The sequence below is a fragment of the Microtus oregoni genome, unplaced genomic scaffold (genome assembly GCF_018167655.1).
Source record: "Microtus oregoni isolate MIOR12 unplaced genomic scaffold, Mior012 000022F_ref0000154, whole genome shotgun sequence".
Lineage (NCBI taxonomy): Eukaryota > Metazoa > Chordata > Mammalia > Rodentia > Cricetidae > Microtus > Microtus oregoni.
The window spans coordinates 10,063,487-10,201,236 of NW_024543081.1; the positions used below are offsets into that span (position 1 = coordinate 10,063,487).

The following is a 137,750-nucleotide window of genomic DNA, read 5'->3' on the forward strand; positions in this document are numbered from 1 at the left end:
GCTACTGTAAGAACCAAAAGGTCTGTACTCTGCCTGGTGCCCTGAGGGCCATTATCTTTGTCCTCTGGAGGGAAGTTTCTCCACTCCACTTCCTCTTTTTTGTTGACAGGGCTCACTACGTGTTAGCTAGCGTTGGCTAACCTGGAACACCCAGAATGCAAAGACATCCTCTCGCCTCTGCCTTCTGATAGCTGCTGCTACCACTCCTGGCCCGGAGGAAACTTTTTAAATAAAAAAGAATTATGTGTATGTTTGCTTATGTCTGTCCCACCACGTGTGTGCCTGGTGCCCACAAAGGCCAAAGGAGGGCGTCAGATTCCCTGGACTGGAATTCCTGATGGTGATAAACCGCCTTATGGGTGCTTGGAATGGAATCCGGGTCTTCTGGAAAAGCAGCACTCTCTCCAGATCCGAGGAAACTTTCTGAAAGTCCACCTTATCTGAATTCCCAGTCAGGCACGGCAACGCTCCTGGGTGCTAGGAAAACCACAGAACTCCGGCCCGCCTAAGAAAATCCTACCGGGCGGCTCCGGGGCAGTGACCCGTGCTGGCCTCTCAGCGGCTTAAGTAGGCGCTCCTCTTTGACTGACAGGGGAGGCCGCTAATACTCACCCAGGGTAGTCCCCTTGAGCGCGCTCGGGGGCGTGCCGCCTGGGCTCTGGTCTGTCCAATCCGGAGCGCCGAAGGAGCTGTAGGGCGGGGCCTGGATCCAGGCAGCCAATAGGGAGGGCACAGCGGGAGCGGCGGAGGCGGCGCGGTCTCGGCTGGCGGCACAAGCGGCGGCGGGTCTGGGCAGGGCCGGGCAGCGCGGCCGGAGCGGAACGGAAAAGGGGTCAGAGTCGCAGCCCGGCCGGGGCGGCGTGCGTAGCGGAACCCGAGGCGAGCGGCGGCCGAGGTGAGGGGTACGCTGCGACGGTTGGGACGCGGGTCGGTGGCCGCGCCTACCCCTGTCAGGCCGCGCCGGGGCCGAGCGCGCGGGGCCGCGCCGCTCGAAACTTCTAGTCCGCGCGAGAGGGGCCACGAGCCGGCGGGCGGAGCCGGGGAGGTCTGAGGGGCGGCCGGAGCGGGCGGGACCCGCGCGGACGCACTCCTGGGGGCGCTTTGCGGACTGTCCGCCTTCCATTTCCGTCCTTCCCACACTCGGTGTCCGCGGTGGTGAGAGCCAAGCCTGCTTGGAGAACATGACCTAGGGGTGTGTGGCGAGACAGGAAAGGCTGGATGCTGTCCTTTTGACTTTGATAGTTCTCTAGACTCATTGGATCCGAAATGTCAACCACCTCTCTCCTCCCGTGGAACTCAAAAGCCGCGTTCTTCTCTCCCCAGGCTTGCGCCCCCCCCCAGAAGGTCGGCTTTGCTTCCCCCGCCCCCCAGGAGTGGATCGGAGGGGCTGGCTGGGGACCTCATGGCTTTAGAGATTAGACCGGGAAGGAGACACACCCCAGGGATGCTGCGTTCTTGTTGGGTTCTCAAGGGAAGATGACTTTGGTCCGGGGTGTGCACACCATTCCTGGCTCTGGCCGGCTTTCCTTGACCGCAGCTGTCCTGAGGTTTTGTGATTAAGGGGAGTAGGTTGCTGACGGTCTCCAGGGCTACTCATTACGCTGTTTAACAAACACTCCCGCTCTGTCCTGCCTGATGTGAATCTATTTAATCCTGAGTTGTGGATGTGAGCTCACACCTTCCTCCCCCCACTGCAGGTTTTTCCGTTTGCTTAAGTTCTGTTCTTGCGCCCCTGGCATTTGACAGGGCATTGGAGCCCCTCGCAAAGGGATCATCCAGGTGGGCAGTGTTTTGTGTTAGCCTCCGTTTTCCATCGCAGGGCATTTGGAGTCACCTTTTCACAGAAGCACTGAATGAGTTTCCGCGTAGTTAGGACTCTCTTGACTTGGAACGCTTTGGTGTGTGCATTTACACTTAACTGTAGAGTTTGGCAGTCTCTTGGTGAAACTATGCTCCTTGAGTCATGAGGCCACTACAAAGACACACTTGTGTGATGTTAAAGAAACTGACCATTAGGCTGATGGGTACTTATTGCTTGGGAAAGTAATTGATCACGAAGGAGTAGAACACAATTCTCTCTGCAGGATTTTTTTTCCTCCCCCTTCAAGACAGGGTTTCTCTGTGTAGCCCTGGCTGTCCAGGAACTCGACCTGTAGACCAGGCTGGCCTCGAACTCACAAAGACCCGGCTGCCCCTGCCTTTGAGCGCTGGGGTTTTAAAGGTGTGCGCCACCACCGTCCCGTAACTGTGTGAGATTCTTAAAGAATAACTACTCATTTGAAGAGAAGTGGTACTTTAGTTTGTGTGTTTTGGGGAACTACACCTTGTTACTTCTGAACATAATAATTAATCCGAAAGTGTGTGTATGTAAGATAGAACATCTAGGTTTCCATCCTGCCTGATAGAGGCTTTCCCTTGGTACTGAGAGCCAGCACAGATCTCTGATGGCCAGGCGTTTCTAGGGGGAGCAGAGGCATTTTCCCTTAGTTTTGTGGGATTTTGTTTGTTTGTCTGTTTTGTTTTTTAGACACAATCTTGCTATGTAGACTAGCAGACGTGGAACTCACAGAGATTAAATGCGTGTAATACCATACCTGGCCACCCTTAATCTTCCTATTCTTTTCTCTTCCCTGAAACTCCATGTTCATGGGTTAAGGCCTGATTCTTAGACTTCCTGCTTCTGAAAAGGGTCATCACTCAATCCTTGCAGGATGTTATGGAATATCAAATAATAGTAGTAAAATTGCTAACTGTTGTGACAACCTGAAACCCAGGTGTTTCTGGCCTGCCTTATCTACCATCCCATTGTACTTGGCCTTCTGGAAGCCACCCTTTAGATTATGTAGGTAATAACTGTGTTCACATGAGCTGTAGTGGCTGCTCAGTGTTTTTCCAGTTGTTTGGAACCACAGCTGCATACCTGAAGGCAGCCAAGGAAGGCAGGGCTTAGCTACTGAGTCGATTTGCATACTAGGGACAGAGTCCTTTATGACCTCTGCTCATCCTCCTCACACCTGAAGGTAACTCTGAGAGTGTGGTCTAAGTGGGCCTTAACTTGTTCCTGGTGGCTCTCAGTGGTGGTTTTTTGGGATGGCTGTTTGAGAATTTTTTCTGATTTTTAATATTCATTGGTTAAAAGAATTGGTCTCCTAGGGCTGGGGGGGGGGGGGGGATGGTTCAGTCAGGAAACTTGACACCTGAGTTCTAACTCTCAACAAAACAGTAAGGAGGGGGCGGGGAGATGGCTTAAGTGGCTAAGAGCATTTGTTACTCTTACAGAGAGGACCTGGGTTTGTCAGCGCCTACATGGTACCATAACCATCTGTAACTCCAGTCCCAGGGGACCTTGCACTTCTGACCTCTGAGGGCACCAGACATGTACATGGTGCACGTGCATGCATGCAAGCAAACATTCATACACATAAAATTAAGAAATCTTTAAAAAAAATGCAGTGGACAGTGATCAAGGAAGGTACCTGACATCAACCTCTGGCCTGCACATGTACACAACGCACACAGAATAGTTCTCCCACTGGCCACTTGCCTGTAATCCTACCCTAGTCTGAGGCCAGGTTGACTGTGTAGTGAGACCCTATCTCAACAAAGATAGTTCTCCAGGTATTCTACACAACCAGACATTTTTTTTTTTTTTTTAATTTTTCGAGACAGGGTTTCTCCGTAGCTTTTGGTTCCTGTCCTGGAACTAGCTCTTGTAGACCAGGCTGGCCTCGAACTCACAGAGATCCAACTGCCTCTGCCTCCCGAGTGCTGGGATTAAAGGTGTGCGCCACCATGGCCTGGCCAAGGTTTGCATCTTTTTAAAAGACATTTTATTTATTGTGTGTGTGTGTGCGTGTGTATGTATATATACACGCTCATATACATACCTGCATGTATGCATATGCCATGATGTACATGTGGAGGTCAGAGGACAGTTTGCAGGAGTTGTTTTTCTCCTCTACGTGTGGTTAGCAGGGTTGGAACTCAGATTGTCAGACTTGGCAGGAAGTGTCTTTACCTGCTGACCTGTTTCTCCCTGTCCAGATTTTTAATTTTCATTAAAAAAAATAAAAACTTCTATTTTGAAAAAGATAATACATTTATTTAGTGTGTGTGTTTGGATATGCCACAGTGTGCATGTGGCAGTCAGAAGACAACTGTAGGAGTTAGTTCTCGTTAGTTTTCTCCTTCCACCCTGTGGATTCTGGGGATTTGACTCGGGTTGTAAGTAAGGGTTGATGGCAGGTACCTTTACCTTCTGAACCATACTCCCAACCTCTGCTTTTTTATTCTTTACGCACCCTCCCCCAGGTTTCCTCCACTTCGGTTTTGGGACTGGAACTGGGAAAGCTATTTGCCACTAAGCTGTGCCTCTAGCTCATTAAAAAATTTCAGTCTTAGAAATATTCACACATTTCTTGGGTCCAGGCACTGAACTAGATGGAGAAGGAGATTCAGCAGCAGGATACAGTGGTAACAGCTATCAAGAGTCCTCAGTGACCATCTTAGAAAGGAACCTTGCTGGGATATTGAGGAACTTACTGTGTGGCTGTCCTTGGCCTCAGAATCAAGTCAGTCTTCTTGCCTCAGCCCTTCAAGTGCTGACATTTCAGGCTTGAACCATTACGTCTACTTTAATGTAATTTTTCTCCATTCCTAGAATACCAGATGACAGAGTGGGAGATGGATGGAGACCAGAAACCCTGGACTCTTTATAGCCTTCCCTCCACTATGAGGTTAGGATAATATGCATCTCAGGGTCTCAGTATTTATATTTGTAAGATGAGGGGCTTAGAAGTTCTTTTTTTTAATATTTATTCATTTATTATGTATACAGTGTTCTGCCTGCATGTATGCTTGCAGGCCAGAAGAGGCAACCAGATCTCATTACAGATGGTTGTGAGTTACTATGTGGTTGCTGGGAATTGAACTCAGAACCTTTGGAAGAGTAGCCAGTGCTCTTAACCATCGCTCCAGCCTGACTTAGAAGTTCTTAACCTTTGAAATTCTGACAACAGCTATGAGACACCCTCTCCCCAGTCCAGGAAAAGAAGCACATGTGTGAACAACTTGGGGGCCAGCATCCAGGGTAAGGACTGCCACATTCTAGCCCTAAGCCGTCTTCCTCCTGACATGATGGTGGGGTGGTGAGCATAGCTTCCTAAGCTACCTCTTGCCTCAGAAAATCTGTAATCCTATTTTCCCTGACATCTTGGAGCTAATAATAACGATGATATACATACTGGAGGACACACATTCCAAAGGGTTGTCCTCCCATTATTTTGTACTCAAACAGTTGAGTGATTTGAGTTGTGTTAAAGAAAGTGGTGTCAGTCCTGGCCATTGTGTTGTAGAGTCCATTCTGGGTACAGAACTTGGGCTCCTGGATGCCAAGTTGGGGTTTTTCTTTTAGGTTCTGTTCCCTTGGTGGTTGCCATGATGAGTTGTTGGCATCATAAATATCCCTGAATGTCACTTGGAAAAGAAGTTTTGTTCCTCCACCGAGGACTGTTTTTCCTTTGGAATTTAAATCCTAAACACCTTGCTGTCTTGAGAACAAAGAACTTATTTGTTTTATTTTTTTAAATGTTTTTAACCTTTACTTTTAATTTTATGTATATTAGTGTTCTGCTTGCACCATGTGTGTGTTTTGATCTCCTGGAGCTGGAGTTATGGACAGTTATGTGCTACCATATAGGTGCTAAGAATTGAACCTGGGTCCCCTGAGAGAACAACCAGTGCTCTTAACTAGTGAGCCATCTCTAGCCCCCTCGTTTTTGTTTTTAGCCTTTTTCAGAGGGGAAAATTTGTAGAATTTGAGGGCTTTGGGCAGACTTATTTAATGGTGTTTTTTAAAATTTTTGTTGATTAAAGAGTATAAATGATTACTTCTCAGTTGCTTAGCACTTGAAAAAGCTGTGAAGTTAATAAATGTTAAGTGGAAATTAGAAATTGAGTCAGACCTGGTGGTGCACGCCTTTAAATTCCAGCACGTGGGAGGCAGAAGCAGGTGGAAGCCACCCTGGTCTACAGAGTGAGTTCCAGGACAACCACCGCTACACAATGAGACCCTGTCTTGAGACAAAAAAAAAAAATCTCAAGTCATGGAGTTGACCTACCCAAGTATGGCCTCCCTGAGCCAGAATCCCCAAGTAATTTGAAGTTGGGTATGAATTGTGTTGGTCTTATTTTTTTTTTTTCTGTTGCTGTGCTAAAGCACCTTGACCAAGGCAACTTTACTGAAAGAGAGGGTTAGAATCCATGATGGCAGAGCAAAGGCATGGTGGTAGGAACAGCTAAGAGCTCACATCTTGATCAGAAAGTAGGAAGCAGAGTGTGTGTGTATGTGTATGTGTATGTATGTGTGTGTTGGGAATGGTGACATGGGCTTTTGTAAGCTAAAAACCCTCTCCCAGTGGCACATCTCTTCCTAAAGCCACACCTCCTAATTCTTCCTAAGCAGTTCCATAGACTGGGTACCAGGCATTCAAACATAAGAGTCTAAGGGTGCCCTTCTCATTCAAATAACCAGTGACCATGACTGTCCCAACAGTGGCTTCTTGAGACTGTGTCAGGCTCCTAGTGCTTTACAGATTGTTTGTTTATTATATCACAGAGTCTCAACTGTATAAAAAGCAAGTGTTCCTTTAATCCCAGCACTCGGGAGGCAGAGGCAGGCGGATCTCTGTGAGTTCGAGACCAGCCTGGTCTACAGAGCTAGTTCCAGGACAGGCTCCAAAAAACCACAGAGAAACCCTGTCTCGAAAAACCAAAAAAAAAAAAAAAAAAAAAAAAAAAGCAAGTGTTTAAGAAAGGACAGGAAACTTAAAAACTGCCTGGGTTAAATGACGTTTTTCCCCTTATTCTTAAAAAAAATATTATTCTGTGTACATGTGTATGTATGTATGTGTTATGGGCACAACAAGTGCATTTACCTGCCAAGCCATCTGTAGTGGTTTGAGTAAGAATGGTCTCTATAGGCTCATACAGTTGAATGCTTAGTTATCAGGGAGTGGCACTATTTGAGAAGGCTTAGGAGGTGTGGCCTTGTTGGGGGAAGTGTGTCACTAGGGGTAGGCTTCAAAAGCCCATGACAGGCCCAATCTCAGGCTCTGCATAAGGATCAGGATGTAGCTCTCAGCTACTTCTCCAGCACTACGCCTGCCACCATGCTCTCTGCTGTGATGATAAGCCTCTGAAGCTGCAAGCCAGCTACAATTAAATGCTTCCTTTTGTAAGAGTTGCCTTGCTCGGGGCTGGAGAGATGGCTCAGTGGTTAAGAGCATTGCCTGCTCTTCCAAAGGTCCTGAGTTCAATTCCCAGCAACCACATGATGGCTCACAACCATCTGGAATGAGATCTGGTGCCCTCTTCTGGCCTGCAGACATACACACAGACAGAATATTGTATACATAATAAATAAATAAGTAAATATTTAAAAAAAAAAAGAGTTGCCTTGCTCATGGTGTCTCTTCACAGCAATAGAACAGTGATTAAGACACCATTTCACTGGCTTATTTCTGATGAAAATAAACAACCTGGTCAGATGTGTTGGTTACTCAGGCATTGGCATTTGTAGTACTGTATTGAGTAGAGTCTCCTTCAAGCATGGTTAGTGTGGAGGAGTCCCTTGTCCTCCTATCATGTCATCCTGATGCTTATCAGGAGTCAACCAACTAGTTTGTGATTGTGGCATGGAAAAAGTGTCTGTTTGTGGGCTAGAGAAATGGCTCGGTGGTTAAGAGCACTGTTCCTTTTCCAGAGAACCAGAGTTCAATTCCCAGCACCTACATAGTGGCTAACAACCTCTTGTTAACTCCGGTTGCAGGTGATCTGATGTCCTCTTCTGGCTTCTGTGGGTACTGCATGCATGTGGTACACACATGCAGGCAAACATGTATGTGCATAAAATAAAAAGTGTGGGTGTGTCTGTATCTGCGCACTTCAGGTGGGTTCCTTAAATACTAGAGAGGACAAAGCAATCATATACAGTTTTGCTTTATGAGATGAGAAGCCTCCCCAGGAAAGGATTTACCTTGCAGAGAAACTTGGTAGAGGTTAATGGCAAATAGTTCTGAAACGTTAAGCAGTAGATAATTATCCAAAGTAGAGCCTGGTGAGGAAGTGAGGCTACCTGACAGTAAGACCTGAAACAGCCTGGGAGCACCAGTCTGCTGCTCTTATGCAGCAGGGTGCAGAATGCGCCTGCCACAAACCTTCACTGACTCCACTATATTTACAACCACTTACTCTCATCAGGAACTGGCACCATACATTGGTTTTTTTTTCCCTTCTATGGGCTTTCTGCTTTCTTCTTAGATGCATATGGTCTCAAACTCACAGAGATTTACCTTCCACTGCCTCCTGAATGTTTGGATTAAAGGTATGTGCTTACCTTGTGTTTTTAATGTGTGTGTGTGATTTTCTGCAGGCATGTATTTGTGGAGGTCTGAGGAAAACCCTTGGGAACCTGTTTTTTTATTTGTTGTCTAGTGTGATTGGGGATCAAATGCAGGTTGTCAGTCCTGTATTTGATTACCTGTATGCAGAGCCATCTTCATAGTCCCTTTGTTTTTTTTAATTATTTGTTTTATGTCTGAGTATTTTGATTGCATGTATATGTGTAGCACATGTTTGACTGTGGTCCAATTAGGTGAGAAGAGGGTGTCAAAGCTCCTGGAACTAGAATTGTAGACAGTTGTGAGCTTCCATGTGGGACCTCTGGAAGAATAATGTGTGCTCTTAACTATTGAACCATCTTGCCAAGCAGTGGTGGCACACACCTTTAATCACAGCACTCAGGAGGCAGAGGCAGGCAGATCTCTGTGAGTTCGAGGCCAGCCTGGTCTACAAGAGCTAGTTCCAGGATAGGCCCCAAAACCACAGAGAAACCCTGTCTCGAAAAACAAACAACAACAAAAAGCACAAAAATAAAAAACCAAAACTATTGAGCCATCTTGAGCTGTCTTTCCAGTCTAGTCCCAATAGCCCTGTTTTTTTTTTTTTTTAAAGAGAGAACATAGCCTGGCAGGCTTTGAACTCATCTTCTTGTCTTAACGATTTTAGAGTTTATATTAGAGGGGTTTTACTTGACAACTCTCCTTGGCCTGAGAGCATATGGAATATATCTTAGTTGTCTGGGACATCTGTGTGTGAAGGGAGAATAGGTAAGGTGGATTGAAGGGGTGCATTCTGGCTACTGTTATGTAAAGATCTTGGTGTCTGGTTCAGCTCATAGCTCTAGGATTCCAGGATTAAGGTCTCAAGCCTTATAGAAACATCTGGGTCTAGAATAATTATGTTTTACTCTGACAGTACCAGATAGAAATGGGTCGACCTGGAAAGAGATATAGAGAAGTACTGGTCTGGCTGTGCTCAGCATGCTGTAGAACTTAACTCCAGCAAGGAGGTCTTTGCCAGAAGTGAGCTCCAGAGTCATCAAGAATGTGGATGCAAGTGGTGTGTGGGGTTGTTGAGTGTGGTGGGAGGATGTGCTCTTTGTAGGACATGGCTAGGGTCTAGACTTTCCTCTGGAGAGTGGATTCAGTGGGGAGTCTTCCAGGGTATGGGCAGGATGATCTTGGCAGAACTGAGGCCAGTTGAGAAGTCGGGGAGTGGATGGGAGAAGTGTGAATCTGATTTCTCCTTCTCTTAGTGCTCACCAGTGTCCTCAAAGTCTTGATGATTGCCTTGGCAGCTCCTAGAAAGCAGTGGTTTAATTTTGTAATAAAGGGGCTTCCAGGGAGGGTTGACCTCAGTCATGATTCAACTCCATTGTCTAAATGTTCACTTATGCTGTTGGGATGGGGAGGGTGTTCATATAGCCTAGGTCCTGTTTTTGTTTTGATTGGCTTACTCTCACAAGTCTGTAAGGCAGGCTCCTGCAGATGAGAAAAGGCAACAGTGCAGCAACGAACTAGAGGTCAGAAGCATGGATTTAGAGCCAGACAACCCTGGTAGACGCCACGCCTGGTCACATGGTTCAACGTTTCGGAGACTAGATGTCTTATTTTGAACTGCTATAACATAGTGCTCTAGCATTTGCTTATAAAAACACAAATCTTGTTCCTTTGTTCCTCAAAGTTCTGGAGTCCGGAAGCCTGAGGTGAGGATGCAATAGTGCTGGGCTCTCTTCTGGGTATAGATCCAACCTCTGGTGCTACTCTTACACAGCTGAACGAGGGTAAGGGTGCTCTCTGAGTTCCTTCTTTTTTCTTTTTTTGGGGGAGGGGGTTTGAGAACGGGTTTCTCTGTGTAGCTTTGGAGCCTGTCCTGGAACTTGCTCTGTAGACCAGATTGGCCTCAAACTCACAAAGACCCTCATGTATGTCTGCCTCCTGAGCGCTGGGATTAAAGACATGCGCCACCACTGCCTGGCCTGAGTACCCTCTTAAGAAAGAGCACTGAGCTCATTCTTGGGGACTTCACCCCCGTGACCTAATTAGCTTCCACCTCCTAGTATCATGGTATTGACACTAGAATTTGAGTATGGGAATTTGGAGTGGGTCCCTCTGGATTGTGGTAGGTGCTGTGCTGTGCAGTCACAGACCCAGAGCTCAGTCTATGGTACTTAGTCATTTTGTATCACTCAGCATGATAATTAGGTAAATTTGTAAATTAAGTAAAACCCTAAAGTACTTGTGTTGGATTTATTTTATCCAGTTCTTTTACAAATGTATTATTCTTTCTTGAGCCAGAGTACTCATTAGGACATTTTTTGGTGACTCAAGGTCACAGGGATGCTATCAGGGTCACCAGGATGGGTGAGCCCCTTTGTGGAATCTCATGACCTTGGCAGGACATATGTTGTCTTCATTGCACTACTCTGAGGTTTTGTTTGCTTCTGTCCCCTTGATGGGAGTGAGACTAGGGATCTGTATCCTAGCCAGGTGGTGGTGGTGGATGCCTTTAATCCCAGCACTCAGGAGGCAGAGGCAGGCGGATCTACAGAGTGAGTTTCAGGACAGCTATGACCGCACAGAGAAACCCTGTCTCAAAACAAACAGAAGATGGGTGCATCCTGCCTGTGTTTGAGGACAGCCCTGCCCTGCCTCCTGGCTTGATGATGCTGTGCTTGAGTTTAATGTGATGGTCATACAGGCCTGTCCCAGTGATGAAGAAATGTTGCTGTGATTGTACCTAGTGTTTAGGCGGAAGGGAGCATGTGACTGGGTGAATGGGACATCCAAGATAAAAAAAGACTTGAGATCAAGGATCAAGCTGTGTGCACAGGGATCCATGGCGGAAATAAGGTTAAACTTACATGAAGCAGCAATAGCTCAGGTTGTGGAATCGGGGCTCTGAACTGTGCTCTTACTCTTTTACTTTCAGAATTAATGACTTTATAATTTAGGTTAAGTGTGTTATCAGTGTAACTTGGCTGTGCACTATTGGTAGTTGACTATGAACTTTCCCATAGCTTTCATTTTGATTTCAGAACAGCTTTATTGGTTGTTGGTTTCCCTTGTTCATGATTCAGAAGAAAGACAAAAAGAGGTAGAATTGGAAGGGTCAGTGGCTTCTCTGAGGCCACTGACCTAGACTCCACATGAGGGGTAGACAGTCACAGGGCCTTTGCCTGGACCTGCAGGGTAGAATCAGCTGTGACTAGTTTTCTAAGTTGTCTCTTGAATGAAATGAAATTTTATTGTTTTAAAATGATGTTCAAATTGTAGTTTGTGAACATTTTCAGACTTCAAACTATGTTTGTGTTTCATTATATCAAATTATGCTGTCTCTAGCTGAGTGTGCCAAGACTGTGAATTGTGGTCAGGCTCTCTTCCCACGCAGACCTCCAAGCCCGCTATTAGTGGATTTTGTAGCTCACTGGTTTGCTGAAGCTGGCTGGCCTGGGCACCGGTTAGCTTGAGTATGATGATGTTTTTAATTATAAGAGCTTGTGACCTCTGTACCAGCAAATATATCATCAGATAAGGAGGCTGGGCATGTGCCATGGGAAGATTGGCATGGTTGGTGACAGAACCAGTAGCCATGGGGTACACTGTGTTCTGGATTTTCTGAGAGACCATGGAAGTTTTATATTTCTGCCCATTGGGTTTTTTTTTTTGTTTTGTTTTTTTTTTTTTTTTTTTTTTTGAGACAGGGTTTCTCTGTGGTTTTGGAGCCTGTCCTGGAACTAGCTCTTGTAGACCAGGCTGGTCTCGAACTCACAGAGATCCGCCTGCCTCTGCCTCTCGAGTGCTGGGATTAAAGGCGTGCGCCACCACCGCCCGGCTTGCCCATTGAGTTCTTACAACCAGTTGGTGAACACCCCACTTCATCCAGGAGTAATCAACCCAAAGGTCACAAAAGTGACCTTCAGAGGGTTGCTGTCAGAACTGACCCTGAAGCCCATACCAGTGTTCCTTTATCTTGCCACCTTGAGTAAATATTCTGAGTCACTTGCCCTTAATTATGAAAAGGATCTTTAAAAATTCCTCCCTGCCTCTGAGGAACATAGAAATGGGGCAAATTATGTGTTTTTCATTTAAGGCAGGCCATGTTCACTAACCCAATTAAGAAAACCTAAAAATTCACAGTTTACAAAACCAGGGAGTTTATAAGGGTAGGAAGGGAGCTATCACAAGCTAGGACTAGGTCAGCCACATGCATCTCTCCCAGTTGATGAGGTCAGAGGGTGGAGGAACAGGGTTCTCAGAGTTCCAGAGGCCTGGTGGGTGCTGTTGCTCCATCTTCCACAATTGTCCCGAGGAGGCAGCTGAGGGAGAACTCACTTGGTTGCCTTATGATGTTAGGTGATCATTTGGGTGGATACCTGAGAGCATATGTTCTGACTGCGTAGCTTTGCTTACAGATACAGGGTTTCACTGTTCAGCCCAGGCTGGCCTCAGACTCAAGATCCTGCTGGGGTGACAGGCCTATGCCATCATCATACTTGGCTCAGGTACTTGATGGTTATGCTTGAACTAATTGCCATTTTTTGTTCCAAATGACTGAATATTAAAAAAAATTTATTCCCCTTCTGTAGTAATAAGGGCGGCGGCGGGGCTGCGTCCCCAACACCCCAGCCGCCTGCCCAGCTAGCTTATGCCCCAAAATAATTACACGGACACTATATTCTTTTAATCACTGCTTGGCCCATTCTCTTCTAGGCTAATTCTCACATATTAATTTAGCCCATTTCTAATCATCTGTGTGTAGCACCCCAAGGTGCGCTTACCGGGAAGATTCTAGCCTATGTCCATCCTGGGTCGGAGCTTCATCCCGGGAGCGGGGCATGGCGTCTCTCTCAGGCGTCTGCTCCCAAGAGAGCTGTCTAGACTCTGAGCTCACTTCCTCTTCCTCCCAGTATCCTGTTCTGTTTACTCCTCCCACCTATCCTCTAACCAATAAAATGGGCCAGGGCCGTGCCTTTATTAGCCAATGACCTTCCTCCATCACCCCTCCCCTCTGTGTGCGTACATATGCATGTGTATGCGTGTCTACCATGGTATGCCATGCAGAGGCCAAAGGGCAACTTGCAGAAATTTTTTTTTTTTTTTGTTTCGTTTTGCTTTTATGGAGGTACTGGGACTCAGCTTCTTATTTTCAGGCTTGGGAACAAGTGCTCTTATCTGCTCAACTGTCTAGAATCTAGATACTAGATGGCCCATGCCTTTTTCTTTTTCTTTTTTTCCCTCATGTCACCATGTCTACCCTAAATGCCCTCATTGAGTATTTATTTCCTTTGCATTGTTGGGAGATCAGATCTAGGGCCTAGCTCTTGTAAGGCAAGCATTCTGCCAAGAGAGCCACGTCTCCAGCCCCTTAAAAGATTTCCAGTGTTATCTTGTTGGCTGTATGAGATTGAAACATTCCCTGGTGCTGGGCATTTTAGGTTATTTCCACTTTTTTGCTAATTAGATGAATTTGTAGTTGACAATTTGAGTTTGTTTCCTTCTTCCCTCCCTCCCTCCCTCCCTCCCTTCCTCCCCCCTCTCTCCCTTCCTCCCCCCTCCCTCCCTTCCTTCCTCCCTCTTTCCCTTCTTTCCTTCCTGTCTATGTAATTAGTTCCTGAAAAGAAATTCCCAGGAATGGCTTTAAAGCTATACACACTTTAGAGTGCTTTGAGACCTGAATTCTTGTAAGTCTGTTTTTCTAGAATTTTAGACTAAAGAAAACCCTGGGGATTTCTTCCTGTTGGGTGTCTTGGTCTTTGGAACTTGCAGTATCCACGAGATAAACTCTCATGGGGGTTTCTTGAATAAGTCACATTCCCTTCCTAATCTGGGTGCACTCTTCTTGCAGGGGATGCTTTCCTTTCACCAACATGAAGTAAGCAAGCCCTTTGTGGGGGATGGGGCTGGATTGTAGCTTAGTGGTAGAGCTTCTGTGAGTATGGTCAGTTCCTAGCACTAAGCACTAAAAAGATGAAAGAAGTCCTACTGCTACTTCTACTTTTTACCAGTGAGGTGAGCAAGTGGTTCTCTTCCCGAAGGCTGTGAGTGGTCAGACTGCTTGGAACCACAGTAGCTGATCATGCTTGTCCTGGTTTACGTCTCCACATTTGCAGTCTGTGAATTGGGAAGAACTGGGCAAGGCTGTTGGCACTGGAATCATTCAGAGGTCATGGCAGCCTGGAGTCACATAATCCTTTGGACTTTGCCTTTGTGACAGGGGTGCCATTCTCACAGATGCTTCAGCTTCTCTTCATTGCTACAGATAGGCACCCTACCAGAGTTATGTAACCTACTCGTGTTTCTGTTGTTACTGTTTGCTTGCTTGTTCATTCTTTGCTGAAGTCTACTGTGTCGTTTCCCATTGGCTGGCTTTTTCACCTTTTACTGTCTTATGGAAGACTAAGAAGTGTCCTATTTGCTCATTTCTCAGGGTTTGCAAAGGACAAGGTGTGTGTGCGCGCGCGTGCGCGCGCGCGTTTCATGGATGGATAGGGTGGGGGCTCCTGGTACGGAGGTTATGACCAGACTAGCCCACCTCTGTTCTCACCTTGGACAGTTGTGCCTCCCACATCCACCCCTCCCATGGAAGCAGTTTCCTCTTCACATATCTGGCCTCACCATGGGCAAAACTCTCAATCTTAGTTCCTCTTCTCATAAAGCTGGTGTTCACAGCTGAACGAAGCAAAAGACTAGTCCATATGGAGGTAAAATGAGAGGAAACCATCTCAGACAACACAGGGGCACAACAGGCCTTTGTTCCCTGGCACAAGCAGGTTTTTAATGCCAGCACTCTGGGGCTAGCCTGACTGTTGGCTCTGCTAGGCACTGGGAGCTTCCTGCTTCCCCACCCTGTTTATTCTGTCAATAAGTCCAAAATTTAAGAGTAATGCTTGGCTGTGTGCTTGGCAGCCTGTGTTTTTATCACAAGTGTGGAAATTGTACTTTGGCTTGGTTTCTACAGATGCCTAAACATGTCTGAGTCTCTGTTGCCTTAGCAACAGGCTGAACTTTGCTTGTGTGTGGCAAAGGCTCTGGCAGAGGCTGGGTGGGAACTTTTCAGCTAAATTGGATGGCCAGTGGCACTCCCTGTGGCTGTCTCTAGAGACCATTTTATTTTCTTGAGAAATCTCAGCTCAGCAGGGTAGCATGGCATGGGACAGGGCGGACCCAGTCCTCCAGCAGCTCCTAACCCAGACTTTGCTCTTTGCTGAAGCTGGAGGCTTTGCTCTGCACTGGGGCAAGGACTTTTCTTGCTATTCTATGAAGCTGCTTGTGCTTCTTAACAGCTGAGCCTAAAGGCTGGGTCTGTCATGGAAACAGGGCCTTATAGAGGATCAGAAGGCTACACCTGAACACCGTATATTATGGGGAAATGAGTATGGTGAGGTCGCAGGCGTCCATGATGGGTTTTCCTTTAAGAAGACCAAGAGAAATGGTTCCTGTAATAAATATTATCCTTTATTATCTTGTCCTTAAAAACTTTTTTTGGTATTTGTTTATATATGTGTGTGAATGAGGAGTGCCAGGGCTCACATGTGGAGGTGATTCTTGATGGGATCTAACTCAGGTCATCAAGAGTGACAGCAAGTGTCTTTACCTCCTGACTCTACTTACCAATCCTGCTATTTCACAATATGCAGCTTGTATTTCATTTTGAAAAATACATTTTTACTCTTTTTTTTTTTTTTTGGTTTTTTTCGAGACAGGGTTTCTCTGTGGTTTTGGAGCCTGTCCTGGAACTAGCTCTTGTAGACCAGGCTGGTCTCGAACTCACAGAGATCCGCCTGCCTCTGCCTTCCAAGTGCTGGGATTAAAGGCGTGCGCCACCACCGCCCTGCTCTTTTTACTCTTATTGGTGTAAATTCTAAGTTGCTTGATGGGAGCTGGAGCCGAGAGCTGTTTATCACCTATATTAAAAGCTCAGCCAGCCTGTCTTCCCTGAAGTTCTTCTTTGTGTTCATTTCCAGAATTACTGTTTTGGACCTTAGCTGCTCTGTCTTCTACTTCTGCTGGGAACGTCTATGTTTATGACATTTAGAAATAATTTAATATTATTAAATATTATATAATAGTTCATTATTATAAGATAGTTTATGCTCTTTCTTATGAGTGTAGAGGGACTTCTCATAACCCTGCCTTCCAAAAGGCAGTATAAACTCAGAGTACAAGCTCAGCCCACTGGGGACTATATAGATTCCCTCTTTGGCATGGAGTTGGCGAATTGCCAGTCCTTCCAGGACCTACAAAAGCTGCAAACCTTACTCCCACCCTCTCTGCACACTGTTGCTGTTGCTGGGGGTTGTCCAGATTGAGGGCCTAGGTTGCTCATCCTGTAGGAGGGCCATGTTTCCAAATTTAATAGCTGCCTCTGAGTTTGGGTCTTGACACAGCTGGATGCTTTGGAGTATGGAGTGTGTGGTGTCTCATTAGGAGTTCTGCTGTTAGGTTGCTCTGACTTCACCTTGGCTGTACTGTTTGTTGTGGGATCTACTTCTCATTTGTATATTTGTATTTATGTGTACCTGTGTGAGTTTATATGCCTGGCATTTGTGCAGGTAGCTACAGAGGCCAGAAGAAGGCTGTGGGCCTCCTGGAACTGTAGTAAGAGGCAGTCGTGAGCTGCTTGATGTGGATGCTGCAAACCAAGCCCAGGCTCTCTTCAAGAACAGTAAGCCTGCTGGGTGATGGCAGCATGGCTCACGTCTTTAATCCCAGCAGGGGCAGAGGGATCTCTGAGTTCGAGGCCAGCCTGGTCTACAAGGCAAGTTCCAGGACAGCGAGGGCTATTTCACAGAGAAACCTTATCTCAAAAACAAAACAAAACAAAAACAAAGAATAGTAAACTCTCTTAACAGCTAAACCACCTCTGCAGCCCCCACTTTACCTTTCTAGTGGGGTGCTGATGGGGTTATCATATGGTGGGTAAATAACTGCTGCACCACGCTGTTAGGCCCAGATCTGTGCAGACCCCCAAAAGCCAGCAAGGAGACCTAGTCCCGTATGTGAAAGCAAAGAGCCTTTATTTTATGCAACTTTGCAAACTCGGTCTCTCTGCATGTCCAACTTTTGGAATAAATGGAGAGCCCCGAGCTCAGTTAGAGTTGGGTTTTTATAGTAGTAAAGGTGGGGGTGAGGGGTTTCTGAGGTTCAGGACCCCTGATCGGCTGACATTTGTCTAGGGGTGTCTTGGTGTGTGTGTGCTGGCAGGTGGTCCTATCTACAGTGGTTGGAACTTTAGGCATTTCCTTTGGATGGTCTGTTCTTGGGTGGTGTTCTGGTAATCTCAGTTTATGGTTCTTCCTGCTACCAGGTATTGCTTCAGGGTAAACTACTGAGACTCAGGCCTCTATTAAACTTATCAATGGCTAAGTCCTACTCTGGTAGGTGATAATGGTTGGATGTAAAGAACTTCCTTTGGGTGATCTGTTCATATTTAGCTTATCATGGCTGGCTCCTACACAACTCATGTAGCACACTGCCTGCTGTGTGATCCCACAGTAGAACACACAGGTGTATGGAAGTTTCCTGACTCTTAGGACCTATGTTCTAGCTCAGTACTGTAGTGGTTCTGTAGTGATCCAGGCTCCCTGTGGCTAAGTCATTACCAAGGGTTTAGTCCCTCAGGACTGTGCCCAGCAATTATAGATTGTGTCAGGGGTACCCTTGGCTCTGGGCTATATGTGGCATGCAGGTGAGGACAATTGAATAATGTAGCCCAAAACATAAAATCATATATATAATTTTGGTTTTTCGAGACAGGGTTTCTCTGTGGTTTTGGAGCCTGTCCTGGAACTAGCTCTTGTAGACCAGGCTGGTCTTGAACTCACAGAGATCCGCCTGCCTCTGCCTCCCGAGTGCTGGGATTAAAGGCGTGCGCCACCACGGCCCGGCATAAAATCATATATTTAAAACATGAATTTAAATAAATAAACTTGGCATTTTCCATAGTAGCTTCTGTCCTTCAGAGACTATGTGACCTGCAAGAAGTTACCATCATTCTTGGGGCTCAATCCCTCTGTCCAGTGAAGGATGATTCTGGGGAGATTGAAGTTGCTTCCTGGACCACGTGATGGACCTCTCAAGCTAGCTGTATTTGTTTAATTTAGTGCCCTTCAGTCTTTGAGAGATGTCATTTGCAAAAGTCATTAACCATACCACCGCGCTGTCCAGTGACACTGGGGTCTGTGGGTCCCTACCTCACTGTGGAGTGTGGCACAGTGCCCAGGGCACTTGAGTTCCCATCCCCCACTGTTCGTGTACCCCTCCCAGTCTCTGAAGCTGCAGACTGGAGGAATCTGTCTTCATGTAGGCTAAGATCAGACAGGACTTCTACTAACTTGGGGGAGGGATTCAACCTCTCCTGAAACTCAGCGATGTCCAAACCCCACATTCCCAAGTTGGACCATTAACGCTTTTTTCCCTCCCATTTTCCCTAAGAGATCACTTTGAACTTGAGTGATCCTCACTTTTCAGTCTTCTGAATGTTGGCATTTTAGGGGTGTACAATCACATGGACCCCTGACCTAGTTTTTATTTTACTATGGTTGCCACAGTTATTTTCAGTTTAGTGTTTATTGGGGCTGATGCGCCAGACCCCCTGCTTCTCTTTGCTCAGTTATGCTCATTCTCAGGTCAGGTGAGGAAACTGAGCTTAGGCAAAATGCCAAGTCTCATATCTGGAAGAATGGCACGTGCTTGAGATCGGAGTGCTGTTGTGGAACTTGGAAGGCAGACCTGAGGATGAGTCAGAAATGCCAGCATGTGCACTGTGTCAGTTTATGCTGGACCAGCTCTATTCTTTGTAATCAGGATTTGTCATATCAAAGAGAGGGAATGTCAGTTCTTCGTGTGGTGGACCTCAGCACTTGATGATGCAGATACACCTGTTTGTTGTTTACAGACCTGAGCAGCAGTCTTTTTTTTGTCTGAATGCATTCCTTGTGGATGGTGTATTATTCCTTTCTTGGCTGCAGAGCTTTGGGTACACCCTGGCTTTTCTCCAGTGTTTTCTTGTTGTGACTGGGCATAGTAACTTTCTGAAAGCTGTTTTAAAAATCTCCTCTCTATGAAGAATGGAAGGAAACAGCATTTGCAGCCATGACTCAGCCCTTGATATAACAGTCATTCTGACTGGAAGTTTGCAAGCTGTTATCCTGCTGGCATCAGCAGCTGCGAGTTCTTTAAATATTTACATTTTATTACTGCTCAGCTCTTGTGTTCTGTAGGGGAGGGAAGCAGTGTCTCTGTCCTACAGTCCACGTGGCCTTCTCTGATGCTTACCTTTCCAGGAGGAACTGTGGGTTAAAGATTGAGCAGTTACCCAAGTGAGCTTTGCTCTGGGCCTTGCAAGGTGTGTGTGAGCTGTGTGTTTCTGTCTAGAGGTCCTGGAAAGTCGTCAGAAACTGAGCCCTCCCCTGTGTGAGAAAATGACAATGGAATCTTCAGTGTGTCTTAGGAGGGTTCTGTTTGAGTAGAAAATGGAAACCTTTGTGGTTTTGGTCTTTTTGTTTCTCTTCACCTTCCTTCCCCTTCTTCTCTTTCCTTTCTTGAAAGTAAACCTGGAGTATGATGCAAAGAGAGGAGTGGGGAGGATCCTTCTGGACAATAACTAGAGTACTGTTGCATCCTTTTAATTTGAAAAAGCCCTTTTAAATTAACGTTGGCAATTAGGAGGTAGTATTTTTTGATTTTATTTTGCTGAGATTGGGTCTCACTTATTTCAGGCTAGCCTGGAAATTGGTGTAGCTAAGGATGACCTTGAACTCCTGATTCTCCTGCTTGTAGCTCCCAAGTGCTGGGACACAGATGTGTAGCACGATGCCTGGCTCAGGAGCTGGCTTTTGAAGAATGTTGTGTTGTATGACAGTATAAAAGGTTAGTGTTTATGTTGTTCTTGCCTCAAATTTCAAACTCCTGAGTTGTAATAACGGACAGTACTACATACTACTCTGTCTGTTTTTAAAGCCTACTGTGTGATACAATTTGACATGGCATACACTGTTGCCATTCCCACAAACTGAAAGCCTCCTTCTGCTGTCTTGTAGCCCCTCCACTTACCCCTCCCCTCCTCTTCCCCAGGTAGGAAGCCATTGCCCGGCCTGCTTGCTTTAAAATGCAAAAGACTAGATGAAGTGGATGTTTTCAGGTTTGTGTGTTTGGGGATAAGTTTCATGTAAAATCTTTGCTGAGTTCAGGGTCACAAACATTGTTTCTTGCTGATTTTACAGGTCTGGGTTTTATATTTGGGTCTGTGATCCATTTGAACCACTTTTTTTTATATAGTGGGAGATATGTAAAGAAGGTCCCCTGTGGCCCCCCCCCCCCCCATCTTGTTTTTCAGCACCATTTACAAAAATGTTCCCAAAATTTTAAGGGGAAATTTTCTAATTGGTCTGGAAGTTGTGGTTTTGGGCACTTGAGTTTTCTTCCTGTTGGCTGCTTATTATTCTCTGTGCTTCATGTAGCCTGGGTGTTTTTCTTTCATGAGTGTCTTTGGTTCCTAATGCCAAGGGCCCTGTCATCGTGAAGCAAGTTATAAAGGGGCAGGATGATGCTTGGTCAAATGTACATGGGCTTTCTCCCTACTCAGAGTTACATACGTAGAGTCCTGGACACAGAAGCTTTATGGACATCCCAGTTGGTGGCTTCTGGGTAGTGTCTCATTTCCAGAGGTGACTGTGGAGGCCTGCCAGGATAGAGAAGTGAGGGTACAATAAGCTTTCTGTGTCTGGGTAGATAGGGTGGTAACCTAGGCTGGGGATGTGGCTGTTTGGAGGCACCGGTAGGAGAGGCCTAACGGTAGTATGACCTGCTTGTTGGCTGGGGGAACCTGTCTTCTCCGTGGTCTGACTTCTCTGCCAGTTGGATGACTGGACAAGTTCTCTGTTTGTTCTCAGTCACAGAGGCTCTGAGCAGTGTCTAGGCTCGCTGGACCTGTGTGGTGTGGCTGTGGTCCACAGGCCATGGTCCTGCCAGTGCCACTGTCTGTTCTACACACTCTGCCAGCCTCATATGGCCCTCTGAGCAGATGACATGGAAACGGAGCACACATGTCATGGGCATGTGTTTGGCAACTAAAGTTTGAAGGATTGATTTGTTTACTATTCCTGTACTCTTCAGAATTGTGGTCTCAAGGCCATCCTGGTCTTAGCAGCAGCAAAGAAGGGCCAGACCTTCGGGATTACAGTTCTTCATGGCTCCTGGTCATCCTTACAGTGAAAGCCCAGACTTGTTGAATGTTCACTGCTTACCTCATTTCTTGCCACATTCCTGCATTTCTCCCTCCATGTTAGAGGTGACTTCCCTCTCTTTCTCCACCTATCCTTTTAGCCCTTGCCTTCACTCTATAGTCCCCTCCCAGGATGCCTTGTGATGTAATGCTCCTCCCTTCCCAGAGGATTTTTTTTTTTTTTGTTTTTTTGAGACACAGTTTCTCTGTGGTTTTGGAGCCTGTCCTGGAACTAGCTCTTGTAAACTAGGCTGGTCTCTAACTCACAGAGATCTGCCTGCCTCTGCCTCCCAAGTGCTGGGATTAAAGGCGTGCGCCACCACCGCCCGGCCCTTCCCAGAAGATTTGCTGAGGAAGGTGAAGGCCTGCAGGATCTGTCTTTTAAAAATGGAACCCAGGTTCTAGCTCTGCATGGGCACCATAAAGACCCTTGACGTGGGAACCATCTCATGGTTTGAGAAATGGTTGTCTGTATTGAGCTGGCTTTGTTGCTTTTTTCTTTAAATGGGAATTATATTGACTTTCTTCTATTTTTTTTCTACCTTCCACTTGCCTCTCCCCTTTTCTCTTTCCTGTTATTGAGACAGGGTCTTAACTGTGTTATAAGGTCCGACTGTCCTGGAACTCACTGTGTGTACCAGATGACTTCACACTTGTGACAGTTCTCTGGCTTATACCTTCTGAGTACTGGGATTAGTACAAGGAGCCATTGCACATAGCTCCTTGGTTGTCTTTTTTAGATCATGGATTTTTAAGTATATTCTCTCTCTCTCTCTCTCTCTCTCTCGCTCTCTCGCTCTCTCTCTCTTTCTCTCAGACAGGGTTTCTCTGTTTAACAGCCCTGGCTGTCCTGGAACTCACTTTGTACACCAGCCTGTCCTCAAACTCAAAGAGATCCACCTGCCTCTGCCTTCTGGGTGCTGGGATTAAAGGCGTGCGCCACCACCGCCTAGCCTATTTTTTCTCTCTTGTAACAATTCAAAAATTGGTATCTTGCCGGCGGTGGTGGCGCACGCCTTTAATCCCAGCACTCGGGAGGCAGAGGCAGGTGGATCTCTGTGAGTTCGAGACCAGCCTGATCTACAAGAGCTAGTTCCAGGACAGGCTCCAAAACCACAACGAAACCCTGTCTCGAAAAACAAAAACAAAACAAAAAAAAATTGGTATCTCTGACACAAACATATATTTTTGTGTATGTATGTGTGTGAGTACAGGAATGCATGTGGCACAGTTTGCCTGTGGAAGTCAGAGGACAACTCTTTGGAGTTGGTTCTCTCCTGCCACCTTGTGGGATGTGGGATTGAACTCATGTTATCAGAGCCTCCTAACAGTATGTCAACCCACTGAGCTGTCTCATTGGCCCAACAGCTTTTTCTAAATGTGTCTGCTATTAGAATTTGAAGGCAAGCTCAAAGATTTATTTGAATTTTTGCAGTGTTCCTTTGGAACATAGGGACTGGGCCACAGTTGACTAGCATGGCTCAAGACCCGTGTCTCTGGAGCTCACTGCTTTGGTGCTTTGGCTTGGGAACGTTACAGCTGCCTGGCTTAGTTCTTGCACTACTCTAGTTCAAGGACTGAGGGGTGTGGGCAACTGCTGCCTTACATTCCTGAGACATACTCCTGCAGGCTCTTGCGGTTCTGACCCTGGAACCAGATTATTTCGGTTCACTGTATAGTATCTTCTTTAAGTTACTAGGAGACAGGATTGAACAATCTCATTTGACTGCCTGGTGTTTGAGGGAGGCTAAGGGGTTAGGGGTGTTGAAGAGGAAGGGGATGTAGGAGGGATGAAAGAACGAAGAAGGTTGGGGGGTGTACATACATGACTTCAAGTTTAGCTTGTTGTCAATTCTGCTTCTAGCCATAAACAAACAAACAAACAAGTAGATTGTAAATAAGAAAAAAAACCCTTTCTACTCTCCCTGGCATACCCACATTCCTTGACCTCTCCCATGTTCTTTGGAAATGGGTATTTACCATTCTTGGGGGTCTTAAGGTGTAAATGAGTAGCCCGTGAAGTCCTGGAGGGAAAACCAACTGTGTTGAGGAGTGTTGCCTAGATGCTTGAGGTGGAGTTCTTCCTATGGGACTCGGAGCTCCAGAAGATCCAACACCTTCTGGCCTTCAGGGGCACTCACACACATGTGACAGAGAAACACACATGAACACATATAATAAGTCTGTCAACTTACTTACAGAGTCAGTATTTGAACTTGGGTTACTCTCAGTGTGTTGTGTGCAGATTCAGGATTTCATCTTTCCCCATGTTTATGAATTAAGTATTGGGTGTCATAGTCTTTGTGGGACATAAGGGAAAGATTTGTTAGAGTCTTTATGCAGAAATTTAGCATCTGTATGTGTCTATAGCTGTTCATTTGTATTTATAAAACTCACACATATAGTCTGTGTCTTAGTTGTCCAGACTGTGGGAATCTGGGAATTTCTAAGTAGAAGAGTGGGGCGAGATCATCCGGAGCCTCAGGAAGGTCTTCCTACCATGTACAGGCAGGAACAGAGATGCTCTGCAGAGGCGGGTACCTGTGAGGGGGTGACTGGAACATTCTTCACGCGATTGGTTCCTCTCATCCTTTAGGACAGTGTGCCCCTCTTCAGGGCCTTGTCACTCCTCCCTTATGTGGCCGTCCTGTTCTCACATGAGTTTTACAGTTTCTTGATTTTTCCATCAGGTGGTCGTATCATGCAAACGGGACCTGTCTGTTTCTGTGTCCTCTGTTCTCTGGATATTGTATCCAGGAAAGTTCCTCTGTGTGTATATGGTGTGAATTGGCAGCCCAGGTGTGAGAGCTATGAGATCATGATCTGGAACCTGGCTGCAAAGAATGGGAGCCAGGGAGATGGGATGAAAGGTCATTTTTGTGTGTTTAATTTCATTTGACCAGATTAATGTTGCCTTTGGCTCATACTTGTGCTGATGCCGTTGAGTGAAGAACACTACTTTCTCCCAACTGTCTGGGATGGTGGCCAGAGGGGTCACTTTCAATAGCAGCATTGCTTTACTGAGCCTTGGTCCTTTTCCTCTTATGTTGGGCAAATTCTTTTTAGCAGCTATCGTGTTCCTCTTTCATAATCTCTAGGGTAGCTTCTGATCTTTTTTTTTTATATCTCCCCTCCCCTTGTCTAATGCTCATTCTTTCTGTAGTAATTCACAGAAAATGGAAACCAGCTAGAGGTTACTTGACTGAGACTTACAGGGCAAATGATTGTTGACCTTGAGAAGAAAGCCTCTGGCATACTGGGTAGACTGGGTGTGTGTTGGGGGGGGGGTGGTGGGTGGTGGTGGTGGAAGGGGTGGGTGGGTGGGCCAGGTAGAGGGTGAAATGGGACCAAAGCTCAGGCAAGGTGACCTCGATCTTTTCTGCGCCCTGCACAGGTGGTGCAAGTGAAGCCCAAGATACAGCAGCTCTAGAGGAGTCTTGTAGTCAGCAAGGGCGGGAGCGGTACGGTGGGTCACTTCAGGTGGTGTGGTCAGTGTGTGGAATCTGAGATGAGAATGTGTGTGTGTGCTGCTGTATCATTCTCTGTCTTGTTCCTTTGAGATAAGGTCTCTCACTGAACCTGGAACTCACTAGTTTTCTGTTAGACTGACCTAGCTCCAACCATCTTCCTGTTGCCACCCCCTTTCCCCATCTTCCGCATAAGTACTGGTGTTATGTCTACACTTAGCTTTTACCTAGGTGCTAGGATCCCAGTTCAAGTCCTCATGCTTGGACAGCAACAAGCTCATATACTGAGCCAACTCCCAACTGCACTATCTATGTATATATTCATATGTGGAATTTTACACCAGCAACACTGTCATAAGCTGAGGTTTAGGGACAACATGGAGATCTTTTTCTTCCATATGGTCTGTGGGCTAAGGAGAGTCTACTCATAGGAAGTTCCATACCCCATGAGCAGTGCCTGGAGTTTAATACCTATATCACAAGTGTGTTAAGCAGATGCCTTAAGTCAGAGGTTCTCAACCTGTGGGTTGCTACCCCTGGAGTGATGTCAAAGGACTCCTTCACAGAGATCACCTAAGACCATCGGAAAACACAGATATTCACAGTATGATTCATAATAGTAGCAAGTGACAGTTTGAAGTAGCAGCAAAAATGAAAATAAATTTTATGGTTGGAGATCTTTACAATAAGGAATTGTATTAAAGGATCTCAGCATTAGGTTGAGAACCACTGCCTTAATTGAATGTATTGCTTCCAGCAGGAAGGGTCACAGCATAGTGAAGGGGAGGCATTTAGCCAAGGTCATTGATATCTATCTATGTGTTTTTGACTGTCTTTATATTTAATTGACTCTCAGTTCCTGGGTAGAGATGCAAACACATGTTTCTGTACTTGGGCATTGGACAGTGGCCAGAGCATTTCAGGTGCTTTGGGAGTTTTTGTATTTCAGTTCTTTGCAGAGCCCTGTGGTCTGAGAGCTGTAGTGCAGGGGGATCGGTCAAGAGAGTCAAGAATTCTACTCTGTCACAATACAAAAAGTTGATAAGGGTTTTGTGATCTAAGCGAGTTTGAGCATAAAGCCAGTCCTTGGAAGGCACTGGGTATGGTGACCTCACAGATGCAGGAAACCTGAAAAGGAGTCAGGGAGGGACTATCTTTTCCAAAGGGTAGGGGATTCCCTAAAGCCCAGCTGAGGTGCTGCTGCCAGGAGGAAGAAGAACTGTGCTGGGCATGGAGTTGCTTTGGGAAATGTAGTAGAGCCCCCACAATGGGAGATGTAACAGACTAGACCAGGCTGTGTCCAGGATGCTAACCATAATACCTCATAATTAGGAATGCCACAAATGTAGCCAGACTGCATTCCTGATCTTACTGTCAGTGCACACAAGGAAACCTCCCTGAGTTCTGCCCCATGTGGGTGGATGAATTCAGGGCAAAGGAATGTCATCACCTGGGAGCCAAGAATCCTACTTTGTTGTCAGCAAGACAAAGTAGACTCTTAGCCACCATCCTGATGTGGTCCCTATGTCCTTTGCATGGAAACAAAGACCATTTGCAGTGTTTTTCATTGTATTTCTTTTTTTATACATTTTTATTGATATTTATTGAGCTCTACATTTTTTTCTGCGCCTCTCCCCTCTCCCTTCAACCCTTCCCCAAGGTTCCCATGCTCTTTACTTAGGAGAGCTTGTCTTTTTCTACTTTCTACTTTCCATGTAGATCTATGTAAGTCTCTCTTAGTGACCTCATTGTTGTCTAAGTTCTCTGGGATTGTGGTTTGTAGGCTAGTTTTCTTTGCTTTATGTTTAAAAACCACCTATGAGTGAGTACATGTTATAATTGTCTTTCTGTGTCTGGGTTACCTCACTCAAAATAATGTTTTCTAGGTCCATCCATTTTCCTGCAGAATTCAAGCTGTTGTTATTTTTTTCTGCTGTGTAGTACACCATTGTGTAAATGTACCATATTTTCCTCATCCATTTCATTGGATTTCTTAGTTACAAGTTACTACACTTGTTACTATATGCTTATGCCAAATAAAAGATAAAGGCAGAGGTAGTAATGGTAATAAGCCTTCAGACTCAGCTCAGGTCACGCCAAGCCGACTGTTTTGCAGAGTTAGGGTGTCTTTTGCAGGTTCTTACATCATACTTGCCTTAACGACAAAGCTTCAGTGGGCATCACTCTGGAACTCGATAGTTCCATTTCCCTTGAGTTTACATGGTTGTCTCAGTTTAAGATCTCAAGGACAAATATCTTCCACCTATGCTCATGCAAGCAACCCTAACTAAATTCAGTGGGTCACAATGAATGAATGAATGAATGGATGAGAGAGGTCTGAAAGTAGGTTGTCTTCTGACTTCCACACAAGAGAGTGGATGTTCTCAAAATGAAAGAGGAAAGGAAGGCCTAAGAATTAGAGGACTGCAGACAGACTGAATTGTCAGATTGGCCCGAAAGCTCTGAGGGTGGGATGCCGGGGGTTACGGGTGTCTCAACACTGCCCTGCTTTTGGTTCTGCATTTGCTAAACAGGATTTTCTTCCTGTGTCTGTCTTGTGACGTTTCTGTCATCTACTTCTAGTTTTAGAAATTCTTGTCTTGATTTTTGGTTTTTTTAGACATGGTTTCTCTGTGTAACATCCCTGGCTGTCCTACAACTAGCTCTGTAGACCAGGCTGGCCTTGAACTCACAGAGATCCGCCTGCCTCTGCTTCCTGAGTGCTGGGATTAAAGGTGTATGCCACCACGCCTGGCTTGGAAATATTTTATTTAAAGCAACTTAAAACTTACCTAAAATAAAAGAGATGTATATGCAAGGTGTATTTATTTTATATTTCAGGTGTATGTGGCACTAGGAATAGACTCAGGCCTGTGTGAGCTAAGCAAGTGTGCTTACTACTGAGCTGTTTCTGTAGTTCTGCATAGCTAGATCTTGAAGCATATTGGTGAGTTCCCAAGGGTCAATCTCCCAGCTTGAGAAGGAAACCATTGTGTATACTTCAGAGAAAGTAGTTTATGCTGTTAGAGATAAATGTGGTCTAGATCCTTCATCATTCTCTTGATTATCTTCTTTCTCTTCAGAGAATACTATATATTTAAGTACATGGCTCAGAGGTTAAGAGCACTGATTACTCTTTCAGAGTACCCAGGTTCAACTCCCAGCACCCATGCGACAGCTTACAGATATCTGAAACTCCAGTTCTAGGGAATCCAGTACCCTCACACAGACATACATGCAAGCAAAACACAAATTAAAAAGGCACATTAAGAAAAGAATCACTAAAAAATTTTTAAGTAAAAAAATGTTGATCTCATTTATTGTAGAAGTTATTTGACCAAATATTTGGTGTAGTCATGTTGACAAAAACTCGCCATCACATGAACAGACCACAATTTATTCTTTTGTCAGCAGATACTGGATTGCTTCAGTATCCGACCATGATGAGCACCGTGGCTGTGATCCTTCTTTCTGCATATCTATTGGTGTATGGATACATGTGTTTTTTTTTAGATTTTACTCAGTTGCTTGTGGTGTGTGCTCAGCATATAAAGATATGTAGAATATAGTTTATCTGCAGTACTTGTAAGGGGGTTTGCTCATTCTGTTATCCACAGCCTAGGCCCAGTCCTCTTAAAAGTCAGCTGGTCTGCAAAGCAGATAGCTTTGGCTATCTACCACATGGTTGCCTTGGATTGACAGTGGGTGGAGAAAGAAGGAAAAGAAGCTACACTTTTATTGCCTAATGACACCCCCCCTTTATTTTTTGTTTTGTTCTGAGACTGGATTTCTCGGTATAACAGCCTTAGCTGTCCTCACTCCGTAGTGCACACTGGCCTCTAACTGAGATCCACCTGCCTCTGCCTCTCAAGTACTGGGATGAAAGGTGTGCACCACCACAGCCTGTTACTGAATGACTCTCAGTTGGATGGTCTGAGCTGCTCTCTGCCTTCACCAGGAGGAACTCTCCATTACTTTGTGTTGAGGAGTCAGCGCATGAACAAAAGAGGATTCAGGTGACAGGAGCAGGCCCCCTTCTTTATCATTTGGAAGTAGGTAAAATACAAATAAAAATCATATCCAATTAATAGGTGAATTTGTCTTTTTTTTTTTATTTTTTTTTATTTTTCGAGACAGGGTTTCTCCGTAGCTTTTGATTCCTGTCCTGGAACTAGCTCTTGTAGACCAGGCTGGCCTCGAACTCACAGAGATCCGCCTGCCTCTGCCTCCCGAGTGCTGGGATTAAAGGCATGCGCCACCACCGCCCGGCAAGGTGAATTTGTCTTGTAGTTGATTGTTTTTTACTCTTTACTCTTTTGGCTCTTGGGAGGCCTGTCACCCAACTCCCAAATAAATCACACAAGGAGGCATATTACTACTTACAAATACCTGGCCTTAGCTCGTTTTGTTGCTAGCCAGGTTTTCTTAATTTAAATTATCCCATTTACCTTTTGCCTCTGGGCCTTTTCCTTTTATTACTTCTGTATATCTTTTACTCTCACTCCTTGGCTGGCTGTGTAGCTGGGTGGGTGGCCCATGGTGTTTTCCTCCTTTTCTCACTCCTAGATCTTATTTCCCCAGATTTCTCTTCCTGTTTTATTCTCTCTGCCTGCCAGCCCCACCTGTCCTTTCTCTTGCCTTGCTGTTGGCTGTTTAACTCTTTATTAGACCAATCAGGTGTTTCAGGCAGGCAAAGTTACACAGCTTCACAGAGTTAAGCAAATGCCACATAAAAGAATGCAGCACATCTGTGCATCATCAAGCAAAGAAATGTGTAGCGCATCTTATGTTAATATTCCACAACATTTGTCTGTCATGGTGCCTATCATCTGGCATTCACAGGATAATGCCATGTGAGTTGTGTGTGCTTACATTTGTAATCCCAGCACTTGGGATGCTGAGGCAAGAAGTTTGCTTTAAAAAAAAAAAAAGAAGTTTGCTTCAGAGCCGGGCGGTGGTGGCGCACGCCTTTAATCCCAGCACTCGGAAGGCAGAGGCAGGCGGATCTCTGTGAGTTCGAGGCCAGCCTGGACTACAAGAGCTAGTTCCAGAACAGGAACCAAAAGCTACGGAGAAACCCTGTCTCGAAAATAAAAAAAAAAAAAAAAGTTTGTTCAAGTTCAAAGCCAACTTTGGAAACTGAAACAAAAGTGCTGTAGATATAAGTCAAAGGTTTCGTGTCCTTGGTGGGATTGACTGTGTCATTCTTTGGGTGGAGCCATTAGTGTGTAGGAGTTATGTTTTTATTGCTATGATAAAACACCATGACCAAGGTAACTGTTCTAGAGGCTTAGAGTCCCAAGTGGCAGGGTAGAGGCAGCAGGTGGGCCTGGATGTTGAGAGCTCATATCTTGAGCCACTGGTGCAAAGCAGAAAGAGCAAATAGAAGAAACGGCACGAAGGCTCCATCTTCCAGACCTCCCCAAGTATCTCTACGAACTGGGGACCAAGTAGTCAAACACCAGTGCCTGTAGGGACATGTCTCATTCAGACCACGTCAGTGGGCAAGATGGAGGACAGACAGAAGCAGGTAGGTACACGATTTGGAGTGAGGAAGTTTGGTCTTCAGCTGGTGGTGCTGTTTGGGGAGATTCTAGAAACTCTTTGACGTAGAGCCTAGTGGGAGGAATTATGTCACAAAGGACATCTCCTTGGGGGCTTTATCTTGCCCTGTTTCCTTCTTGTCTCTTTGCTTATAAGATACCATGAGCTGAACAGCTTTGCTCTGCCAAAAGCCCCCCTCCCTGCTCAGTCATGATGCCCTGCTTTTCCACAGGCCCAGTAACAGAGCCAAGAATCCAAATTCTTTGGAAGTATGATCTGAAAATCTTTTCTTCTGACATCTCTCAGGAAAAACATAGTGTCTGTAATGAGAAGCTAACTGACACATAGGTTATTTCATGTTCTTGGAACCTGGGAAGTAGGAGAGGCTTGTCTTTGTGATAATTGAAGAAATGAAGAAACAGGATCACGGGTATTCTTGCTAGAGAGGCCACACTAGTGATGTGTTTGCTTGAGTTCCAAGGCAGTGGTCTGCAGTTCTGTTAAAGGTGTTTACCTCTGTCCTGACCTCAGCCACAAAATCACCTTAAATCTAAGTCAGAAGGAATTCAAGTCCTCACATGCTGTCCATCCCTTCAAAGCTTCCTTTCGTTTCTAGAAGTTATCCTATTTCACGTGGAAGAAGGTGCTTTGTGAGAAACCCCACCTAAGGCTGCTTAATTGAAAGCATGACTGAATTCTTAACCAGCCTGAAGCAACTGGTAGGTTTAGTGGCTCTGAGCATGGTCTCTAGGTAAGAAAGACCAGAGGTAAAGTATTGCTTGAGTGCTTCTATCTCGCCCACGTGAGGGCCTGGCTGCAGGGTTCCCAGTGCATGGCTGTGGTCGCAGTTCATTTTCCCTAGTTGAAAGCTGGTTGTGGAGGCACACTGTACAGAAGCAGGAGGATTGTCATAAATACAACACAGGGAGTTCTAGACAGAAAGCTACATACTTAGTACCTGTCTGAGGGGGGAAAAAAGCAAGAATAAACTACTACTACTACTAGGAAAAAACAAAACCCTAAAACAACTTAAAAAAAAAAAAAGACAGGGATTCTCTGTGTAGCTCACTATGTAGACCAGACTGGCCTCGAACTCAGAGAACCTCCTATCTCTGCCTCACAAGTGCTGGGGTTAAAAGTGTGTGCCACCACCACCATCCAGCTCTTAAGTAAGTTTTTGATAAGCTAGATGGCATGTGGTAGTTTGAGGTACCAGCTCCATTTTCTGTTTTCAGCTTAGTGTTAGCTAGACAACTCTCAAACTGCGCTGAGAATGAAGAGCACTGTTGTAGGGACAGGCTGGGGAGAGGAGGACTGTTGGGGAAGAAAAAGAGGGGTGCGGGGAACCACCTGGGGTACTGCTTGACCAGTGCCTGCAGACCCTGTAGATTTGACCTCATGCTTTAAAAGCCACTTGTCATTCTCATTAATTACTAGTCACATGCAGTTGTTGATCACGTTGTATGATTATGAGCTACAGAGGGACTTCTTCATTTCAAAGTCCTTACTTTCTTTGAGAGTTTAAATAGACTGTTTTCTTTTGGGGGCTGGAGACACTGTGGCCAGTGTCATTATGAACCATGCTGAGTTTGCCATGTAAAGTTAAGTCTTAATTTATTCATGAAAATCTCCTTCTCATACCTACCCTTGCATGGAATTCCTTCATGTTGTTGAGATTAGGGAACCTTCCATTGATAGGGCTCCATGTCTGTTTGTGTGCCATATGTGAAATTGCATGCTGGCCTGGTGTGCGCCTGCCTTTGGGTGTAGCTGAGTGTCTTAACCTTGCTAGGGTTTATGCTTCTTCCGGAAGGGGTCATAAAATCTCACACTTGGCTTTTTGGAGTAAATGGTGTGGAATGACCTTGTTCTTATTTCCCAATGAAGTTTAATAATCAGAAAAGCCAGCTGTGGTGACAAGCCTCCCTCTAGAGCTGGGGTTTCAGAATGGTAGGCTTTAGTTGGTGGCAACTTGTCGTTGAAATTGGTGTATGTTATGGAAGTCCTGTGGGTGGGAGAGCTGGCTTGTGGCTTTGAAGTGTAGTGGTCCTAGCCTCTCTGCACAGCAGCAAGGTTGGCCCTTGGCTCAGTCTCAGTGATGTCTGTCCAGTTAGAGGACTCAGAAAGAAACTCCACTTATTCCTCTTTTCTAAAGCCAGTAAGTACATGGTGTAAAATACAGATGCAGGTGTTCAGAAGAAAATAAGCTTAGCACCTCAATGTATACTTTCCATGTCTTTATAGTCACACAAACAGACATGGTTGAAAAAGTTATTTCATGTTATTATGTGTGTGTGCCCTGTAGCACAGGAAGGTCAGAGGACAACTTGGAGGAATCAGTTCTCATATTCCATCATGTGGATCCTGGGAATTGAACTCAGGTTAGTAGTCTTGGTGGCAAGTGATCTTTACCTGGAGAGCCTACTTTCCGAACCCAGAATGTCTTTATTAATAAGAGCTCTTGAACGATAAAATATTGGGAGGTAACAAGCCTCTTCCTTCATGTCCTTAGTGAGTGAAATAAAGTTGGCTGCTTCCCTGCTTTCGTAAAAAGGCACTAGCCAATGCAGTCAGGAGCTCTGCTAATGCCCAGCTCTCCTTGGAGGTGGCTGCTAAAGATGACCCCCTCAACTTGGGGGGCACTTTTCTGGGGCGTTGTCCACCTTTCTTCCTCACTCCTTGGCTTAGCTTGGCTCCCTGTTAGGTCCTTAGAGACAATGCTTGTCACTCTGTGTGACTCTGGTATTTGTCCATCTACCCTTCCAGGCTACTTGCCTGTAACCCTCCATACAGTGTCAGGTGGAGGGTCAGCTCTCTACCACTGTGACTGTTAGTATAAATTGCCAACTTGATAGGCTAGAATCACCAGAAAGGCAAACTTCTGAGCATATATTTGAGGGGATTTCTGGATTGTGTTATTGAAGTGGGACAACCCACTTTAAGTGTGGGCACCATGCCATGAACTGGAGTTCTGGACTGAATAAAAGAGAAAGAGAAAGTGAGCCGAGCACTAGTATTGAACTCCGCTTTCTCACTAGGGATGCAGTGTGACTAGCTGTCTCGTGCCTTCTTGCCGTGCTGGCTGTACCATAATCCTTCCTTAAGTTGTCTTTGTTACATTTTGTTGCAGCATTGAGGAAAGTAATTTATATAATCACTGTAACAACTACCTACTCTAAAGAGGAAAGGGTGATTTTGGCTTACAAGTTTGGAGATTTTAGTGCACATTATGGGCTGGTATTGAGGAGGTACCACATGGTGGGAGCATAGTGGAGCACAAGATACCCAATGTCTAGGATTCAAAAGAAAGAAAGAAACCTGGGTCCCACAGTTTCTTTGAGGACATGCCCCCTCTTAAAGTTTCTATAAGCCTTCAGTAGTGACACAGTGAGGACTGTCTTTATTACATGGTTTGCAGGGACCTTAACAGCCAAACTATAGCAGATGGTGGAATTACAATTTAAGTTAATGGGTAAAAATCATATCGGTAAAGCACTCATGCAACATGACTTGTTTTTAGTCTTGCAAATGTCCCCAAACTCACTGAAACTTACTTGGTATTTGATTTTTGATTCAGATCTTCCTTCTTGAATTGTGTTCGATTTTCAATATATTGCCCAAAGAATGCATACACTATTTATTCCTAGGGTCATATGAAATCTTAACCCTCCAAAAAGACATTTTTACCTCCAAGATGTTAGCTTAAAAATGTATTTGCTGGGCTGAGATGATAACTCAGTTGGCACAGTCCTTGCTTTACAAGCTGAGAGCCTGAATTTGATCCCAGAACCCGTGTGAAAAAGCTGGATGTGGTGGCGCGTGCTTGTAATCTCATTGCTGGTGAGGAGGAGACAGGCAGACCACTGGGGTTTACTGGCCACTTAACCTCCTAGACAAGCTCCAGGCCTGTGAGAGATGGTGTCTCAAAAAAATAGACAGCACCTGATGGCCTCACACATGGATGCACAGATACACATATTTGCAGACATTTGGACATATATGCATGTATGTGCACATACAACACCCATAAGACTAGAGTATTGTTTCTCTTGATGGCACTGGGGGTTTTATAAGCTATGTGTGGGTTTGGGGCAGCATGTTCTAGCACATTGGTGCTTTGAAACTTTCCTTAGTTGGGCTTTCAGCTTAAGAGTTTGGTGTTGCTGCCTCCTTATTCTGTTCCCCGCCCTTTGCCTTTCCTTCTCTGGACAATTGCCAGAAAAGCAAAGACACTTATGTAAGAGATTTTACCTTTTTTTTTTTTTTTAAATTATTATTAAAAAAAAAAACACTTTGCCAAAGATAGTTCAGCTTTGTTCTGGTGCATTTTCTTATAGAGGCTGTTAGAAATTTGGCATAGATGTAGGAGGAATAAAGCCAGATGACTCATTTTTATCTTGGTTCCTGAAAAATAGGAAAGACTAACATTAAGATTTGAAATTAGCCACCACCTTCCTCTCTCCAAATGATCTAACACCACATGACTTTACTTAGTAATATAGTAAGTTTCTGAAATTGAATATTTACTTGGTATTTGAAGACAAGACCAGATCACTTTGTTGCCTGCCATTGAGTCTGTCACTGAATTCTGCCTCTGCAAGACTCTCATGTGACATTGTAGAGAAGCTGAATGATGCTGGCTAGAAAGTGGGCCATTTGGTTCATCAGAATCATTGGTGTATGATAGTCAGTCACTTTAAGGTCTGAGTCTCAATACAATATACTTAGGCTAATATGTTATGAAGTTTTTCCCTTGCAGTGCAGTTCATGGTCAGTGTTGTTTCCAGGGTACTGTAGAAGTGGCACTGAGTGGGAAATTCTGTTACAGGAGCTGTACTCCCCTAGGATGGCAGAAGCTATGCAGGAGCCCAGGGAGAACTCCTGCTTCCACAGACTTACACTATTAGGATTCTATGCTCTGTATCTGCAGAAAGGCAGATACCAGTGTTGAGGCAGGGAGATCCCAAGTTCGAGCTCAGTTTGGGCTGTGTGGCTAGGTTATGTTTCAACAACAGAAACTACTCTTTAAAAACCATAGATCAGTGTTTGCCAAGCCAGGGAATGCTGCAAAGGCCACAGGGAGCTTGAGGCTTGAGACACATTCTGTCAGTGCCACGAAGTGATGCACTCAGTTCTATGCAAATCAATATTTCAGTAAAGGGGAAGGAGGAAGGAGGAGGAAAGCAGATAGGGAAGAAAGAAGAAGAAAGAGCAACAGAAAGGAAAGACAAGACCATGGGTCTCAGTCCTTCTAGAGCAGTGGTTTTCAACCTTCCTAATGCTGTGACCCTTTAATGCAGTTCCTCATGTTGTGGTAACCCCAACCAGAATATTATTTTCGTTGCTACTTCATAACTGTAGTTTTGCTACTGTTATAAATTGTAATGTAACTATTTTTGGAGATAAGAGGTTTGCGGAAGGGGTCACGACCCACAGATTGAGAACTACTGTTTTAGAACAGCTATATCCTGGTGGCCTGTCCTGGGACAGCTGGCTTGATCTAGTCTCCTTTCTGCAGATGTGGCAATTGGAATGCTAATAAATTAGGACCCTGTAGTTGGAGGACTCTTACTACCAACGCAGCTAACTACCTGGGTTTGTTTCTTGGGCTTGCTGAGTTCAGGGAGGGACCCAGATATATGGGAGGTAATGAAGTCTGTCAAGGCGAGGCTGCCAGGTATCCTTGCCTCCCCTTTCCCTTCTGAGGTCAAGTGGTAACTTCTGTTGATGTAGTCTTTTCTGATGTTTTTTTAAAAGAGGTTTCCAGTACAAGATTTCAGAAAGAGACCTCTAACTGATCTGTACAAGGTGAGACTAGGTGACTTTTGAATGCTCGCGTCAACAGTAACATCAGTAACACTGACTAATAACAAATGCTCACGTGCACCATTTTCCCTGGCAATGGATTATTTCACCAGTCACCTAATTTAATTTTACTGCATTCTTCCTCTTGGCTCATTCCTAAAGTGACTCTTTCCCAGCCACTGCCATTTAGACATAGTGTCCTTGCTGACTGTATGGAAGGGGTTGAATTTGTCTGGGAGGGAAGCATGGGGAGGCAGTTTCTCCACCTGCTTAGCCATCTTGCATATAATTAAAGTCTTTATTGGTGAATAATATGTGTACATAGAAGTGTCCAGACATAAGTATGCATGGATTTTTACATTCATAGTACGTATGGTTCAAGAACCAGAAATAGGTCTAGTCTGTGTCTGTTGTGAGGTCCTGGTTCTATCTCAAGTACTGAAAGGAAAGAAAAAAAAAAGAACCAGAAACTCAGAAGCCCTCTGAAACTTCTGTTCCTTTCCACTTCCCTATCCTGCCCCCCTTCCCAGCCTCTTTGTGCAGGGGCTCATGGCTGTGCATTCTTGTGTACATACTGTACCCAAGATTTTAGCATCATTTTTCCCTTTTCCTTTCAGTTCTTTGTCAGAGTAGAAGAAATGGGGTGGCTTTTGCTTTTTACTCTGTTCATTTTGCATATTTGTGTACCCTCCTTCTTTGGAGACAGTTGCCCCATACTTATCTCCCGTCTTGTCCTCTGCATCCAGTTCCCCATTGTCTCCCACTAACTAGCTACTTTGCATTAGAGAGTGCAGCATGGGAGCAGAGTGCTAAAGTGGAAATAGTAAGGTTAGCCCACCCACGTAAACAAACCGTGGGGAACATAGGCCACTTTATACCTGCTCCTGAGATAGGGCAATCCCTCTTTTCTGTCCTAAGTAGTTGGACCCGAAAGACAAAGCGAGTCTGTCGGGTAAGTTGGGGAACACACACTTTGGTTTGGAGGAGTAGCATAAATTTGTTGCCTGGTTTTCAGGGAATGCTGAGATTCCTGGGGTTACTTTCTGAAAAGAGAGCTGTTCTGTGATGGCCCAGGCAGGCAGGAGCCAGCTGCAGTCAGAACCTGGTGCTTGGACTGTGAATGCAGCAGTGTGAGGAATGACCTTATCTCAGCAGCCAACAGGAAATGATGAAATGTGCTGGGAGAATTCGGCTGGGAGAGGGAGGTCAGACCGACCAGCAGGGTCGGAAGGAGGCAGGTACTAAGCAGATATGCCAAGTTAGGCGGCTGCAGCCAGCGTCTGACAGAAACGTGAGTGATTTTTAAGGTAGACCTGTCTGAAAGTAGAATTTCTGTGCTTTTTGTTGTTGTTGTTTTGTTCGTATGATTAACAGCAGTCTCACCTTGTAAGTATGCCTACTTAGTTTGAGAGATTCTTGACGGAAGTATTCGGCCAGTTCCACATTAACCAACATGGAATGTTTTGTCCTGCATTCCCTGAGAAAATGACAGTAAGTGCTTGATTCTCTTGTGCTAGATTTTGACCTGAGCAAAAAATGAAGACTGTGCTTTATAATCTTTGACTCTGTACATGGTTCCTTTTCCAGTGGATCACTGTGGACTGCTTCAGCATGGTGTCTGCCAGCTTGCATACCTCTAACTGCCTAGCTAATGAGTTACCTGAGTTAACTGTTTGTTACTAGAGGGCTCTTATTTCCTGACTTTCAGATGATATGTTTATTATGTATGCTGTTCTTTTCTTAAAAGCCAGAGCTAATCTATAGGCACAGAGAGAAATGCCAGCAAATGAGCTTTTCCTCCCCACCTGAGTCAGCTCTTTTCTCATATCTTAGACCCCGTGCCCTGACTCCAGTGCTAGAAACTTTATGCTTTTATCGGATATCAGACATTCTGTTTTAAAAACCGAGCAGCTTTATACACATTTAAAATTATTTCTTATCTCAAAAGTCATATTCTGGAACTGAAAATTGACTCTCTCTTTCTTTTTGTAGTACTGTAATTGTAATTAAAAGCTTAAACAAAAAAACTTAATGCGTAAGTGACCTTCCCTGCATGGCTTATTCTACTGGATCACCCATTGCCATGAACATTGAACCAGATAGTGGCCTGGTTCTGCTGTAAGCACTCTGGTGGCGCAGGCTGGGCCACCACATGAACACATGTTCTTGTTAGAGTCTCACCTGCTGTGATTTGTGCATATGTCTAGCACTGTTTAGGTCACAGGGAACTCTTCCACAGTATATGAATGTTAGAACAATCAGGCCCATCAGTTTTAGTTTTACTCTTGTAGCTGTGGCCTGCTCTTTCTTTAAACCTTCTTGATCATAAAATATTCTACTGAATATTCTTTAAGTGATGCACTTGTGAAAATAACAAAGCAGTTTCATAACTTCAAGCCAAGCGTGCTTTGCAGGTATGAGAGCTCCACCAGTAAGTAAGAATCTGCCTTCTTTGTTCCTTCTTTTTGTTTGGTTCTTGCTCACCCACATGCTAGGTTATTTGATGACTTAATTTCAAAGGGCTTGGTATTTAGAGTTGGAGGACTCTTGGAGCAGTTGTGGCTCGGCCTATCATTTTGACAAAGGAATTGAGACTAAGAAGTGTGGTGACTTGTTCAAGGTCACACAGCTTATTGGCTGAGTCTGGAAGCTAAGGTTCCTTTTCCGAGGTCATTACTTTTGTATGATAGACAATCTGCTTTCTCAACATTAAACCTTGGATGGCCCCTCTTCTCTCAGATCAGTGCAAGGCGGGAGGACTCACTCATGAGCCTTAGCCCTGACCCCAAGAGTTCATTTTCTCCTTTTCATTTCCAAACACTCAGCTTTTATTAAATAACAAGTTTTGATGAGTACTATTTGGCTTAAACGCATAATGAATAAAGTAGATTAATATAGAATATAATGTATAATGAGGTCATTATCAGTACAAAGGGCACTGACAGTTCTGTCTTTGAGAGATACTTTTTCTTAAAAATAAAGAGTTCTCTATTTCATAGTTTTTCCTGTCTTTCTCCTAAATTAGGTCCCAGCCAAGTGAGCCCCATTATGTGTTATCTGTAGATGAGACTGCCAACCCTATTAAGATCACATCTAGTAAAAGAAATGGACAAGTACTTCATTCTTCTTTGAAAGAGGAAACATGACAGGAAAACCCCGAACACAAGCTCCTGTTTCTTAGTATTTGTGTGTTTCAGTTCCTGCATGGGAATACTAACAGCTTTGAACTCTTAAGACAGGTTTGGCAGCATGAGAGACTTTAAAAAAATTATAATGTAAATAAAGAAATGATTTAGTTAATAAAATGGAATTTATTCACTGCTTTTCAGGATCTTTAAAGTTTCTTGGGGCAGACCAGTGCTTGGAGTGTGTGAGGTCCTGGGTTCAATCTCTAGAACCCAATCTTCACAAAGTTCTCTATAAAAACTAGTTGAGTCCTCCTGAAATTCAGGTACAAGCACAGATTGACTGAAAACAGTGAATGACTCCCTCTACTTGGGTATGGCTCCCTGTGTTACGATTTACTGTGTGAGTGACCCTGGTAGGTCCCACTGCTGGTGTGGGGGATTGCAGCAGATAGGGACAGACAGATACTCCATGCAGAGAGGGCTTAGATATGGAGAGCTTCTTTAGTGGATATTGGGAGGGTATAAGGGTAGAGGGTTATGGGGTAAGAGAGGGACAGAGAGAGAGGAGAGAGGAGAGAGAGAGAGAGAGAGAGAGAGAGAGAGAGAGAGAGAGAAGGGGAGAGAGCAGAGATCAGCTTGCCTTGGTAGGAAGGGGGAGGATTGGGAGTGGGCGGAGCTTGTCTCTTAACCCTTTAAGAGAACAAGAGTACTGACAGGAAAGGCCAACAAAATTATAACACCCTGCTGTTGTCCAAAACGTACTTACTTCTGGTACTCGGGGGGAGGTTATAGACATTTATTTTTACTTTTTAAGATTAATTTAGAGTATAATTCTTAAAAAAAAAAATCTGAAATAGACTGGGTGTAATGGTGCTTGCCTTTAATCCCAGCACTCGATAGGTAGAGGTAGGTGGATATCCATGAGTTCCAGGACTATCTGGTTTACATATTGAGTTCCAGAACAGACAGGGCTCTACAGTGAGGTCTGTATAAACATGATGGTTAAGGGGAAAGCTTTTACTGTAGATATGAGAGAGAGAGAGCAGCCAGAGGATCTGGAAGAGTTCAGAGCAGAGAGAGAGAACTGAACTGGACTCCAGTGCTATCTGTGAGAGAGGGAGAATAGCAGTGGATGGAGAATAGTGAACACAGGGAGAGAAGCAGGACAGAGCAGAGCCAACAGTGAGAACAGCAGGGTGATAAGGAGAATGAGTGTGTGTGTGTCAGGAAAGGGAGCCTGTGAGCTAGAGGAGGTGAGAAGGGCCAGGATTAGGATGGACTTTGGAATGTGTGAGAGATGCTTGTGATACCAACATGCACTTTGATATGCTGATAGGCACCTCATGTAGCTGTCCGGCCCTTCTGCCAGAGGTAAGGAAATGAATGACCCCTTTCGGTAGAGGGGAACCGGCTTCACCTGGACTACAGGAGGATTTCTGGAGGTTGGATAAAGGCCAGCATTCCTCGGGAACTTGTGAAGCCTGTCTGCTTATCAACAGTTGTGCTTTAAAGGAAGATAAGGAAAGTCTACTCAGAATCCCCCGTGACTGATGCTAGCTCAGGAACGCAGCCAGCCTTTGCTGGATGCCATGTCTCAGCATGGAAGAGGGTACATGAGCACGTATAGTCACAGACTATCAGGACATATACTGGTTATATCAGGTGTGAGCATCAGATAGGCAACTCATAGCCAAGGTGGAAAGTTTCTTCTGTAGGTTTTAAATGTCATAGAATTCTTTTTTTTTTTTTTTTTTTTTTGGTTTTTCGAGACAGGGTTTCTCTGTGGTTTTGGAGCCTGTCCTGGAACTAGCTCTTGTAGACCAGGCTGGTCTCGAACTCACAGAGATCCGCCTGCCTCTGCCTCCCGAGTGCTGGGATTAAAGGCGTGAGCCACCACCGCCCGGCTGTCATAGAATTCTTAACTTTAGGCTTTGAGTCTAAAGGTCAGCTAAGTGGTGCTTTCTGAGAAGTATATCTGTTCGTGATATATATTAAGTAAGATGCAGAAGTTAAGAGAGATAACCACTAAAGTTAGCTCTGGGCCTTCCTATAGCATCTCACCAGAATCACAGTGCTCTACCCAGCCAGATTCAAGCAGTCTGCACCAGCTTTAGAGTGGATCTTTGGTGCACCTTCTTCAGAGAACCTTGATGCAAGGTGCTTATGTTCTATTTGCTAAGTGACATCTGTCCTGTGGGTGGGCTTTGGCCAAAAGAGGCTGACAGAAGTTACCCTGAGGATGAGCAGGTTGAGAACTTGAGAGATCAACGTTTGTAGAGTGCTTCAGACATGTAGGCATTCACACTTCACGTGTCTTTGAAATTTATAACTTCCTGCATGAAATAGTCTTGTTTCCCCCACATTTTACAGCTGGGAATAAAGCCTAGAAGTTAAACCTTACCCCATCACTGCTGTTGCCAAGACTCAGAGTCCAGTTCTTCTCACCTTACTCATGGAAAGGGGATTTTGCTACTGATTGATGCTTTGCTTAGGTTCGTTTCAGATTATTGCTTGATAAATGAGTTTCCTGTTCCAAACTGCTGGTTTTGTTTGTTTTAACTAACATCAGTATCAAGTTAGAGCTCTCCTCCCTTCCTTCCTTCCTTTTTTCCTTCCTTCCTTCCTTCCCTCCTTCCTTCCCTCCCTCCTTCCTTCCCTCCTTCCCTCCTTCCTTCCCTTCTCCCCTTACCCCCCCCCCCTTCTGTCCATCTCCTTCCTTCAATTTTCAGTGTGTTGTGAGCACCAGCTGCAAATTGGTCCAGCGATCTTCTCTGGGGTGGGATGTTGTGGGCTCCAGCTGGTATGTGCAGATGAGCAGAATGGGTTCTTGAGAAAGTGACATCACCGTTGGATGCATACAGTGCCTACACAACCCTATAACACTTAACAGCCAAACCAAATTTTCCTGTTTTCTTTTTAAGCTTCAAAGATATATGGCAAGACAAATATTTGAGTAGTTACTTTCTGGAAACAACTTCTAAAAAGTATTGTAGTACTATGATTTTGTGGCATTTTCTATCATTCTTGTGGAGGTGGGCTCTGAACCAAAGTGCTGTTTTCTTTTGAAAATTCATGGTAGGTATATGGGACATAAGTCACTTCTGGTGGCTTGAGGATTCAGTCTGGTGTCTGGCCCATGCATGTGGCTATTTGTAAACAGTAACCCCCTTCCCACCAAGTAGCCTTAAAAGCCAGCCAAACTGTGTGCTGTAGAACTTTTGCTATCACACTGGTTCCTGCTCCTGGGATGCTTACCCCTTGGCCTGTGGCTTCCTAGTGAGATTCCTGCCTCAAACACCCTGTCTGTGTCCCGTGGTGCTTTTGCTTTTGGAAGAGGTTGCATACTGTGTTGGAAGAAGTTCTTTTTGTGATTGTGAGCCCTGTGAGAACAGAGCCCTTTGTGTTGGAGACCTGGGCCACAGGCATAATGAACTAGTTGTCACCACTCAGGAGGACCCCCACCCTATACACACTTTTCAGCAGAATCCTGCTGGTTCCACATAGCATCCAAGACAGACTGGATTCCATCTTTCAGATGAACGTTGCCTGAAGCCTCAGCAGTATTTTGCCTGATACGATCAGACGACCAGAAGATATGGTCTTGTGAAGAATCAAACTCACAAGTTTCAGAGACTTTGCCTGGTCATGTGCTGTGGCATTATCCTTCCCTTGCTGTTTCTAATTTTCGACTCAGTGACTGTCACCTCTAAGGCAGAACTGCAGCTCCTAGAGACATCTATCTGCTTCATCAGACCTTTCTTTGGGGCAGGGCCTCTGAAACTGCCGCCTGTGCACAGGAAAAGCATCCACTCCCCCTCTGTGGACACAGGCCCACAGAGGCCCTTTGTATGACAGGAAGTCCTACTTCTAGAGGGGTTGTCTCAAAGTGGAGGGGTTGGAAGGAGCTAGAGGGGCTGACCTGGGACACTCTGACTCATGTGTGTTGTTAATAATGCCCTTTGTCTGCTCTTGGGAACCTGATTCAGCAGCCGTTTGTTCTGGCAGACAGAACTCGCTCCTTCCCCTCTTGCCAGCCCTTGGTGAATGTCCCCATTTTCTGTCCCTCTGAACAGAGGACAACCTCCTGACCCACTCTGTATTTTTTCCCCACTTTGGTTAGAAGAGTCCTTCTGACTCACATGGATCCATGTGGCTTTTCTGGGGGTTGAAATGAAGCTCTTGAGTGGGGCATGAGAGCTTAAGGAAGAAGTCACTGACTAAGCAGACACCCCTGACTGGAGGATCTCCAGGGAAGTATTTGATGTGCCTTGACAGTGAGCTGTGGTAGTGTCTGTTAGGCTGGAGCAGAAGGGTGCGGAGTTACAGGTGTCCACAGAACTAGTACCCCAGGTGGCAGCGTCGTGACACACCTCTCTTGTGTAACTGTAGCCTTCTGTCACTTGTTCAAGACTGTTGATTCTGATCTTAAGATACTCTAAAGTGAGAGAAAAGCCATTCGAGCTGTTGGTGCATCCTGTGTGCTCTTCAGCTCTGATCCTTAGCAGATGTGTGTGGGGTGAAATGACCCGACCTCCCCCAGGGTTTCTCTCAGTAACAGCTTTGGCTGTCCTGGAACTCACTTTGTAGACCCTGCTGGCCTCGAATTTACAGAGATCTGCCTGCCTCTACCTTTGAGTGCTGGGATTCAAAGTATGCACACCACCACAAATAAAAAGATTTATTTATGTGTACATTAAATAGGTCGTGTATGCTCGTGTCCCTGAAGGCCATCTGGAGGTAAAGGCGGTTGTGAGACACTCAGTGCAGCTACTGTGAATCAAACTCAGGTCCTTTGGGCAAACAGCAAGCGCTCTTAACCACTGAACCATCTATTGAGCCCTGACACATATATTTTTTTAAGATTTGTTATTTTATGTGCATGAGTGTATGTGTACCAAAGTGTACCTGGGACTCACACTAAGAAGAATGTGTTGGATCCCCTGGAATTGGAGTTTACCTAAGATTATAAGCTACATAGGACTTGAACCTAGATCCTTTGCAAGGTCGACAAGTGCTCTTAACCTCTGAGCCACCTCTCTAGCCTACTGGTGAAGGGATTCTAATACTGTTGGAATATTACCTTGTCATTTTTTTGGCAGACTGATTTACACATTGTCACAAACCTATGTGGATATGTTAGTAAGCCAATGCATAGTTCTTTAAGCCTAATGCAAGCTTTGTTGAATGTGGCTACTTGGGTTGTTTGTATAGGATACTTGTATTTGGGGTAGAAACCCCCATCAATCAAGTATATTCCGTTGAAGCTAAGAAAATATGGCATTTATAATTTGGTGCTTCTAGATTGGAATACTTTCCCACTTTTAAAGCAATCATAGCTTGTAGAAACTCTTATTACCTAGTCAATCCCACCTTGTACAGAGGTGTGAGCAAGGTGTGGGAAGAGGAACTTCTGGCTTGAGCAGCCTACAAGTGCTGGAACCATTTCCTGATGTGGGATTTTCAGACTGATCCACTGTCTGGAACAAAGTAAGGAGGCAGAGTTTACAGGGATGTGAGAGGGTTGATTGGAGGTGTCTAGAAAGCAGTTAGATATGTGATTTAACCCAAGAACAGATGGGACACAAGGTTGTAGGTGGTTTGATGTATGGGAATGAAGGAGTTTGCTCAGGTAGAGTGTGCTGTGGGAGACAGGGCCTGTGACAGTAATGGCAGTCTTGGCCAGAGAAGGTGACAGTGAGGAGTGGGAGGAGCAGGGGGCCTTCTGATTGCTATTTGTTCTCTGCTGAGGGAGAGAGGGCAGGGGAGCGGGGGGGGGGGGGGGGGGGGGGGAGGTAGATGGAGGTCTCTGGGTGTTGCCAGTAGGCTGCTCAGAACGAGGCAAGAGGCTGGCAGTTGGGTTGGTAGCTTTTTTTCTAGGCAGGTAAGAAGGAGCTGACCATAAAGAACTGGCAGTCCTCCTGCTGTGCCCTGGGACTGAAGATGTAGCAGTGGTTAGCCCAGGACTATTGAGAAGAAATGTGGTGGGTTCCAGGCCATAGCACAGAACACTGAGGAGAAAGAATTTTCACATTATAATCCTTTGAATTTCTGGTGTCTCTTCCTCATGAATGTGAGCATTAATTCAAAAGAAAACCTGTTTCTTCAGTGACAAAAGCAGGCTTTATGACTATCAGCAGGGCTCTCTGAAAACAAGCACTGAGGGTTTAAGACAGTACCTGCAAAGTCTGAGGGAGAGAGGAATGTCGTGTGTGTGTGTGTAGCCAACATTCTGGGAGGCACTTTGCCATTCATGAAGCAGGTAGCCAATGGAAGGACCTCCCAGAGCCTCACCCTGTTTTTCCTCTGTACCAGATAAGACAGGCGGCCTGCCAGCCTCATGAACCACAGGCGCATTTCTCAGTGGAAAGGCCTAGCCCATCTTGTAGATGCACCCAGCTTGCTTTCTTTCTTTCTTTCTTTCTTTCTTCTTCTTTTTTTTTTTTTTTTGATTTTTCGAGACAGGTTTCTCCGTAGCTTTTTTTTGTTCTTGTCCTGGAACTAGCTCTTGTAGACCAGGCTGGCCTCGAACTCACAGAGATCCGCCTGCCTCTGCCTCCCGAGTGCTGGGATTATTAAAGGCATGCGCCACCACCGCCCGGCCCAGCTTTCTTATTCGAAGGAAGAATATTGTTTCTCCTTTCTCTTGTAAGGCATACACTGAGTCATTTTCCAGGACCCAGACTCGGGCCTTAGTTTTCTTCCACACGTCTCCCCCAGTGCTTGTCACTCACTGAGTTGACTCAGACATGTATACTTGATTAATATTTAAGTGTGTCCGTCATACTAAGCACTGGGGATAAGGAAGAAAATGAATAGCCCTTGTCCCCAAATAACGGATGGCTGTGCTGTTCTGTGTATGTCCAGTTTGAAATGTAAACCACTTTCCTGCCTGTCCTTTATGATGGCCGTGTGTGTCTGTCCTGTCAGTTCACCATTGTTTTCTTAGCTTTGGAGTATTTGACTTGTCTCCAGTTTTTGTTGTTATAAATATTACTGGGATGAACATTTTGTTCAAGCTATTTTTTCCTTTGTGTTTATTTGCTTGGGTCCTATTCCCCAGAGTAGAACTACAGAGTCAGAGGTTGGGAACTCTTATCAGCCTTGTCTATATTTCCAGATTTTTCCATAAAGCTTTTTGACAGTGTAAGAGTATACTCCTGTTTCTTATAGCTACATCCCAAGAAGTTATTGACCGTTTTATCTCATATTTCACTGTGTCCCATCTGTATAGGTTATGCCTCACTAGTGAACAGTGCCAGTTTTCAGGTACTGAACACGACAACAATGTTGGCCTTTCGTCCCCTACCCCCAACTCTCCCACATGTTCCTGTGTGGTGCCTGGGTGTGCAGTCCAGTACACAGTGACCTTAGGGCCAGGTTGATCGAGGAGACCCTGCTCTCTATAGCTGCCAGTTGAGACCTCCTCAGTGGTGGTCACAGCAGAAAGGGCGGTGTTAAGACTTTGTATTAGTTTGGCTGGGTCATTCATGCCACCTGGTTTAGCAGATGCCCATGAGTGCTTCTGCTTCTGTCTGCTCCAGCTCAGTATCCCTCGATGGTAATGCAAACCGGTGAGTTGTCAGACAGTGTGGTTTTGGGTAGTGTTTCTCAGGATGACCCAGCAGTTCCTAGTACTCTAGAGAAATGAAGACGTACGTTCTAGAGAAATGCAGAGACCTGTACACTGATGGTGGAAGATACAAAATAATCCCACACTAGTGCAGAATTACGTACAATGAAGGGTTATTTATTTAGGGGAGACTACTAGATCACTGCCCTAGATCACAGTCCTCTGCATGAACAGGAACAGCGTCTGGCAGCCAGAAGTGAGAGCCAGAAGCAAAGAGCTCGAGCACATGCTTTACAGCTGCATTTATAGTATGAGACCATGCCCAAGTGGGCTAGTATCTTAAAGGCTATTGGCTGAAGGAGGTGAAGGCGCTCCCACAGTAGTACACAGTTATTCAATATAGTTCTTTTCATAATAGCCCAAGAGCAGAACTTGTTAAGCATAAACAAATGGGAGTGTGTTTATACAATAAAATGTTACTTAGCATTAAAAAAGAATGAAAGACTGATATGGGCTACAATACTTAACTTCATAGGCGTTCTTAGTGGAAGAAGCAAGACCATATCATGTAAGATTCCTTTAATATGAATTATAAAGAGAGGCCAACCCTGAGTGATTGTTAGGAGTTAAAGGGAACAGACATGACTGCTAAGGGCCATTGGATGTGTTTGGTGTGATGGAAATGTTCTCAAAATGACTGGTAATGCTGACACAACTTGTGGGCTTCATAAATATCACTTTATTCATTTTAAATGGATAGATTATTCATAAGTTGTAGCTTAGAAAAGTTGTTCTGAGAAATAGCTGTTTTCAATAGTCTCTTGCTAAATAATTCCCTTCACTGGTCGCTCTACCCATGCATGGTTCTGGAGACTGAAGCTAGGGGCCTTAGCTAGGTAGTCATTCTACTGTTGAGTAATATCCCTATCCTGACTTTGGTCTCCGCTGGACAAATGTGAATGGGACCTTTTCATTTATATACATAGAATTCCATTCTTTTTGCACTTCTCAAATTTTGATTTCCAGTATTAAACACAAAGTTTTAGTCAGTGGCAGCAGAAGTGGGTGGGACTTCGCGGTTCTAAGGGAAGCCACCAGGTAGCCCAGGTTGTGGAGTGGCTCCCTCTCCAGGCCATGTCCCTATGGGCACTTGTTCCTGTCCTTGGGTAGAGTCTCTGGTATTGCTTCCCACTGACTTGCTGGCCTGAAAGCCATCCTCTTTTTTTCCCCTTCATGGCAGTTAAAGGTGTAGACTGTAGGAGATGGTGTGTGAGGTGGTTGTTCCTGCGGGGTTGGGTTTGGGGGTGACCTCTGTGGCATATGTATTCTCATTAAGCAAAGCCTGTGCCACCAGGAGTGAAGAAGTCACGAGTCTGTTGACATGCTCTCCTTTGCAGAGGACAGAACAGTGTTTTTGGAGGAAAGTGATTATCCTAGCCACTGAGCAGTAGTTGGGCTTTGTGTGTGGGGTGTGTGTGTGTGTGTATTTTTTCTTTTTTTGGTTTTTCAAGACAGGGTTTCTCTGTAGCTTTGGAGCCTGTCCTGGAACTTGCTCTGTAGACCAGGCTGGCATTGGACTCAACAGAGATCTGCCTGCTTCTGCCTGCTGAAATTGAAGGTGCATACCACCACTACCTGGCTAATAGAATATTTTTTATTTTTATTTTTTTTAGTAGTTGGTTTTAAGTGAGCTTGTGCTTCCCTGCTTTGTTTTTTTGGTTTTGTTTTAGCCCTGACTCTTTCCAGCTGACTGAGAGTGATAGCACCTGGTAGTAAGTGTAAAGCCCATTCACAAGCATTGCCCTGAGCCAAACCTCCTCTTAAAAAAAAAAAAAATCACCATTGTTTTGATGCTAAGTAGTTTCCTGTAGTAGTTTATCTGAGGTCTGATAATGCTCAAATAACTCAAGACAGGCACTCAGGAGACAGTACTTAGTGACAGTGAGTGGTGAGTTCCTCTCTTCAAGAGGAGTGACAGTGACCTTCCGTTTGTATGGAGAGAGCTAGGTAGGGCAGAGTATATTTCTCCCTCGTAGGAGGAGCGTCTGAAGCTGGTGGCAAAGTAGCTTACCTAGGAGTTATTTAGGCAGCTTGTAAAGCCAAAGTGAAGGCCTGGAGTGCAGGTTTCCTGATTCTCTGCACTGAAGGTTCTATTTCCGCTCAACCTTGAGAGCAAAAGTGATTGAATATTTCTAGTGAAAACTGTGTAGGCTTCCTCATGGGGTTGGCTCTTTAGGAGCTGTGGGCATCTGTGCAGTTAAGTCTACTTACCCAGTCCTAACTGGGTCACCTCTCAGCATTTTTCTTTCCATTGGATTCCTTCTGTGTATTTTCTTATATTACTGTTGGCATTTATGTATTAATACTAGGTTTCAAAATGTGTCATTTTTGTCCTTTTAAAAGTAACTCTATTTTGAGCCAGGTGGTGGTGGCACACACCTTTAATTCCAGCACTCGGGAGGCAGAGGCAGGCCTGTGAGTTTGAAGCCATCCTGGTCTACAAGAGCTAGTACCAGGAGAGGTCCCAAAGCTACTGAGAAACCCTGTCTTGAAAAACCAAAAAATAAAAGTAAAAAGTAGCTCTCATTTAGGTTGAAAAAAGCTTTAGCTGAGTGTCCACGTTACATTCCTAGGGCCCTTGCCATACAGAGGTATAGAATACATTTCTGTGAGGTCATTCTTAGACATGACTCTGACTTGTTCCCATTACAGAAGAAAAATGCCTTCGGGAGACCACTTAAGAGCCCCAGACCTTCCCTGGTGACATCATGTGGGTGAGCTGATAGCTGACAGCTGGCCTGAGACCTTCTGATTTTGAACTTCCTCCTCCCTTTGTGATTCCTTCTGAGATAGTCATTACCCTAGAGCAGGCCTTCTGAAAGTGACAGACACCTGCTCCTCAGCTTGTTTTCTTTGTGCTATTAGGATACAAAAGGCACCAGGCAACAGTGTTACTATAGGAAGAATCCATAACTTCTTTTTGAACTGATATCTCACAACCTGTCACCCTCTGTAACTTCTGTCTCCCTCTTGGTTCCATTTCCTGAATGCCTGGTGGTTTGTGTCCTGCACAGATAAGCAGCACAGAGCCAGCTCTCTTTGTGGGCTCCAGGTGTGGAATGAAGACAGGCTGCAGGGTAGTTGGGCAGGCATCACCCAAAGGTGATGCCAACTGTGGCAGGCTGTTGGGAGGAGGTAGCTGAGCCTGAGGACCTGGCAGAGCAGGGCCATTAGTGTTTATGGACTCTGCTTGGTATGAGTTTTGGCACATAGCGCAGTCCGGCAGAAGGAGCTTCGCTGACTTCTGAAGCCTGCTGGGCCGAGAGCAGCAGCTGTCCTGTGATGCTTCCTTTCCTGTAAGAGTCAGAAAGGAAGGTCACGTCTTTCATTGGCTGTGGTTCCAAAGATGAGGCTTTAGCAAGTACTTTCTGCTTCAGATTTCCCTCCTGTAAACAGATTGACTTGCCTTTCCCTGGGCTTCAGAACTGTAGTGATAGGAGCGGCAGGCTGTGGCCCGGCTCCCGGCTAGCTTTACCCGAAATAATTACACAGAAACTGTATGTATGTATGTATGTATGTGTGTATGTGTGTGTGTGTATATATATACATAGATATATATAATTTTTGTGATTTTCCAGACAGGGTTTCTCCGTAGCTTTTTTTTTGTTCCTGTCCTGGAACTAGCTCTTGTAGACCAGGCTGGCCTCGAACTCACAGAGATCCGCCTGCCTCTGCCTCCCGAGTGCTGGGATTAAAGGCGTGCGCCACCACCGCCCGGCCACGGAAACTGTATTCTTTTAAACACTCCCTGGCCTGTAGCCTCTTATTGGCTAACTCTCACATCTTGATTAACCCATTTCTAATAATCTGTGTACCACCACGAAGTGGTGGCTTACCGGGAAAGATTTAGCATGTCTGACCTGGTGGCTGGCTCCATGGCGTCTTCCCAGCATTCTGTTCTGTCTACTCCACCTATCTAAATCCTGCCCTATCAAAAAGCCAAGGCAGTTTCTTTATTAACCAATGAAAGTAACATATAGACTGATGACCTCCTCCATCACAGAACCATCTTCATTTTTCACTCTTGAGGTCCGATATTCTCTAATCACATTCTGCTGCTTTTCTGACAGAAAATAGTTTAGAAACTAGATCTCTAATGCAGACATAGAGGTGATAGCCACAGATCTTCCCAGAACTACCTCAAGGTATTATTTGGTTGGTTTCAAAAATACTTACAGTTCTGTTCAGTTTCAATGTCATTGATCCGTAGGGTTGATGTGAGACAAGCATTTGGCAAAATGAGGTTTTGGGTGTATGTGTATGGGTTGCAGAGGGTGGGTGAACTGAGCAATCTGCTGGGTAGGTGGGTGTACTTTGTTTGAAGAAGTCCAGGACTGCCTAGCTGAGCCAGCCCTATGTCCGTGACTGGTCTCCAAGGCATGCTGGATCTTCCTTTTGCTTGGATCTGTGGGTTGGGTGGGATGTCCTACCTTGGCATGAGCTCTTCATGCTGACATGGCTCCCACCTTCACTGGGATGGTAGAGGAGAGATTGACCCTCACACCAGGACTTACAGGGTGAGTAGGAGTTGACCCGGAAGGCAATCTGGGGCAGCAGTATGTTGTATTGGACTACGTTCACAGAGGCTGAGGCCACTGGGGAGGTAGGGCTGGCCATAGTATGAGTCCTCCGAGGATCTTCTGTCATTGAGAGCAGTTAGAGAGCATGTCCAAGAAGAGGTCCTTGTGGCAGTGAGCATATGAGTGTGACTGAGCCTGGGCTGTCTATCAGATGTACTGCCATGGTATCCTCAGTGTAGCACACGCAGTGCTGGTCTGCTTTAGAATTTTGCCTTTGCTGAGGTTTATTGCATGAATGTTCATCTCTGTACTCCTAACTAAACATGAAACACCTTACTCATCTGGTAAAATTAGACAAACCTCAGGGCTTCTCTTTACTTTTCCTTGTTCCGCCACTGGGGAAGAAGCCCGGGAGACAAGTGTGTCAAGGGGCTGCTGTTCTCTCAGCACTGAGGACAGTGTGAGTCACTGTAGCTCTGCTGGTATTTCAGTACCAGTTTATTTTTAAACAGTTCTGTGCAAGCAGAGTTTCCTCATGGTTTCTGTTACTAAGGCTCCATAATATTTCCTTAGGTCTGTGTGCCTTATGCTTTCATACACTCTTTGGGCTTTCTTCTCCCTCAAGCTGTCCTGGTCAGGGTAGGAAGCAGTGTTTGCCCAGCTGCAATAGCAATTCTTTCTAAGTGGGAAGAGTCCATTGTTGCTGTACTTGTTAATGTTGGGAAAAATGGACTGGTCTGTGGATGGGTTTAGTTTAGGAAAGTATGATTTTCCTCAGCCTACCCTCCCCTGTGGGAAGAAGGCCACTGCAGTGCTGAGTGAAACCAAATAAGGCAAGCCCCACTTTTCTTCTTAATTGGGATTCTTAAGAGTTTGTTTTCAGGAAAATGGTTCCGTGCCCTTGTGGTGCTCCTAAGATCTCCTGCCTCTTAGGAGCCCACTCTGTAGTTTGGGCTCGCCTGTGTCACGTGCCTCTAGCCAACTTGATTTTTAGGTGATTGTTTCTAGGACAACTGCAAGTTCTTGTCTTCAGGGAGTTGCTTCATGGAAGCAGAGTGTTAAAAACTATGCTCCCACCTTCATTATTTAGACTGGTTGAGCGCTGGGCAGCCTGACTGAACCTTTAGAATCCAGCATGTTGTGATGTATAGTTTCCCATTCATTGCTGAGTCGAGTGCTCTACACAGCATTCCAGAGAGAGAAGTCACTATTTGCTGATCTCTATCACTTCCTTTAAGGAATGTTCCCTTTTCCAGATGAAGTCATTGGAAACAAATAGGTGTGGCAGATAGCTGAGTTGAAACACGTGTTTCTGCTTAACCAATAGTGTGAGGCCATGTGTCAGCTCAGGTCTGAGCACCCACTGTGTGCAAGGTGGCTTGAGGACTAGAGAGACGCAGGAGACACTGTCTTTCTTGCAAGAACTGACTGGATACACGCTGAAGCTGGCAGCAGAGGAAAGCCAGAGGCTCAATGCCTCAGCTGCACTGAAGGGCTATAGGGCTTCCTGTATGGATATAGTTCTGAACAGGGCTTGAGCTGTCATTTTTCTTTTCTTTTTTAAAATTCATTTATTATGTATACAGTGTTCTGTCTGCATGTATGTCTACATGCCAGAAGAGGGCACTAGATGGTTGTGAGCTACCATTGGTAGCTGGGAATTGGACGCAGGACATCTGGAAGAGCAGTCATTGCTCTTAACCTCTTAGCCATCTCTCCAGCCTGAGATGCCTGTTTTTCCTTGATCTACTAAACCCACTTGTAATGAGTAGAGTAGTCCTAGGCTTCAAGAAAGAGAGCCCAGAAACTTAGAGGATTGAAGGAAAGACCTATAGTAAAATGGAAGAGGTGTTACAGTTGTAATAATAAAAGACGTCTCCACTTTAGATAAAGGCTCCCATTAGTTTCCTTCTGGGGATCTCATCTCCTTGAGTCAAAATCACTCAAGACTCTTGAGTTCAACTCACCCTAAAGCCTTTGGCAAGTTTAAACAGAGTGACTGGTATCCGAGGAACTGGGGATGCTAGAGTCAGGGCGGTGAACAAAAGAGGGCAATGATACAGGTTCATGCCCACTCAAGAGTTTCCATTTGTGGCCTGGTAGTGCAGACTTTTAATCCCAACACTCAGGAGGCAGAGCCAGGTAGATCTCAGTGAGTCTGAAACTGGCCTAATCTACTTGGAGTTTCAGGACAGCCAGAGCTATTTAGAGAGACTGTCTCAAAACAAACAAATAAAACCCAAAATACAAAAAGCCAATTGCGGTCTGTTAGAAATTGAACGTGCTGTGGGAGTTGAAGGTACTAGCGTGCTGCCTGCCTCACACAGGTCTGTAGTGTAGGAGGAAGGACAGTCCAGGCAGAGAGAAGGAGTGAACTGTACCTGGTAGTGCCAGCGCCAGTGAAGTAACTGCCTGGTTGGAGTTGTGTGCCGTGGCGAATGCGGGTGGCAGGTGAGGGGTGGGGTGAGGCTTGCTCACTAGACAATTTGGTGAGAAGTAAGCAGGGCTCTAGCTGTGGAGGCTGCTGCAGGGGCATGCAGGTGGTGTAGTGTATTATTAGGCTGACATAGATTTAGAGAGGGTCGTAGTGTTGAGAATAGACTGAAGTGGGACTGGGTGCTGGGAACATGCTAGGAGACAGATGACAGCAAAATGCAGAGGAGAGGTGATGGTGACAGTGATGATGCCAGAGGGAAATGGGGGAGAGGAGCTGACAGAGGGGAGGGAGGCCAGCCTAACAGTGCGTGGGAAAATCTTTCTTGAAGCTGTGAGGGTGTCCTGGAATGTGGTCCTCTGGGACCACTTGTCATCCCAACATGAGGTCATTCATGAAACAGAATGTTTTGTTTTTAGCATGTGTTGTATTTCAAAAGCATTTAGTGCTGTTAGCTGACATTTCAAATAGCTTAGGAGGCTGTAAATAATAGGTAGACATTCCCTTCACTACCAGGGGCACAAGTGTCCACGGAGGACCGTGCATCTGTGAACTCTTGAGAGATCCCAGGTGCTGTCCTCCAGAGGTAGGGTGTATGTTGCTGCTGCTAGTTCCTGTCTCTGCACAGCCCTTGTGCTGGCTACCTGGAGTCCCATACTTTTCTTTTCTTTTTTTTTCCCATACTTTTCTTTTAAATTTCTTGTCTTTTCTTTCCTTTTCAGACAGGAACTTGTTGGTTGGGAAAGCTGGCCTTGTCAGTTCTCCTTCCTTAGCCTCCCTGGTTCTGGAATCACAGCCTGTGTCACTTCTCCTAGCTCTGGTATCAGCATTTGATGGCACTGAAGTAGCTTTTTTGTTTTGTTTTGTGTTCTGCTGCTACACTGTCTATCAGTAAACACCTGCTCTTGGCTATCCTGGCTGAACTCATCTGTAAAATAAACTTGCAGCTGAAATGGGTCTTAGGAGAGAGTAATTTCTCATATTGAGGAGAGCTAAGGACAGATACAAAACACATACATGCTTGGTTTTTAAGATTTATTTTTAATTATATGAATGTATGTGTGAGGGGAGAGGGCATGTGAGTGTGGTGTAGGTGCCGGAGGAGGCCAAACACATTGGATCCCCTGGAGTTGGAGTTCCAATGACTGTGAACTGCTTAACATGGATTCTGGGAACCAAACTTGCATCATCTGCAAGAGCAGTACATACTCTTAACTGCTAAGCCATCCCTAGCCACATGCTTGGTTGTTTATTGTTTTGTTTTTTGGTTGTGATTGTGGTCTTGGTTTTTCGAGACAGGGTTTCTCTGTAGTTTTGGAGTCTATCCTGGAACTAGCTCTTGTAGACCAGGCTGGCCTCGAACTCACAGAGGTCCACCTGCCTCTCCCTCCGAAGTGCTAGGATTAAGGTAGTGTGTCACCACTGCCCAGTACATGCTTCGTTTTTAAAAGCATTTTTCTAACTTTCTTTGTGCCTTTCACATCGTGGATCCTGATCCCGCCCATTTCACGTCCCCTCACATCTGCCCTCTGCCCCTGCACCCCCCAATAAGACAATAAATTTTTTTTAAAAGAATAAAGGAAAAATCTCATCATAGAAACTCCAAGGGTGAGTGAGTCAGTCACACAGTAAACCCTTTATCCATACATCTTTACGTGCAGGCGCTCTTGCAAGGAATCCCTGGTTTGGTTCAAGGCCCCTGATGTCTGTTATTACCATGTCTTTAGTTTTGAAACGCAAAGCACAGAGGTAATGTGGATACCTCATTGGTCCTCACTGGATCTTTTGGTACTGACCTCTTCTGTCCTCCTGCCCTGTCCAGTGAAGGGCAGGCCTGTCACCTTCTCCTGTCTCACTATTAGGAATCACCTATTCCTACTTCCTATCTTTCTAAGCCCTCAGAGGCCATACTTATCTCAACAAGCCTCTGCCCCTCAGACTTTTTCCTCTGTCCTAGAATTTAATACACTACGTGACTCACTTAACTGCATGCCAGGGTATCCCAGAGCAGTCTCAGCTCCAGGAGGGCAGGGACAGAATTTGTCTTATTTATTGCTACTGTTCTGACACCAGTTTAGGATAGTTCCTGGTGCATGGTAGATGGAATGAATGGGTAAACGGGCCCCTGTGTAAAGAATGTTGAGCACCCCACCTCCCTCACCCCAGGACTGCACAGTAGCTTAGAAGTTGCAGTCAGCTGGGCAGTGGTGGCACACAACTTTAATCCCAGCACTTGGGAAGCGGAAGCAGGTGAATCTCTGAGTTCGAGGCTAGCCTGGTCTACATATCAAGTTCGAGGCCAGCCTGGTCTACTCAGAGAAACCCTGTCTCAAAAAACCAAAAAGGGAGAGAGAGAAATTTGTAATCATTTCCTAGTAACAGAAGAATTTTCTGTGGAGGTCATGAGTAAGAAAGAGACCTCTGTGACCAATGGGCCTGCAGAACAGACTGGAAAGGCGATGTGGGCACATCTGCTTCCCTCTGTAGCTAGTATTTAGCAAAGATCAAAGAGGAGGTTTCCTGCTCTTCTTTCAGGGGAGACGGGCAAGCACAGCACTTAGACGGTCTTGCTTTCTGCAATAACCTGTAGGCCTCAAGAACGGCCTCTTGGTTTTCCTTTTGGAATGAACTAAGGGGATTAAAGAGAAGCTAGAGGTCTTATGTAACACATCCTCTGTTTACCTGATACCTGTTATCAGGCCAGAAATGGTAGAAGGAGGTTGTGCCAGCCTCCACTGGGACCAAGGGCAACTGTGACATCCTCTGTTAACCTCTAAGCCTCTGCACATTAGCAGAAAACTGGCTTTGGGACCAGTATTGAACTTCAGTAGAAGTCATGGGAAGCAGGGACCTAGTTACTCTTGCTCCATCCTTATTCCTGGATTCTAAAGGAGTGCCTCTTAAAACAGGATTGTTTAGTGAGTGTCTCTGGAGGGCTCACTGTGTGCTGGCTTTAGACAGTCTCACATTGTGGTTCAGGAGGCCTGGAGCATGTTCTACAACCCAGGCTGCCTTGAACCCAGCAGTCCTATTACCTCAGCCTCCCAAGTGCTGGGATTACAAGTATTGGCCACCAGCCTGGCTTTTATAATTAGGATTTTCTTGCTCTCAGGTTGCATGTTTATTGTATCATTATTGTCAACTTGACTGGATTTAGAATCACCTAAGAGACATAAATGTAGGTGTGTCTGTAAGGGTGTACCAGGTTCAACTGAGAAGGGAAGGCCCACCCTAAATGTGGGCAGCAGCATCCGGTGGTTGGGGGAGTGGGGGTCCTAGACTGAATAAAAAAGGAGAAAATCAGCTGAGTACCAGCATTTGTTGCTCTCTCCTTTCTGGCCGTGGGTGCAGTGTGACCAGTTAGCTCACACTGGGGTGTCTTCCTCCCCGTGATGGATTGTGTCATCAAACCATGGACCCAGATAAACCCTTCCCACCTAAAGCTGGTTTTGTCTTGTATTATGTTATGGCAACAAGAAAAGTAGAAAAGCATCTCCTTTGAGGGGCAGAGTAGCCTGTAATGTTCTTGTCCCTTAATTAACTGGGATATTAAATGTTAAGGCCTCTGGGAGAAGCTGGAGTGAGGCACTGCCCATTGCCCTACCCATGATGAGCAGCTCACTGAGTGGCCGCAGAAGCTCTGCGTCTAAGAGATCCAAAAGGGAGAAGAGGAGGGAGCCCTTAGCTGGGAGTCCTTGTGCATTCACCAAGTCATTCACCTGCCTAGACTGGTATTAAGACTCTTAATGTATAATGTGTGTTTTTGTACTCCTGGCCGGTGTAATGGCAGATCCTTGTGTTTTCATCATTTAGCTAGCTTCATCTTTAATACTGAATATTTGGAGTAACCTTCTCCCTCACCAACAGCACTGGGAAGTCCTCAGAACTCTGAACATTCTATTCAAGCATTAGAACTCAGTTTCTTTAGGATGAAGTCATCAGTCAGTTTCTGAGTGCCAGACAGTGTGAACTGTATAAACCATGTATCAGGCCCACCTGTCTTTAGGAAGAACTTTTCTAGAGTTCTTTAGTAACTATTATCACCAGTGTACCCCTGAACCTAGTGCCTCACTTTGTCACTCAACCATACCTTAAAGCCTATCTGAGTCTCTTAGTGCCTCAGGAGGTGGTCTGTTACATCCTACCCCCAGGGGAGGGTGTGAATCATGAGAGGACACCTGCTTTTGAGATCCCTTTCAGTAGGAAGCTCCAAAACCACAGCCTGTTTCTAAAGGAATGGCCTTCCAGGCCTGCAGCAAGCTGAGTTTGAGCAGGACGGGTGGAGATGCAACAGACATTGTGGAGCAAACTTTTGCTAGATGCTGGACTGTCTTAGCGTTTTAGTTTTGTTTTCGCTCCCTCCTTGAGCATCTGCCACTGTGACAGTTATCCGAGCAAACATTGTAATGGGAATAAGTGTTTATTTTGGCTCAGGGTTTCTGTTCATGGCCATGGCTCCATTGTTTCTGGTCCTGTGGTAAGGCAGAGCATCACAGCAGAAGGGTGTGGTAGAACAAAGCTGCTCATCTCCATAGGGTCTGAGAATCAGAGAGAGAAAGAGGCCAGGGCATGTTCCCAGTGACCTTCTTCCAAGTAGGGCCCACCTCCCAGTGATGCCATTATATTCTCAATCTTACACAGCAAAACAGTTTTGGGGGGATTAATCCTTTGATGTCATCAGAGTTTTCTTAGTTCTCTTATCAGCTGAGTAGCAAACTTTCAAAACAAGAGCCTTTGGAGGATACTGTACTATACCCAACCACAGCAGGTGTTGGACCAGTGCTTTCTGGATACTCAGCTTCCTGCCTGCAAAGTGTATAGGGGTTCTGAGGAACAAGAAACCTGCTTAAAGCTCAGCATAGACTACCTGCTGGTACTGAGAGGTGTGCAGCACATGCAGCCCCATGTTCTTACCATGTACTCCCAGGTAGAACAAAAGACTCATACCTGGCTAAAGCAGCCTTGCTATATTTGACACAAACATGGCCACCTCTAGAAAAAGAACCTTCTTTGGGAGCATAATTTAGCCATTACTTTGTGACTGAACACCTGTGTGACATCAGACAGCTCTTCTAGTTCCTTCCTTGATGGTCTTTGACTATCTATAGGGTTGAGTGTGGCTCGTTTTGGATGCAACCTACCTGTTCTTCATGGTAGCTGGTTCTCACCCAGAAGGGAAGGCTCTTTGATTAGGGTCCATACTAGAAGAGAGAGCCAGAGTTTTGTGCTGGAAACCCTGTTCTCTTGGGGTCTGGTTATGTCCTGTGCCCTTTCCTTTTACCTTAGAGCTGTTTCTCTGCAGCTCTCGGTATCCTCAGTTACATGTCTCTCTATGTAGTCCTGGTTGTCCTGGAACTTACTATGAAGATAGGCTGGAGTCAAATTCACAGCAATCCTCCTGCCTCTACATCCTGGGCACTAGGATTAAGAGTGTGTGCCAGGCTAAGAACTCACATCTTGATCCACAACCAAAGGCGTAGGGAGACCTGAGAATCCCAGAAATCTTTTGAAACCTCAGAGTCTACCACTAGTAAAACACCTTCAACAAGGCCACACCCAATCCTTCCCAAACAGTTCCACCAACTGGGAACCAAGTGTTCAAACATGTAGCTTATGGAGGCTGTACAAATTCAAACCACCACACTCTTTTTGTCTTACATAAATATGTTGCTTTATTTTTATAAATAAGCTTATCATGTATGAATATGTAACGTCCTAGTTTTTCTTAAGTGTATTGGTGTTTTGCCTACGTGTGATGTTTGTGCATCACATGCATTCCTAGTATCTTTGGAAGCCAGAAGTAGGTGTTGGATCCTCTGGAGCTGGAGTTACAGACAGTTATGAGCTGCCATGTGGGTGCTGGGAGTCAAACCCAGGTTCTCTTGAAGAATAGCCAATGCTCTTAACCTCTGAGGCAATTTTCCAGCCCACATCCTTAGATTTTAGTTCAGTAAGTACCAATAATTGCCTGTTTTATTTCACTTACAGCACAAAAGGCAAAGCCTTTCTTCTGTGTGCATTTCACTAACCTTAACATCTAGTCCTTTATTTAGCTCCCATTCTAGCCTAGACTAGAATTATTTATGTACTGAACATTTATGATTGAACAGGGTCTTACTATGTTGCCTAGCCTAACCTTGAATCTCTGGACTAGGGAGTCCTTCTGCTTTAGTTTTCTGAGAAGCTTGGGGTTAGACACACAGTATCACATGCAGCTATATTTTTGAATTTTATTTAAGAGAATTGAGGTGTAGCCCATGATCTGTTTGTATCCCTGGCATTGGTCCATTCTTGAGATTTAGATTCCCCCGCCCCCCCCCCCTCTCTCTTTCTCTCTCTGAAGCAGGATTTCTCTGTGTAACAGTCCTGGCTTAGAACTCAGTTTTGTAGACCAGGCTAGCCTTGAACTCACAGAGATCCATCTGCTTCTGTTGCCTGGGTGCTGGGATTAAAGATGTGTGCCACCATATCCAGCTTGAAACTTAGAATCTTATTTATTGGATGAATAAATGAGACTTGCCAACAGTAGTTGATAATGAATGAGAGCCACCAACAATGCTACAGAATGCTCCTGTGTGATCCTGAATCCTGAGCACTGATTCTGTCACTTAAATGACATCACCAATTACAGATTTCTAGAGATGAGATTTGTGTTGACCCATTTTGACCACCCATATATACAGGAAGCCCTGTTGCCCATACCTTTGAGCCACCTGCCTGTGAAATCTTGGCAGTTTGCCCTGCGTTATGTGGAGAGACTCTTGTTCTCTTGTTCTTCATGTGTATTTTAGAAAAGGAGAAAGGCTGCGGATTAAAGCAGTAAACATTCACTTCCAGGAGCTAGAAGGAATAAAAACTGAAGCCAGAGGTAATGGCAGATACTTAGTTTTCATTTTGTGCTGGGGTTGAACCCAGGGCTTTATACTTGCTGAGTCAGCATTCTCCACTTGAGCCTTACTCTTCCTCATTGGTGAAGTGTTGAAAGCTTGGTCTTTGGAAGTCCTCTGGTGTACTAAGGCAAGAAAAAGAAAAGTCATAGAGAGGAGGAGATAAGCTGGGACTGTGATGTGTAGATATAGTCTCTATATATGATATATGTGTCTATGTATATGATGTATAGATAGTAAATGCAAAGTGGCTGGATTTATGATGTGTATAGAAAACCATTTTCTGCTGGGCCTGGTGGCACATGCCTTTAATCCGGAGATAGGCAGATCTCTGTGTTTCTTAAGGCCAGCCTTGATGCACAGCAAATAAGTGTGTGCATAAAGAGCATATAAGCTTCCTGGCAGCAGGTGGCCACCGGTCCTTCACTGAGTAAGGGAAGCTGACAACCTCAGAGAAAACACTTTTCCCAGAAACAATAACTAACAACAACAAAAAACAACAACAGCAAAAACATGTTCTATTCCCTAGTGTTTCTCACTGTCTTTTGGGAGCTTACTGGATGGACAGTTTTAGAGTGCCAGGTGTGTGCCAAGTAACTCTTATTTGTCCTTGCTAACTATATTAGTCAGGCTTCTCTAGAGGAACAGAACTGATAGGATGTTTTAGAGTGGCTTACAGGCTCTGGTCTAGCTAGCTAGTCTAACAATAGTATCTCCCAATGGCAAGTCCAAGAATCCAGTAGTAGTTGGGTCCATGAGGCTGGGTGTCTCGGCTGGTCTTTACACACCAGAATCCTGAAGAAGTAGTCTCTGATGCCAGTGAAGGAATGGACTTGCCAGTGAGAGCAATGGCATGCAGGCAAAGAGCAAAAGCCTCCTTCCATGTCCTTTATATAGCCAAGGATGTGTCTGTGGATTAAAGGTGGATCTTCCACTTCAAAAGATCAGGATTAAAGGTAGGTCTTTCTACTTTGAATGATTTAATTTAGAAAAAAATCCCTCCTGGGTGCACCCAGTCCTTTTGGTTTTAGTTAATTCCAGATGTAGTCAAGTTGACAACCAAGTAACTAACTTCATACAATGTGAGTAATGCGCCCTGATCTTTATTTGACTAAGGCTGGCTCTCAGAAGAGCTTCTGTGGTGTCTGTCACTGGTGACACTGTAGTCAGTTGAGTTCCTGAGGCATCTCTGGGAGGTATGTGAACTGAGACTTGAGTGGTGGGACAGGGAAGAGAAGGTGGGACAGGTGGGATAGGGTAGGAGACACCAATATGCTGAGGTGGGTGCCATGCATTGAATAGCGATACCTTGATTTTTGTCCTGGAATGGGGAAACTACAACTGTCTGTGTTTTTCTTTCATAGGTCTCTCTACAGGTTTTGAGCATCTGAAGTGAATCCCTGAACCAGAGTGTCTGCTGCCATCCCCTCATCCTCTGCAGAAATGTCTGTCACCTACGACGATTCTGTGGGAGTGGAAGTGTCCAGTGACAGCTTCTGGGAGGTAATGTCTCCTCTTTTAAACATAGATCCCAGGTTGCTGGCGTCCAGTGTACCTTTGTGGTTTTGGTAGAGTCAGAAGGAAATGAACATTAACTCAAAATCAGGTGGGAACTTGCCATCAAATTGGTGGTGGCAGAGACAGGACATTGATTTTTTTAGGGATTATGGGAATGTTCCAGCCCTCAGAGGAGTTGGGAGTTCACTTGTCTGGAAAGTCCGATTTTTCACTGAGATGTGTTTGTGGAAGGTCTTGCTGGTTTGCCCTCCAATGTTCTTGGGTGTCTAGCGCTGTGTGATAGATAACAACACACAGCAGTGACCAATTTCACAGGCAGCTTTTACATATGAATGACCATGATGTGACATTATTTTGCATAATGCAGGCCAGCGACCAGAGGGCTGAACAAAGGGCCAGGATCTTGGTAAGAGCATCTGCCTGTCAGCCTGTGTCCTGGGAACTCCCTTCCTGATGAAATTACCTTGTGACCCGTTTTGTTTCCGCAAGTTATTCTCCCCAGCCCACTTAATTTTTCCTGTCTACTAGTTAAAGAAAAGCCAACTGTATTCTCATTGTTGTTGTTAGTGGTGGTACTAGGGATGGAACACAACAAGTACCTCATGCATACTAGGCAGGGGTCCTAACACTGAGTTTCCACTCCAGCCAAGGAAGTAAAGTCTTGACCGTAATTAACCCCCCTTGGAAAAACCCTTGGAACTTTCTTTTCATTTTGGGCTACATGGACAGGAGGACTGGGCTTTCAGCTAAGTAGCATGTCAGCTCTGACCCCAGCTGTGCTGTCACTAGCTATGTGACTTTGGACAAGTTGTCCACTTTACCCAAGCCTCAGAATAAAAGGGGGCTAACTCTGGCCCCCAAAAGAGGCTGCCAGATGGGGCTATAGTCTTTAGCACTGTGTGGGTGCCTTCTTGACAGGAAGCTCCAGAGGAGGAAAAGGTGAGTGTGCAGTCCTGGTGTTTGCTGGGGCTAACATGTCATCTGCTGTTACAGGCTAATGGAAACAAGACATCACTAATGCTCCGGTTTTAAAAGATAGAGGACTCAAACTTCACTAGCACTTTTCTTTTCTGTTTTCTGAATGACAGAACTGATTGGCTAAATATTTTATTTTATTAAAAGTTCCTACTTAGCTAGATGCAGTGGTTATATGCCCATAGTCCCTAGCACTGGGAAGCCTGAGGCCAGAGGATTGCTTCAGCTCACGAGTGGGATACCAGGCTGGACAACTCAGCAAAATCCTGGCCCCAGAACGAAATAGAACAGAGTATGCATTACTGAACAGATCGTGTATGAGATCCTGTGAGGATATGGCAGGGCATGTAGAGAACAAGTCTTGGGACTTAAGGGGTTGCTGCTATAGGTGCCGAGTGAGTGGAAGAGAAGGAGCAGGCATGATCTTCCCAGACTAGCTGGCCACATTGGAGGCTGGAATTGGAATCTGGATGGCAAGAGACACCTCTGCCCTGGAAACATTTAAGGCAGCAAGGGCCATAGGGACAGATATGTTGCCAGCTGCTCAACAGCAGGGTATATTGGAAAGGTTGGAAGCTGCTTTAGAGCTGTGGCTATAGACATCATCTGGAGCAAGACTGGACTTGCCCTCTGCCCCTGCAGATACGGGTGTGTGGGTAGGCAGGCCCCTCTTGCAGGACCACAGAGAAGCTATGACCCCACTAGTGTCACAAAAGCACCTATGAAGCTGTGTTGTCTGTGCCTCTGTGTGTTCTGTGCTGGGTTGCATTCATTCTGACGGCCCATTATGCATGTACCCAGAAACAGTTAGGATCTCTGTGCTTTTCTACAGCCACGGCAAACTCCCATAGAACATTTAGAAAGCCTTGCTTTCAGTCCTCACAGCTGTCTCCCTGGTGTGAGCTCTGCTTACAGTCTCAAATGGGCTGGGTGGTGGTGGCACATGCCTTTAATCCCAGCACTCGGGCTGCAGAGGCAGGCGGGGGTCTCTGTGAGTTCAAGGCCAGGCTGGTCTGGAAGAGCTAGTTCCAGGATAGGCTCCAAAACTACACAGAGAAACCCTGTCCCCCCAAAACCAATAGTAGATAGATAGATAGATAGATAGATAGATAGATAAATTGATTGACTTCAAATGGGTAGAAAAACAAGCTCCAAGACCTGCCCTGCTTGTGGCCTCCTGGAACTCTGTCCTGAAGAGCCTTGTTTTTCTGCACTCTGAGGTGTTGCTGCTTTCCTGTGAAGATGAAAATGACAAGGATAGTTCTTGTCACAGAGCTCTTGGTCCCACATTAGTGATAGCAGTACTCTTGTGCCAGCTCCTAGCACACCTGCCACACCTGTTGGCGCCTTTTGTTCTGTAACCTAGCAGAGTCAGAGTGACTCTGTTTAGCTAGTGTTCCCAGCACCTAGCACTGGGCATGGTGCATGGAAGGACTTTGTAGTTGAGGGCCTGATAGTGAGATAAATGGCTGAGGGTCTTCTAAGAGTTATCATTCTGCAGAACCTGGCACATCCTCTATAGGAACTTGAGTTTGGTAGCTGAGCACTGGCTGTTTTCAGCAATATGGTGCTGGTTTTTAGATCTCTGGCTATTTCACATGCTTAGTAGACGTGATTGGGTAGGGTAATTGTAGCTGCTTCCAGTTCTGTTTACTTCCCCCTCAAGAAGACTGCAGGGTGCTATCTGGGTAGTGTGTTTGGCTGGGTGCCACCTGATGAAACTGTCTCATTTTAGTCCCAGGACCAGGCGTGCTATATATACCATCCATACCATTATCATCCCGCACTCACTCATTGCTGATGTTGGAGCAATCCAGTCATGCAATCTAATGCAGAATTTAATGTGCATGGTCATAGATCATGATGCCCAGTCAGTGATAGCATTTCTTTGATTACAACAGTGTACCAATGCCGGGTGCTTCCTCACTGTTGGTGCTGTCTGGTGTGCCTAGGGTACCTGGATCCCTAGGGTCACAGGGCTCTTCACTGGTAGGGCCAAGGCCTCCCAAGCCATTGTTTCTCTGCATTCCCTGGTCCTCAGCTGCACATGTGAGCATTGCACACACACAGATGGGGGAAGTAGACTCCATCTTGTTGCTGACAAGTCTCTTCATTGTCTAGACACGGTTCCCAATGCCAGACAGCTACTGGGGGATGGGAGAGCTGTCCCTCAGTTGCTTGTCAAGAAGCTTATCTACCTTTTGTGTTTTTCTTTGGATTTCAGTCACCTGTTTAAGCTGTTGGGGGGCACATTTTTTTTTTCACATGGAAACTTTAGAATTTCAGTGGTCTTTGGTATTGATTCCTCATAGCATCCTGGCTCCATGGTACTTTGAGGACAAATATTGGTTTGGGCTGGGAGAGCGGGAAGGTAGCTGAGTGGCCAGGTATAGCCTGAGAGAGGGCAGGCAGTGAGAACTATAAACCAGGCTTGGACATGAGGGACCAGGGCCAGAATGGATCACAATCAGGGTTGGGGTAAAGGGACTGGGAGTAAGAGTTCCTAAAGGGACTACTATCCCACTCCTAACCCCACTTTTCAGTCTGTTGATTTCCTTCAGGGTGCTTGGCTTTTTATGACAGGTTGACCCATTTCCACGTGTCTCTTGACTTGGATCCCAGGCGTCACAGAACTTTCAGGGTGTCTGTCCCTCCTACATTGGAGTGGTTCTGGTCTTCCATGAGAACTTAATACCAGGAAGAGGCTCTCACTCTGCAGCCTGTGGCAACAGCTGTCACATACTCTTGTCATTTTCTAGGCTGTGTACTAAAGGGTGAGTGAGGGCTCATACTTCTTTATGTGGAAGCCTGGAGTTCAAGGAGGGGCCTTGGGAGCAGGGCATGCAAATCTGGTCCATGTTATGGGCACAGATGCCTGCCTTCCTCCACTGTATGATACACACCACATGCACCGAGGACATGGTGTGCCGCAAACTTTGCCAGCAGCCTTGTGGAGAAACTCAGTTAAGAGAAGGTTCATTGGGGCTGCAGCTCAGTGGTTAAGAGCACTGGCTCTTCTTCCAAAGGACTCAAGTTCAGTTCCCGGTACCCACTCTGGGTAACTGTCTGTAACTCTTGACTCCAGGAATCCAGTGCCCTTTTCTGGCCTCTGTAGGCATGTGCGCACACACGCACACACATGAGTAGATGCACATATACAACCCTCCCCCACTAAATAAATAATAAATGTAAAGAGCTTTTTAAATAGGTTTATTTAAACACATCTTTCCTCCCTATTATTTCATGTGTTTTGATTTTAGAGTTAGGATCCGGCAACTAGAATTAAGAGGGTTCCACTTTATCCATTTTTAAGTTTGTCAGTTTGAACATTTGATTTAAGATTGATAATTCAGTTATCTTTTTGTTTTGTTTGATTTTGGTTTTTTGAGACAGGGTTTCTCTGTTGTAGTTTTGGAGCCTGTCCTGGAACTCACTCTGTAGACCTGACTGGCCTCGAACTCACAGAGATCCGCCTGCCTCTGCCTCCTGAGTGCTGGGATTAAAGGCGTGCGCCACCACCGCCTGGCAAAGTTGTTCTCTCAGGTTTTGTATAAACAATCAGAGCAAGCGATGCCTTTACTGGGCAGTGAACCCAATTTCCTTCCCTTTCCTTTGCTAGACAGTGACAATTTCCTTCCCTTTCCTTTGCTGGGTAGCAAACCCCATTGTCTTCCCCTTCCTTTGAAGACCAATTCCAGAAACAGGATGGCAGCAGTCAATGTATGGCTGTTACCAAACACTGGGATCTGGGATAGAAGTGAAGTCTTAGACTTTGTTATGCTGGGACAGAAACTGCCTGTTTATAAAGCAGTAGAGGCACCAGCAGACCCAGGCATAAGCTTCAGCCTTGGGCTGTCTTAGGGCTCTGCAGGCAAGGAGCATCATCCCATGCAGATAGGGAACCCAGTGAGGTATGACACAGGCCAGTGGTTCAGGAAAACATCCTACCAAGGTGCCCCTAGGTTCTCCTCTCCAAGGTAGAGGCACTTTGGAAACTACAAGAAAGTTCAGGGCGAAACCAGCAGAATCTTGTAGAAATGAGGATGAGAGAGCTCTATCTGGTCCCTGAAAAGCAAGATTCAGACATGAAAGGTTTTTTTAGAGATACCCCCTTACATTTTGGTTTCTTTAAGCACAAGTGCCCCAGAGTTAAAAACCCAAAAATCAATAGAAGATGATAGGAATGGAAGACCCAGAAGATTCATCCCTGTTGGAAGGGTCACAGTGGGAGTTTCATGGGTTGTAGGAAGTTGCTGAGATGGAGGCCCTGTGCTTTACCAGAGGTTTCCCTGTAGGTGTATATACCATGCTGTATCTGTGACAGGGACTGATGCTGCAGGTTGTAGTATTAGGAAGAAAGAATGTTCTACAATCCTCCCAGCTTCACTGAGATACTGCGGGCTTGGGGTAAAATATTCAGGCCCTAGATATCACCAAAGATTCTATAGGCTTCAGCAATGTATCAAGATTTATGTTGGGGTACCAACCTCCTCTAAACTTCTCAGGATTTGGAAGGAAAGCGAAGACTGACTAAAGTTTCCCTAGTGTGAAAGAAATGTCAGTTCATATTTACCTTTTTCATCATATCCCATTTATTCTTCCTACCTTCTCCCCAGTGTTCTCTTTAATGCTCTTTCAATGTTCTCCCAGTGATCTCTCTTGATGTTCCACAAGGTTTTTAGTTTATATATCCACACAGACATAATTAAAAATTTTTGGTAAGGGCTGGAGAGATGGCTCAGAGGTTAAGAGCATTGCCTGCTCTTCCAAAGGTTCATTCCCAGCAACCACATGGTGGCTCAAAACCATCTGTAATGGGGTCTGGTGCCCTCTTCTGGCCTGCAGGCAAACACGCAGACAGAATATTGTATACATAATAAATAAATATTTAAAAAAAATTCTTGGTAAATAACAATAATATCAAGCATGCATTTCTTAGGGCCAACAAGATGGATAAGACTGATGAAGCAGTGGCCAATTGTCTTACTTATGTCACAGAGGGGGCGTGGCTGTGAAGCTCCCTGACAGATACTGGGAGGATTAATTAAGGATGGGGCTTTACATCAGTACAGAATTCTAAAAAGAGGGGGGAAAGGGGTTTTTTTGTATACTAACTGCATTTCTTGAATGTAACTAGTTAAGCTAGATGTATGTAATTGATAAATGTAAAGAAGTAAGGAAGAAAAACAGTACCTTGTGCACTCTCTAAGCAGCAGCTGGGAACACAGCATTTCTGGTATCCATGGCAACCAGTGTAAGCCTCAAAGAGGGAAGCAGATAGCACTGTGTACCTCTCTCCCTCCCCCCAATTCCCAGGGCTAACCAACAGGGTGCTCTACAGGTGCTGTATCCTCTGACACCCAGGCGGGAAGGAATTCCTTCCTTTGGGGCTTGTTTAGTAACCTAAGCTTTTTCCCTGTATTTCTATGGGTAAAGGCACAAAGTTTTCTAGACCAAGATCTTGTGTCAGTGAAACCGAGGTGAAAGTAAATACAGAATATTAATAACTTCTTAGTGTAGAGCACAGGCCAGTAGGTTACATTCTCCTGAGTCAGCTGTTAGAGATCTTAGGGCCTCCCAGATCTGTTTATCAGTAAGGGTAGACATGCTCTCTCTCCTGCTCAAGGCCTGTCTTTTGAGGTTCTCATTTGGTCTGTTAGCAAGGCTCCTTTCCTTGTCAGATGCCTGCCATAAAGGATAATTGTGGGGGGCTAACTTTATGTAGATTTGACTATGAGAACAAAGGTTCCTTTGACTGAGTGCATACTTCACACCAGGGCCCCACAGTGTGGGGAGAGGTCATCCAGTTGTCAATACAGAAAGAAGTTATGCCTAATAATTAGTACACTACTGGAGTTATTTGGGATGAATCCCACTATGGAAAGGAGGAAAGCTATGGCTTCACAAGGTTTTTACAGAAATGACAGCGACTATTCAAAAGACAGGTGCTGATCGGGTTCCTCACTACTCCCATGAGTTAGTCTGTTTTACTGTGTAATGCTTGGAGCACACAACAGCGATCAGCAGAGCCCTTCTGCTGACTTGTGCCTTTGCTTCTCTTCTAGCAGTGTGGAGGCTAAGGAGCAGCTTGCTCCCCTTCGTGGATGTGCTGGAGAGTTGTATGTAAACGTGACACAAACTAAAATCATCTGTGAGGAGAGAACTTCAATTAAGAAAATGCCTGCAGGGGCTGGTGAGATGGCTCAGTGGTTAAGAGCACTGACTGCTCCTCCAGAGGACCCGGGTTCAATTCCCAGCACCCACATGGCAGCTCACAGCTGTCTGTAGCTCCAGTTCAAGAGAATCTGACATTGTCATACCAATGTGCATGAAATAAAGTTGTTTAAAAAAAAAAAGAAAGAAAATGCCTGCATAAGATAGAGCTGGAAGGCATTTTCTTATATGAGAAAATGCAGGCATGACCTGGTGGCCAGTCTTCTTGGCATGCAGCGTTTCTAAGGAAGGAGCAATACACACACATTGAGCACCTTTGTCAGGGTCTACAAGTTTACCTCTGTGACCTGGAAAGATGTAATAATGGGTAAATGCCAATCACTAGCCCCATTACTTATCATTGGGAGAGGTTTTCTGCAGCCCATCTGCATCCCAGCCTGGACCACCAGACCCTGGACAGCTGAGACCAGCAATTAAGCAGATGAAATTGGGCATCTGCAAGAGACAGCAGCAAACACCTATCCTGCTCTGCTGTTTATTGATTCTAAATATTGTCTGCACTGAAAATACTGGGCATTGGTACCTAACCCTCCCTTGTTATTAGGGTGGAGGCCAGAGGACCTTGTCCTTAACTGTTTGCCAGTGGCTCCAACCTATTTCCTGATAAGGGTCCTATAAGCGAAAATTCTATAATTTGGAATGATAACCATTCCCACCCCCAGATGCCTTCTTTGCTTTTGAAATGGTTTTAATCTATTTACCTTTATTATTATCTCTTTAGTTGTAATATATTGATTGACATATTCCACTCATTGATCAGCTCATCTGCTCTTAGGAAGGCAAAATAATGTAGAAGAGGGATCTGTAGGAGAAAATGCAGGCATGACCTGGCAACTAGCCTACTTGGTATACTGTGTTTCTATATAAAACGCATGACATACCATACCCCAAAAGTCTCAACACTGAATTCTGAAGTAATTTGAGTAGCCGGTAGCTTATCTACATGCCTTTTACCAACCCACTATTGGGCATTGCTATCTTGTCAGGGATGCCCTAATAAAGATGGTATTTTCTTAATTATTGGTTCTGGGGGGACCAACCCATTGTGAGTGGTATTATCCCTTGTGCCTATGGTCCTGGGTTCTATAAGAAAGCAGGCTGAACAAGTCATGGTGAGCAAGCCAGTAGGCACCACCCCTCCATGGCCTCTGCATCAGCTCCTGCCTCCAGGTTCCTGCTCTACTTGAGTTCATTCCCTCACTGCTTTTGATGATGGACTGTTATATGGAACTATATGTAACGGCGTAAATGAATGCAGACAGAGTGTAAAAATATATATATAGCTTTAATGTAGAAATAGACTTACAGAACCACCGTTCCCGCGGAGACCAGGAAAGCAGAAGCGAGAGCTCGGAGCTTGCTCGCCAAATTTATAGGCAGACATTAGCCCGAGGCGAACACGCCCCTTAAGGGGCGGGACTTATCCCTACATCTCCCCTTTTTGTCTAAATAAGACAGAACTAAACCAAATACAACTACATACAATAACAACAAATAATAAATACAACAAACAATATTGAGAACAAAAGCTTTGCTAAACATTCTATCTCAAGAAGTCCAAATAATGTAAAGAGTAACTACAATTATATAATCTTCAACTCAGTCAAAGATCTGAGAAGGGAATAAACACTACTCAACAAACGAGATATATCCAAAATGTGCAACAATTGACAGAGACAACTGACTACCTGGGCAATCACCCAAAGTCTCGTTTGCAACGTTGAGTCAACCAATTTTGGCTAAGGCCTAACATAACTGACATACCATTATTAAAGGCAAGGAACTTTTCAAAACTATCTTACCCTGTCTTGGCAGGATATGACAGTCCTGTTTTATCCATTGATGCACGCTCTGTGTCTGTGTCAGTGGTTGAGGTATGGGCATTTCTTTGCCCAAAGGCCAGTTCTGCCAAATAGAAAGGCTCCAGGTGGAGTGTTTTTGGTGCTCAACATTTTCTCGGGAATAAAGCGGTGTTGCCAGGAGCAATTGTGTCTCACTATCACGAAACTCTGAGTTAGATTAAAGGCCATTTTCTACAGCTCTTTGAAGAGGTTGAAGATTATCTATCTATACTGAGTATAATCTCTATATATCTAAAAAACCTGATTAGTCTAATTATAAATGACAAACTTAGATGACAATTAGTCTATATAATTCTCAATATCTATCTAACTTAAAGAATAAGACAATAAAAGACTGTGAAACAAATGAGGACAATGACCTCCAAATATAAACAATGTACAAATATACATTGCAGTAGGTAAATATATATCAATACACAAATATTATATAAGTATCTTAATCAGAGGTAGAAATGTACACTGCAATATGGTAAATATATACAATATATATATCAATACAATATATGTCAATACATAAAAATGTTTTAAACAGAGGTAGAAACATGCATGCGTACAATAGTCCATATAATTTAACTTTGTTTCAATATACAAGAATTGATACCAATATATTTGTCTAAAAGCAGTAACTCACAATTATAAATCTATTATCCCATCATTCCCTCTTTTTTTTTTCAAAATGATCCTTGAGCTTATAAAATTCCTCTCCCAACCCTCAATCATATACTAATTATAATCAACCCCTAAATGATGTCCCTAAACCCAAGGGCAAACTTTACTGGGAGAGGGGACGTCGTTCTCTAGAATTACTTCCAGCTGTCATAGGGGCGACGTTCTTTCTGGGGGATCCTGTGAAAGTAAAATGATGGTTAAATTTCAAGATAATGTCTTTTAAAATTGCAAATAGTCTCTGAGTATTTTCGTGCAGGTCTGGCCAAAATGTTGTATAAGATGTGCACCATTTCAGCTAACCAAGTTGGAACTGTCTTGTGCAGCTGGTACCCAAAGCAGGTCTTGTAGTAGCGCTGTCAGTATCATGACGTCATATCAACCAGGTGGAGTTGTTGTTATGGGGCCCCATCTTCTTCCTGGAAACTTCAAATGTCACTTCAGGAAAAACTATTGTTCATTATGAAAAACTTAAACATTAATCATATAGACATATATATATATATATATTCAATGAAAGACATGATAGATATATTCAATGAAAAGTATGATAGATATGAAGAGAAGCAAAGATGTTTTCTAAACTCATATTTCTTTCTGTCCCATATCATGGCTCTTGACATGAGACAGAAACTCCAGAAACTCTGGGTTTTTCTCTTACTAACAGGCTTGGAATTGGAGAGGGACTGAGCCAGAGTCCAACTTCAAAACCAGCTTTATAAATTTAGAAATATGGTTTAATATTACTTACACAACCCATTCAGTTGTCTTGATATTTCCTATTGGGCAGGTATTTTTCCATCTGTCAGTATCCAAACATCCAGGGTCCCTTGAATTTCTCAAAGATGAGTGTTTTCCTGTGGAGATAAGAACAGAACCCTGCCCCCATTCTATATGTTTTTCTTACCACCTGTATGAATATCATCGTTGTGGATGAGTTGTCATTTCTCCTTTCCAAGAGGTTTCTCCTCTTCAAATCGAAACTTTATTAATTTTGATGGTATCCACAATTTTTCTTCTCCTGTGGAAACAAGAGCAAAACCCCTTCCCCAACGTAGCACATCTCCTGGCTTCCACTGAGAGGTCAGCACATCTTTGAAATAAATCGGTTGATTTAGTTCAGCAGACTTTTCCATTATCCAATGTCTTTCTGCTGCTGTCGTTCCTTTCTCATTAGCATTAAGAAAATTCAAGGTTAGTAAAGCATTATGTAATCTATTTCTGGGGGTATTTTCAGTCCCTTTCTGTTTGTTCAGCATATCCTTTATAGTACGATTTGATCTTTCTATAACTGCCTGACCTGTAGGATTATTTGGTATACCTGTAATGTGTTTTATATTATAATAATCAAAAAAGCGTTTCATTTTCTTAGATACATATGCTGGACCATTATCTGTCTTTATTTGCGCAGGTATACCCATGATGGCCATAACTTCCAATAAATGTGTGATTACTGAATCAGCCTTTTCTGAGCTCAGGGCAGTAGCCCATTGAAAACCTGAATACGTGTCTATGGTGTGGTGTACATATTTTAATTTGCCAAATTCTGCAAAGTGGAACACATCCATCTGCCAGATTTCATTCCTTTGGGTGCCCTTTGGATTAGCCCCTGCAGGCAGTGGCGTTTGGTTATAGAAAGAGCAAGTAGGGCATTTCTTTACAATCTCCTTAGCTTGTTGCCATGTAATTGAAAACTCTTTCTTCAAACCTTTGCTATTAACATGATGTTTTTTATGAAATTCAGAGGCTTGTAGCACACTACCAATCAATAATTGATCAATTTCTGCATTACCTTGTGCTAGAGGACCTGGCAGACCCGTATGGGATCGGATGTGTGTTATGTACATAGGGCAAAGCCTGTTCCTGATCAAATCTTGAACCTGGAGGAACAATGAGGTTAGTTCAGTATCATCAGGTATAAATTCAGCAGTTTCAATATGTAAAATAACTCTTTCTGCGTATTGTGAATCTGTAACTATATTAATAGGTTCTTTAAAATCCCTTAGCACCATAAGAATGGCATATAATTCCGCCTTCTGGACAGAAGTATACGGACTTTGTTCCACCTTATCCAAGTCTTCTGATTTGTAACCTGCCTTCCCTGATTTATTGGCATCAGTATAGAATGTACGGGCTCCAGTTATTGGAGCATCACGGACGATTCGAGGAAGAATCCAAGAAGTTCTCTTTATGAAGTTAAGCTGCTTGCTTTTTGGATAGTTGTTATTAATGTCTCCCAAAAAATTAGCACAAGCTCTTTGCCATGGTTCATTATCTTCCCATAATTTCTTTAGTTCATCAGCAGTGAAAGGCACTATAATTTCTGCTGGGTCTATGCCTGCTAGTTGACGAAGTCTCAGCTTGCCTTTTATAATTAACTCAGAGACTTTTTCCACATAAGTTTTCAGTTTCTTACTTGGTTTATGTGGTAAAAAGATCCATTCCAAAATAATATCATCTCTCTGCATTAAAATTCCTGTAGGAGAAATTTTTGATGGTAGTATGACGAGAATACAATCGAGCTCTGGATTCACCCTGTCCACATGTGCCTGTTGTAATTTTTCCTCAATCATTGTCAGTTCCTTTTCTGCTTCAGCTGTTAATTCTCTGGGACTGTTTAAATCCTTATCACCATCCAAGGTTTTGTTCAAATGAATTATTAGATCAGGTGTTATTCCAATAGCTGGTCGTAGACTGGAAATGTCTCCTAACAGTCTTTGAAAGTCATTAAGAGTCTGTAGGCGATCTCTCCTAATTTGTGCTTTTTGTGTCTTAATTTTTTGCAAACCTATTTTATAACCTAAATAATTAACAGAATCTCCCTTCTGAATCTTTTCAGGAGCTATTTGCAATCCCCATTTAGGTAAAAGTAACTTTATTTCTTCAAACAGTCTGTTCAAGGTATCCATGTTTGAATCGGATAACAAGATGTCGTCCATGTAATGGTATACTATAGATCTGGGAAATTTCTTGCGTATTATTTGCAATGGTTGGTTCACAAAATATTGGCACAGGGAGGGGCTATTTAACATACCCTGGGGGAGAACGGTCCAGTGGAACCTCCTCGAAGGTTGAGAATTGTTATAAGTAGGCACTGTGAAGGCAAATTTTTCTCTATCTTCTTTTTGCAAAGGTATAGTGAAAAAACAATCCTTTAAATCGATAACTATGAGAGGCCATCCTTTTGGTAATAAAGAGGGCAAAGGAATTCCAGATTGCAGAGGGCCCATAGGTTGAATAACCTTGTTGATGGCCCTGAGATCTGTCACCATTCTCCATTTACCTGATTTTTTCTTAACCACAAATACAGGAGAATTCCAAGGGCTGGTAGATTCTTCTATATGTCCAGCATCTAATTGTTCTTGTACCAGCTGTTCTAAAGCCTGTAACTTTTCCTCAGCTAAAGGCCATTGCTTTGTCCATATTGGTTTCTCAGTCAACCATTTTAGAGGCAAGGCTGTTGGTATCTCTGAAGGGACATCAATTGCTTGTTCTTGTACAGCCCGAATGGCCGGTTTTCTCCGTTTGTAATATCTTTTAATATTATTCTCAGAAATATAGGCTCTAGATTTAGCAGGAATGTTAATTTCGGTATTCCATTGTTGTAATAGGTCATGACCCCATAAATTCATTGCGATATTGGCTACATATGGCTTTAATTTTCCTATTTGTCCCTCTGGCCCTATACATTCAACCCATCTTGTGCTCTGCCTTACTCGAGATAGGGTTCCAATTCCCAGGAGCTGAACATTTACATTCTGAAGAGGCCAATACGGATGCCAAGATTCTGGGGTAATGATACTTACATCAGCACCTGTGTCCAGCAGGCCAGTAATAAAAATGCCATTTACACACACTCTCAGTTTAGGTCTTTGATCATTTATAGAAGTTTGCCAAAACACACGTAACTTATCTTTCTGATCATTATTGCTTGTAACAGTAGGCATGGGGCTTCCTAATTGTCCTGATGAGGCACGTTCTCTGCAGAAACTGGATATGACTGAACCATGTTTGCCATGGGGGCCTGTGAGGCCCCCCCTCTCACGTTTCCCGGCTGTATCAGGTTGCCTTGTCTATCTCTTGTAGACCTGCATTCATTCGTCCAATGTCTGCCCTTTCCACATCTTCTACATAAACCTGAAGGCTGAGTCCTCCTATTTCTGTTATTTCTAGAAGATGCATTATTATTATTATTTCTGAAAGATGCATTATTATTATTATTTCTGAAAATCCGTTGTCTACAATTCCTTTTCATATGACCCATTTTTCCACAATTAAAACATTTGGTATTCTGGTGTCTCCTTTTACCATTGGAAATTGCTTCTTCTACCCATGCTTCAGTGCCATAATCAAATGTATCAACATTGAGTGTATGCAAGACCCATTCTTCCAACGGCGCTGATCTGAGCTTTAAAGGACCCAAAATCCTTTTGCATTCCACATTTGCATTTTCATAAGCCAAAGACTCAATCATTATACGTCTTGCTTCTGGGTCAGATATTCCTATTTGTACAGCCTTAGTTAATCTTTGTAAAAAGTCACTAAAGGGTTCTCTCTGACCCTGTTTAACTCTGACAAATGATTCCATTCTCTGTCCTGGGTCTTGTACCCTGTCCCAAGCCCTTAAGGCTGCTGTAGTACACATGGAGAGTGTGTTTTCATCCAAATTAGCTTGTTCCTGAGGATCGGAAAAGGGCCCTTCACCTAGAATTTGATCTAGGGAAATGTCAATTCCCTTCGCCTTTTCCTGCTGTTCTAAGAGTCTAGCCTCTTGCCTGAATAAGCATTTCCATTTCAATTGCGGTCCACTCTCGAGTACCGCAGAGCTCAGCTGGAGCCAGTCCGAGGGGGTTGCTCTGCTTGTCGTGGCCCAAGATTTTAGCATCTCTTTAACAAAAGAGGCTTGCATCCCAAAAGTCATGACAGCCTGTTTTATTTCCTTGAGATCATTCATACGGACAGGCTCCCATGTATCCTCCTTGATGACCCTAGGGTTTTTGGAACCAATCACCTTCTCTGTTGTTATTACTGGAAAGGCAGGTAGAGCTGTAGGTAGAGCTTTGTGGAAATTGTCCCGGAGAGACTTACCCACAGATGTAGTTAAAATTTGCCTTTCTACCCTTTGCTCTTCTTCATCAGAATTTAGAAATTCCTCAATCTTTTCAATTCTATTCACCATTGCCTTCTGCAATGTCTGAATCTCCTGTCCAGAATTATGTTCCAAAGCCTTCATTGAGGATTCTAATGTATGAAGTTTGTCCGTTAGAGATAACATCTCATCTCTGGACATAATTTTTATGGCATAAACCGTGCCTTCTTGTATTGACAATCTTTCCGTCAATCTGTCATAAGCTTTAGACAAAATCCGATTGTCACATTCAGCAGTTTTGATTCTCTCAGTTAATGTTTCATTTCCTACAGAAAGGGACTGAATCTTATGGTCCAGATCAGCTGTTCCCTCTTCCATAGTAATGAATTTCTCCTTAACATCAGCCTGAAGAACTTCAACCTGATTCTTGAGAAGATTGTTATCAGCCTGGAGAACTTCAAACTGATTCTCGAAAAGATTGTTATCAGTCTGGAGAACTTCAACCTGATTCTTGAGAAGATTGTTATCAGCCTGGAGAACTTCAAACTGATTCTTGAGAAGATTGTTGTCATTCTCAATTGTTTTTAAGCGTTCAATCTCTACCTTAAGAATCCTGGATTCGTCTCGTAAAGACTTTATCATATTTCTATTATCAAACCATTTGGTGCCAATGAAAACTACGAATCCCAGAAGGATCCATATATGTGGGGTGATAGACACCTCTTGTAAAATCTCCCACATGGTACAATTAAAAAAATCATTAAATTCTTGAACAGTAATGTGTTCAGACATTTTATTTATAAAAGAAAATTTTTTTACCTGCAAAGATCGGTTCCTGCCAGTGGTGGTCTCTGTGATTTTGGAACCTGTCCTAGAACTAGCTCTTGTAGACCAGGCTGGCCTTGAACTCACAGAGATCCGCCTGTCTCTGCCTCCCAAGTGCTGGATTGAAGGCGTGCACTACCAAGGCCTGGCAGGCCTCAAACTCACAGAGATCTGCCTGCCTCTGCTTCCCAAGTGCTGGGATTAAAGGCGTGCTCTACCACTGCCTGGCCGGCCTCAAACTTGTGATCCTCCTGCCTCTGCCTCCTTCAGCAAATCCTACCGGCGTGGGCCACCACAACCGGCCAAGTCACTTTGTAACAGACCAAATCTGACGCTGTGGCAGCTTTTGTTGCAAAACCGCAAGTACTTGAGCTTCTGCTAATTCAGGCAGTGGGGTTCCGCTGCAAAACTTAGCCAAGGCAGGCAGAATGGGCCTGTGTCGCCGAGTGTGTCTCGGACTCGGCACTGGGGCCGGAGTCACGAACTGAAAAACAGCACCGGGGAGGGTGCTGTGTTAGCTAGCGGGCTACCCGCTTGAGTTGGGGGCAAAATAGCCCAACGTTGGGCGCCAAAATGTAACGGCGTAAATGAATGCAGACAGAGTGTAAAAATATATATATAGCTTTAATGTAGAAATAGACTTACAGAACCACCGTTCCCGCGGAGACCAGGAAAGCAGAAGCGAGAGCTCGGAGCTTGCTCGCCAAATTTATAGGCAGACATTAGCCCGAGGCGAACACGCCCCTTAAGGGGCGGGACTTATCCCTACAACTATAAGTGAAACAGACCCTTTACTTTTCGAATTGTTTTGGTCATGGTGTTTCATCACAGCAATAGTTGGGATTGCCATCTGCCAATGTGATTCTTTAAGGCTGTTGATGGGAAGGGCTCTTATAGCTCTCCTGGGTTGAAAACTTTGTGGAAAAAGGACTCCAGAATGCCTCAGTATCCATGATGGGAAGTATCCTAGCAACTTCTGAGACCTCTACCTCTCCAAGTGGAAAGAGAATCCAGATCTAGGTACCAGACAGATTGGGCTCTGAGAATACATTATGGAGTGCCCAGTCTATAGGCATGGAGAATAGAGAGTACGGACACTGTTTTGGTATGCAGCAGATGTCCACTCAAGGTAATCAGGGTGGCTTGAGCTGCAGGATAGATGTCAGAGGAGTGGTGCTGTGCATAGCTCGTGCTGTGTGGGTCGTGACTTCCTGTCCCAAGCCTTCCAGAAGTCTAAGGTCCTTCACTCTCACCTCACATGTTTCCAGGCCAGCTCTGACCACTTGAGGAATATTCCTTTCCAAAACTATGGTATTCATCTAGCCATAAGTCCCATCAGGCCAATGTAGTGATGGTTTGCTCACTGTGATATTATATGTGCCTCACAGCAGATGTTTATTAAATTTTTGTGGATGGCAAGAGGGAGTTGCCAGAACATCAGAAGCTGAGAGTTAGGAATGCTTGACTGGCTATTTGGAGTTAGCTGGCTAATGGCAGTGGCAGATACGATTCGTTTCAAATTCCAGAACCATGAAGGGCCTCTTGAGGTCACCTAAGCTGCTTTTCACTCCTTTACTGTGTGGACAAGATGAAGAAATAGCCAGAAAACAACTTAGGTCCTGCCATGCAACTTAAGAGTAGAGCTGGCAGGGAGGAAGCCCTACCTGGAGTGTAAGCTTCTAGGACACTTGGCGCATAAGTGCTCTGTTTCCACCCCCTTTCCAGCTTGAGAGTCAGAAATGCAGAGAAGAAGCCTGGCCAGATCACATGTTTGGGCCAGAGCCAGATCTGTACTGCTGCTCTTGTGAGATACAGTAGAAAGAAGGTCAAAAGAGCCTAGGGGCTTGAACACAAAGTCAGAAGGTCTTTTAGTCCATCTTGTGGCCACCTACAGAGCTGTGATTAAGCACCGCCCTCAGAGGCCTGCCATTTCTTGTGTATTCCAACCCAGCAGAAAAGGCTGCAGTTTCTAGGCATCCTTTATCAGTGTGTTGGGTTAGACATTTGAGTTCCAGAGCATGGACTTGCTTGGAGGGACATTCAGCCTTCTGCTGAGCAACTTGGCACAGATGCCTTCCTCTTCCAGGGTTGAGAGGGGGCAAGTGTGGTTCTTAGGCCTTTATTACAAGGGTAAAACCAAGGTTACCCTTGGCAAGTTGTCTCAGTAGCATATAAGTTTAGGGTTCCTGGGATGAAGTGCCATTGGGATACAGTGGAAACAGGAGTGGGGTCTGGCCCTAGCCTGCAACTCTTTACCCTCTCTGATTGACCCAAGAGGGGGGGACGTGGTATGTGAGTCTCTGTTTCTTTCTATCTGTATGAACATGGGTGACCATAGCTCCTCAGTCCTATTTCCTTATCCTTTAGATGGGGACACTAATATTCCCACCCACTGAGAATGCATGGGATGGGTTATCACTCCCTGCCTGGCAAAACACAAACATTGTGATGTAATGCATAATGACAGGATGTGTCACTTGTTGCTAAGAGAGTCTAGCCCAGCTAAGGGCCAAGGCCAATGTGCCTGGGGTAACTCAGAGAAGCTGTGGCTATGGGCACCATGTTCTCAAGGGCACATGTGGTCCCCAGTTGGAACATTTGTCAGGAGCCATGTTGGAGAAATCAGTTCCAGCAGCCGAAGGATGCAGGTGATGCAAGTGCTCGCAGGTGGTCTTGCCAGGGAGGCATCGGTGGAGAAAACTGGCTGAGCCATTTGTCAGACAAGGTACTATGGGCTGGGCAGTTCAGATCCCGCTCTGCACTTTTCTACTTCCCAAACAGGAGGAAACCTGTTTGCTTCCTCCCTTCCAGTGGTGCAGATTTGATAGTCACATTTCTGAAGCTTTTTATCCCTGCTTTGTGTACAAGCATTTGTGATTTATATCAGCTTCTAATCTTTGGTAAGTCCTCACTTCCAGTTCATTTCTGTGCCACACATCATCTCATATCATAGGGAATAGTCTATCTGCCTGCAATGTCAGGGTATTAGCCTGAAACAGAATATTGAAGTCCCTAATGACTTCAATACCTCCTGGTTGTTGAAAAAGTCTGTTTTCTACTAGTTAATCCAGCAAGAGTCTTTGCCCAGCCCTACCCTGTACTTGAGGTTTCTCTTTCTCTCTGAGGTTTGATACTCTGGGTGTAAGGAGCTCCCTGAGTGCTCCTTGCAGTAGTCCTGCCTTTTTCATCATGGTGGCTAGGACTTGGTGACAGCTTCTCAGCTTAAATCCCTGGCAGATTTTTAAGAGATAGTCTCTGCCTCTTTCTCCTCTCTTTCTGAGCTGGAGTGAGTTAGTTGTGAATCTCTTGGTGTGAGTGCTGGAATTGAACTTGGTCTGGAAAGGTCTTGATGGCTGAGCTATCTCTCCAGCGCCCCCTGTTGATTTTAGATGTAACAGTTAGGAGATAGTTTTTAAAGTCTGCAGTTGTTTAGGATGTCTGTTTCTGAACAGATATCTTTAGTTTTTGTTGGGATAGTGGATGTGCATTCATGTAACTTAAATCTGTGAAATGCTATTTAAAGAATGTCACTTTAACTTGCAGAGGTGCACTGGCCTACGTGCTCTTCTGGTTGTTCTGTGGTTGTACTGCTCATGTTTTCATTAAAAGCCTGCTGTGTGGACGGCCTCGAGAAAGAAAAATGGTCCGAGACATCAGTACACATGCTGTAGGGTGTAGGTGCTTTATGCATGGTAAAGCTTTTGTTGCCTGGATCTACCCAAGCCTGATGTGCAGGAAGTGAGTTTGGCTGTGGTAGAGACAAGGATGGCCATTGTCTGGCCAGAGGAGAACAGGGTAGTCTGGGACATGAATCCCAGACCACTGCCTGCAAGAGAACTTCCACCCCTCTCATTTGGGGATCAGTGGGTCAGCCTCGTGATAGCTAAGCCTCTCTGGGGTTTCAGGAAGTGTTTTCTGTTTGGGTTCCATGTGAAGTAGGAATTTCCTCAGTATCTCAGGACCAAGGCAAATTAGGTGAACGTGCGCTTGACAGGTGGTTCTTGTCATACTAGGGCCACAGGTTCTCCCTGAGTCTTTGAACTGTTAAATGTTGTCTCCCTTCTTCCCTTTGCTCTCTGCCTGACTAGATGACCACCTGTCCCCAAAAGCAATCCCAGAACCAGTTTAGTTTTCTCTGCCACCTCAAGGCCCATTAATAACCTGAAATGTCTGCCTGCTGAGGCACTTCCCACCCTGGGAGCTAGGAGGCTGCCCTTCAATTGACAGGAGTTCTTGTTTCAGCATGGTCGCAGCTGCTGCATGCCATTGGCCTGCACAGCTTGTGGCTCCTTAGCAGGTGTTCTTTCCTTTCCTGAAGTCTTCCCCTGGGCTTTGAACACTGAAGAGGTGAACAGGTTTCCAGATGCTAACATATATACATCTGGATGGTTGTCTCCAGTTGAGCACTGCTGTGACAGATGAAAACTGTCTCTATGTGGTTCCATGTGGCTACTGCGACTCAATCAGGTTGATTCTCCTCTTGCCACCATCCCAGTAGTACTAAGTTGAGTTTTGTTATTTTTTTCTTTTATAAATTTGAAAGTGACCACAAAGGCCCATTTGAAGAAGAGCAAGTGTGTCAGTGCCTCAGGGTGGGTTGCGGAGACTGTTTTTGTTTTCTGTTTTGCAATAAGAAAAAGGAAAAGCCGGGGGATTAAGTCACAGCCCAGCTTCAGCTGTATGTATTGAACTCCCAACCTTGCTGAGAAGAGTTAGGCTTTGCCTGGGCTGCAGGGGCTCTGTGGAGGGCACACGATTAATGGTGGATCTAAAAGTCCCGCCCTTTAGTAGGTGGCCATAATCATGCTGGGCCTCTGGCATCCCTAGGCTGTCTGACTTCCTGGGGGTCTTAGCTCTTCAGCAGGCTTCAGGGCCCTGCAGGAGGAGGTCATGGCCCAAGGGACAGCCTTTCCCTCTAGGTACAGTAGCCACCGTCTCTCACTCTTTCGCATCTCCATGCAGTGCCTGCATGTTTGTCCTTCTCCAAACTCTTGCAGGTCATCTCCAGCACCTCTTCCCTTAGCTAGCTCAGCACTGGAGAAGGAGGACTTGGGAGTTCAACACTGAAGAGAGGACTGCCCTTTGTGTAGAGCAGGCGCAGGCATGCCTGCCTTTGAGGCTTTCAGGCTGAACAACATACTGGAGAATCAGTGGGTAGAGACTGTTAGAAAACATAAGATAGTGGTTTAAGAGTTTTGAACACATTGGTAGGCAACTGATGAAAACATTTTTAGTCCTTTTCCTGTGCTGTTCTCCATGGACCTTCCCCTATGACTTGCTGCTGAAGCTATAGGGTGAAACAGGCTAAGGAGTTGTTAACTTGGTTGGTAAAGTACTGGTGGGCAAGCATGGTAACCTAAGTTCAGTTCTGCAGCACCCACATAAGAAGCTGGGTGTGATGGCACATGCCTGGAACTCTATGCTGGGAGGTAGAGACAGGAGGATCCCTGGGGTTTGCTGGCCAGCTAATATAGCCAGATCCATGAGTGAGCACCAAGTTCATCAAGATCTTGTCTCAAAGACTAAAACGAGCAACAACAAGAACAAAAAGTAGAACAATTGAGGACGATGCTTGACATTGACTTCTGGCCTCCACCCGCATGTGCACGTGTGTGCATATACCACACACACAGGATTAAAAATATTTTCATAGCTATTTCTAGTTTAGGTAATCTAGTTTCTCCCTTCGTATGTGAAAAGGAGTAGCCAAAACTTGCCCTTAACAAAGCAGATTAGAATCTGAGGTTCGCCGTCCAGGCTGTCTTACCTGAAAATATTTTGAAAACTCCCTTGAGGTTCATCCCAGCCAGTGTGACCATGCAGTCTTAGCCAGTTCTTAGCATCTCTAAGCCTCAGTTTCCTCATCTGTGAAGTAGGGGCAGTTGCTGCCACTTACTGTGTGAAATACCTATCAAGGTGCCTGGCACATAGTAGGCACTCAGTGGGTGGGAAAAAATATGTGCTACTGTCATTGGGAAGTAGTAATAATCCTGCGTGAGGATTTAGTTGCATGTTACCTGCTCTAGGAAGCCACCCCTGCTCCTCCATCTGCCTAAAGACCTGTCAGCCTCACTCAGCCCTGCATCTTGCTCATTTGCCTCCTTCCCTGATCTCCCAGTTGGTTTCTGCCACAGGACCTGACCTGGTGGTATATACGCAGACACTCCAGTTGGCTGACATATTTATTCCTGTTGGTAATAAAACAGGGGATCTTGACTGGCAACCAGGGGGTAACCATCAGGGTGGGGAGATGGGATGACCCTTAGAGTGATGTGAGGGGACCCTATATATAATATCTGATAGCAACAGATAGGCTAACCATGCTAGAGGGTATAGCAGGTGGACAACCACCCTAAGTATGTGCCTAACCGTAACACTAAGCTCTGTCTCACAGGTCGGGAACTACAAAAGGACTGTGAAGCGAATTGATGATGGGCACCGGCTGTGTGGTGACCTCATGAACTGTTTGCATGAGCGGGCACGCATTGAAAAGGCATATGCACAGCAGCTCACTGAGTGGGCCCGACGCTGGAAGCAACTTGTAGAGAAAGGTAAGGTAACCCTGGGCATGGGTACTAACTGCTCACTTTCCAGGGATCCCCTGATGAATTGCTCACAAGTGGGTTAGGAATGCATCTTGCTGAGGGCCTGAGGGTGCCTGTAGGATAGAGGACTGGCCTCAGCAGAAAGGAAGGAAGTCTGTGCTGGGAGAGGGAAGAGAGGAAAGAGAAACCACACAGGCCCACGTGGAAATATCTGGATGGTATAGGGACACTATGTCAGTTCATTCCCTTCTTGTTCTCATTCCCCAAGGCTCAGGAAGGGAACTCTTAATCAGGACTGTCACTTTGGATAAGGGGTCTGGGTAGGAAGGACAAGAAGAAAGCCATTGGTGAAATAGGTGAAACCCAGTTGCGTTATTGAAGTGTTCACAGCAACCAGCACTCTCTGATCTGAGTTGAGCCAGTGAGGAGTGGGGTTTGGGGACTACAAGATGTTCCCTGTCCTGTCTTCATTGACACTATTGTCCTCTAGGCTCATAGGAGTGAATAAAGGTGTTCCATCTTGAGGGAGGCCATTCACAATCCTGGGCTGTCATGGGAGCAAGAGAGTTCTTGGTTGAGAGGCTGGCAGCTCACTTCAGAGAGTTCACCCTTTTCTGGCTACCTTAAACAAATTGAGATCTCCAAAATGCAGAAAGGGTTGTCTCAAAGACCGCAGAGGGAACAGGAGAGCCAGCTCAGCTGTACAAACACTTACTGTGCACACAGAAGGCCTAATTCCCAACTCCTTTCTACATAGAAGTCAGATGCAAGATTCGGTAGACACCTTAGTAGTTAGCACTTTCAGAGGACCTGGCTTCATTTCCAGCACCCACATGGTAGCTCACAAACACCTCTAGCTCCAGTTTCAGGGTTGCCAATATCCCCTTCCTGGGTACCAGGTGTGCACAAAGTATACGTACATATATGTAAGTTCAAAATAAAAGTAAATCTTTCTACAAAGACAAGCACAGCACTACATACCTGTAATCCCCGTTCTGTGTAATAGAGACTAGAGGAGGTGGATGATTGCTGACCAACCTGTCGAGCTGAATCCATGAGTTTCAGGTTCCATGAGACCCTGTCTCAAAAAAACAGCGGTGACCAAGGAAGATTAACGTGAACCTTGTTCTCTATGTAAAATGGGTACATACATCACGTGAACATTCACTCACAATTACATGTAAAATATGTATGCATATCACCTGTACTGCTCTTACATATACACATTACTCACATGTACATGCACATATCTGTGCGCACACACGAGAGCTCAAAGGCTTTAGAAAAGTTGTCTGTAGCTGGACTGCTCCCAGGTGGATAGATGTGGGGGTGACAGAAATCCTGCTGTGAGCAGAGTCTGAGTTAACATTCTTCTCCTGTGTCAGGACCACAGTATGGGACTGTGGAGAAGGCCTGGATGGCTGTCATGTCCGAAGCAGAGAAGGTGAGCGAGCTGCACCTAGAAGTGAAGACGTCACTGATGAATGAAGACTTTGAGAAGATCAAGAACTGGCAGAAGGAAGCCTTTCACAAACAGATGATGGGAGGCTTCAAGGAGACCAAGGAAGCAGAGGATGGCTTCCGGAAGGCCCAGAAGCCCTGGGCCAAGAAGCTGAAAGAGGTGCCTCTCTCCCTTTTCTGGCCCTGCTGTGCCTCTCTCCACTGACAGGGCTCCCTTCTACACTTCCAGAAACTCACCTTAGCCACAAGAGAGCATAGCTGGTGGAGAACAGGCTATCTCTGGGCCAAGACCCTGCCTTATGTGCTTTCTTTACATTGAATCCATAGCAGCTCATCATAGAGTGTAGACAGGACCAGAACTTCATATTACTGGGAGAGCCTTAAGCTCACACTTTTCACCGAGCTCCATTTCTCTCCGCAGCCTAGAGACTTGTCTGTGCCAGAGATTCAGGAGACCTTTGGACTAGTATAAAGGTTTAATTCAGAATGGTCCTTTTCTTTATATGGGTTTTTCTCCCAAATTGGCATACAACACTGATCCCCACTGTTTCAAAAGCACCAGTCAAACTCAATGAGTCCTGTACGGCCTTGGCTAACTAACTGGTAGACATCTTCTGACTACTCTGACCTCAGCGTGTTCACTTCCTGCCTGTAGTGTGCTCTCCACCTCTCACTGGAATGCTGCCCCTTCCACCTTTCTCAGGAGCTGTGCTACTTTGCTCAGAATCATCCAGAACATGCCTTCATGTTTGCTTGTTCTCCTTCTCTCTACATCTTGACTTTTACCACATCTCCATCTCTTTCTTCCTGCCCATGAGCCTTAGTAAATGGAACTGTTTTCCCTCCATGGGTCCATTACTACACTCTTCTCTTTTTCCTAGAGGGAATTAATCTATGACTTTGGTTCAAATATGTAAGTCACTTTTAAGTATGTATGTATCTCTGAGGGAGGAAAGGCAGGAGAAAGAGGGTGGGGGTGGGGAGAAATAGCTGCTAGAACCCTGGAAGTCACATACTGTTGCTGATACTTAGAAGGCTGAGCTGGGAGGAGTATCCAGTGGTTCTCAACCTGTGGGTCACAACCCATTTAAGGGTCAAATGACCCTTTCACAGAGCTCAAATAAGACCATTAAAAAGCACACATTAAGACTCTTAACAGTAGCAAAATTAGTTATGAAACGACAATGAAAATAATTTTTTGCTCCTTTTTAAAATTTTTTTTATTGATATTTATTGGGCTCTACATTTTTCTCTGCTCCCCTCGCTGCATCTCCCCTCCCCCTTCAACCCTCCCTCAAGGTCTTCATGCTCCCAATTTACTCAGGAGATCGTGTCTTTTTCTACTTTCTACTTCCCATGTAGATTAGATCTATGTAAGACTCTCTTAGTGTCCTCATTGTTGTCTAAGTTCTCTGGGATTGTGGTTTGTAGGCTGGCTTTCTTTGCTTTATGTTTAAAAACCACCTATGAGTGAGTACATGTGATAATTGTCTTTCTGTGTCTGGAATACCTCACTCAAAATAATGTTTTCTAGCTCCATCCATTTTCCTGCAAAATTCAAGCTGTCAGTATTTTTTCTGCTGTGTAGTACTCCATTGTGTAAATGTTCCACATTTTCCTTATCCATTCTTTGATCGAGGGGCATTTAGGTTGTTTCCAGGTTCTGGCTATGACAAACAAAGCTGCTATGAACATAGTTGAGCACATGTCCTTGTGGCACGATTGAGCATCCTTTGGATATATACCCAAAAGTGGTATTACTGGGTCTTGAAGAAGGTTGTTTCCTAATTTTCTAAGAAATCACCACACTGACATCCAAAGGGGTTGTACCAGCTTGCATTCCCACCAGCAATTCAGAAGTGTTTCTTTTCCCCCACAACCTCTCCAGCATAAGTTGTCATCAGTGTTTTTGATCTTGGCCATTCTTACAGGTGTAAGATGAAATCTTAGAATTGTTTTGATTTGCATTTCTCTGATGACTAAGGATGTTGAACATTTCCGTAAGTGTCTTTTAGCCATTTTAGATTCCTCTGTTTAGAGTTCTCTGTTTAGGTCTGTACTCCATTTTTTTTTTATTGGATTATGTGATCTTCTGGTGTCCAGTTTCTTGACTTCTTTGTATATTTTGGAGATCAGACCTCTGTCTGATGTGGGGTTAGTGAAGATCTTTTCCCATTCTGTAGGCTGTCGTTTTGTCTTGTTGACCATGTCCTTTGCTTTTTAGTTTCAGGAGGTCCCATTTATTAATAGTTTCTCTCAGTGTCTGTGCTGCTGGGGTTATATTTAGGAAGTGGTTTCCTGTGCCAATGCATTCCAGTATACTTCCCACTTTCTCCTCTATGAGGTTCAGTGTGGCTGGCTTTGTGTTGAGGTCTTTGATCCATTTGGACTTGAGTTTTGTGCATGGTGATAGATATGGGTCTATTTTCATTCTTCTACATGTTGATATCCAGTTATGCCAGCATCACTTGTTAAATATGCTTTCTTTTTTCCATTTGATATTTTTTTTTTAAGATTTATTTATTTCTTATGTATACAGTGTTCTGCCTGTCTGTATCCTCACTGGCCAGAAGAGGGCACCAGATCTCATTACAGATGGCTGTGAGCCACCATGTGGTTGCTGGGAATTGAACTCAGGTCCTCTGGAAGAGCAGTCAGTGCTCTTAACCTCTGAGCCATCTCTCCAGCCCTCCATTTGATATTTTTTGCTTTCTTGTCAAAAATCAGATGTTCGAAGATGTGTGGATTGATATCTGGGTCTTCTATTCGGTTCCATTGGTCCTCCTGTCTGTTCTTATGCCAATACCAGACTGTTTTCAGTACTGTTGCTCTGTAGTAGAGTTTGATGTCAGGGATTGTGATGCCTCCAGAAGTTCTTTTATTGTACAGGATTGTTTTGGCTATCCTGGGGTTTTTGTTTTTTCCATATGAAGTTGAGTACCGTTCTTTCAAGATCTTTGAAGAATTTTGCTGGGATTTTGATGGGTATTGCATTGAATCTGTAGATTGCTTTTGGTAAGATTGCCACTTTTACTATGTTAATTCTGCCTACCTAAGAGCATGGGAAATCTTTCCTTTAATTTCTTTTCAAAGATTTAAAGTTTTTGTCATACAAGTCTTCCACTTGTTTGGTTAGAGTTGCTCTGAGATATTTTATGCTATTTGCGGCTATTGTGAAGGGTGTTGATTCTCTGATTTTTTTTCCCAGCCCTTTTATCATCTGTGTACAGGAGGGCTACTTTTTTTTTTTTTTTAGTTAATCTTGTATCCTGCTATACTGCTGAAAGTGTTTATGAGTTGTATAAGTTCCTTGGTAGAATTTTTGGGATCACTTATGTAAACATATCATCAGCAAACAGTGAGAGTTTGACTTCTTCTTGTCCACCAGTGTCCCGCGACTGGGTTGATTTCCAGGACTGGATTTGCTCCTGGCTTCGGCTCCCAGTGGAGCTTGTTTCCTCAGGCCCTCTCTGTCCTGGGTAGCTCATTCAGAGCCACTCCTGTGGAATTTGTTTCCCAAGGTAGAGTTCCTTGCCTCTGGGCAAATGTGGCTTAGGTTATAGGCTTTGACTTGTATCTGTAAGTCTTCATCTGGATTCCCTCCTGCAGAAGTCCCTGGGTTGGAGTTGGACCTGGAAAGGTTTCTGGCCTCTGAGGTCCCAGACTCGTGCTGGGACCCGCAGAGGTTCCAGGTTCCTGCCTATTCCCTTTGATGTCTCAGACCAATGCCCAGACCCACAGAGGTCCTGCTCAGGCCTACTCCCTCTAAAGACCCAGACTCAACACCTGGCCCCACCAAGATGTCTGGTTCCCACCTATTCCGTCGGAGATCCCAGATTCACTCGTACCCAGACTGGCAGAGGTCCTGGCTCAGGCCTAGTTCCTATGAGGTCCTAGACTCACGCCCAGACCCTCAGAAGTCTCTGGCTCACTCGCTCAGCAGTTACTTTCCTGTACTTGTTCTGGTGGAGATCGCTGACTGGATCTTTTCGTTGGCTCAGTCCTGATCCGCCAGTGTCCCTGGACTGGGTTGGCTCCCAGAACTGGATTTGCTCCTGGCTTCTGCTCCCGGTGGAGCTTGTTCGCTCACTGTCCTAGGTAGCTGGTTCTGTTCCACTCTGGTTCTGGTGGAGATCGCTGACTCTGTGTCAGGTCGCTGGCTCAATCCTAACAAAAGTAATTTTATGATTTGCAGTCATCACAATGTGAGAAACTATAGTAAAGAGTCCCAGCATTAGGAAGGTTGAGAACCACTGCTACTGCTCTAAGCTCATGACCTTGAGATCAGGATGGACACTGTATCATGACCCTTTTCTCAAAAGAAAAGCCCAAACAACTACAAAACACAAAAACAAAAGAAGAATCCTCGGAAATTGTGACCCATTCCTGCCAGTCCATTTTAAGCCATTTTATTCATGTGAGGGCTCTCTTGAGAGTGTGTTCTCTCTCTCCCTCCCTCCCTCCCTCTCTCTCTCCCCCCTCCCACCGAGGATCTCCTTTTTTTGACAGGGTCTAACTGACTGGCCTAGGCTCACTATGTAGATAAGACTGACCTGGAACTCACAGAAATCTGCCTGGATATTAAAGGCATGCTCCACCACGCCAGGCAAAGGTTCCTTTGGAACTTCCTTCTGTTGGCCGTCCTGACATGTGCTTTCTTGGGTATCCACACCTCTTCCTTTTACTCCAAACAATCTCAGGCTTTTTTACTACTGTTCTCTATAGAATTCTGTCCCTACACTTCTGTTGTTCCCAGTATCTCCCTCCTGCCTGATTTTCATCCATAACACTTAGCCCCTTCTAACTCACCCCAACACTTAATTATGCCTGCATTTCGCCACCTAATTTAAATCTCCAAATTAAGTCATGGGTCAACTTCTGTCCTGTGTCCCCAGTACCTAGAACCACATATGGATAAATATTTACAGAGTGAGGCCTTTTGTTCCATCCAGTTGTTATTGTGACAAAGCACACTTTGTCCCTGCCTTTCCCTCTTGTCCTAAAGCACATGCAGCTCTATAGCTTGTGCAGTCTTTGATGACCTGAACTTGCAACAGTGTTGCATTCAGAACCTACTCTCCGTGTAGGTAGAAGCAGCAAAGAAAGCCCACCACACAGCATGCAAAGAGGAGAAACTGGCCATCTCTCGAGAAGCCAACAGCAAAGCAGATCCATCTCTAAATCCCGAACAGCTGAAGAAACTGCAAGACAAGATAGAAAAATGCAAGCAGGATGTCCTGAAGGTAAACCCCACCCTCGCTTTGTCTGTCATGTTGATGTCAGTGCCGCTTATTCTCCCATGTTGCACATAGTGAGCCTTTTAGAACTGTTTGATTTGGTGGCTAGATGAGGATAAATGACAATAAAGCATCCTTGTCCTCGTGTCCTTACAGATGAGCACTTGAGCCTCATCTTAGCATAGGCATTGTATCTGCCTCAGCTAAGGACAGAGCCAAGTGCCAGACAGGTGGGAGAGTGTGGTCTTTGTGTTCAGGGGAACAAGTTAGTTTAGGTGGCTTCCCAGCAGATACATTTGAGAACAGCTGGGATGACAGAGGGAAGAGCAGCTTGTTCAGAGTGCAGAAATGAGGATGAGCACATAACCAGAGCTAGAACATAGAATGACCATTGCTCTTCATAACCAGGCAGATCTAGGAGCTTTGTATATACTGAGGAAGACCTGGAGCCAAGGAAAAGGGAAGAGTGTGGCTGAAGGCTGGTCAGACTAGGTTCAAGATGTGAAGGGAAGGCTGCAGAGATCTGAGGATTAGATGCAGCTTGGAAGGAGGGTATGTCTGGGAATTCATAAGGAAGGTAGATGTAGAAGAAGCAGCGGGCTGCGTTCCTGCCCCTGGCCGTCTGGCTAGCTTATGCCCTGAAATAATAACACACAAACTGTATTCATTTAAACACTGCCTGGCTCATTAGTTTCTATCCTCGTACTGGCTAACTCTCATATCTTGATTAACCCATTTCTAATAATCTCTGTAGCACCACGAGGTGGTGGCTTACCGGGAAAGAATCAGCATGTCTGACCTGGCAGCTGGCTCCATGGCATCTGCCCTAGAGAGGAAAGGCATGGTGTCTGCCTAACTTCCCTTCTTCCCAACATTCTGTTCTGTTTACTCCACCTACCTAATTTTCTGTCCTATCAAAGGACCAAGGCAGTTTCTTTATTAACCAATGAAATCAACAGATAGACAAATGACCTTCCCACATCAGGTAGACATTAGAGAGAGGCAGTTGTCCTGTGACCACACCAAATAGCAAGCCTTAATAGCAAAGGTTACAAGAGCTAGGTTTGACAGGACAGTGTCTTTTAGCTAAGAAGAGAGAGAGCATATGTCTTAATATCCAGTGTCATGTCCTGGTAGCCCTCCTCTTCTGCTGTGAGGCGGTCCTATCTCAGTGGGTCAATGAGAAGGTCACACAGACATGAGTTTGTCAGAGCACTTTCTAATCTGATGTGCCTTACTAGTACAGAGAGAGCTTTTACTTCGAAGATCCCCAAGTCACAGGAATTAAATACCAGCTGGCATCTTGTCATTGAGAAGTTCCTGGGGGCTGGACTTCTAAAATCCCCTTGGCCACTGCTCTAAAAGTGATGGCGCAGGGCCCATGTTCCTGCCTGAGTCTATAGGAGCAGATGAGGGGGTTCACAGCAGGCTTTGTCTCAACAGTTGGCAGGTGGGAGTGCTGAGCAGATTACCTACCTGATACCCTTGCCGTACTTGATAAGGCTTGGCATCCCTTTGGATTGTGTGATGGCATTCCTGCTTTGTGAGTAAGGAGCCAAGATCAACGAGGACAAACACTATGCTGCTCTCTAATGTGAGAGCAGGGATTCTGACTCCAGAGCCTGCACTAATGTTTTCAAAACCTTCACTCCTAGCAAGGGGAAATGTCATCTCCATAAGGGTCTGTGACTCAAGTAGCCCACAGCCCACTGGGGGTCAGGAACTGAGGAACTTTTGGAACAGCCTCAGGTGAGAGATCTGCACCTCCATGGAGTGGGTACTTGAGCTCAAGAAGCATAAGGCCTGGGGAATACTTAAAGCCCTTGTTAGGATCACAGGGAATCTGCTGCCCAGGAAGGTGTTTAGAAGAAAAGTAAAGCACATGCATGCATGTGTGCATGTCTGTCTTTCTATGTAAAGGAAGGAGAGAAGCCTTGTTGTTTTTCACCATACAGAGATAGGTTCTTCTGCTCAGTACAGTGCTTTTTCAGAATAGACCTAGAGTATGAGAGGTCTAACTTAGAAAGTGTCAGTTAAGGAGACAGACACTTTGTAGTGACTTCCCTTTTGGAATTCACTCTCCCTAGGTGGTCTCAGAGCCTGAATGATCCGTGTAGCCCTAGAATGCTGGAGGGGATGCCAGCTAACAACAGCTGTTGCTCACAGACTTCCTTCCTGGCTAGGCAGGAAATGTATCTTGCAGTGTTTGTCAGAGAGGAGGATCACACCAGGGGTACAGCATTTCTGAGGGGCCATTGGGAACTTTGTACATCTCTGCTAGTGGATTTTCTCAATAGTGATGACCCTCTTGGTCCCTGCTTAATGTTGTGGACAGGACATAGCCTCAGTATAATCAAGTGGGAAGAGGGGAATGCAGTAAGAGGAAGTCTGTGGTTCTCCAAAGGCTTCTAGAAGCTTTGTGCTTTGAAGGCTCCTGCTCCTCAGTACTGAGTAAGGGTTTATGATCCAGGGCTCCTACACAGTGCTTCCAGTTTAGAGCACAGGATAGTGCTAAAAATGTCAGGCTGTAGCCAGAGGGTCTGTGGAACTATGTTCGTGCATAAGTGACCTTTCCTTTCTTTATAGAGGACCCAGCTTGACCATTTTTAAGTTCATAAAAGAGCAAGGAACCAGATGCCAAGAGATGGGCAGAAATGGGAATGGGGCCCAAATGTGGGTGGAACCTGCCTCAGGAAGTCAGTAAAAGTTCCCAGAAGAGTAGTCTCCTTAGGATGTACAGAAAGGGGTGTCTGAGTCCTGGGGTAGATGGAGTAGATTTGTTGCCCAATGTAAGAAGACAGGGAAGTTGTTCTAGTGGCTTGGGTGTTTGCCTGAAAGTGTGTGCGCATTTGTGTAGAGCAAAAGTAGTTTCAGGCAGACCAATAACTGTCTTCAGCTCTCATAGCCTCATGATGTAAAACCTTGTAACAAATCAGTGATTAGACTCTAGTTCCTCACTTCATCCTGGAAGGTACCCGTCAGCAGCACACACGGGCACTTGACCACTCAGGTAGTCAGTTCTTGTCACTCTGTGTAATACATGAGAAACAACTTGAAGGAGGAACAGTTTGTGTTTGTTCAGTCTCAGAGGCTTTAGGAAGGTCTACCTGGCTCTGTTCTGTACTTTCTAGGGGCAAATAAGAACACCATGACAGTGGGAGCATGTGGTAGAGAAGGCTGCTTACCTCTGGCAGGCAGAAACAGCACAGATCGAGAGACAAGACAGATCCATCAGAGACATGGTCTCTGAGACTTACTTCTTCAAACTGGGTCCTGTCTCCCAATAATCCATTCAGCTGTGAAGTTTTTGATGAAGTTAGAGCCCTTATAAGCCAGTCAGTATCCCGTCTGAATGTTGGTTTGACCATCTCTCGCCCATATCTACCTGTTTGGACTTGGCTCCAGTGAGAGACAGAGCAGGCTTAGAGAGAGTGACTAGCCATGGAGAATAACAGGGAGTTCCCGGATGGAGAATGCTAGGCTCAGAACTCTGGCTTCCATATTTGGAATCTGGGAGGCCTGAGAAGCAATGGGGCACCATGGTTAAACAGAGGTGGGATGGAAGCAAACCTCTGTCTGTGCCAATTTCAACATAGACCAAGGACAAGTATGAGAAGGCCCTGAAGGAGCTTGATCAGACTACACCTCAGTACATGGAGAACATGGAGCAGGTGTTCGAGCAGTGCCAGCAGTTTGAAGAGAAGCGCCTGCGCTTCTTCCGGGAGGTTCTACTGGAGGTTCAGAAGCACCTGGACCTGTCCAATGTGGCTAGGTAAGTTTCCCTGAGGCGAAAAAAGAGAGAGAAAAAAAAATTCCATCCATGTGAGACACAGGGAGGCTGGTATTGAATAGACTCAGGTGTTGCATGGCAGCCTTGGGGGTTGGGACAGTCACCCTGAGGGCTTTTCACACAACTTTCTGAATGCTCAGAGGACCTATTTGTAGAGCCAACATTCAGCCACAGAAGGCTTAAGCAGGGCAGGCATGTTGGGCTTTATGTTGCTAGCTCAAAATGGGTCTGGGCAGCAAGGGAAACTGTTCCGGTGCCACAGCCAAGACCAGCATTCTGAAAATCCACCTGGGCTGGTGCAGCATTGGCCAGGCCTCAAGTCTTCTGCCCCCAGGACAGTCCCTTGTAGATGTTATCTCGTCCCTGTTACTGTAGGTCCTGGGGAGGCCAGAACGGAAAGACACTCCAGTTTGACTTATGACATGGTGTGCCTGCATCAGGAGAGACCCAGAAAGCAGGACAGATGATGGGATAGAAATCTACTTCCTTCATCCATCTGACAGAATCGTTGAGAAATGAATGTCAAGTTAAAGCTTGTTGTCAGCAGAAAGTGACATCCCCTTTGTCTCTTCTAAAAAGATGGTGAAGTCATGGCTGCTCTGCTGTTATTTCGTCTCTGTGACATCCTACAAAGTAGGCAGAACTGAGCTGATGAGGAAACTGAGCTGCTACATAGCTTTTATGGGACAGGAAAAGAGACAGGGCTTCTGTGTGTGAGGTACCTTCCACTGTGTTTGTACTTGGCTGTGGCAAAGGCCTGAATCAGCACAGCCTGTCTCTCTGTTCCAAGCCACAGGGAGAGGGATGATACACGATGTAGTCACTCCTAGGGCTGCTGTTGGGCTGCATGGTAGACAACAAGGGAAGCTCGCCACTCAGTTCTAGAAGATACAAGTCAAAAACCAAGGCGTGGCCACACTCCCCCTGAAGGCTAGAAGTGCCTCTTCTAGCTTGTGGGGTCTGCCACAGTCCTCAGCTTTCCAGACAGCTGCCCACTTCTCTCCAGTCCTCTGGCCATCTTCCCCTGACTATCCAGTGTAGATTTCTCCTCCTTTATAAGGGCTGCTGTCCTTATAAAGGGGGCCGCTTTACTGAACCTGCTTTAAGTTGTTTTCAGCAAAGGTCACCCCCCAAGGTTAAGACTTCAGTCATTGTTTTTGGAGAATGCAATTCAATCCCTAGATATTCTGCACTGAAGGAAATTGAGGCTCAGAAAAGATAAAGACCCACCTATGTAGATAGTAAGTGACCTATCAGGTCCAGCCAAGACCATGTTTTTGTTACAGGAGGCCGGACTAGGCCTTGTAGTTCTGCCCTCCTCCCATACTATCTTTCACTTGGGGAGGGAAACCTCCAGCTCTCCTGAGAGCAATGGAGGAGGGGATATTCTGACATTCTCCTCTAATGGCTTCTTCCTCAACATGACCTGAGCCAGTGGGACTGCGCAGTTGCTACTCACACAGCACTCTCAGGATCCGACACAGGGCAGGTCTCAGTGTGCCACCTGGTTTGGTGTGAAACTTACTTGTTGGTGGGTCCCAGGTTCTGGAGGATGGTGTCTGCCTCTGTACATGTGACGGCCCAGGAATGGCATTCCTGTGTCTGGGAAACAGATTTGTGCAGACTGCAGAGACCATCATGTAGGCTACAGGGCCTGTTGTGGGCTGTGAGAATGATGGCTGGGCCCTGCCTTTTGTAGAGCTGCCTTTCTGTCTCTGATTTAGCTACAAAACCATTTACCGAGAGCTGGAACAGAACATCAAAGCAGCTGATGCCGTAGAGGACCTTAGGTGGTTCCGAGCCAACCATGGGCCAGGCATGGCCATGAACTGGCCACAGTTTGAGGTAAGGAGGTTTTGTGTGCCTGTAACTCTGCCCACCTGTGAAGTGACCGTTACCCCTCTAGTTGAGCTTTGAATGTTGCTCTCACTTCCTACTTTGTCTATGCAGTAGTCATGACTGGAGCAGTGTCTAGTGTCCCAGTGCTGTATCTGAAGTCCTCAGCTGCTCTCACTCACCATTGGTGTCCCCTCTTGTCCCAGACAAAAACTTGTGTTTACCCCCCAGCCAAGGTATCCAGGAACTGAAGTGCCCAATCTGTCCCTCAGGCCAAATGTTGGACCACAGGTGAAGGCGTAAGGCACAAACAATCCACACCAGTTTGGAATTATGATTAATAGGGTGGTATTTATTTAAAGGGGTAAAAACTTATAGATCACCGTCCCAGACAACAGCCCTCTGCGCAACCAGGCAGGGAGTCTAGTCGCCGAAAGCGGAGCAGGAAATGAAGAGAGAGAGGAGGAAAGAGAAGTGGCCGCTTTTTTAAAGGGAGAGAGACCACGCCCCAAAGGGCTGGTATCTCAGCAGCTATAGGCTGGAGGAGCAGAGGACCTCCCGCAACACACAGGTGCTGCCAATATCCCTGAGGTTTTCTCCTTATCTATTTTTTGGTGGCTTTTTCCTCCTTAGGTTGTAAATCCATGAAGCTTGTCTCAAAGTTAGTTTGCCTATTCTCCCATTTTGTGGGCCTTAGTGCTGCAGTATCTTTATGTTACAAAATCCAAAGGTCTGTGTATCTTTAGGCTAGGGTTTGATCACCAGGCCCACCCAGCTCCCTGACAGCTGTGTAAAAGTGGCCAGAAGCCCCTCAAGCCATGTTCTCTGAAGGAAGGCATTCTCTCCTCATTCACTTGGTGTGGTGTGAGCCCTGACCTTGCAACTGCTAGTAGGAGTCTTCCAAGCTGGGCACGTGCCTCTAGGGTGGCTATGGCTTCTCTGGCCTGATAGTAGCCACAGCCTAGACTGCATCTGTCCTTACCCCTTAGCAGCAGTGGGTCTTGGGCAAGCAACTACCCCTTTGTGTGGCTTAGTTTTTCCATGTTAAAGTATGAATAGCAACCTGGGGTTATTGAAAGTCATAACCTGATCTGTGTTGGATTATCACATAGACCTAGGCTCCCTGCAAGTTCCTCAGCCCTTTTTGACCAGTATTTGTCCTCATCCCCACTCTAACATTTTTTAGAAATTCATATGATTTTTCCAAATTGCGTCCCCTGCATCTGTCTATTGGACAAGAGGCTGCAGACCGTGAGGGTCCCTAGGAGACACTTGAGTCCAGGATCTTTTCTCTTAGGCATGGCCATAGAGGAAACAGCTCTTCTAGTGACACATCCCTGGGAAGAAGTATGCTGAGTGATACCTGAGGTATAGCTCCTACTCAGCTTCAGTCTGCTTGTTGCTGTAGAGTGGCGCAGGACACTGTTGTATGTGATACTTTCCTGCTCCTTCCAGGATGGCTACTATTTCAAAGAGGGCAGCAGTGAGGAAGATGGGGCTAATTGTCCTCCTGGAGAGAGTACCCTGGCTAGAGTCTGTGGACCACTCTGTGGTCCCTGGCTGGGGAACCAACCCTCCTGTGTTCCTTGTGTTCACGTTGATAGTTGTTGCCGGGTTCTCTCTGACTTTCTCTAATGAAGTTGTTTTCGTTTTTCATGCCACAAGGATGAAGTAAGTTTCTGTTTTATGATTAACTTATAGATTGCCAAGCTCCCTGCTGCATGTTGTCAGCCCACTTAATCCGTAGAGGCCCCAGTTCTGTGGGCAGAGAGGGTGACATTAGTCCTTTCTTCCAAAGGTTCTGGCACTGATCCCACCAGTCCCCAAGAGCTGCCTTGTGAGAGTCCACTCATATTCAGAGGTCACTGGAGAACTTGAGATTCCATCTGAGTTCTTATCCCACTATTTCTATCAGTACACCCATTAATAGATAAGGTGACTTGGATTGAGGTCAGTGGCCCAAGGCTATGAGCCACTCTTTATGGACCTTAATCTCTCTTGACCTCTCTATTTTCCCACCTGACAAATCAAAAGGTTGGTTTAATGTAGCTAAAATGCCCTGTGACCTTGATATTTTGTAAGATGGAACAAAGCTGTACACTAAGGCAAATTGGATTTAAAATTTTAAATTTAAAGTATGTGTGTGGTGGCGGGGAGTGGGGGGCAGGGTTCGGGGGAGTGCCATAAGTTAACTTTGTAGAGTTGGTTTTTCCCCTTCCATCTTTACATGGATTCTGGAGATAGAAATTGAGCTGTTACTCTTTTAAGGCAAATACTTTTCTGTTTCACCTGATCAGCCATCTCACGGGGTTATAATCACACTTGTTTGATAAATGGAGATGGGGTGTAAGGAGAAATTAAGTGCATAAATCCACAGGATTTTTCTGGAAAATCAAGACCTAGCCCCCTTTTCACCTATATTTTTCAACAGTTGGTGAAAGTCCCTTGTTAGGAAAACAGAAAACCTGTGGGGACACAAACCCTCTGTTTCTCTGCTAGCTGCCAGCATGCCACTCTGATTAAACATGATTAAAGGTCCCCTTTGGAGACCTGAGCATTCAGTGCCCACCTGTCAGTCTCATTTGCTATGCCGTAGCCACCTAGCCTCTGGTTTGATTTGTAGTTCTGGCTTCAGTTTTCCTATGTGGCAGGCATTCTCAGGACCCTTCAGAGAGCATAAATGGAAAAGATCCTTGATCCTCAAAGACTAAGCTGTGTCCCTCATTCAGAATTCCCACCGGGTTGGCTTGCCTGCATGAGAGGCTCGAGTCCCCCAGAGCCCATGGCATGGTGGGATGATAGCTCCTAAGAGCCGTGGTGAGTAGGGAATGGATTAGAAGGCTCTTCAGGACAGTAAGCATTATCAGCCATGGTTGCGTGTTTCAGTGGTGTGTGTGTGTGTGTGTGTGTGTGTGTGTGTGTGTGTGTTGCTAGGGATAGAATCCATGACCGTACGGATTACCTGTATGCTAGGCAGGCACTCTACTACTGAACTACCTCCCTAGCCTCAGACCTGGTTCTGTTGTCACTGTCATGTCCTATAAAGTCTGTTATTTCCTGTCAGGGTCCTGTGGTTAAATGGGTACTGACTTTCATAGCCTTTAGGCCCAAGAGGCAGTTTGAGGTTTGCTGGGAAACAGGAGAGCAGAGGTCACAAGACTGAATGTTACTAATAGCTCAAGGTGGGCAGCTGCTGGCTGAGCAGATATTTTGGACCACTATGCTTTCCCAGAAATGAGCCTCCCATTTCTTTCCCGTGGCCTGCTGCTTGCCTAGGAGTGGTCTGCAGATCTGAATCGAACTCTCAGCCGGAGAGAGAAGAAGAAGGCTGCTGATGGTGTCACCCTAATGGGAATCAACCAGACAGGGGACCAGTCTGGGCAGAACAAGCCTGAAAGGTGAGCGTCAGGCACAGCTCCAGTCCAAAACTGACCATCTGAGATCTGCTGGTCCTGGGAGGCCACCAGCTTGAACACTTGGATGATTTCACATGGGACGGAGACCCCAAGAACAAATATTCTGGGAACTCTGAGCTCTGGGTGAAGCATCTCTCGATTCTCTTTCTGCTCGCTGCTGGAGTTCCTGAAAGATCTAGAGAATGCCTTTTGCTCATTGTGCCTGTCCTGGTAAGGGAGATGCCAGAGTTAACTGCTTGTTTTCATGTTCATGGTGCAGCCCTGGATGGAAACAGCAGATAGAGACACTATGCCAGTGGCTTCATCCTGTTGGGACTGCTGTATTCAGGTGCCAGGAGATGCAGGACAATGGGGAGTGCTCACATGTCCCCTTACTTAGTGATAGTTATTTCTGAATAGGTTTGGGGTGTAACTCAGCAGCAGATCATTTGTCAGGCAAGCAAAGGCCCTGGGTTCAGTTCCAGCACCATGAACAGAACACTCCCTTGTCCTCAAGACAGAAATCTCTGACTTCATTGTCTAAAAAGACTTGTGGATAGGAGGAGTACCAACTGTTGTTGTTAGAACATTCTGCAGAGTATGTGCTGTAGAACTTGGCTAGAGGCCTCTGTTCTGTGCTTAGGTAATCGTCACCATAGCTCAGGTTTTAGTTAATAGGCTTAGGGTATAACTAAGGCACTAAGCACACTACAATCCCAGGCTCCCCAGTCACACATGGCTGGCCCTGCTCAGCTGCTGTGTTTGGAGTCTGTGAGAGCTCTATCTTGAGGGCTCAGCCTCAGAACCAAACCATTTTCTTCAGTGTGCTCAGTGCTAGGGGTAGGAAGGAAGGAACTGGGACTCAGAGGAGATCCTGTGGAGAATGCACTAGTTAGTGCACAGCACCAAGTCCCTCAGAAAAGTCAGCTAGAACGAGGAGCCCAGGAGGGCAGAGGGGTCAGGTGGTATCCAGCACACTGCCAGCCAAGGTCACTCTGGTATCTGAGGGGTTTTCCACCATCCCGTGGTGGCTCTGGGGTGGTAGCTGCTCAGTTTTAATGCTGCCCAAAGCCCTGGCCACTGGTGTGGGTGGCAGTTGTAGCCGAGGGAGCCAGTACATCAGCCCAGGGTGACTCTATACATTTTTCTTGTAATGTCTCCCTGATAGTGCTCTACACTCTGCAGCCCCAACAGCCCGCTCCCTAGCATCTAGTGTCTCTCTTGTTAAAACTAAGCTGGGAGATAGTTGGCAAAGTTACAGGGAAGGTTTGACACCAGAGCACTAGAGGGCCTGTGTGCAAAAAGAGTTTAGTGCTGACCGTGGAAACTCCAGCACCAGGGAGCTGCCATTGGCCTAGTTAGTAGTTAAAAGGAGCACTGGAGAGCTGGGGGGGGGGGGGGCGCTACCCCATGAATACAGCCCTTCTAGGGCTACTGCTTCCTAGGAGCTCCTCCATCAATTTTTCCTACTGACTAAGCCCTATGTGGGAATGAGGGGATAGGAGACTTGGAGAAACCCTGAGCCCGGAAGTACTTGTGCACCTGTGGTAGACTTACAGATGATCGCAGTATAGTGACACATCAAAATATAGCCACATGTCCTACTAAAATAATCTGTTAGTCACACAGCACCCTCCTTATCAGATGAGGGAGGAGCTGCTATAACTCTAGAGAGACTGTCACTATCTTCTGCAGCTGGAGTCACCAGGGCCCCCAGTGGGCCCCACACTGTGATCCCTGAAAGCTCTCTTTCTCCCCCATAGCAACCTTAGTGTCCCGAGCAACCCTGCCCAGTCCACGCAGTTACAGCCCAGCTACAACCCCTTCGAGGATGAGGACGACACGGGCAGCACCGTCAGTGAGAAGGAGGACATTAAGGCCAAAAAGTTGGTGAACACACACTTCGCTCTGACTTCCACCTCGCTTTCTGTGTGTCTCCTTTCTCTTCTATCCAGGGGTCTCTTGGGGTCTCACCCCTCAGCACTTCAGCAATGCATAAGTCCTGCAGGACCTGGGCACCTGCCCTCTGCATTCCAGACCTGCTGGAACAGTCAGGCCTCTCCACCTCTCTGGGAGGGCACAGCTAACACTCTTTGGTTGCTTTTCCTCTGTCCTTTGTTAACCCTTTAAGGCCTGAGCAGCACTACTACAGGAAGACAGACAGGCAGTCTAAGCCGGGGGACCTGCTGAAGGGGGTCGAGGTCTACTCTGGGGTTTTGGCAGCTCCCCAGCTTCTCTAGGGCCCAGGATGAGTGTGGATGGCATGAAGGCTCAGGGTCCTGGCTGTACCTGCCATTGGGGCAGGAATTCTGGGTGGGGACCTCATATCCTCCCTCAGTCCCGTGCGTGCTGGGAGCCTCGTGTGCTCTCTGTTGCAGTGTCAGCAGCTATGAGAAGACTCAGAATTACCCTACTGACTGGTCTGACGATGAGTCCAATAACCCTTTCTCGTCCACGGATGCCAACGGGGACTCTAACCCATTTGACGAGGATACTACCTCAGGAACAGAAGTGCGAGTTCGGGCCCTCTATGACTATGAGGGGCAGGAACACGATGAGCTGAGCTTCAAGGCTGGTAGGTGACCTTCCCAGGTACCCACCCTGGGTGTCTTTTCTTCTCAAAGTCTTGTAAAGTTCCTTCTAGTTTCATGTGTGGGTCTTAACTACAGTACCTTCCCCCTGCCAGGTCTTCACACATCCCTTGTCCCAACAGGGAGATGATAGTGTGTTGTTCATATTGGGGCCAGTTGAAGGCTGTCTGACTTGTGCTTTGTTAGCCATTGCCCTTCACTGTCTGCTATTTTTTATAGGTATCTGTGTGCTGTTAATTATATTAAGATCTCTGTGTTTTGATGTTTATGTGGTTAACTTGTCTCTTTGCAGAGGGTTAACTATCAAAGCCACCAAACTATAGCTACAGTCCCTCTTGGATACTTACCTTATTGTTAGCTCGTTGTCTCTGGTTTTCTAGGCAGAATCTTCTTGCAAGAAGCCATGCTTGCAATTTGGCCTGTCATTAGAAGCAAGATTATAAGAAAGGACAATAGTGACTTAAGTGTGTCCTTCAAAGCCTTTAGGGTCTAGTCAGAATGCCATCCTTGATCCAGAACTCTGTCCCTCCTCTTAGCCGTGTAGCTTGGGTATCTCATGCTCCCTACTAGTCCTCCCATTTATCCTCTTCACTACTGTAGACTTTGCTGTGCTAATCTTTTTAGCCCCTTGCCTGTATCCTCACTGTGAGCCAAGACAGTTTTCCCTTCACTCATGCTTTCTGCATTCTGGGCACCTTGTGTGTTAGCACTCAGGCCTCGGTGGTCTTTTCATCTGCGGATGGAAGTATCTAGGGAGAAGATCCAGGACTCTGCCAGGCCAGCAGTAGCTCAGGAAGCAGAACCTCAGGGCCAGAGGATACTTTGAACCACCACACAAAATGAAAACATGGGGACATGTTGCTAAGCAAGGCAGCCTGGAGCACACAGGATAGGTGCAAGGCTGGTGCTATTGCCACCTGGATTGCTAGTTGCTCCAGGATTACTTTGAGAGCTGCCATTTTCAGATCACAGTGGTCTCTGGAACAAAAGCAACGAGTACAGTTTAGTAGTGAAATATCCATGGTCTTGTCCCACCTTCAGGAGGCTCCCTGACCCTCTACCCTGGAGAACCTCTGAGGATTCTTGTAGAAGCATGTTCTATATCCACACAGGATTTGGATGCATAGGTGACTTTCTGTGGTCAGTGTCACCCACCCTGTCACTAAGGCTACCCTCTTTTTGTCTTGCAGGAGATGAGCTGACCAAGATAGAGGATGAAGATGAACAGGGTTGGTGCAAGGGACGCTTGGACAGCGGCCAGGTTGGCCTATACCCAGCCAACTATGTCGAGGCGATCCAGTGACAGGCCATGCATGGGCAGGCTGGCGGAGAGATGGAAGTGGGCAATTTAGGAGCTCCGTTAGCCTTGACCTGTGCAGTGATACCTCTAGCGCCCCCAGCAGCCATGTAGGCATCCACTCCACCTGCAAAAGATGATGGTTCTGTTGTTCTTGGCTTCCTGGTGTGGTTTGAAGGCAGATGAGCTGGTGATTTCACTGGGGATTTGGCCCCTTTCCAAGCACATCTGGGCAGATCTAGGCACAGGAAAACACGGTCCAACAGCAAAAGCCAAGCCCCTCCCTATCCCTACCAGCTCTCTGTATCATGGATCTGCACTTTCTTGCCCTTGCCTCTCTTGAGTCAATGATGGATCACACTGATTCTTGTTCCACTGATTGTTTTCTCTGATGAGTCCCTACCTGCAAGTTCAGTGAACAGACTTCAACGCCATTTTCTGAGTAAAGAGTTTGAGGTTTTAATTTAAAGGCAATGTACAGTTATACTTTTTTATATGCTCTTCCAGTCATGTAAATTATGGCCTAGATTGATCTGAGATGTTCTCCATGTAAGGTGTCTTCAGTTCTCTGCATTGTCCCGATGTGGGGTTGCTGCAGCAGGGATCAGTGGCAGTGCCAGCTCCAGGGGTAGTGTTATGCAGCATTCCCCAGCATCACCATATCTAGAAATTACTTTCACTGTGTTCTTGCTTCAGTTTTTCAAGTTAACAGTTTCTTAGTGATCTGGAAAGTTAAAAGAAGACTAACTTTTCAGAGCAACTGCATCTATAGATTAAGATGCTTTACATTAGACTCGTGTCTTGATGTATATCTGTATATTATTTGCTATCAGAGGATCTATAAAGTTCACCTACTGTTGAAATGAGAGTTGGTGGCTTCTGACAGCAGGTATTGTCAACTGCTTGAAGCCCCATGACATTGAGGCACAGGCATGGCTGGCCGACAGCCTCCTTTCAGTTAAGATGTGGCTCTGGCCTCTGAGTGGAGGCTGCTGAGAAGACTAATTCTCCCTGGCCAGAGCTCCAGCTCCTAGGTCTCTGCAGTCGTCACAGGCTGCACAGTCCCTGTGCCACTCACTGGAGAGTTAGAGGGTTTTCTACCCCCAGCACACATCCCTGTGGGTACCCTTATTCTCAAGTCCAGTGGGACTGTCCTGAGCCCCAGGGATAAGCTCAGGGAGGGCCTTTATTTTGTTAGCTCAGACAGTGGGCAGTGTTGCCGTGAGTGCCCTGTCGCACTGTGGATGTTTGTCATGACAGCTTATCAGCAGAAATCCTTGTTCCTAAACTATAGTCCTTAACTTTTAGAAATTCCTTTAAATGTATAGTATTTTAGAACAACAACAACAAAAAATCAATAAACAGTTGATCTTGTGCGTTTGACAGGCCCTTTGCTTTGCATCCACCCTCATGTTCACACAGCTGATAGATGAGACCTGTCTCCTTTGGGTCTCACCAACTGAAACTGGGCAAGATCGAGTACACAGGACCCCTTCTCAGGGCCACGTCTCAGCGTTCCTGCCACCAGAGACTGAGGACTTGAGGCACCTTAGGCACCTGTGTGGAGGGCATTCTGGTGCGACTCTCTCCCCTGACCTAACAGAACAAGACCAGCAACCACTCTTCCCCATACCTGTGTGTACCTACTATGTGTTGACCCTTGTGTGCCACTGTTTTGTTTTCTCCCAATAACTGTTCTCTGGGTGTAATGTGATCAGTGCAGGTCCCTTCCCAGCTGGTGCTAGGTGCACAGAGAACCTCTAAGAACCCTGTCTTCTATTGGGATCAACTGAGGAAATAAAGCTGGACTTGGTAGCCCTGATCAGTCTAGATAGAAAGTTCTTGTCACGGTTATGATCACATAGGCTGAGGACCAGGACCCATCACTACCCTTGGCTGCCCTTTCCCTAGCTCCCAGTTTGGGATCCCCTTGGCCTCCCATAGCCCCTGCACTGGATCAGAGCTGTTACTACTCTTGAAGAGCACTAGGGCCCCAAGCTGACTCTAGGTAGAATGTAGGGAGCCCCAAACCCTACCTGGGCAGGAGCTCCATGGGAGCTAACAAGAAAACTCTATCTGCCCAGCTCTGCTCCTCCCTATTGTAATATAAACATGGTCCAGTGACCTGTTGGGTTGGGTCCTGCTACAGCCAGAGCAAAAGCACTGGTCCTCAAAGGTCTCTGCAGATTGACGACAGCTATTTGGGACCATGAGCTTTGGCTTGGCCTACCCTGCCCTAAGAAGCTCGTGTGGCTGGGTTATACCAGGCTATTGGGGAAGCCTATAGGGGACTGCTCGTAACTCATAAGGATGGGTAAAGAAGGTTTGTAAAGGACCCCATGGTTCAAGGGCAAACAGGCCACATGAGAGGAAGGTGAGACTTGCTCATGGACACAACAAACGCACGGCATATGAATCAGGTTGCCTCTCCTGCTGGGAAAGGAGATGGACTCATTTATCCACGAAGTAGTTATTCACAAATATACACACCCGGCATTTATTGAGTACCTACTGTGTACTAGGCTCCAATAGAACAACCAGTGGGTACCCTTGGGAAGATGCCAAATCAGCCCTATACTGGGGGAATGTCCCTGGTCATAGATGATTCTGGAAGTCTCCAGATATTAAGACAAGCAGATGAGGCAAAGCACTTCTGGTCCTTACACTGTTTTCCCCCAATTTCAGTACCAAGCATCCCGAGTCCTTTCTCCCCTCTCCACTCTCCCATTAGGAGATCAAGCTGGACTGCAGACAGACAATACCTTGACCCTGGCAAGTACCTGAGCCTCATTTCTGTAAAGCGTCATCCGTTAGGATGACTGGGTGCCAGGCTGGCTCCCTGGGTAACACCTGCTCTTTGAGCTGCCTATTTTACCGCCATCACCTCTGCATAGGTCAAGCACTCTCCCCCTTGCTCTGTTGCACAAGACCTTGCCCAGAGCTGTTGTCTGAGGTTTTCTGTCCTGCCTGGTTCCCACAGTTGTTAAGTCCCAAAGAAATCACACAGAGGTCTACAGTTATTCTAGTATATATGTTAGCCACATGGCTCAGTACCTTTTTCAGTAGCATAGTCACATCTTGCTTCTGTGTCTGGATAGGACTGCAGAGGGAGCTTCCCTCTTCCCAGAATTCTCCTGTTCTCATTGACCTGCCTCTACTTCCTATGTGGTTGTCATGCCTATACTTCCTGCCTGGCTACTGGCCAATCAGTGTTTATTTAAAACATAATTGACGGAATATAGACACTTGTTCCCGTACCACAGAGCTTTTTGGGAGACAGGGCAGTTCTATGCCTCCCAATCCATTTTCCACATACCTACAGGAGGGAGGCAGAGGCCCCTTTCTGGACCCTGGGCACCCATATAAATGGGTGGGTAACGACTTCTCAGACCTACCTGTGTGGTCCTCCCTCTAGTAGAAAGAGGCAGAAGGGCCCTGGGGCCAGGATGGAACCAGACCCAAATTAACCACATTGGAAAGAACCAGAGCCAAGATAGAGATGGCTACAAAACACTGCAGGCTGTACCAGGTCGAGCTCAATCTGGCCTAGCCTGTGAGTACCAGACTCAGGGCCAGAACACCACCACTACAGGATACATATATGTCTCTGATGCCTGTTTTCTGACATCCTGCCACAGTGATGGTTTTTCAGAAGGGGATATTGGCAAAGGTGAGGGCAAAGGAAGCTCTTAGGATTAGTGCCCTTATAAAGGAGGCCCGAGAGGTCCTGTGAGGACACAGCTAGGAAGCACCATCTAGGAAGTGGCTGGGATTTGCTGTCGGGTATAACAGGATCTTGTACCCAAGCATGCATCCTAATCACCTGAGCCCTTGCAGAAAACTCTGGAGTTCCCTGAGCCTTGCTTTGCTTGTCATTAGGATGGAGCATTAGGAGTAGACATCTGTATCTCACTCCATGTGATACCCTATCCTAAACTCTTACATCTACTGACTTGTTTCATTTTCATGGCAGCCCAGCACACTAGGTAGTGTTAGCTTTATTGTATTGATAAGGAGACTGGATCACCGGGAAGCAACTTGACCAAAGTATAAAAGCTGCCACCCAACAGTAAGCTTCAGATCAGGCATGATAGCCCAGGCTCCTTCAAGCTAGACTGTATTGTTGGCCTGGTAGCACCTGCCTCGGAGGACACAGTACTGGGCCCCTTGCCTGTATGCACTGGTTCCCATGGCAATCGGAACCTGGCATGGTGGAGACATACCTTTAATCTCAGGGGGCAGAAACAAGGGGATCTCTCCGAGTTTGAGGCCAGCCTGATCTACATGGTGAATTCTAGATACGTAGTGAGGCCCTGTCTGAAAGAAAAAAAAAAAGTCACCCAGCTAGGCCAAGAGTCCCTAGTTCCAGAGCCATCTGATTTGAAATGCCTCTCCTCTCTACAGCCCATCAGTACAACTCTCCCCTTGTTGCTGCCCCTGCCAGTCAAAACAGAGAACTCTCAAGTTTTCCCATCTTCCTAGTCAACTTCTTTATACCCTCACTTCCTGGAAATTACTACTGTTTCTTGAACATGGTCTTATCTATGTAGCCCAGGCTAGCCTCAACCTCAGAAACAGTCCTCCTGCCTCAGCTTCCTCACAGGCATGAGCTGCCATGCCCAGCATGTATTGACCTATTTTCTCTTTATAGTTCTTGCCATTTCCAAAATGTATTATGAGTAGGATCATATAAAAGGTAGCCTTTGGGGATGGAGACACGGGTTGAGAGGACTGGAGCTAAGATGTCCAGAGCTCCCAGAACATACCAGGTAGGTGTGGTGTCCCACCTGTAATTCAAACCTCGGAAGGCAGAGGCAGAATCCTTCCTCTGAGCAAGGTAGGAACACGGTGACTAGCTGGACTAGAACTGTCAAAATGCCCTGAGTTTGGTTGAGAGACCCTGCCCTCAAAGAATAAGAGCAATTGGGGAAGATTCCTAATGTTAATGTTGGGCCTCCACATGCACATATATTCAAAGACAACCAATCTGCACGTGTGCATGCACTCACGTGTGAGCCTGCATACACATGTATACTACATATTTATGAAAAAGAAAATTGGTCTTCTTTCCATGTTATTATTTTGAGATTCACACATGTAGTTTTGTGTGCTAGTGCTTTGTTCCTTCTTATGGATAACTATAACTATGCATAAGAAACTTCCATTGAAAAACAGGTTTATTCATCCAGTTGAAGGCTATTTGGTTTGTTTTTAGTATTTGAGGATAAATACATCTGTTGTAAGCACTTAAGGACAGAATTTGGGGTCTTGGAAAATGGTTCAGTGGATAAAGCATTTGTTCTGCAAGCACGAAGACCTGAGTTGAGATCCCCAGCACCTATATAAATGTTGGATAGACATAGCAGCCTGCCTATAATTTCAGCGTTCAGACAGTGAAGACAGCAGATCCAGGGAGCAGGCTGCTAGCTAGACTTGCCGTTGGGAGCTCTAGGTTCAAAGCAGAGGCCCTGCCTCCATGAAAAGATGGGGAGTTATTAGGGAAATGCCTTGAGCTACCATAACCAAGTGTGCACACATGCACTCACATGCCAAGGAAAAGTACTGGGTTTTCTGTCAGTGTTTCATGTCGATTATTTTTTGCCTCAAATTACAAATATACTAATGAAGCTATTCTGTTCATACCATTAAGAGGTAATGGTGTTAGTTTCTAATGTTTTCTTTTTTTCAATCCAGCAACCAATCACTAAATTTGTTTATTTGTTGAGTTTTTCAAAATGGGTTTTTCAAGTGTAGCCTTGGCTGTTCTGGAACTCACTCTGTGGACCAAGCTGACCTCAAACTCAGAGACCCACCTGCCTCTGCCTCCGGAGTGCTGGGATTAAAGGCGTGCACTACCACTGCCTGGCAAATCACTGTATTTTTCAGTGTCTTAAGAGTGCACCACCTGAGAGCACAGAGGTTAACAGCCAAACAAGGCGGCTCATAATTCAGTGAGTTTATTTCCCAATGTGTCTGACTCACACAGGAGTTCCTGTGGTCTCTTTCAACATTAGTCCCTGGTAGTGTCTTCCCGAGGATCCAGTCTATGACTGGACACATTCACCTTTCATTCTGGTGGCGGTTGGACCAACTGGTCACTGAACAGGCTGAGTGAGTCTTCCGTTTTCTGAAGTGGAAACGGGGGGTGGGGGGGGGCATAGGCCGCTGGAAGACTTCACAGGAAACTGCTCTCCAGCGCTAAACCTTTATATGTATTGTCAAACTCTGTCTGTCCTTGGGCATGACATAGGCCATTGCTGTCTCAGTCCCAGGTGAAGGGGAGAGGGCTGAGCAACCCCATGAGCCGGTGCACAAGAGGCCTGTGTGCAGCTGACAAAGTGGCTCCCCAGACCTCTCCCAACTTCTCAGAGCCCATTAAGCCCAGTCCCTTCCAGGGGCTGGGGCAGCAGTCTGTGATTACCGGGGGTACTGCCCGTAATTGCTCACTTGCTGTGAGATAATTTTGTACCCTCCTCCACCACCACCACCACAGTGCTCCTGTCAGTGACCCTAATTGAAGTCATTGGTTTGGTCTGCTAGATTTGGGTGGAACTTGGGTCTGATGTCGTGTCTAGTCATGTTGTCATCGGTGCCCTAAGGGTGAAGAGAGAATAACGTGTCTCTAGGAAGAGTTAAGAGAGCAGTGCGTCTCTAGGAAGAGTTAAGAGAGCAGTGCAGATGTGCAAAGGGCACCTCTAGAGAAGAAAATGCTGGAAGCAGCCAGCTGAACTGGGGCTGCCACTGGGCAGTGCTGAACTTGCCTCTCAAACCTGTTTTACTGCTACCACAGCACCCTACCTGAGGCCACATCTTCCAACTACCCTGTACTCACCCTGGTAAGAGGCACCTGCTCCAGAGTTCCAACCTTCAGGCTACCTGTATTGTGTAAGGCTGGGATGGAGCCCCAAGTGCTAGGTGAGCTTGGGGGTGCTGGGAAGTTGGCTCATGGTTTAAGAAAGCTTACTACTCTTCCAGAGAACCTGAGTTCCTTTTCACTAGCTCCAGGAGTCCCAGGGTACACACATGCATACACACAGACATGTATAATTAATGTTTCATTGGGTATATCAGCCACATTCCAGAGACTGTACCCATGCCCGGGAGTAGTTAACAGAAAACAGTAGCCAACAGGAAACAAACTCAATAGCATTTTTGTGGATCTTGGGTTGTTTGTTTTCTTTTCCAAGACAGAAGGAACATGAAGTTGGGTGGGAAGAACTGAGGAGGATCTGGAAGGAGTTGGGGAGGGCATGGTCAAAATATATTGCATGAAAAGTTTTTTTAACTAAAAAAAAAATCAGGGGTAGTGATGTATATCTGTCATCCCAACACTTAGGTTGTGGAGATGGAAGGATCACAAAGTCAAATTCATCCTCAGCTACATGAGTTTATGAGTACATAATGCTATCCTTGACTACATAAAATGCTGCCTCATTGTGTGTTTGTGTATACAAAGCACTCTTGCAGCAAATAAAAATCATTTATACATACACTACACACATATAATATATGAGCGTACTTGTGGAGGCCAGAAGAGGATGTGCGGTCCCCTGAGATGTGGACGCTGGGAATCGAACCCCAGGTCCTCTGGAAGAGCACCCCGCACTCTTACTGAGACTTCTCTTCAGTCGCCAAATTCTCTCTACAGTCAGGCTGTGGTGATGCTCACCTTTCATCCCAGCACTCGGGAGGCAGAGGCAGGAAGATCTGCGTGAGTTCGAGGTCAGCGTAGTCTACAGAGCGAGTTCCAGAACAGGTTCCAAAGCTACACGAAGAAATCCTATCTCGGGAAAAAAAAAAAAAAAAAAAAAATCATTAAAAAACAAAACCAAAACCAAACAATTTTCCAATTTTCTACCAGATTCAGGGTTTAGCTTTAGTTGAGAATAAAATAGTGATAATCCAGTGTGAGGGGAGCGTCCTAAGTCAGCTACCTCACAACCTCCCCCGGGGTAGCCAAGGAGCCTGGCGCACGCGCACCAGAGCACCTTAGGCATGCCAAACTGGCAGCCACGAGGAAGGAGCAGAACAAGGAGTTCGCGGGTAATCCGGGAGGGGGGGGGGGGGCACTCAGCCTGCGTGAGGGGCGGAGAGAGTGGCTGGAGTTCCGAGAGTGGGCGGAGCTTGATGCCACACGCTACCTGTAGGCAGTTGGTCTTCCTGAGACGTCGACAGTTTGTCTCGGATCTTCACAGGGCCCCCTACCTGTCGATCCTCTGGTGGCCATGGGGGACCTTGACAATCAGGACATCTTGGCCATCTTCAACCGCCTGCGCTCGGTGCTTAGCAACCAGGTAGCGGCCGCCTTGCGAGCTCGGGACCGCGCAGCGGGCGTGGGAGGCAGAGCCGACCAGTTGGTAAACGGCCGAATTTGCCCGCGCGGGGATCGAAGTGACTTCGCTCGCCCACGCCTGTGAGCAACCCTCGGTCGTGCTCCGGTAGACGTCCGGTCCGCTCACTGCTCTCTCCGAGTTTGGTGGCTTCTCCCCAGGAAGAGCTAAAGGCACCTCACTTGAGAAGCGCGAGCTGGTCGCGATCCAGTTCCTGGTCACTTGAGCTTCTCACAGGGCTGTCTGAGTGTCTTCAATTCATGGTTATTTAGTAGTGACCCGCTGAAGAGAGAAGTCGGTGCCAGTATTTTAGTTTTGTTTTGTTTTACAAGACAGGGTTTCTCTGTGGCTTTGGAGCCTGTCCTGGAACTAGCTCTTGTAGACCAGGCTGGTCTCGAACTCACAGAGATCCGCCTGCCTCTGCCTCCTGAGTGCTGGGACTTTAGGTACGCTGTTTAGCATCTTGAAAGTTGTATCCTGTCGCTTTTGCCACATTTTACTGGTCACGCCTAGCACCTTGGTAAAAAGTGAGGCAGAAATTGCACAAGAGATAGAGCCACTGCCCGGTGGATGGTAAGGGACAGTGTCCCAGAGGGACTACGTTCCTGCTCTGCACTCATTTCTGTGCTAGGTTCCTAGCTGGATGTTAAGAGGTGAGTAGTGGAGGGTGTGGCTTCCAGACCCAAGCTCTCGTTGCTGTGCATTCTACATACACAATAGTGTATTGTTACTACAGTACAGTAATTGTGTTGATAACTCAACCTGGGGCCATAAGTGCAAAGCCAATGTATCAAACATGCTAACCAATTTATAGCTATAATATTACAGTTTTTTTAAAAAATTATTTTAAATGTATGGGTGCTTTCCTGCATGTATGTCTGTGTGCCTGGTGCCTATGGAGGCCAGAAAAGAGCATCCTATTTTCTGGAATTTGATGTTTGTGACCCACCATGGCTACTGAGAACCAAACCTAGGTCTTCTGATAGCAGCCAGTGTTATTAACAGCTGAGCCATCTCTTCTTCCGCCCCAATATTATTACAAATGTTTAAAGTTCTAAAACAAAAAATTGAGCTGGAGAGATGCCTCAATGGTTAAGAATAGTAGCTGCTCCAGTTCCCAGCACCCAACATGGTAGTTCACAATCCTTAGTAATTCCAATTATAGGAAACCCCAAACTTCTTCTGGCTTCCATGATACCATTACTCTCCCAGTAATGAAATGAGGTGCCAATGATGAAACATGGTCAGAGTTATCTCTCTTACAAGATTCCTTCCCAAACATCTGACCAGGACCAAGACTGGACTTTCTCATCTGTGATACTTAATAGTGGAGCGCTTTCCCATATGCCTGGTTCTGGTTCTGTTGAGAGGACCTACCTAGGTGACTTTCTTCAGCCCTGCCCGTGCCATAGAAGTTGGACCATATGCCTTTGAAGGCTTCGCAAACCTTTGGAAGTCTTTTTCTGAGCATGCCATGATGAGTCATGCCTATCGTCTCAGCACTTGGGAGGCTAAGGCAGGAGGACTGTCACAAGTTCAAGGCTAGTTTGGGTGGGCTAAATAAGTTTCAGGTTGGCCTGAGATACAGAGTTAGACATTATTTCAAACAAAAGCTTCCTCTTACAGTTTAGCAGTACTGTGTAAAAGAGCTCAGACACGGCCAGGCGGTGGTGGCGCACTCCTTTAATCCCAACACTCGGGAGGCAGAGGCAGGCGGATCTCTGTGAGTTCGAGACCAGCCTGGTCTACAAGAACTACTTCCAGGACAGGCTCCAAAGCTACAGAGAAACCCTGTCTCGAAAAACCAAAAAAAAAAAAAAGAGCTCAGACACTGCCTGTATACAAGATGGAGCTCCTTAGACTGCATCAGAATCTACCCATTTGTGAGTAAGATGGGAGGTGACACTGGCCGTAACCATCTGTGTGATCAGCTAATTATGCCATGTCTGTGTCCTAGGTGTCAGGCAGCATGCCCTCAGCTATGTCGTATATACTAAATTATTCCATGAAGTATATTATGGTACACCGAACAGAGATGGCAAAGCTTTGTTAAAGTCAGTAGATTCCATTTAATTTAGTGATCTTCACCAGAGTCCCCCAGACCTTTGAACTGGCAGGGTCTGTGCCTAATTTCTCTGTCAGGAGCCTAGGAAGTTCTGACAGTATCTAGCCAGGAGGTGAAATGGGGGGCTCCTTCAGAGGCCAGTAGCTGTCACACCAGCTCCAGATGTGGGTGTGCTTGTGCATACCCCCAGGAAGATATACCTGTATTTATCCTAGACCATGAACGTGTTGGGAAGTAGCCGGTAACATTCTCCAGGTTGCCAGGCCAGGAAAACAGTACATCCTACTCTTTGGAGATGCAGATAGTATAGCCCATGGTGCCTGTGTACTATTTATCAGCCACGGTCTGGTGGGTAGACATCATACCTTAAGCAGCAACTTGGCTTGCCTGATGAGGGACACAGTCATCTGTAGGAGATGGCAATAGTGATGCCTGGAGTCAGGAAGTCATTGCTGAAAGTTAATGGCCTGTTCCAAGTAGGTGCACAGGGGAAAACAGCAGGCAGAGAAGGAGATGGATTATCTTGCTGCCACAGTACCAAACAAATAGGTCATGTTTCCTAGTTATCAGATTTTAAAGTGGGAATGTTAGACGGCTGCTAGTTGTATGCTATGTTATATAAGATAACCCATCCTGTTAATATAAATTAATTCTTAGCAATATGTAACAAAATGTAACAATTTATTTCAGGTATGTTTTGACTGCAGTGCCAAAAATCACAACGGGCCAAGCATAACCAATGGATGTTTCTTTTCATCAATTGCTCAGGGTCACTTTGTGTTCACTAGAGTTTTATCTGGTGAGTCTTTCCTTGCTTTTTTGTATTATGTTGACTTGATTTTTTTTTTCGAGACAGGGTTTCACTGTTTAACAGTCCTAGCTGTCCTGAAACTAGCTCTTTTTTTTTTTTGACAAACTATCCATTTTATTTTAGGATGAAGCAGGCATACATGCATTGTGAAATAATGACTATTGACTTCTTAATTCTTGAGACTTTCTTTGTTCATGCAGAGACGTTCTTTACATCTCATTTCTGTAACCCAACTTTCCATTGCTATCTGATTTCGTACTCCTGGTTGTAACAGTTCACCTTCCTCTTTCCTTCCTTCAGTATATTTTTACATTCATTTAAATATGTATCTAGCGAGCTAGGAAGATGATTTAGCAGGCAAGAGAATGGCTTTGGTTCTACAGTACCCACATAAAAATGTAGACATAGATACATGTGCTAGTCCATGATATTGAGAAGTGAGACAGACAGATTCTCAAAGCTTTCTTCTTTTTTTTTTTTTTAGCAAGAATTGATTTTCTTTTTCTGTCTTTTTTTTTATTGAGAAAAGGAAAAAAAAAAGTTTCAGCCTCCTCCCAGCCTCCCATTTCCCTCCCCCTCCTCCCAACCTTCTCCCCCTCCCCCTACTCCTCTCTTCCTCCCTCTCCAGTTCAAAGAGCAGTCAGGGTTCCCTGCCCTGTGGAAAGTCCAAGGTCCTCCCCCCTCCGTCCATGTTTAGGAAGGTGAACATCCAAACTGGCTAGGCTCCCACAAAGCCAGAACATGAAGTAGGATCAAAACCCCGTGCCATTGTCCTTGGCTTCTCATCAGCCCTCATTGCTCGCCATGTTCAGAGAGTCCGGTTTTATCCCGTGCTTTTTCAGTCATAGTCCAGCTGGCCTTGGTGAGCTCCCAATAGATCAGCCCCACTGTCTCAGTGGGTGGGTGCACCCCTCGTGGTCCTGACTTCCTTGCTCATCTTCTCCCTCCTTCCACTCCTCATTGGGACCTTGGGAGCTCAGTCCAGTGCTCCAGTGTGGGTCTCTGTCTCTATCTCCATCCATCACCAGATGAAGGTTCCGTCCAGATGGAACTCCTCAGCACCTCTGGAACTAGCTCTCGTAGACCAGGATGGTCACAGGGATTCACCTGCCTCTACCTCCCGAGTGCTGGGATTAAAGGCATGCGCCACCACGCCCAGCATTTTGTTGATTTGACATCAAGTAAAATGACAGACCAACAGTTAAGCAGGGTTTAAACCTTGCATCACTGGGGCTGGAACGATGGCTTTGGTTAAGAGCACATGCTGTTCTTCAGGAGGACCCAAGATAAGTTCCCAGTACTCACATCAGGCAGCTCACAGCCACCTGTGTGGACCACCATCTCCAGCGGCATCCAGTGCCTCTGTTGTTTTGGTCTCCATGGGCACCTGAACTCATGTGCACATATTCATATTCACACATATACACATAACTATAAAAATAAATCTTAGAATGTGATCTTTCATAAATTAATAACCTGGAAAAAGGAGCCATTTTCTATCAGGCCTGTGTGGAAGTCTTGGGAGAAATAAAGTTCTGATATTAAAGATAAAAGCCTGATGCGGGATAGCCAAGCAACAATTCCTTTCCCTCCAGTGCCTTATAAGAAGTTAGAGTGCAGAGTAAACCCTCAAGAGAGAAGGGGGTTCCTTGTACACACCATAGAAGGTTGAGAGTTCCCATAAAGGTGGGGTCCTCATACCAGGTATGGCGTCCAGTATAATCCTCTTGCAGGACAAAAGTGTGAGTGGATGGATTTGTTTGGCTTTTAGCTGGTGATTTCACATGTTTATGATGTGAAGGTCTCCTTTACCAAGGGCATGAACTGCATTGGCAACTCTGAGTCTACTCTGACACTGTGGACCTCTGCAGCTGTCCTAGTTACTGTTCTCCTGCTGTGAAGAGACACCATGGCCAAAGCAACTGGTGGTTTGAATAGAATGCCCCCCATAGGCTCATAGATTTGAGTGCTTGATCACCAGGAAGTGGCACTTATTAGGAGATGTGATCTTATTGGAAGAAGTACTGGGGACGAGCTTTGAAGTTTCAAATGCTCAAGCCAGGTCCAGTGCCTCTCTTTCTTCCTGCTGCCTGCCAATCCAGATGTAGAACTCTGGGCTCCTCCAGTACCATGCCTGTGTAGTACATGCTCCCATAATTCCTGCCGTGAGGATAATGGACTAAACCTCTGAACCTGTAAGCCAGCCCCAATTAATTGTCTTCTTTTATAAGAGTTGCTGTGGTCATGGTGTCTCTACAGCAATAGAAATCCTAAGACAGCAGTTCTTATAAAAGGAAGTATATAATTGGGTGCTTGCTTATGGTTTTAGAAAGTTAGTCCATGACCATGGCAAGAAGCAGACAGACATGGTGCTCCAGCAGAAACTGAGAGCTTTACATCCTAAATCATGGAGAGACAGACAGAGAGAGAGAGAGAGAGAGAGAGAGAGAGAGAGAGAGACCTCATGTGGGCTTTTTAAATCTTAAAACCTATCCCCAGTGTTACCTCCTCCAACAGGGTCACACCCACTCAAAGTCACACTTAATCCTTCCCAAACAGTTCCACTAACTGGAATCCAAGCATTCAAACATAAGAGCCTGTCAGAACCATTCTCATTCAAACCACAACATTGAATGTCAGGCAGAGTTGCTGCCCTCTGAGCAGTCAGCCCCATTGTGGGAAGAATAGGGCCCCTGAAGTGAAGTGAAATAATAGTAAAAGGACCCTAGTCAGGTTTGAGGCCAGCAAGGTCTGCATCAGCTGCCTTGAGTGCAGGTTGGTGCCTCTTTCTCCAGCAGCTGGCCTGTCTCTATTCCTTTCCTGGAAATGGGCCTGGTAGACAGGCTGTTTAGAACTGTGGGAGCAATTTCTTTTGTTGTAGTTGCTAGGACTTAAGGAATATTGACACAATGTGATTACCATAAAGGAGCATTTGTCCCCATAGGATAAAAACTGATGAGACTTTTTACATGATAACATGAAAACTAGTGAGAGTTACAACATAATTTTCCTTTTTGTTAACTAAAACTTCTGTCACACTGTTTTGGGAATTTTGCTTTGAATTGAGACAGGTTCTCTCTACATAGTACCTCCTGTCCTGGAACTCCCTATATAGACCAGATCCACCTCCCTCTACCTTCCTGGTGCAGGGATTAAAGGTACATGCCATCACACCTGACTTTTTCTTTTTTAAAGAAGACTGTAGGGCTGGAGAGATGGTTCAGTGGTTAAGAGCATTGCCTGCTATTCCAGAGGTCCTGAGTTCAATTCCCAGCAACCACATGGTGGCTCACAACCGTCTGTAATGAGATCTGGTGCCCTCTTCTGGCCTGCAGGCATACACACAGACAGAATATACAGAATATTGTATACATAATAAATAAATACTAATTTAAAATAAGAAGACTGTAAAGGTGTGGTAGGATAAATAGCCATATAACTAAATAGGTTGTTATTAAGAAAGGGTAGCAATTTTGTATATTCTTACTCATTTAAGATTATTAGTCATCCTGTTTTGTCTGAGACTGTGGTCTAAGGATTTTGGAGTGCATGCATGGTCATGTTCTTGTCTCTTTTTATTTATTTATTTTGGTTTTCCCAGACTTCTCTGTAGCTTTGGTGCCTGTCCTGGAACTAGCTCATTCCTGGCCTTGAACTCAAAGAGATCCACCTGCCTCTGCCTCCTGAGTGCTGGGATTAAAGGTGTGCACCACAACTGTCTGGCTTCTTGTCTCTTTTTAAAATTTTGATAGATTTGGTTGCTGGTGCAAGTTTATTTGTCCCAGTTTTTTCTTCTTGTGATAAATGTTCATAACACATGGTTTAACATCTTAATTCTCTTTCAAGTATTTGTTCTCATGCTTATGTGAAAGAGGCCAAAATTCCCTCCATCTGAAGGCTGAGTAAATTCCCACTGCATGTATCATCTCCTTTCTTTATCCTTTCATCCAGGAATTGGCAATTTGGTTGTTTCCATGATTTAGTAATAATGCTTTGAAAATAGTTGCACAGATATCTAATGTGATTAGATAGACAAGAGTGGAATTGCTAAATAGGAATGTCTGTTTGTTTTTGTCAGTGCTATTTGGTTCACAGTTTCAGTGTGGTTTTTTTTAATATTTATTTATTTATTTATTATGTATACAATATTCTGTCTGTGTATATGCCTACAGGCCAGAAGAAGGCACCAGACCTCATTACAGATGGTTGTGAGTCACCATGTGGTTGCTGGGAATTGAACTCAGGACCTCTGGAATAGCAGGCAATGCTCTTAAGTGCTGAGCCATCTCTCCAGCCCCTTTCAGTGTGTTTTATCAATAGTCACTTGATCTACATGCTTGGGCAGACTATCATAGTGGCAAGGAGAGTGTGGTAGAAGCTTTTTAACCCTTTTTGACAGAGGGGACATAAAGGGAATGGGCACTGGTCTAACTTTATGTGCATTGTCCCATAACATGGTACTGTCCGCAGTCAGGGTCAACCTTTGTATTTGCCTTGGAATTTTCAGGAACCTTTCTCTTCTTGGCTCAATCAGAAGGGTCAGCCCCAAAGGCCACTGTGCCAGGGACCAGTTTCAGTTTGAAACCTGGGTGTTTGGATGTGGAGCAGAGAGATTTTGGTGCCATGTAGATGGTGACCTGAAGGTTATTTAGGGACAGAAGCATCGCTCTAGTTCACTTGATGGCCACAGGGACAGAGCAGGATTGGATTGGCTGATTTGGCACCAGAGATGAAGTGAACACACTCTGAAAGCCAGCAAGGCAGTGCCACAGAGTGCTTTTACTGCTTCCAAATTATTCATCAGCCATTAGAACTTGCATATTATAAATTATGGAAGAGTGCTGTTTCTGTTAAGCAAGGGGACATATTTTATAGTGGATTCCATTATTTCCAGATTATAAATGATGCATTGTTATAATACCACATTCAGAATAATGAAACTGGACTGTTTGCTGAACCCCATGGAGTCCAAATGGCCTTTGTTGGGGGGTGTGCCTGGCGACAAGACAGCGTGCTAGCTGCTAGAGGCTTTTCCTGGGGACCTGTAGCAATGTGTCCAGAGGGGAGGAAGGTGCAGTGTGAGGACCAGCATGAAGGAAAAGCTTCTGAAAAAAAAATGGACCCAGAAATCAAAGCCCACGCTGGGTGAAGGTCAGCGATGGGGAGAGCTGCTGAGTCCTGGCACGGGCCTGATGGCTGCGCAGGCTGGCTGGCATAGAGTGTTGCCTGTGAGTGGCTAGGTATCCCTATGCTGGCCCACTAATATCCTGGCCCCACCTGCCTCTCTGCACACTGATGACCATCTGCCAGCCACTCTGGGTATGAAGTGAGTGCTGGAAAGCAGGGTACAGAAGCTACTTCAGCTTGCAGTTCTGGCTTCCTGGTCCTGCAGCTCACATCTGTCTGCAGAACCTGTGCTTTTCACAGTAGTCTAGGTGTCTTGCCTGCTGTCCTTCCAGTAGGAATTGGCACTGTCATCCCAGCTACAAAAGGAACTGCCTCTTATCTCCTACAGGGTGCGGTGCCAGAGCATAGAAAGGCTCTCGTGGATGAGTGAAGAGTTGGGAAGACTCATGTGTGGACTGCTCAGGGCACCTATACAAGGTGGTATTCTCTCTAGGGTAGTTGAAAGGATCCTAATGCTCCCTACATTCCAGGATAAGCTCTTAACTCATACAAGTGAAGAATATTTGTTCCTTGGAGTGATGCTAAACTTACACACTTCGGTGTGAGAACAGTCTTAAAGAGCCCAGAGGTTCCAGCCCACCGACTCCACCCCCTATTAGTGTTAGTACCTCCTCTATGCCCTTCAGGGGCCTACCAGCTTCTCAGACTTTTGCCTCTCGCTGAGAAGGTCTATGGGGTCCTGAACCCAAAACAACTTCTGTGTACCAGTTTGTAAGTCTCATAAACAGGGACAGGAGCTATGTCCTGCCCTGTTACCCCCTATCTTAGTTCTGACTCCTAGAAAGCACTTACTGAGTAGCTTGTATAATTGCCAGTGAATTGGTCTTAGTCCTTTCCTGGGCCCTTAAAGAAAAGCCCTGATACATGTGAAAGTCAGCAACTACTCAGTCCTTTGGAACCCTTCTTTGATTTTACTTCTATTTCCTCGGGTTGTCCTGGTTTCTGTTCTTTGAACAATAATTCTTTTTTTTTTTTTTTTTTTGGTTTTTCGAGACAGGGTTTCTCTGTGGCTTTGGAGCCTGTCCTGGAACTAGCTCTGTAGACCAGGCTGGTCTTGAACTCACAGAGATCTGCCACCCTCTGCCTCCCGAGTGCTGGGATTAAAGGCGTGCGCCACCACTGCCCGGCAATAATTCTTGTCTCTATTCTTCAGTTAGATCCAGAGCCTAGGTGCTGATCCATTCAACTGCAAAGGAGTATTTGGTGGGTTTCTAGCTAAAAGCCAGAAATACTTCAAATACCACATCTTCTTACTTGGGTAGATGGGAATAATGTAACAGATATGTTCTTAATGTTCTTCTTGCCACAGAAGACGTGGCCACATTTAGCAGTTCTGTTTTCTCTCCATGCTTCTTGTGAAATCCCCTATTTGCTACAGACATTGGGCTTATCTGCCTCTGTTTGTTGCTTTTTTTTTTTTTTTTTGGCCAGGAAAAGAATGTCTTTGTTCTTAGCACCTCTACCATGATCCTGGCCCATCTGGTTCCTGACCTGGTTCTCCCAGGTTTGGTATGGTTCTTGTCTGTCTTTGGCTCTCTGCCCTTCTGATGTAGCACATCCATCTTCTTGTGATGGAGCTTGGTGCTTCCTGTGAAGTTCCAGTCTTTTCAGTTGCATTCTTTCCTATCACCCTTCCTTGCCTAAACCCTCAGCTGTGGGCTCTGTCTCTCTCCTCAGATCCCTGTGAAATCCATCTTCTTCTGGAGACACATCCATCCCCCTTGGCTCTTTTTCCATCACAAACTGTCATGGTACCATCATCACCATTCATGAACATCTCTCTTGCCTCCATCCTATCCTGGCTAACAGTGCTACAACTTCTTGGGGAATCTTTTTCCCTTATCACACAGGATGGAGTGCCGGCATTGAGTGTCATTCTCTAAGTGATACTTTCCTTTAATGATGCTCAGCTGACAAGGAGCAAACCAACCCAGAGGCCCAGCATCTCTTCAAGGGTACTTTTGGACCACACTGCAAGAGTTCTGGAGAAGGGTCCAGTGATCCATGGTCTGTAGCTTTGTATCAACTCCAGAAAGTCAGTGAGTGACATTTACATGATTCATATTGAACACAGTGACCAGGGAAGAGATTGGCAGCTAGAAGATCCTAGGAGCATCCGTTACAGTACTAGAAGAAAATGAAGTCTATGACTTGAGGGGGACCTGTGTTGTGCATATAAGCCAGGTCATGTTCTGATAAGCATTTTGAAGTCTCAGGGGCTCAGCATAAAGCAGTTTATTCCTGTGTCTAGCAAGTTAGCTTTGGGTGCATGTGACTGTTGCAACCCGTACAGGGGTCATACATCAGATATCCAGCATATCAGATATTTACATTATGATTCATAATAGTAGCAAAATTACAGTTGTGGAGAAACAATGAAATAATTTTATGGTTGGGTTCACCACATCACGAGGAACTGTATTAAAGGGTTGCAGCATTAGGAAGGTTGAGAACCACTGCTCTAAAGTTCCCGTCTTCTGTGTAGCACTGCAACTCTTATGATATAGTACTCCCTTTCTTACAGCCCCCAAAAGAGAAAATAGGTTGGGTTTAACAGTCACTTCAAAGACCTTGGAAATGACACCTCATATCTGTTCCTGTTTATTGGCCACATCATGTGGATGTTATTTATCTCAGTGCATGACTGGGCAGAGGAGACGTGTGCCCCACACCCAGAAACAAGACCCAGATTAGGACCTAAAATAAACACCACATCATCATTTTCCTTCCTATTCCTGCAGGTGTGTTGATGACCCCATGGAGATAAGAGGCAGTTCCTTTTGTATCTGGGATGAAAGTGCCAATTCCTACTGGAAGAAGGACAGCAGGCAAGACACCTAGACTACTGTGAAAAGCACAGGTTCTGCAGACAGATGTGAGCTGCAGGACCAGGAAGCCAGAACTGCAGGCTGAAGTAGCTTCTGTACCCTGCTTTCCAGCACTCACTTCATACCCAGAGTGGCTGGCAGATGGTCATCAGTGTGCAGAGAGGCAGGTGGGACCAGGATATTAGTGGGCCAGCATAGCAGATCTTTTGCTGCCTGGGCTGCAGCCAAGCAGGGGTCAGCAGGAGCCATCAGCTGCTTTGATGCTCTTCCCAGCTTTTGATAAACGGTTTTATAGCTAAATCAGAGACAGAAAGGCAGCTCTACAAAAGGCAGAGCCAGCCATCATTCTCACAGCCTGCATGATAGTCTCTGCAGTCTGCACAAATCTGTTTCCCAGACACAGGAATGCCATTCCTGGGCCGTCACATGTACAGAGGCAGACACCATCCTCCAGAACCTGGGACCCACCAACAAGTAAGTTTCACACCAAACCAGGTGGCACACTGAGACCTGCCCTGTGTCGGATCCTGGGAGTGCTGTGTGAGTAGCAACTGCGCAGTCCCACTGGCTCAGGTCATGTTGAGGAAGAAGCCATGAGAGGAGAATGTCAGAATATCCCCTCCTCCATTGCTCTCAGGAGAGCTGGAGGTTTCCCTCCCCAAGTGAAAGATAGTATGGGAGGAGGGCAGAACTACAAGGCCTAGTCCGGCCTCCTGTAACAAAAACATGGTCTTGGCTGGACCTGATAGGTCACTTACTATCTACATAGGTGGGTCTTTATCTTTTCTGAGCCTCAATTTCCTTCAGTGCAGAATATCTAGGGATTGAATTGCATTCTCCAAAAACAATGACTGAAGTCTTAACCTTGGGGGGTGACCTTTGCTGAAAACAACTTAAAGCAGGTTCAGTAAAGCGGCCCCCTTTATAAGGACAGCAGCCCTTATAAAGGAGGAGAAATCTACACTGGATAGTCAGGGGAAGATGGCCAGAGGACTGGAGAGAAGTGGGCAGCTGTCTGGAAAGCTGAGGACTGTGGCAGACCCCACAAGCTAGAAGAGGCACTTCTAGCCTTCAGGGGGAGTGTGGCCACGCCTTGGTTTTTGACTTGTGTCTTCTAGAACTGAGTGGCGAGCTTCCCTTGTTGTCTGCCATGCAGCCCAGATTCTGTTACAGCAGCCCTAGGAGTGACTACATCGTGTATCATCCCTCTCCCCGTGGCTTGGAACAGAGAGACAGGCTGTGCTGATTCAGGCCTTTGCCACAGCCAAGTACAAACACAGTGGAAGGTACCTCACACACAGAAGCCCTGTCTCTTTTCCTGTCCCCTAAAAACTGTGTAGCAGCTCAGTTTCCTCATCAGCTCAGTTCTGCCTACTTTGTAGGATGTCACAGAGACGAAATAACAGCAGAGCAGCCATGACTTCACCATCTTTTTAGAAGAGACAAAGGGGATGTCACTTTCTGCTGACAACAAGCTTTGACCTGACATTCATTTCTCAACGATTCTGCCAGATGGATGAAGGAAGTAGATTTCTATCCCATCATCTGTCCTGCTTTCTGGGTCTCTCCTGATACAGGCACACCATGTCATAAGTCAAACTGGAGTGTCTTTCTGTTCTGGCCTCCCCAGGACCTACAGTCACCAAGATGTCAATGGTCAAGCTGGCAGCAGGGATGAGACAACGTCTACAAGGGACTGTCCTGGGGGCAGAAGACTTGAGGCCTGGCCAATGCTGCACCAACCCAAGTGGATTTTCAGAATGCTGGTCTTGGCCGTGGTACTGGAACAGTTTCCCTTGCTGCCCAGACCCATTTTGAGCTGGCAGCATCAAGTCCCCCATGCCTTCCCTGTTTTAAGCCTATCAAGGCTATGCTGTATGCTGGCTCTGCAAACAGGCCCTCTGGGCATCTGTGATGTGGTGTGTCAAGCCCTCTCAGAAGAAGTGCAAGTGCTTCAAACTGCTGGCACTGCTTGAACACCTGCTTCGTGTTCTCTGTGTACTTGATGTGGTCTGATCAAGCTCCTTTAGTGCCTTTTCATACTTGTCCTTGGTCTATGTTGAAATTGGCACAGAGGTTTGCTTCCATCCCACCTCTGTTTACACCATGTGCCCCGTTGCTTCGCAGGCCTCCCCAGATTCCAAATCCAATCCCTGTGCTTCTCCATGGCAAGTTGCTCTCTACCTGCTCTGCCTCTCACTGGAGCAAAGCCCATACAGGTAGATATAGTCAGGAGGTGGTCACACCAACACTCAGTGTCCTGGGTTCCAAGCATGCTTGTATGTTGGTGGCATAGTTGTGAGCATAGCTGCTGCCTTTGTTCATTCCATGCTTGTTTCCATTTTGTCAGTGGGGAACGCTGTGCTGTCTAGTGCCTAGGGCTGGCCCCAGCAGCTGTGGCATGTGAGGCACCTTAGAGACAAGGTCATTGTCTTAAATGCCAAGTGGTCCTTGGTCTCACTTTCATTACTAGAAAATGAGAATACTATCTGTTTCAGTATTTTGAGACTTAAATGACAAGTACAAAGCTACATGGATTAGACATTTCTGAAGTCTGTCCATTCAGCTTCTTTTTCGATTTCTGGAGGAAGGGCATTTAGTTAAAATGATAGATTAAGAGCAATATGGTCCGGCTTAAGCAAGTCTCTGGACAGAATGTGTTAATCCCTAGGATGTGGTGAAAGTGGACGCCTGACAAGGGTGCTCAGGTTTGGAGACCACACTTGCCCAGGCTTGTGGACTGTACTCTCCATACCATGCTAATCTGTTGCTTTTGTGGCTTCAGACAGTTTGTTTGGTGATAGGTGCTTCCTGGGAGTGAGGGGAAGCTGGGTTCTGGGAATACCTATTTATTGAAGAGCTTTCCATATGTGTCTCTAACAACTGAAAGGTGTTCAAGGATGCATGTGAGAAGTATGTGGTGCTCTTCCTAAAGCAGGTACTATGCTGATGCTCAGCACACCTCAGCAGCCTGTGATTAACCCTCGGTGTCCATTAGTATAAGCATATGGCCACCTCAGTGTTGCATCTGAGCCTCTCAGGTGGAGGTCCAGTAGAGTCGCTCTTCTTCGGCTTCACTGGAGCTGCCAAGCTTTTCCTGTTTTATACTCTACTGGCCACTCTGCTACCTACAAGTAGAGGGAGTGCTAATGGCCACATTGTTCAAAGTTGCCTTCATGCGGAAGACTCCGTTCTCAGATTCTTTTCTGAGGACTCTGGACTTTCTGAAGGCTCTGTGCCTCTTCATTTCCTTGAAACCTCCCCATGGCTGTGTTAAAAGTTGTCATTGCTGTCTTGTCTCTCTCTCTCTCTCTCTCTCTCTCTCTCTCTCTCTCTCTCTCTCTCTCTGTGTGTGTGTGTGTGTGTACTGTCAAGATGAGGAACAGGTACACACTAGGTAAACTATCACTACAAGGGGTCATCAGAAAAGGACCTCATTTGGTCACTTTTGACTGCTAATTTCTTTTTGATTTATACTGTAATACTGCTTTTGAATAGTTTCCTTGCTACTTAAAAAGCAAAAGACTTTACTCCACGGGTACTTGGCAAGTAATTGTCCACCTGCCAGACACTCTGGGAGTGGGTAACCTGCCCCTGGTTGCTTTCCAACATGCTTGTGCTGCATTCCAGACAGAGACAAGTTAGCAGACTGCGATTATCTGCATCCCACTCCAGGCCAGGTACTGAGAGACCAGCTGGTAGATTAGAGAGTGATGCCAGCTAGCAAAATGCAGAGCTAAGAGTGCCTGACATCTCATGTTGACCTAGGGGAAGGGACAGCTTCTCATAGCTGTTCACTCTGAAGTAAACTCTTCTGCTTTCATGTCATAAAAGACTATTACTACTTTCTAGTTATTCTCACTTCCTGAGCACCTTTGTTATGCTAGGCACCATGTTTATGGTTAAGCCTCTGAATATTGCCTATTCCCTAGCAAGTTGGAATAGCTGTCCCCATTTCACAGATGAGGAAACTGAAGCTTAGGGCAGTCACTGTATCTGCCAGAGACCCACAGCTCAGTAGCTGGACTGGAGCTGAAAATAGCCATTTGTACAGTTCCTGGTAGAGACTGTCTCGAGAGCAAAACTTGATTATTACCTGCTTTGTCAAGAGCATATTGAGTATTGATGGACTTCCCCCCCACACACACACACATTTAAGTTAGAAATTTATAAAAATGAGAATGCCAATGGCTAATTAGGGTGAAAATAAAAATACTCAAAATGTTTCATCCTTTGAGCTGTGGTCTTTATAGGGTACTGGCATTAACACTGAAGGTCCCCCAGGATAAAAAGGATCTGTTCTCATCTTTTTCCTCCCGTGATCTTCACAGTATTAGCCAACACATTTTTATTCTGTTTGCCTGGCTGGCCATCCAATATGTCTCCCTGCATTGTTCTTCATCTGTGGCAGCAGTTCAGAGCTGCTAACAAGAGGAAAGCTACACGTTGACATTTTTGATTTTCATCTGCATTGAGCAAAAGTTACCTCAATCAGTTGCTGATAGTTTTGATAACCACAAAGGGATTCTTAGAGGGCCTGAAGAAGAAAACCAGCTCTGATGATGGTGCAAATTTGCCTTGTGACTGCCTGAACCTTGGCTTCAATTTTAGTCAATAGACACTTGGCTGTCTACAATGTGTACCTCTACTCATCATAATATAACCTTCTCTGCTTGTCCTGTATTCTTTCTGTCACCTTCTAGTGGCCCCAGTTTCATCTCCCCTTTGGACTGCAGACTGACTGAGCACTGTAAGGGTCTGTAGGCTTTGTCTTTGTTCTGCTGACTTGGTACTCTAGTCCAGTAGACTCTGGCTTCTGAAACTTTGTTTGAGCTATTCTGGTGACTCATGCCTACAATCCTAGCACTCAGGAGGTGGATGTAGCCAACCTGAGCTACATAGTGAGTTCCAGACCAGCTTGAGCTACAAAGTGATACCCTGTCTCCAAAAATAAGAAAAAGGGAAGGAAGAGACTTTAGGTAGGGCTGCCACTCACACTGCTCTGTGCCTTGTCCCTGTCTGAAGCCTCGGGGCTTGTTTTGTGAGCACCTATAATTCCAGTTCTCACACCCTGTCTACAGGGCCAGTGCCTAGTACCATTACCATTTCCAGGAGTGCCATGAAAAGCAGCTAAAGAATAGGCCTAGGAATCACCCCATGGTTCAAGAAAAAACACTTTGCAATGCCTGACATCAGTTTTAATGAGGTTAAAAGACCAATTGGCTGGATGTTGGATTAGTCTGCTCTTGAAGGAAGAAGACTCCTTTATCTAATCTTTTACAGAGTTATACCAGGACCCTCATCTGAGAGACTCCTAACTAAGCTCCTACATCTACAGACCCTGTGATCTAGACGGGAAGATAGAAAAGTTTTAGGAAGGACCTCAGACCCTGGGCAGAGGGGGAATAGATAAAAGTCAGTACCTTGTGGCAACCACCTCAGGGTAATTCTAAATTCAAAAATATGCCCCCAAATAAATCTAACAAGAACCAAGGCACCTGACTGAGAGCCAATGCCTATTTAGCCAAAACGAAGGGTACTAGGAAATGGCTGCTTTGGTAAAGGGCTGGCCAGGCAGTAACCCCCACCCAAGTGCAGCCATGATTAGCCCGTGGGTTAAGGAAGCCCATGAACTTCAATGTCATTATCAGTGGGACATTCTATGACACTTGTGTCCAGTTGTTACTGTTATCCCATACATTGTGGTATTAGTGTTTGGGTATAAAATGTCACCCCAAGCACTGATAGGTGGAAAGCTCCTCAGCTAGTGTGGTACTGTTAAGGAATGATTGGATCCTAAGGTTGTTGACAATAATGGACTAATCTGTTAATTATTTGGTATTTGAATGGGCAGATCTTGGGACCTCTTTGCAGAAAGTGGGAAACTGGAGGAGTGCCCTGGAAAGAGTATCTTCTTCCTAACCCAGTATTCTATCATAAGGAAAGCACTCTGCCAAGTGTTTCTATGATGTTTAGTTTTGCCTCATACAGTGATGAGACCAAAGAACCATGGACTGAAGCTATGAGCCAAAATAAGTTTTAAGTCTTTACTCATTTCAGTTATATCCAGCATTTTGACACGACAGTAGATGCTAAGACATATGGGTAATTTTTTCTGTCTATATGTATGTAAGGGTATATATATATCTACATGTATACTGTATGTTTGCATATTGTATTGTGTACATTGTACTAAATTGAATTAGAAATAAACACTTGTTTATCAGAGAAACTGTTGTGAGATGAGCTCACCAGAGACTACCACTTAGACACTCTTGTTTTTTTCAAGACAGGGTTTCCCTGTGTAACCCTGGCTATCCTGGAACTCACTCTGTAGACCAGGCTCTCCTCTAACTCAGATCCACCTGCTTCTCAAGTGCTGGGATTAAAGGCGTGCACTACCACCACCAAGATCACTCAGACACCCCTAAAGCCAAAAAGAAAGTCTTTATTGCCAGCTGGTTGCTGCCTAGGGAACTTGCCTAAATTTTAGTCTTCTATGTACACAAAAAAATATCTCATTCTGGTTATCATATTTCAGTTAGCAAGAACTACAGAAGCTAAAATGCAAGGTTAATGAGTGTAGAAATTTTCTTGAAACTATGGACTAGTTCTTGAATGGTTTAGGTCTTTGTTCCCATTTTGGAAGATGTTGGGCCCTATGTGCTAGACTTTAAGGTCAGATTGGTGCCTCTAATCAGTTGTGCCAAGTCTAGTGCCCATTAGATAACAATCCCAAATGTTTTGCAAGTTTTGTATAACTTGGAAAAGTTTAGGAGAAGACTGCTTTAATATTGACATGTCTCTGATGTGTCTGTCTCTTGATGAACCAAGTACTCAAGTATGTATTTTAACATGTAAAGTGGCGAGTCCGTGCTACTACATGTACTACGGTACTATGCCTGTAGTGTGGTGCCTGCATTATGGGACTGTTCACGAGTAGGGCAAGGGCCTGGAGATTTAAACATACATATACACACACAGAGACACAGGTCATCCTTGAAATAAGAATGTCCCCTTTATTGTGCTCAAGGGCAACTTATATAATGCTCTGGCCATGCCCCAGCTCTTGGGATCTTTTAGCTGCAGCCCACCAGAAACTATTCCCCTGCCATCAGGAACTCCTGAGAGTCTTGTGCTCAGAACAGCTGCAGGCTGCTCAGAGCAGAGGAAAAATAGTTGTACAGGAAATTCAGAGTCTTGTGGTCTGCAGTCCCCAACAGTAAAGCTCTTGTGTAAAGAAACAAGATAGCACTAATGCCTCAGAAATAAGGATAAGTTGTGTGTTTAGGGTATGGCTCAGTGGTAAAGTGCTGCTGTGGATGTGTAAGACTCTGGCATGTATACAATTATACGTCTGAGTATATAGTTCAATCTATAATACTGAGGAAAAAATGAAATTGTTGAGTAGGAAAGAGCAATATGGAGAAATTTACAGGTATGATAATCTATTTAAAAATTTGTATGCATATAGGTGTTTTGCATGCATGTATGTCAGTATACCATGTGTGTGCAGTACCCATGGAGGCCAAAAGAGGGTGTTGGAGTCCCTTGAGATTATATTTACAAATGGTTGTGAGCTGCCAGGTAGTTGCTGGGAATTAAACCCAGGTCTTCTGGAAAAGCATCCAGTGCTCCTAACTACTGAGCCATTGCTCCAGCTCCATAAGAATCTATTTTTATGAGGGCGCTGAAAGTATTTATTTATGAATAACAAGGGATTTTGTGGGTTTGGAATGTTGCCCAGCAGTTCAGAGCACATACTGTGTTTGGTACCCAGCACCCACATTAGGCAGCTTCCAAATGCCTATAACTCCAGCTCGAGAGAATCCCATGCCTTCTGGCTTCTACAGATACTATCCTCATGTACAAAACCACCCAATAGACACAGTTATGAATCTTTAAGGGGTTGGAGAGATGGCTGGCTCAGTGGTTCAGTTCCCAGTACTCACATGGTGACTCACAGCTAGCTGTGGCTCCAGTTCCAGAGCAGGGGGCATCTGATTCCTTCTGATCTCTTAGGGCAGAAAACATGATACACGTACATGCAGGCAAAGTAATCATATACACTAATAAATATAAAAACTTGTTTTCAGGGCTGGAGAGATGGCTCAGAGGGTAAGAGCATTGCCTGCTCTTGCAAAGGCCCTGAGTTCAATTCCTGGCAACCACATGGTGGCTCACAACCATCTGTAATGAGGTCTGGTGCCCTCTTCTGGCCTGCAGGCATACACACAGAAAGAATATTGTATACATAATAAATAAAAATATTTAAAAAAAAAACTTGTTTTCAAATGGTAAGCATTGCAGATGGAAATTGTGTAGACCTCTGATTATCAACACATGGATTATAAAGAGAAAATCACTGGCAAATGGGAGAACCGGAGTTAACTTGGCTGTGTGGGTGGAAAATCTGAATACCACTGAATGAACATGTGCAGTGATGCTGAAATTGTCACTGAAGCGTTGTGAAGGACAGCTAGAAGTCAAGAGGGTAATGGTGGTCCACAGAGGGGTGACAGAGAACTGGAGTTTAGATTCTTTGGGGGAAAGGCTAAAATTAAAAGCAGGTTTAGGGCAAAACCAAATAGGCAGAGGTGGACTCACAGCGAGTAGATGAGAGATGGCTGGGGAAGCACAGATACTGAGCAGTTGGTATGGTGGGGGTCTAAGGGGAACTCCACCATGAAGATTACTTAGAAAACATCAAAAGTCACCAGGCGGTGGTGGTGCATGCCTTTAATCCCAGCACTGGGGAGGCAGAGGCAGGTGGATCTCTGTGAGTTCGAGGCCAGCTTGGTCTACAAGAGCTAGTTCCACGACAGGCACTAAAACTACAGAGAAACCTTGTCTCAAAAAACCACAACAACAGCAACAAAAAAAGAAATAAAGGAAAGAAAGAAAGAAAGAAAGAAAGAAAGAAAACATCAAAAGTCTCAGACTCAGGGTTGTGGTTAGGACTTAATATCCTGATGGTGTTTGGGCAAAATAATCCTAAAATTAGGTACATAAAACTGGATAGTAAGAAAGTGCCCAAAGGCAAGTAGCAACAGAGATTTTTAGAATGAACTCTTTGGAAGACAGTGACAGCAGTTGAGAGTAGTGGAGCCAGAGAAAGAACTGAAGGAGTGTTATCCTAAAGGTGGGAAATGGAGAAAGAGATGTAAACAGAGCCACCTGTCATTCCCATGAACCTCCATGGTGGGCAAGGATTGCCGTTTAGGTCTTTGGGAGAAAAAAAAAAAAGACTTGGTCATCTTCTCTGATTACTACTTTTAATCTGTCATCTCAGTTTAATAGCCTTTTCACCCATGGAAGAAATTTTGAAGAGATAAAATACCCCTAAAGAAAGGAATAAGTCTTTAATAATACAAGGGAGAGGAAATCAAGACTGACTCTGAAAAGAGGCTCTGAGAGTTGTGCCAGTTGCTGTGGGGTTAACTCTGGGGAAGACACATTTGGCTCCTATGTTGAGGAAGAGAAGGCTAGTTCCAGCAGTCTGGCCACACTGGTAGCATCTGAACTTGCAGAGAGCAGGCCTGCCCGAGTAGCTCTGGCCAAAGAGCAGCTGGCTAGCCAGCCATGGAGAAAGCATTGGCACAAGGACTTGGAGCAGCATGGACAGAGAGCTCATATGGGTGAGAAATTGGGGAGGAAAGAGAAAGGTTGAGGATGAAGATGAGGACAAGGGCCAGGAAGAAGCCAGTGTGTGAGAGGACTTGGATATGCAGAGACAAGAGCTCAGCAGGACTGTCAGAGACAGGTGCTTCCTGGGAGCTACTTGGAAGAGTGAGAAGGACATCTGGAAGGTGACGAGTCTTAAATGTGGAGTTCTATAAAGTGCTGTGTTACTGGATCAAAAATAAGGACTGTTGAGTGATGAAAATGTGGCTGGCCTGGAGATGTAGATCAGAGGTAGAGCATTTGTTTAGTATGAGGCCCTACGTTCAGTCCCTGGTACCACAGAAAGAAAAGAAAATACCTCTGAATGTGATAGACAGTAGGTCAGTTATGTAGGGAATGCACACCGAAGACACCAATACCAGCTGAGAGATGTCTCAGGAGATAAAAATCCTTGCCACTAAGCCTGGAGACATGATTTCAGTCCCTGGAAGCCATGTGGTAAGTTGAAAGAACAAGCCCAGAACTTGTCCTCTGACATCTAGAAGCACTCTGGCACATGAGTGCATGCACATACACTTTCCAAATTGTTGGAGTAGGATTGTGCTTGTTTGTTCCTGGCTGTCCAGACTCCTGAAATAATCACACAGAAACTACATTATTTACAATTTTGTTTGGCCAATAGCTTAAGCATATTGTTAGCTAGCTCTTACATCTAGAATTAACCCATTTCTGTTATTTTATAGTTTACCATGAGGCGCATGGCCTACCAGCAAGGTTTCAGCATGTCTGTCTCCAGCGGCAGCTCCATGGCTTCTCCGACTCAGCCTTCTTTCTCCCAGCATTCAGTTTAGTTTTTTCCCACCTAGCTCTACTCTACCCTATCAGGCCAAGCCAGTTTCTTTATGGTATTCACAGCATACAGAGGGGAATTACATTAATTTAAAAGGCATCAGTGTTTCAATAGCATAATTCACAGGCAGCAGCTGGAAGAAGAGCGAGTGGGAGGTGTGCATTAGATGAGGGGAAGAAGAGCGAGTGGGAGGTGTGCATTAGATGACGGACTATATGGAGAGGGGATGTGGAACTGACTGAAATGGACCTTGGTGGGTGGATCCAAACCACAGTGGTAAGAGACAAACATGCCATTCAGGCAGAGCTTACATGGGGAGTTTTATTGAGAAGGGAAGGGAGTGGGGAGAGAGAGATACAAAGAGAGGCAGAAAGACAGAGACAAGTGGGAGAGAGGAAGAGAAAGAAGAGGAAGGAGTAGGCCAAGTTCCACCATTTAAAGGGGTGGGGGCCCAGAGACCACACAGCAGACCATTTAAAGGGATGGGGGCCCAGAGACCACACAGCAGACCATTTAAAGGGATGGGGGCCCAGAGACCACACAGCAGACCATTTAAAGGGGTGGGGGCCCAGAGACCACACAGCAGACGGGTCTTCTGCTTGTATGCCAGGTCCCCAAGGGGTGGGACCGGAGGGCCTGGATGCTGTCGTTTCTCCCTTTTTATTTATTAAAAAAGATGAGGAGTCAGGCAGGAAGGATAGGGAAATTAGGGTGCCCAGTTCTTGACACTGCTTCCTGCTGATTGTGGGTGTCGAAATCTTGAGGGACCTGAAAACTGAGGAGCTGGCCTTGTCCTGGAGTAGCTGATTGCCTCACTTCTGTCCAGGCTCTGTGGAACTGTCTGGGGCCTCTTAGACCTGGCGTGGTGCTGACAGAGCAAGGACAAGGTTAAGTTTAAGGAAAAAATGTTTTCTTAGGTCATGGTAACTGAAAGAGGGGCTGTCAAGACCAGGGAAAGCAGGAGGCTTAGGCAGTACTTATCTGAAGTGTGTCTGAGCTGTTTGAGGAGAATCCAAGTCGACTTCCTGGAGCTTCCAAGAATTTTTTGGGTTTGTGAAAAGTTAAGTTTTAAGCACATTGGCATCCCCACTGTCCATATTCTCTACTGAAATCTGCATTGTAGAAACGGCTGTATACTCATGGCAGAAAAATGATTTTGGTTGAAAGCATTAACATTCTTTATTCTATCCAGAAAATTGTGGCAGATATTATTAGCACAAAGAAAAGCACCTTTTAAGACGGGCGGTGGTGGCGCACGCCTTTAATCCCAGCACTCGGGAGGCAGAGGCAGGCAGATCTCGGTGAGTTCGAGACCAGCCTGGTCTACAGAGCTAGTTCCAGGACAGGCTCCAAAGCCACAGAGAAACCCTGTCTCGAAAAACCAAAAAAAAAAAAAAAAGCACCTTTTAAGTCTATAGTTAGGAAACAGCCAAAGGAAGTTTGAAATCTTGAGTTTGTGGCTATGATGATAGAGGTAGTACTCTGCCAGAGCCCGATTCATAGCTTATCAGAATTCTATTGATTAATGCGAAGACTATGAACTTTTGGAGTCTTAATATAACAGTTGCATAATGAGAGAGGGAAATCTGGAACATGTTTTATTTCTCTTTATCCTCAGACCTTAATAACTTGCACATGTACACCTTAATAACTTACATGGGAGCACCTTAATAACTTTATTTGCACACCTTAAAAAAACCTTCTTAGACCCTTGATGGAGGAAGGTCATTGGCTAATAAAGGCACTGCCCTGGCCCATTTTATTGGTTAGAGGATAGGTGGGAGGAGTAAACAGAACAAAATGCTGGGAGGAAGAGGAAGTGAGCTCAGAGACTTGACAGCTCTCCTCTAGGGAGCAGATGCCTGAGAGAGACGCCATGCCCCGCTCCCGGCATGAAGCTCCGACCCAGGATGGACTAGGCTAGAATCTTCCCGGTAAGACCGGTTCTCACAGATTATTAGAGATGGGTTGATCGGGATGTGAGAATTAGCCTGTAAGTGCTAGAGCTAAAGGGCCAAGCAGTGCTTAAAAGAATACAGTGTCTGCTGGGGTGCTGGGAACGCAGCCCGCCGCCCCTATTACCACAGACCCTAAAACATTCTTAGATTTTCACACCTCCAGTTTTCCTATTGTTATGTAAATAAACCGGAAAGCACCTGTTCCTTTCCTTTGTCATGGCATCACCTTAACACTCAGGAGACTCTGGTGGTTGATTGCTGAGGGCAGTCATTGCAAAGTAAGTTCCTTTAAACAAAGGAATACTAAGTTACATTGAAATTTGTTTTGTGAGTTTATCTCTTTTCTGAGTCCAGTAACGAGGTAGATTGTATCTGGTCTTAGCATCAGCTCTAAGAAAGCGAGGCCTGTAACCTGAACTTTACACTGGGAAGAGAACTGCGAAGGCATTTGAAGCCTTGGTTGCTGCTGTTAAAAAGCTACCAGTCATCAAACAGCATCAGAGTTCTGAGGGGAATAAAATTTTACCTAGATTAGCAATTAAAAATGGCTCGTTTGACTACCTAGACAGTCACCCCAGGGTCCTCCATGGTCACTGAGGGCAAAGGTCTCAGGGCAACATTCATGTTTGGCTGGCAGAGGTAGGCCTGTAAGGTCCCAGAAGATCCCACAGGCTTCTGTGGAGTAAGGACTCATGGGAGGACCAGCCTACCTTTGTCTAGGCAACTTGAGGCAGTCAATTCCCTGGCGTCCTGTTGTCCACGGTCCGAAGAGGATCTTAGCAGCAGTGGAGGTGAAAGGCGGTTTTGCTCAGTGACTAGTGCTGCCACTTACGAAGCAAGTTCCGGGTGGAGGGTCTTCTGTTCCAATTCATCATCTTTGAAGGAAATAGGGATGCTGCCAGGAGCTAGCTTGTCTTTCATTAAGAAAAGCCTTTTAAATTAAACATTTTAAATGCCATATTCTGCAGATCTCTGAGCATTTGAGGACTGTTTGTCTCTTGGGTATATCATATCTGAGTAGACAAACTTTGTCTTCAGTTACTTGTTTCCTTATGTCTGAAAACATATAGAGGACTGCATAGGGCTTACCTCTATAATTAATTACATCAGTACCCAGCGGGACCACAATTAAAGAGCTTGCTCATGTATAAGATGACTCTTAACTTGTGGTCCTCAATAGTCTACAGTAGGCTAGCAGCTTCCATAAGACTAGACTTCACATTACATTCCTGCCAGATTTAGTCTTAAAAATAATGATTTTGAATTGAAGTTCTTCTAGGATCAAAATAAAACATTTTAATTGTAGATGATGAGTTCGGTAAAGAAATCAAGATAGCCATTCTGTGGGTAAAACTGAACAAGTTTGTACCAAACTGAGACTGTTTCCTGAGAAGGCAAGAAAAAGTGATAAGGGGAAGATCCCAGGGCCAAACGGGGACAGGAGAAAAGGGGGCTTGTAAATTGGGGTGTGGCCCATGAGCAGGAATGAGGAATCACAGAGATGAGTACTGCCTTTGATAAGCCATTGGGGTCTTGACCCAAATGCCCAACTCTGGGAAAAGGACCCTCTCTGGGGACCAGTCATTTTATTACAGATTAGATATCTTATTTATCAAAAAAGTTGCCACTTATTTAGATTCTCTAGAAGCTTGGTGTTGAACATTTGGCAAAGACATAAGATGAAAGGTAAAGCCACCAGTGAATGAGAAAGCAGGTTTGTTTTAAGTGGGAAAG

At 45.4% G+C, this 137,750-nt stretch overlaps 1 protein-coding gene across 6 annotated transcripts; it reads left to right on the forward strand.

The window, feature by feature from the left end:
• Positions 1 to 754: 754 nt before the first annotated feature.
• Pacsin2 (protein kinase C and casein kinase substrate in neurons 2) lies at positions 755 to 106,185 on the forward strand. 6 transcript variants are annotated; one of them, XM_041672304.1, is made up of 12 exons: positions 755 to 895; positions 62,407 to 62,545; positions 84,606 to 84,762; positions 86,142 to 86,377; positions 91,305 to 91,460; positions 95,051 to 95,226; positions 96,969 to 97,089; positions 98,746 to 98,751; positions 100,357 to 100,478; positions 102,239 to 102,361; positions 102,854 to 103,050; positions 104,257 to 106,185. In XM_041672304.1, exons 2-12 carry the CDS (start codon positions 62,486 to 62,488, stop codon positions 104,367 to 104,369), a joined length of 1,467 nt encoding a protein of 488 aa, XP_041528238.1. In that variant the 5' UTR covers positions 755 to 895; positions 62,407 to 62,485; the 3' UTR covers positions 104,370 to 106,185. The 6 variants fall into 6 exon arrangements, with proteins under 6 accessions (XP_041528238.1, XP_041528242.1, XP_041528241.1 ...); XM_041672306.1 differs by lacking the exon at positions 755 to 895 and adding an exon at positions 37,634 to 37,734; XM_041672305.1 differs by lacking the exon at positions 755 to 895 and adding an exon at positions 37,745 to 37,934.
• The last annotated feature ends 31,565 nt before the right edge of the window (positions 106,186 to 137,750 follow it).

Bases quoted from the DNA above. Each gene is read 5' to 3' on its own strand.
- Pacsin2 (XM_041672304.1), top strand. From the start codon at position 62,486: ATGTCTGTCACCTACGACGATTCTGTGGGAGTGGAAGTGTCCAGTGAC. The intron at 86,378-91,304 runs GTGCCTCTCTCC...CTCTCCGTGTAG, and splicing joins GGGCCAAGAAGCTGAAAGAG to GTAGAAGCAGCAAAGAAAGC. The intron at 102,362-102,853 runs GTTGGTGAACAC...TCTCTGTTGCAG, and splicing joins GAGGACATTAAGGCCAAAAA to TGTCAGCAGCTATGAGAAGA.